The 135,413-nt window shown below is 38.3% G+C and overlaps 1 long non-coding RNA gene across 1 annotated transcript; it reads right to left on the reverse strand.

Moving 5' to 3' along the window:
• Window positions 1-56,417: 56,417 nt before the first annotated feature.
• Window positions 56,418-101,425, reverse strand: LOC141969834 (uncharacterized). Its single transcript, XR_012635103.1, has 4 exons — window positions 101,385-101,425; window positions 97,362-97,518; window positions 77,481-77,601; window positions 56,418-57,060 (listed from the first exon to the last, which is right to left on the reverse strand). It is a non-coding gene; the product is annotated as an uncharacterized LOC141969834 (long non-coding RNA).
• Window positions 101,426-135,413: the final 33,988 nt, after the last annotated feature.

Raw genomic sequence — 135,413 nt, forward strand, 5'->3', positions numbered from 1 at the left:
AACATTTCCATGATTCTGGCTTTCAGTTTTCAAGCTGTAAAGAAATCCTTTTTGTGTGAACATGCTATAAATCCCTATGATCTATGTTAGCTGGCTTACCAGAGGCAATTTTTTAAAACTGCAAACCATGAAAAACCATCTCAAGTTACGTCGAGGGTATCAACAGCATATAAACGTGCACCTTTAGGTTAGCATCATTAGAACTAATAAATAAACAATCAATAAGTTATGTTATTCTTAGTGAGCTTGGAATATCACAGTTATTAAATATTGGCCAGTGAATTTTTTACAAATGTTCAACAGTGATTTTTTCAGGAAACCTGCTCTCCAGTAAGAAGTAAAATGCTTTTTCCATATTTTTTAAATGCTAAAAAATAAGGATGACAAGAGCAAACTCGTTGAAGAACTCCAGGCTGTGCCCTTCTCTGCACAGCTTGAAGTCTCCCTATATTTATCTGAAGCAGATGTTCCAGGCAGGATACACACTGCAGCCAGAGGTGAGGACGGAGGTGTACAAGACTTGAATACATTTCAGTACAGCTCCCACATCCTGTTTACACATAGCTGCTGGCCTGAGAACAACACAGGGGAAAAAAAAGGAAGGTGGGGGGTTTGTGATAGGAAGGAACAGTTGACTGGAGTCGTGAGACTAACACCACTGCTAGGCGTGCTGTAGATTTGTGGTTTTCTTTGCATCTGCCATTGCCAGCAACATTTTCTCCGCTACTTTGTCAGGCATTGATAGGCACGCTGTCTTCTGTCATAGGGGAGGGAAAAGGAAGAGAGAGAGCAATTCACTGGGAAAAAAAAAAGAGCTCACCTGCAGAGAAACTATACTTTCTCTTCTATTCAGCAATGCTACCCAGACTCAAGCAAAAAAAAACCAGATGGAAATCAGTGAACCAACTTTTCTGTCTCATTGAAGTCATGGACTGATTTTTAATAGTAGAAAGGCACTTACTGAATGGCTGGTGGCTAATGAGAAATATGAATAATGCTAAGTCCCATTTAAACAGTCATTCTACTAGAGGATGGATATTTTTCAGGCTGGATACTTACTGGCATTTTGATTTTCACACACATAGAGCAGTGAAAGGCCCACTTTTCTGTGCACTGAACATGCATTTTCATTTTATGCCTCATTCCCAACTCTCTACACCTATTCCACATCATCCACACATATCAATGTTCAATGCTGGGGAGATAAGGAAGTGGTGTATGTATATATATATATATATATATACACACACACACTATCTCTCTTTTTTTTTGCTCGCGGGGGGGTTTGTTTTTAACCTTTAAGCAAGATCACTAAGGGATCATCTTTCCCTTGTCAAAGATTCATAAAACTGCTAACAGTAAAATTCCCAGGAAGCAGAAATGGAAAAGCACTTTCTCAAGGTTGTTTTTCACAAAGTGCACAAGACAGGCTGGGAACACTGTGTATCTGTTAGGTGTCCCTGTAATACTATATTCTTCAGGGGCTGGCTACGGGCTTCACATCTGCATGGTCATGCACACAAAAAACATGGAGTAGTTTGAAGGACATGTACTTTCCTGTGCTTAAATGCTATGAACTTATCAACACCACGGTTCGACCGATGTCTCCTCAGCTCATATTTTAAAAAGTTTGAGAGGCAGAATGTATGCAAGGCATGTTTAATATCAGAAATAATTAACTAATTTGTTTTACTAGGACAGTATAAACAAAGCTCAAAGCTTATAAAAATGGCCAGAAATCTATATTATTATAATTTATTTTATCTCCTGATAATTAGAATGTAAAAATACTAAAATCATACCATGAAAGTTTCTGTTCTCTCAGCCCAGTCCATGTTAACTTCTTTATCACTGCCTTTTTTTTTAAAAAAAAAAAAAAAAAAGGAAACATCTTAGTGCTCAAGACTCTTCTTTTTATGCATCAAGTTCCAGTATGAGACAGAAACTTCTAAATTATGCGCTGAGATAACCTACATTTCTCTGACTGCCTTGCTTTTCTTTATTATATTTGGATTATTTTGTTATCCAAGCAACTACCATGGTATTAGGCTTTGATTTTCGTATTTCAAATCGTCTAAAAGACCAGAAATTTGGGATCAAAATGGAAGATAGAAGGAAAATTTAAATTCTGCTTTATTCTCAAGACTTTCTTCTAAGCTTTAATCTATTTAGCACTTGAAACTCAATCTTCAGATAAGGAACAACAGTCAATCTCTCCATTGCTTCCCATTTGTTTTTGTATAAAACAGCCTATTGAGTTCCTTTCTGCCTGAAAAGACTATTAAAAAAAGATGAATTAAGACCTTACTGTATTATTACTAGTAATCCCAGTTCACATTTACATAGCTTTGTAATTACAGTGTTTGTTAAAAGCTTTTCAAGCTGCATATGGAAAAGGTACCATATCCCTGCTAAAAAGCATCCTTCTTAGGTTCAGGAAGAGGCTTCCTGAGAAGTATTTAACTTTGTGTTACAAAAAGCTTTAGAGGAGTGTAATGCACTGTAATTGGCAATACAGACACTATTTGGGGAGAAGAATCTGGTCTTTTGCATCAGTGTCTTTTGCAGTCAGGTGCTGTTGTCCACCTTCTGGTGTAAACCTCATTGTTAATGAAAACTAAAAAGTAATCAAAAAAAATGTTACTGGAGTTACTGTTAGACAAAGAGCAATATATCACTTTCTGATTTAAGCCTTTGTCAGTCAGAGGGTATGCTTTGCAGCTTCGTGTGTTACTATTGCCACTTGGAAATATTCCCAGGATGGTCTCTAAGACAGAGACTTTATGAATGACAACATAATATCAAAGATACGTAGCAAATGGAGAATGGCAATCATATTAAAGGTGTAATACTATTAGCCCTTTCTAGTCAAAAAGACACTAGGAGATGAAAAAACACTAGTGAGGCAGCATGAGTGTCAGCTTAGTGTTAAAACACACGAATTTTAAACAAGACTCCAGTCCTATTTGTCTTTGACAGGCTTTTTGAAAAAGGGCAAGATCATTTAAGATAGGAAAGATATTATTCTTACCTATTAGTAAGAAAAGAAACTCAGCTAGGCAGCATGAATATTGGATATGGACATTTTCTAAGGGTTTCCAGCAACTGAATATCTAAAGGAGCCCTCCTTATCTGGAATAAAATAATGACTCATAACAAGATCTGAATACAATATGTGTGATCTGCAGTCAGGAAGGATTTCTATATAATTTGCTTATGATAAATAAAAAAGATAATAATGGCAAGAGACCAATATTTCTTTGCTGTTTCCCACTTCTACATTGCATGTCCAGAGGTCCTAATTTATAAAGTAAAAGTGGAAAGAATTTCAGAATTGGCTTCTAACTATTACTGTTACCATTTTTATTTTTATGTATTTATACTGTAATCATGCACAATGGTCAGGGTTTCTCTTTGCCACTCTTTTTTTTTTTTTTAATTTTTAAAATTTTTTTTAATATATAATACCACTTTCAGTCCCTTTTCTTGACCGGGATTGTTTTTTCCTTTGTCACTGAAGAGAGCTCCAGGGCTTCATGTCTGAAGTCTTCCATTTCTTGGACAAAAAAAAAAAGTGAAATGGATGAGGGAATCTTATACTGCTAGCTCATGCAAAGGGAGGATGAAATCTTGAATGAGTCAAGTATCAAGCTGAAGAAAATTTTGTCTGCAGGGTCTGACTGGACTGTGCTTATGGCCAGCAGACAGTGTATGTTCACAAGGAGAAGAGATGCATCTGAATGTCTATGGTAACCCGAGCTACCTGAATCACCTTGATCAGTAGTCTCGCTTAAGCGCAGGATAAATTATGTGAAATAGGTTAAATATCTTTTTAAGATGTACAATAAATTAATTTTTCAGAATCCAGAATTTTTGAATACGACTTTTATAAAACCAAAACCAATTGATTGACAATTAGGAAAAATAGTAGTGTTTTTACCAAACTGAAATATATCTATGAATGTTTCATGGATAAATACTAACTAATTATTAACTCTCATATATGTTCAGAGTGAGGTTTCTGTGTAGCTGATAACACCAGTGAGGTGGCATATCACAGAATCACAGAATCAGAACTGTCAATGTTAAGTTAATGGTTGGACTGGATGATCTTCAAGGTCTTTTCCAACCTAGATGATTCTGTGATTCCTGGCCACTTGGGCACCCTGCTAGTTTATCAGTCTTATTCAGCTGGTTATCAGTCAACACCTCCAGGTCCCTCTCCAACTGGCAATAAACTTTTCAATAATCCAAATGACCACAAAAGCAGTAGAAAATCAGAGGTGACTGAGACCTTGCCATTGGCACCCATTTCCTGGGTAGGCTAAGGAATTCCTTTGCTCTGTCTTCAGTAGCTGAGATGATAAGACTGAACAAAGACAACCATTACTTTGGTGGAGGATTAGTTACAAATTATGTAGAAATCTTTAAAAGAATTTGGCATTCATACCAGTCTGCAATAATACTGAATACTCTTCACTCTCATGAAGGTGATAAATGCTTCAATAATACTTAATGTTCAGTTTACAGTCATTATTCTGGAATGGAAATAACTCAGAAATACCATTATGAATCTAACATGTCTGATGACAGTTTTAATTCCATTGATAGCGAGTTTGGCCACTATGAGAATTTCTTATTCTTACTGCCCTTTTTCTGCAGTCATATTTATAGACAGTACACTTCACTCAGTTTAAGTTATGAGCAATACATTATTCCTATTGCTCACACCCTCTGCTTGGGAACTTTAGTTATAGACTTAATTTCATTGTTAGTAGTTCATTCAAGCAGTAAGGACAGACAGATAAAAGACAGAATAATTTCACAGAATCACAGAAACATCTAGGTTGGAAAAGACCTTGAAGATCATCCAGTCCAACCATTAACCTAACACGGACAGTTCCCAACTACACCAGATCCCTCAGCGCTATGTCAGCCCGACTCTTAAACACCTCCAGGGATGGGGACTCCACCACTCCCTGGGCAGCCCATTCCAATGCCCAACAACCCATTCTCTAAAGAAATGCTTCCTAATATCAGCCTAAAATTTCTGTTTGTTTAGCCTTGAAGATCATTGTAAAACATAGAGTAAGGAAAGTTAGCATATCCAGTGCTGCAAATAGAAGATTACAAGCCATATCACTGCCTGCAAAGTTTTAATGTTTGATTGTATTGTGATTTCAGTGCAGAAAAGACATATCTCAAACTAAAAAAGAGCTGCCACTATATTATTAATTCTGATGAGCACCCAGTATTTTCACTTCACAAAAGGAGGATATGACCTTAAAAGATCATCTGTCAGTACCCCATTTTCTGCCATTTCAATTCCAAGCCTCTGTCCCAAGCGCAGAATAACTAAATTTAGGTAATCACTGATTTTTAATGACTTTTGATCTGAGTGCCAGGAGTCTTTTTGCTTGATAAGCACATTATTTAAAATATTTTAAGGTAAAACTGTTGATAGGATAAATTATACTTACTATACCAAGCCTTTCACACAAACCTATTAATAACCAACTGAAACCAACTACAGGTGCCTGTGAAAGAAGTAAATGCTTAAAGTTTAAATGTACCATTAAATGTAAAGTTGAGGATGTAGACCAGCCAGATACAGTTACATGCATGATAACAACATTTTAGAGTTTTATTTTAGTAGATTATTTTTAGAAAACTGCAATAATTACAGTGCATCAATTACTATGCAATTTTAACAATACTGGTCTTAGTAATATTTTAAAACATGGAACAACTGTCATAGCTTAATGGCATCGGATTACTTAGCTTTTTACTTAGGAAAGAAAAAGCTGTCAGTGGCCTTTGTACAGTTTGCATGGTAAAAAAGAGGAAAACAACAAAAAAATCCTGCAGTGAAAAACTAAAATATCATTAAGTGGTCTGCTTTATATTTATGATTTAAAAGAGATTACTCTGTGTCACACCTACCAAGCTGTCTAACAGGGGAATTTATTTCAGGGAACACAGAGGTTAGTATTATTCAAAAAACATCTGCTAGTTAGGGAACTATGCATGAAGGTATCAGCCTCCTCTAATGTGTTTTGCAGTGCAATTTTCCATTTTCTGTCCCCGGTGAGTTCCATGGTATCTGCACATTCAGAGAGTACTCAGCCATGTTAGCCTTTGACATACAGATGAATTTGTCTTTAGGTGGTGTTCATTTGCACTGCACACACACCTATATACATCTGTAACATCCATAGCTATCTCTCTATACCTGTATCTGCATCTCTCTCCATTTTAGCTTTCCTTTAGCCAATTTACTTAGTTTTATTGATGAGCTGGCTCATTAGGGTGATATCAGAGTGATGTGATACAAGACTGGAGTGATGAAACAGAGCAAAAGGAGGCCCATCTCCAGGGTGTGTACACAAATGTCCCCAGCTGGGGAAAAGGCAGGAGGAACTAGAGCTCTGCTCACAGTCACCAGATTATATCATCACTGGAATAACAGCTCAGATGGCTGAAAGGTTGTTATGGATACACAATATTCAGTACAAAAAGACAGGAAAGACAATGGGGGTGTCACTTTTTAAGTGAAATAGGAACTTGGATGTATGGAGATCCTCTATGAGATGGGTGACAATCTGGTTGAGAGCTTATGGGTCAGGGTCAAAGGAGAGGCTGGCAAAGGTGATGCTGTGGTGGAATTATGTTACAAACTACCTCCTTATGATGAGGAAGTAGATGAAGCTTTGTTTAAACAATGCAGGCAGTCTGAAGTCTCTCTATCACAGACCCTTGTTCTTACGGGGTCCTTTGCTTTCCCCGTTGTCTGCTGGGAGGGCAACAAGGCAGGATGTAAGCAGGTATAGGTACTAGATGAGCCAAACAGGGATGACACACAGCTGCATCTAGTATTCACTAACAAGGCAGAACTGTTTGGTAGGTAATAATCAGTGATAGTCTTGGCTGTAGTGACCATGAAACAGGAGTTGAAGATCCCAAAGAAGGAGAATAGCAGATTACAAACCCTGAACTTTAGGAGACCAGATTTAAGCTTTATCTGGAAACTAGTAGATGGGATTGCATTGGAGGGAGTTCTAGAGAGCAAAGGAACTCAGAAAATTTACAGATCCTTAATGACAGTATCCTCCAAGTACAGAAATGGTCCATCCTAATACACAGGAAGACAAGTAGATCTATCAGGAGACCAGCTTGTCTAAGCAGAAAAATCATGAAGGAGCTCCAGTGCGAAAAGGAGCCAAAGCTCAAATGGAGATGTTAAAGGGATGCCATAGCAAAACATGAGTAGCCTTTACCACTACATTGGTAGTAAAAGGCTGAACAAGGGAAATGTTGTATTGATAAGCAGATGTCTAGACTGGTAAATAGCTGGTTAATTAACCAGGTTTTGAAGGAAGTAGATAATAGACCAATGCTGCCTGAAGGCTGATGATGAGTCAGGGGTCTGTCCTGGACCTGACCTGTTTAGCATCTTTAACAGAGACTTGCCAGAGGTGAAGGAGTGCGTGCTCACTGAGTTTGCAATGACACTAGACACTAAACTGATTGGACCAGTCAATGAAATCTAGGGCAGAACTGCCATCCAGAGAGACCTAGACAAACAGAGGAATGGGTCAACAGGAACCTTCTGAAACTCATCAAGGACAAATGACAAGTCCTGCATTTGGAAACTAATGAACTCCTGCAGCAGTGTGGGCTAGGGACTGACTAGCAGAGGAGCATCACTGCGGGACAGGACTTGAGGCTCTTGGTAGCAAGGTGGACATGAGTTAGTAGTGCACACTGGCAGCTAAGGAGACCAATAACATTCTGGGCTGTATCACCAAGAACATAGAGAGTAGATCAAGGGAAGTGAAATAAGTCCTTTGCTTGGCTCTTGTGGGAACACATCTAAATACTAAGTGAGATTTTGGGTCCCCCAATATGGAAAAGATACACTCTCTATCTTTGCAGGTTTTGCATACCTGTCTGAATAACCAGATCTGACCTCAAAGCTGAGCCTACTTTGAGAAGGTGGTTGGACTAGAGACCTCCTGAGGTCCCTTCCAATTTGAATTATCATCTAGTCCCATGATTAAGAGGGAGAGAAAGACAAGGCTTGGAAAGAGCAAGGAGATGGTTCAGATCCAGAAGAAATGCATCCTCATTTAATGATTCTGCTTCCTAATCTCTGTACCCTAACAGGAAAAGTGCAGAAGTGACTTCCCCAGCTAGGTAAGGACACAAGACAATCTCCTTGTGAAACAGCTGCCAAGCTGAAACAGCTCCAGACTGGGGAGGTCCCAGGAGCACAGGGAAGTTCAGCCACAATTCACACACTAGCAAAAGGGAAACAGGTAGACGTGAAAGCCAGCTACAGCTTTCCACCCAAGGAAAGTGCAAATAGTCTTTAGGAAAGGATTTCTTCCTCAGACATTTGCATATTATCACCTTGATGACACTGTTTGTCTTTCCTATAAAGGAAATTTGAAAGATGCCAAAATGCAATTCATTTTTAACATACTGTTTCATTTTGGGATTAGGCTATTCTTGGGACTATATTGTCTAATAGTTTTCCCTTAATTTGTCTCTTTCTCAGTTTTGTAGAATGACTAGCATGAACTGAGGCATGTGGCAGACTTCTACCAAATATAGCCTGCTGATGGGATAGGAGAAAGCGATGCAGATTGTTACTATACCTCAGACTTTCTGGAGACAGTTTCAGGTTTATTTAGCCCTTGAAAGTAAACAGTGAGAGAAGCAAGTAAGTGGAATCTTGAATTTTTACAGAAGTAAATTTTCCCTAATATTAACAGCTCTGCTGTTACATCAGCCATATATCAGAGGACGTACTACACCCTTGTTTGAAAAAGTATTTCTACAGCCTAGGTTCAATGGCATAAAATAGAATAGGGAAAAAGAGTAGCAGAAGGTAGTGCTTGGCCAGGCATCTGATGTTATGAACAATACAGTTGCTTGTAAGTCAGCTGGGTATTTACAGCAATTTCCCATGTGAGAAGGGCTATTGGTAAATGCTACTAATAAAACCTTACAATAACAGTAATAATATCTTTAATTTTTAATAACATCTTTGATCCTGAAGTGGCAGCTAGTTTACTGCATGTTTTCCAATTAAAAATGGCATTCATGTTTTATGGCCTTCATCCTATTCATCCTCAAACTTGCTGCTTAAGGAGAATAAATAAACCTGTAGCTCTGGAAAACCTAAAACTACTTTCCATTTCTATATTCCCTTTTTATTGCAGGGTGCATGCAGGCTGTCCACCCAGAGTCCTGTAAGGTAACTCTGTTTATCTCCAGTCATTGATATGATGTGACATGGTGTTATGTTTCCTAATGTTTGTATTATATTAGATCCTTTTATAAAAAGGTCTCCAGACATTCCATTGTGCTAGAGGCTGTGCAGAGATTTATCAGAAAAAGCAGCCCCGAGTCCAGAGAGTCTATAGTCTAAACTAGACGGGGCACTGGAAAACTTAGATATTTGACTGAATGAGGGCCTCAAACACAGAAATAGACTTTAAACAAATTACCAAATTCATACAGAAAGTCTGTGGAAGAATAAGGAACAAAAAATTTCTGGGCTCAGTTCTGCTTTCACACAGGATAAATTTGGAAGGGTTCAATTCTGTACCTGGGTCACGAACTGCCGTGTTCTGGTGTTGGACTGGAAAATAAATATGAAAAAGGAAGAGATTTAAACTGAATTGAACAGTTGTTTTAATAAATTTAAAATTTTAATGAGTTCTGATTCCTAATTTCAATGTATCAAAATATTAGTTCAAAACTCTTCCTAGTGGTGTATATAAAGGTGATATACCTCTCACCCATGTTCAGAGAAAGAAGTTTCTGTTTGCCAGTTTGTCTATTATCTTGGCTTTTCACATATCAAGTTATACCTTCTCAAATATTCAGGAGAAATATATGTGTGCCTATATGTATATATAGACACTGTAGTGGACTTTCTTTTAGATCAGACTTAATACTTGCTCCATTCAAATGAAAACAATCAAGTCTTAAGAAGCTTTTGAATTCTTCGAAAGGGGATGGATTTATAAATCCACAGCTGGAACAAAAGGAATTGCAAACCTTAAAAGACAGATTATGTTTCCAAAACATGAGGACAAGTATGACCTTACTGTAAAGCTATGTGTTTTAGCCTATGGGTAAAAGTGGTACATGAGGGGATTATTTATGTCTAGGTGTGTAAATAAATAGTAAGCCTTTGGACACCCTTCTCATATTTCTAGTGGAGCCTGCCAGCAGTCTTTTATTTCTGTTATGGCTTCAGGACATTAAGACCACAGGAACACAGCTAAATGAGATGTTGCAAAAGTATCTGTGGCACCTCCCAGTTTCACATCCAAGAGGCCTGATTCAGCTGAACATGTGCTTTACTTAAATATAGTGATAGTACCATACACTCTGGTATGCTGCTCCCAGACTAAATCATTGTTCTATGTAAAGGTAGCACAACTGGGTTCTTGGTATTGTATCTAACTGATCATGAGAGAAGGCTAGTCCTGTACTGGTCATGACTGTAGATTGGAAATAATTCTAGGGAAATTTACTGCATTTGCACAAACATTTTGCTTTGGTTTATTTGGCTGTAGAAGTAATAAAACTTTATGCAGTGATACCCCTAGTAGATTTTGTATAGGTGAAATACTTGAAATAATTGAAGATGAGCTGTAAAGACAATCAATCATCAGAAAGTCATATTCTTTTCATGTTTAATTTATCCAAATCCTTGATTTTCCTGAAGTATTGTTCCATTACTTTGAAAATGTTAGAACAATAACAACAAAAAGTCCAAAGGTATTATATTCTCTAAAATAACCATAACCAACCATAGGCCATAATTGTTTTGGTGTCCTCCGTGAGTAATATTTTTTTACTCATGGACACGACAAACACAGTTGGATATATATTTTATCCTTGTACTTAGCCTGAAAGCTCCTTGCATGACTGAAAGTGCCTGCTCTTTAGCATCAATCCTGTACTATGTAGAATCATAGAGTAGTTTGGGTTGGAAGGGACTGTAAAGATCATCCAGTTCCAACCCCCCTGCCATGGGCAGGGACACCTCCCACTAGACCAGGTTGCTCAAAGCTCCAACCTGGCCTTGAACACTTCTAGGGAGGTGGCATCCAACAGCTTCTCTGGGCAACCTTTTCCAGTGTCTCACCACCCTCACAGTAAAGAATTTCTTCCTTATCTCTAATCTAAATCCACCCTCTTCCAGTTTAAGACTGTTACCCCTCATCCTATCACTAGACCCCCTGATAAAGTGTCCCTCCCCATCTTTCCTGTAGCCTCATTTAAGTACTGGAAGGCCACTATAAGGTCTCCCCAGAGCCTTCTCTTTTCTCGGCTGAACAACTCCAACTCTCTCTGCCTGTCCTCATAAGGGAGGTGCCCCAGCCCCCTTATAATCCTTGTGACCTCCTCTGGACCCACTCAAGCAGGTTTATGTCCTTATGTTGGGAGCCCTAGAGCTGGATATAGTACTCCATACCCTGCATAGTACCCTGTTGTAGTTTGAGTTTAGGCATAGTGCCATGAAAATTCCACCTTAATCTTCTATGAAATTTGATGTGATAACGTGCAAGCACTTGGATGTTTCAGTATCCGTCCTTTTGCACAATACTCCAGTAACTGATCCAGCAATTAGGAGTTTTGTGCTTTAGTCAACTGGAGAATGCTTGAACCCATATCTTTCACGTATTTGTTACTGAATTTCTCAGACCATAAGGTATTGTGGTTAACTTGTTCTCCACCCTTTCTCTTGAAGTGCAGCCAGAAATGCTAACATCATAGGCCAGAAGGAGTACACCCAAGAAGAAACCCGACTCTAGATTAAGGTTCAGACATTTGGTTAGAAAGGGAAAAAAACCCAGGGATGTCAGACACTCCTCCCTAATATGTATGCATATTACGTAACTGTTAAAACAGTCTTGGGAGCAGAGTTAAGAGACATAAAGTCTATTATTATTAAGCACCCACCTGAGAAGATGGCTAAATATGTATTGTCTTTCTGTTTGTAGTAGACCTGAGAAATACAGTTTCAATGATCTGTCCTTTCTCAAGTCTACAGGTAAAATCATTGTGGCATTCATTGCTTTCCTCGTTTTCTTTTAATTAGCACTTGATTCCTGTTAAGGGCTTTTAAACATGTTCCCATGTGCCTGGTTGCCAAGCAGATCAACACTTTGTAGCTATTGCATATTTGGAAGGCAGTTTTCTTGGACTATTTTATAAGGGAATGCAAGAACACTCATGTTTTATTCTGCCAACACCAAATATGATGCAACACCAGAGGATAAAATGAGAGGCAGAAGAAACAATTGTGTAAGAATCTTATAGTTATCAGACTGCTCAGACGTATTCACTGGGATATAAGTGCTGCATACTATTCAAACAAATAATTAAATATAAACTTTACCCTGAAGTAAAGCCATCTGAAGTAAACAGAAAGACTAAAAATGGATAAGAAAAATCAAGGTACGGAAGGGCAAGATGACCGGCCTCAGATCAAAATAACAGAAATAGAGCCAGCAAGACAATTCCATATTTCTGGCACCAAGCTCAGTGCCCAGCACACCATACATATCATATTTCCTTACCTGAATATGTTTTTCTGTTTAAGATACATGAATTCCTGAAGCCTCTGTTTAGACAAAGTCTACTGTTTCATGCAATTAGGCAAGCTACTAATGTTGTGCCTTGAGAACAGTGTTTCATAGCGCTCTGGTTCCCATTGGTGTGCCTTTTCCAATGAGAAACACAAGCATTACCTGACCTAAAAAGAGGTTTGAGAGTTTAACCATAAAAATCAATAAAAATCTCTGTATATATGAGAATTTTGAGTGACCTGATGGTAAACAAAATAACTGGTGATTTCAATTTCTAAACAACTCTTTAAAATGGACTTTCACATAAACTTTTAGAATATAGACTATATATATACATACATACATACATAGAGATGTCTGTATACATATAGATGTGTGAATATTTTATAAAGATGTGTATATATACATGGGCAAATTCTCCTGTTCATAACTGAACAATATTCCCACTGAATAGCATAGATTTTGGCTCTGTTTCAGAATACCATTCCATATGGAAGAAGTTAAATCCTGTCTGAAGTGTGGAATATCTTCTTGGGCCCCCTTCAGCTTTACTGTATAAGCAATTAATAATTCAAGATTCAGAAACTAGAAACAAAGAAGAGGAAGCTCACCAAACATGGTTTTGCTTGAGAAACACAGAAAAATCTCCTTAAGGTATTACTAACATTGAAAGATGATGGAAATTCTTGACTTTTCAGTGGTCAGGTTTATGGTTAGACTATATATGATATGATTTCTTAGTGGGGCATCTTTTTAAGGGTCAGCTGTTCAAAGAAAAGGTTAATGTTTAATGGCATGTACAAAATGGGCCCTGCAAAACTTCAGTGAACTGGAAACCCTTGTCAGTTGGAAGTCTAATTAGATTAATTCATCTTAATTATGTATAATATTTAATAACAGTTAAACAGAGGCTAACAAATATACTTTAAAGACCCTATTCTCAGAATTATTCTCAGTCTAAAGTAGTCTGTCATATTTACCAGTTTGAGTATTGCTCAGTTTCTACAGAATATATTAAAATATACTACATTATACCAAAACAACCTTGTCTAGCATGTGAAATATGTGTCCACTGTTTCAGTTTTTGAAATAAAGTTAATAGTCACTATAGTAATTGTTACATCACAGGTTATTTGCCATACTCTAATGATTCAGGACATTAATGGCTGCTGTTTTAAGCATTTTTGTCACTTGTGTAGTAAAAGCAGGGGAGGGTGTATTCCCAAAAACTTGAAAACTGCAGCCTTCCTGCTGACACATGGCTTGAAATTGAATTCTGTACTGTCAGCCAGAAGATTTTCTGTACTATTTTAAAACTGAGCTGAGAAAAAGAAATCATATGGAAAGGAAGAATCAAATGCCTTTAAGACATACAATTAAGTTTTCTAAGCTGTTCATTACAGCTGTGTGAAATACAGTGAAAATTCTCAGTTCAACAGCAGATGTATGAGCTCCTCCGAAACATTGCTACGTTATAGATGCATGACTTTGAAGTGACCCAATGCAAACAAAATATATAGCAACCTTTTGATTTGCTCTGTGTTGTGCCACACACCTTTGATTGATGTCATTTTCCTTTCTAGCCCACTGTGGTTAGGTAGAGCTTGCTGATGAAAATACTGTGTTTTGCCAACTGATAGTTCAGGACCAGAGAGGGGAGTCTTCACTAATCATTTGTAAATAAACTAAATAAATGCTGTGATCAGTACCAAAACAGAGACGACTCTGGACTGTAACGTAAAATATAGTATTGTACTTCTGTCAGAAGATTCCTCACTTTTTGTCTTCACTTTTGCCATGAATCTTAACTACTAAGTTTTATTGGTAGAAACCTGGCAATCACAAGTGTAAATTTACACAGGTAAATACGCACAGAAGTTCTGTTACCTGTGTAGGGAAGGACAACACTCAACAGAGCTTTCCATCAAGCATTTCCAGGGATTTTGGCACAAGATGAGGCTCTGACCTGTACTCCCGAGATATACTTCAGACCATTAGTGAGTGGAGGGACAAGGTATGAATAAACATGCCTTTGCAGTTTATCACACAAGATATTTGAGGGGGTATCAGTTCAATCCAAGCAGACTGTCAAAAACCCATGTGTCTGCAATTATTTTTATTTCTATACTATATTTAATTGACTAAATTATATATTTAATGTTTTGTATGCATGGAGGGAGAAAGGTTTTTCCATTTTCCATTATTTCCATTTAAAATTAAATTAAAATGTACTTGTTCTCTGGAAACATGCATGATAATATAAATACAATGCAGCAGAATAGAGTGCAAGAAATGAAAGTATTGAATTCTCATTATTAGATTAAACTTCTTGTTTCCCCTCTTTCCAATTCATGTTTGGTTGATTCATTTCTATTCCTTGGAAAATTCCTTCCAGCATGACCATGAATCTGATCAATGTATTCAGATCACAGGAAATAACAGAGCAAAAAAGATTGAAAGTGATTTCTTGACTAAAAGAGCTATTTCTCTACTACACCTCCCCAGATATCTTGCCTTCAGCCCATCCTAATTCAATTAGGAATAGCAGTAGGAATGTCTCAAATTACTGCAATTGCTGCAGCAAAAGGGGAGGAAGATGAGAGAAAAGTACATACCCCTGACCTGCATGGGATTTATCCAAAATAACTCAATTACATGTTATAAAAATGTTACCTGTACTACCATGTAGTAGTGATAGCTATGTGGGAAATGGCATTTATAAAGCACCTTTGACCACTTCACCTGAACCCAGATCACAAATCCATCTAACCTGGAACAATTTTCAACACTCCCAATCTGTCAACAGTTCCAAACAGCTGTCATTTCACAAATAAAGCCAGCTTTTCAGTCAAATGTCGTCTTCTTTCCCTCAAGATGTGGCATTATTCTTTTCTTTGCTCCTCCTTTCATAAATTCTTCTGTGGGATCAGGAACTGGTCCTTGAAAAGGTGACTGAAGAAGTGGCAGATGCAATAGCTGATAAACCATCTTAACCCGATGATAAAAGATCATTCGCACACATGATCTGGGACTCCTGATCCTAAAGAAATATGGGGATTATTTTTGCCTGAAAAAGAGAGAGAAACATTATCATCAAAAGTACAAAAAGGTGCATAAAATCTACTTTTGGCTTTTTTTTCTTGATATTTTTGTTTATATGCTTATGAAAATTCTGTGGGATGATATTCTATCTTTATTGTAACACTGCAGTCAGTGGAATTTAAATTAAATTTATATGTGAGAAGTGATGACAGGAGACTGAGTGAGGAAGGGACAAGACACTCCTTTGGTCCCATTTGGTCCAAATTTCCACCCACAAAATTTTCATAATTTTTAATACAGCCAGGATTATGTTTTTGAGAGTCATCTTGGAGTAAAACAAAATTATCCATAGGTATAGGAGGTTGTGTGAATGTGGACTTGCTTTACAAAGCAGAAGGATTTATACTGTTGAAGGCTGCTTTCCTCTGGTTGAGTTCCACCAGCACATCTCCCTTGAAGTGAGAGAAAGCTCTTGCAGCTTTTAAAATTATATAATTAGCTTTAGTACAGCTCTCTGCTGTCACTGCCAAACTGTTTCTAGGTGTGGAACTAGCTTGTTCAAATACTTTTGTACAACTCAGACATACCCTGCAACACAATGTCCAGAAAAATGGTTGATATTTTATGGTTTTATATCTGCCTATAGCATGCTGTTACAGAGGATAAATACATGTACATTCAATAGAGTTTAAACTCCTGTAGAGACTCCACAGGAAAATGTAAGATTTTTTTCATTAAGCAGATTATTATTTTCTTCTAACCGTCTCACATTTTCAGTTTGAGGCAAACTGCTTTTCCAGTTGCAGAGAGACAAAACAGCACTACCAAGAAAACTGTTTAAAATATACTAAAAGGTTTTAGAATTATTTCCCTTGCATTCCTGAGAAATATTGTGCTAGCAAGTAAGTGATGTTTGGAACGTTTTTACTTGTAAGTGACGTTTTTACTTGTATTTATTTTTCTGTTACTTGAATCTTTAAGACACAAGTAATATGGTAATTCCCAACGAGTCCAAGCAACATTTTTATGTAACACCAGAAATACAGCTAGTTATAAGGGCAAATGCAGCAATAACATATTAACTACCATGAACTTAATCATACCAGATATATTTAAATGGTGGATTTTGCATCTTGCCTCACATGGCGTGGCAAATATGTGGAACTCTTGCTGGAGCCAATTCTACCTACTTCTCCAATTAATTCATATTGAGTTGCAAGTACTCATCACTACTGAGGCTGTTTAATAAGGGCCTAATCCTTTGGAACTGGAAAAGTTTCGCTTAAAAAAAGAATTATATAGAACTGGACATTTATTATGCAAATCAATAACATTGTAGATAAAGGTCCTATAGCGCTCAATAGAAAACACTCTACAGAGGTTTTAAACCATCCTACAGAATTTAATAGATAATAGAATTTAGTAGATGTTTGGTGTATGTCATGCAGAACCTTTAAAAAGAAACTATACAAAACATATATTCTATATCAAGTCCCCAAATATTTTCTATTAGTTTGTATGTGACCTTATTAAGTGTTAGTATAAATAGGACAGTTTTATTAATTTTATGCTCTGTTTTTTTTCATCCCTGGGAGATACTAGTTAGGAAGATAAATTCTTCTTCATGAACTTTCCACTAAAGCAAACAAAAAAGTCTTCAAGGCTTCCCTGGAAACAGTCTTTTCTCTTAAAGAGCAACTGGTGATATCAGTTATTCCAGACGAAGTCCTTTTCTCTCTTCTTAAGTTTTTTAATAGAACTGCTTAGAAAACCCAATCCATACAATCCATATATTGTACAAGTATGCAGTTTATCTCATTGTATTTATCTAACTAGCTGTGGATAAGAAAACTTGTTTTTTCTTTTATCTGAGCACTAGTGAATGGAATTTTTCCTTTAACAAATCCCATTTTACTGTATTTAAAAGAGGAATTAATTATCAATCAGTTAAGGGAAGTTACTTTAGTCCTGAGATGTCCCAATTTCGGAAAGGTTTGGTTTATGCTTGGTAACTGGATAATCTGTCATTGAGTGGGAAATGCATTAATTCACATGGGAGAGTGAAAACAGAAGTGGTAAAAATTTCTATTGTTTCTTTATACAACTGCTATGACAAAATAAAATCTCTTCTAAAAAACATTTTGATGTTAACTTTGGTTCTGTATCAGCTACAGTAGCCAAATTTCTACCAGCTAAAGTGTCCCAGGACTTCATTTTCAGTATTTTAGGGTTTCAAAAATACAGAAGCTAATATTGTTATTTGTATGGTGTGGTAAAGTTGGCAGGAATTGTTTTTTCATGAGCAGCTGGTTGTTCAGAATCTGAAAGGAGTTGTATATCCAACAGTATTCAGTGAAACATCCTAATATGTGACTGATTTTTGAGAATTCAACAGCACTCAAAAATACTCCTGAGAATTTATTCTCCTTTTAATTACAGAGCTGAGACTATGGGAGTTCCTAAGGAACAGCCTACTTGAATTTCTTATGTGTGATAACCCTACATTCCCTGAAAAAGTGAACGGTGTAGAATGAGTAACAGTAAGGTATGGAAACGATAGACCAAAGGAAGAAGGATGAGGATCAAAATGGAAATGGCTTTACCTTAGAAGCTTCTTAGGTGACAAGAATAAAGAGCTGGGAAAAAACAGTAATCTGACACAGTTTTTACACCTCTCCAAAAAAGTAAGCACTGTGGATTCATGATGAAAACTATAATACCACAAAACCAAACAAATGTAAGACCGCCTACCTGGTTGCCCTTTTTAACCTCTGGATAGAACTGATGTATGACTGATAGACACTAACTATGGAAATATTTCACAAAGGGCAGAAAAATAAGGCTTTCCATGGGGCTTATTGTTTTCAGAAACTATCTTGGCTCCGTAAATAGCTCTGGTTCAAGTAAATGTAGAGGATGCTCTGCAGCTATTTATGCCTGTGCTGTAACCTGGGAAGGCTGCTGACTGAGCTGACAGTGCTCCCACACATGCCGTGCAAGAAAAAGACTCAAGATACACAGTACAAATCCTCACATGAGAAAAGGCTTCCAAGTGGAAAGGGGGCTTGGTGAGTTTTGCACTCACTCCTCAGCTTCTGGAGTTGAGATTGTACCTCGGGACACAGTTTGGACAAAGACAATTTAGTTTTTGCTACTGCTGCACTACAAACAGCTTAAGAGGATGCCAGCACCTCAGAAGTAAGCAAACCCACATATCTGAAGAGTCAGCGGAGTCATTATCTGGAAGATTTTTGACATGGGGCCCCTTTTACTTTGGGCATGGATGGGATTGTGAAGAGCACTCACTAATGTTTGCTAACCACACCAGAGCTGCCCTGTTTGACACCACAAAAACTGATGAAACTGTAAAAATTCCTTAGGGGCTTATGGAAAATAGATTTTTGTTTTCATTCTGTTCTATGATTAGTTACTGCTTCATACTAATTTTTTTTACACCCTCAGGGGACATCCACTGATGTAGCTCACAATTCTGTACCATTTATAAACCAGAGTTTACATTCTGTTAGAACAGTAATACCTTGATGCCATGTGAGAACTCTAGGCTTTATGTATTAGTGAGGCATATAGGACGCCTGTTTAGAATTTACCATGGCTCACATTGTCAAATCTTTTTTTCCTAGCATTAGATCCACTGAAACATCTGTAAGCTTGCCCTGCTAAATAAAAGAGCCTGACATTTAGAGGAGAATGAAAGCAGTTCTTGTAGATTCTATGTTTATAGAATGTCATATGGTACAGCTTGGTCAGAATATTTTTGAAGTTAAATAGTGTTTAGAGAAGTTCCAAAACAAAAATCAATCCAAGAAAAAAAATCCAAATAAAAGATTTCTGATTTGTAAAATGTTGTCAGCCCTGCTTCCTTTGAATAAGGTCAATCTATAAAAAATGGCTTTGTCTGTGTAACTCTAACATAGGGGATTGATTTAATTTTCTTCTTCAGCTGAAATGATCACACTTTGACAGCCATGGAGGTATGGTGTTGCCTTGTTTCAAGATCAGTCCCACTTGGGAAGGATAAATGTTTGCATTGCAACTTGTGAGTACACCGGAACACATGCCTCAATCCCCTTGTCCATGGAGGAATATTCTCCAAGTGCTGGATTACATACTGAAATACCTCTGCATCCAAGGAGGCTACTTGAACATGTAACTGTAACCTTGTTCCAGGTGTGTCACATGTCAGCACAGGCTTTAGAAAGCCAAATATCTTCAGAGAGGGTACTTTGATCTTTCTGTTCCTCGAGTACAACACTAAACTAAACTAAAAGATAACATCCTAGTTTATGGTGTTTTAGTAATCTGCCTGTGAATGTGATGTTCCCTGAGAGCTTTCTCTTTCTGTCCTTGTCTCATAAATCCATTCCCTCTTTATTAAGCTGAATGTTACATGGATTAGTTTTTTAAGCTATAAATTCCCAAACAGGCTCCTGATTAACCTGTGTAAGTATAGGACACACTACTTGTGTCCAAATTCCCCTGTCAGACCACAGCTCACATGGACTTCTGTGTCTCTTCTCTAGTGGGGATCTTGGGAGTTTCCCTTTGTCTGAGGAAGGGCTATTTATCATGCGTGTGACCCTGGTTCTACTTCACCTGAGTCTCATGACGGTATTTTTAGGAGATAATGTTCAAAATCTCAATTTTCCTCGATTTAGCAAAGCACATTTCTACCTTCTGTGATTGCAGGAAAAAACTTGAAAATGTAGAATGCTCCTCTAAATCGCAGAATTTGGAATTCAGATAAAAAACTTCCCTTCTCTTTGTTTCAGGTTCTTCTGTTTTTCAGCCAGTTTCTTTCTTTGGTGTTGTTTTTTCTGTAGAGAATGTGGAGGTACAGGAATTAAGTCATGCTTTTACTTCTCTGTTTTTTTATTCTTTGAGGCTGACAATGAGCTTTTGCTAGCCTTCCAACCATAAGTGAAATCAGGGTTATACTGATTTCATTATAACTGAAATAAAGGGCAGCTAGTTTCCAAACAGCAGCAGCTACCAACTCCTTCCCCAAAGCAAGTTAAGATCAGTGTGCCATGATCTATCTGAACCAAAGAAAGATCCAAAGGAACTCCTTCCTTGTAGTGCTCATGGCAGTCCTAAGGAAAAGACTGAAGTGAGACTCTAAGAGGAGACACAGCCTGACTGACTGGGTAGTCTTTGGTGGATCAGAGGAATCTGCAGTGTATGTGTCAAACCAACTATTTTCCTCTGAGCATTCCAAGAGGAGTGCAAGAGGGTTTTTTTTTTCCCTCTCATAAGCAGCCCTGCATCCTGAAGGTAAGGGTTTGATGCTGGACAAACAAGGCTGTGAATTTCTTGTTTAATTGTTAGCTCCTTGCCAGTATAATTTTAGATGTGAATAATTGGTTTTTTCCTCCTTTCTTTTTTTTTTTTTTTCTTTCTTTCATGCATCAGTCGAAACAAAATATCAGAAGTATGAGGATACTGGAGCAAGTGGAAAGAGTGAAAATAGCTGTTTTTCTGGAGTATAATATTGTGCCATGGGGTCAGAAGCAGATGAAGCTAAACAATGACAAAAGAGAGTGCCTGTATACATCCATTTTTTCTTGTTCTTTTTTGAGCTGTAAAATATTTGAAGCTACTAATTTTACCATAAAACCAATTATTTTTCTACCCTGTGGGCAGAGGGATTAAGATTTAAACTACTGTTGGTTTCTTTATTTTTTAATTTTTTAAAAATTTTACTGCTGTCAGTATATTCAGTGCCCATTTAAGTAAGGCTCGTGTTGCTCAAGAAAGATTGCAACAGACTTTGTGTTTTGTACACCCAAGGAACTACTGCTTGTAGCTAGCAGGAAAGATGTGAAGGACTGAGAAAGGAACTTTCTGGTCTGTATTTAACCATGCTATTTTGAAAAACATGTTTCAAGAAAGAGTAATTTATACAGTTTACTAGGGACAAGAAATTCTAAAATTATAAAGGCCTCAAATAAAAAAAACATCCTCAGAGAACCCACTAGGAATCATTCATTTGAGCTCACCCAAGAAAAATGACTTTAAAGTTATTTACAATGTCAGATTCTTGGATTACAAATTCAAGATATTTCTTTAGCAAAACCATTTTTTTCCTCTTTTTTTTTTAAAAAAAAACAAAGTTCCATTTTAAAATAATAGATTTATTTTCTGAAGAAAAGAGTTCCTTACAATAAAGAAGTTAGATCTTTTTATGGAGGAGAAAGGAATTAATGTGTCCAAAATGCATATTCACTAGGCAAGTTTAGTTTTGTATGAAGTGGTACCTTTAAGAATTGCTCCTGATTAATTGCAAAAAATTAATGAAAATAGCGAGCCTCTTCACATGTTTCAAAATCAATTTATGACCAAGCGATCTACTGGATCTGACAGGCTATACTCTTCAGTAGATCCAGAAAAACATTTTTAGCTTCTTTTTTTTTTTTCTTTAGAATAACCGTGAAGCCTAGTGAACTGAAGCATTTCACAAGTTCATTTCTGGTTTACCTTATTATTAACATAAAACACAAATATTAGCCAGATAAAAATGTTTTGTCCTTTTATTCTTTTAGGGGAGGGGGGGGTGGGGGGTGGAGGGGGTGGGTGGAGGAAACAATTTTCTTCATTTGTAATTCTGACATGTAAAAAAGCTGTACTTGAAGATTTAGCACCTTGGATCACAGGAACTTTTTGTCTAACTTTGTCAAACATGAAATGAAATTTTCCAGACTATTTAGTTCCTACAATTGTTTAGGCAACACAAAATGGCTTTTCTGCTTTAATTTTACAGAGTAGTCAGGAAATTTGTTGTTTTCCTTTGTCGAACATTCATCTTTATCTGGAAAGTCTGTTTTTGAATATTAAGAACTTAATGCTATTTAACAGTGTTAATAATTTAAACTTCTTGGATCTTCTACAGGTAGTTCAGACATTGAGAAAGCAAATATTTGCACTACTGCAAATCAACTCCAGTTGTCTCAGCTTCCAACTTCAGTATCTGTCATTGAAATAAACGTTACAGAAAAGCCTGTTTTATTTACCCTACCTATCTTCCAATACCATGAAAGAGGCAATAGGTGCTGCTCTGAACTACAGAGTAGTAACAAAATGCAACATTAGTGACTTTTTCCCTGAGAAAATGAGTCCATAAGCAACCATAAAGGATTTACATTATACTTCCTTCAGATAAATGTTCTTCCCTCGCAAGCTGTTTGAGCATGGCAAGATGCCCCAGTCACCCGCCCATGAATTTCACAGACACTCATCCATGCTACCACTGAGTAACTTAACCATTTTATTTTGGCTGAGAAAAGCAAGTTTCCAGCTGGACAGCAGTCTGTAGCACTTTACATACACTGGAAGATGCCACATAACAATGTAAAAGAAAAAAAAAGAAGCTACTGAAACTTTGGCTTGGTACCCACAACTTACAGTAGCTTGTTTTGTTGTCTGTAGTACTCTGTGGAGAGAAAGAATACATGAGGTAACTCCCCTGATATTTTTGAGATCTGAATAAGAAATTATACAGTATGAAAATGACTCATGCAAAAATACTAGACCCCTGCATTGTCATACAGCAACATCTTTGCTGATCATCCTGTAACAACAGAGGCACCACCAGACCACCTAAAAGGATACCCAATGATCTTTATCTTCCTCATTATTCAAATTAGCTGCTATAGAAATCCCTTTCTATGAATCCTTTCAACTTCTGCATTAGATGCAGGTTTTTTATTTTATATAAGGCCTGGTACAACACACTGAAGCCTACATTATTGCTTTATCTTTTTTCAGACTTATGTGGTTTGTAAGACCTCCTAGCCCCTTTCCATCTTTTTCACATGCTTCCTTTGTGCCCAGTTACTTACTTTGTGTAAGTTACCGATTTTATATTCTTTACATTTACAAAGCAGCCAATTCTCAATCCCTTTTGTCTCTTCATAAACCTGGAGCTGCTTCTGCTTTCCAATCTTAGGAGAGTTGTCCCATTCCCAGAAATTATCTTTTTTCACTAAAACCAACAGGGCACTGATCTTGGAGTGCTTCCCTTTCCTCTCTGGTCAGGGTGGTGAGGCCCAGGCATGCTTCCCCACTGGACTAACAGGAACTTTCTGTGTACTTCTTCTTCTAACCTTCCCCTCTCATGGTGCATTGGGTGCCTGCTCTGCTGCTGGAGAATAGCTGGTAGTAAGGTTAAACAGAGGTTAGCAACAGTGACAAGATGACTATGACATTAGAGGCCATATGGAGTTAAGATCCACTGTCCTCATTATGTTTCTTCAGTGCCCAGTAAAGAAATGCCCTGTATCCTATTGCCACTCACATCTCAATATTTTCATCCATTCTCATTTTGCTGAGAATTTTTTTTTGGCCTCTTCCTCAAAATGTGATTTTGTGACACTCCCATAAAACCACAAAAGAATGGTTGAGAAGGGCCAGAAAGAAGGAACTTGCCCCACCCCTGCCATCAGGCCCCGACAAAAGCCAGAAACTGTAGAGAGAAATCATAGGAATGAATGAACTGATTGCTAATGCCAAACCCTCATTTCATTTGCTTGCGACCTGTTGATCATATAAGTAATTTTTTCATCTGTAGCCTATGCAATCTAAATCAATAGCAAATTCTTTGGTGCAGGGATCTCATTTACAGATGTGATTTTGGAAAACAATGATTCTGTAAAACCACTGGCTAGCTGAGGGCGACCTACAAAGAAGCCTGGGATTTTTATGAATCATGTATCTTCTGGAAATCAGATCCCTCTAAGAATTCATATTTTCCAATCTCTCTGTCACTCTGGCAAGCTCCTGGATGGGTTTTGGAGTTTCTTGTAGGAGATTTTATAATGCTCTTCAGACAAATACTTGCTGGGAATGTCCTGGATATAAATAATTCGTTTCCAAAGCAAGGCTTCTGTCTTTTTTCTGTAGGATGATTGCAAGAAGTCCCTCAGAAATCTCATCCTCAATTTCTTTACTATTTTTCAAATTTTTCAGAGTGTCTGCAAAACATGAGAATTTTGTGGATAACAAGTCAAAAACTAGACAACATAATTACAGGAGGCAAAAAGAATTCTGGAAATGACGACCTAACTCATGACTCTGCAACAACAAATAAATTTCTGAGAAGAAAACAAAGTGATGGCTCAGAGATAACAACAGCTACAAGCAAAAATGGTTTAACAGTAACCAACCAAAACCCCCCCACCCCCAAAGGAAGTAGAGCTAAACCAATTTCTATTCAAAATTCCATTCCTCAACAAGTCTCAGTGGAGTCTTTGGGACTGTGTTCCCCATATTTCAGTCAGCCATGTTTTTTATGAAAATTTTAGATCTGAAGATTCATAGAGTTCTTGACTGTTCTTATAACACCGGCTTTTGTTCTTGCTTTCATGCTTTTGTCCAGAACCTCAGCAGTTAGATCATCCCTTTGGGACTTGAAAAAAACTGAGGTTTTTTTCCTCCATTTGTCCAAAAGAATTCTGGTTTAAAATCTCTCTCCGAAAATTTCTGGAGGGTGTCTTGGGGAAATCTGGGACAAGAGAAGCCTCCAAATATTTCTGTAAAAACTGTTCCATTTTGAAGAAATAATTAAATACTTGTTAAACTGTTGGCCTTGAGGTTAGGGAACTTGCCTAGAAGGGGAGAGAGGAATATTTCAGACTGCTCTGATTAATAGTTCACTATTTTTTGTTAAACCAAGCAGGGAATAGACAACTAGTATTCTCCTTTCAAGTAAGCCTTACATTAAACTCCTATTCAAACATTTCTTTGCTTGGTTTTAAACCTTTATGTGCCACCCCAACCCAGGTAAGGGGTATGAATACAATACAACTCTAAGGAAAGCTCGAATTTTGTGCTCAACATTTCCTGTTGCCTAGCTTCGATGCCTCTCCAGGCACTATGTCAGACTTTTCAAAGCCTATTCTTATGTGCCTAATTGTCCCTACACAGCCTTGGTACCTAACTGGAATCTGGTGATTTTTTTATAAGTAAGTTCCTTCTGTGGACTTCACCTCTAACTAATCATTTTCTTATTATCAAACCCCTAATCAACTAAAAATCTAATTGTAAAAATAAACCTAATAAACCTAATTGTCCTGCTAATTGTAGCAGGACATGGAAAGCATTTTCTTTAACAATGTACGTACATGGTTTGGAAGCTATAAGATACCTTCTGCAGGACTCCCTTTGGTCTAAAGTTCGGATCAAAAGTTGAAGTTTAACTGTATATAATTCTTTGCTCTGTCAATGCATGTCAATCACATTGTTTGAGGTGATTCAAATTCAGTATGTAAAAAGTGCATTTACATTCTTTTTTGGGATTTCCTGATTGCTGAAATAGCCTCCACACTACTATCTCCTGCAAGAATTTTTCTAGAGGCAAAGAATTTGGATGGGTTTTTTCTAGTAAAACTATAAATAGGTTTTTCTTTTTTTTTTTTTTTTTTCTTTTCCTAAAGGGAGGCACCCAATTGTACTCTCAATGGACAAACAGTAAAAAGCCACTGAGGATTGTTTTCATGCTTTTTTTTATCCCCACTGGTCTACAGTCTTGTAAAATGGTGCATCCATCTTTCATCCTTTTTTTTATTTTTTTAAAATATAGATATTAGATTACATTTCAGTGGCTGGCACTGCTAGTATTGACACTTTTGTCTTAGATGTAGATGTCACAATACACAAAACCATTCAGTGCTGAATATTCTAGGTATCCAAAAGATACGTTGGCTACAATAAAACTAAACAAATCTTATAACAACTGTTGTTATGGACAAGGCAAAAGGACCTTAGGTGCTTCCAAAATGTTGAAGCTGTACCCATCTGACTCTGAAATGTTCCTGCAGATCTATTTTGAACTTCCTGGAAAAACAGAGAGGATACAAGTTTGAATTAACACATTGCTTCATTTGGCATCTCATGGGAATCTGATACCGGTGGAACATTAGTTATCTAGGCTGAAAATAATAATCCAGCCTCTTTCATCCAGTATTATCCAGTTTATAGTGTTGCTTCCAGGTTATGATGTTGCATTTAATTACAATGCAATAAGAAATTACCTGTCACACAATAAATTTGTCTTTCTCTGAAGCTGGTCATCCTTGCAGCTGTGAAAAGACAAACAGCTTGACCAATTTTACTCTTGTCCTTGGATATCTGGGAAGTTTCTGCTTACCAAGAGTTTCAGTTCCTCATCAAAGAAAGGGGTTAAATTTCTTAGGTGAAAACAGCAATAATTATATCATCATTGTGGTCCCCATGGGGGATAAATCTAGGATACCACAAAGCTGAGAAATAAAGAACTTAGACTGAGAACAAAAGTGATATCTTGCAACAGATTCTGCTCTGATATCTGTGTTACCCTGTTTACAAAACATCTTTCAATTTACTAAGAAAGCAAACTAAACAATGTTTTGGTGGTATTCATACTGTGAAAACGAAGAAGCCCAAATACCTTCCATCTTCAGAACAGAGAAACAAATAAAAATCCAAAGAAGCAGGTCTAAAGACTCTAATATTCAAACCTTCCCTTCTCTTCTTTCCCATTTCTTCAGTGGTTCTTTCAGTTCCCACTGTCTGGTACTGGTTAATCTATACTTTGTGGAAGTCTGGTCTTAGACCCATGCACTGCTAGCACTTAAAGCCTGATTTCCAGAGAAAGGGATGATCTTCATTTTAGCTGGGGAAGAATGCAATAACAGCTAGAATTTTAAAAACTTTTCTGATTCATTAACAACATTGTGACTTTGACATGAACCACTAATTATATGGAAGATTGACAATAAAGAATAAAGAGGTGGTAGATGAGGAGGATAGGTAAAAGATCCAGAAAAGCATTACTATATGTGTAGTTACTATCAAGCTAAAGCCAACCAGGCCTTAGCATATGCTCAGCTGCATTAAAAAATTATCCTTTCTGAATGGGAAAAGTTAACTATAGACTCAGAAAAAGAAAAACACAGCCTCTTAAGTTAAAGTGTCTGCTGCAGGTTTGGAAGTGAATACTGAAAGCATTGAACTAAGTCACAGATCAAAGCATTGTCAAAAAAAATTGCTGGTGTATAACAGGAATATTTGGCATCATCTCTTTTTTTTTTTCATACAATATTTAAGTGAATACTGAAACTTAGAACAAACCCAATCAACTGAGGGCAAAGGGTTTCACAGCACTATTCTAACCACCAATCTATTTCTTCTTGGGTTTTTTTTCCTTTCTTTTTTTAATATCAGGACATTTATGCAAGCTGACCCATTCCTTAAGCATATATACATGTCACTTAAGGATTTAACAGTCAGAGACACTGAGAGACTGTCCAGATCCCTCTTTGACAGTTCAAGAGACAACTCCAAGAGGTTGAAATACTGCTGGGATTTGAAATAGCGTGTGCAAAGAGTGTCCATGACTTCAGCTAGTTAAAGTGGTTTGTTTCTATAATTTCATATGCATTGAAAATAAATGTATAGCAAGCAATATTTTAAAGTTACTTTCTGTTATTCTGCTGGCATCATCTCCAAAACAGTCATATGTCTTAATGACATTCCATTTATTTAACTGCTTTTCTCATTAAAAACACTGCCCTGGTGGTACTGATTGCTCAGTGTTTGACTCACTAGATTATACAGATCTACCTCTTCTGAAGAGACAGAAACCCAGGGTAGAGCAACAAGTCCAGAGAAGGGAAGTTCCCTGCTAAGAGTTTATCAGATTGAGGAACAATGTGCATTGCCCGATGCACTTATTATCCAGGAAGTTACTCATCACTGTTAGTTATTCTTACTGAAAATACTAAAATAATTTCCAGTACTTCATCCAAGAAACTCTGTCCTTCAGCTAACAGTGGGACCGGTGTTATTAAAATGGCCATGATTCTGCACATAGAGGAATTTTTAAAATTAAATTAAACACAAAAGCTGATGAGGTATTTTCATTTCATTTTATTTTATTGAGCTGGAAAGGAGATTTTACCAGTGCTCTGAATGGGTTTGTTACAACACAGTCCAGATCTATGCACTCTGAGACCCTATGTTCTTGTTTTTTTCTCTCTTCATAAAGGCTTGGTAGGCAGGCCTCTGAGCTAAGAAAGAGTGGGAAAAAATGATATAGAATTTTCTTATACTTCCAATATGAGCGAACTGTTTCCATTTAAGCTCTCCTCTAACTAAAATTTGTTTTTTCCCTTGTAATGAAGATCTTATCCACCAACAGAAATCAGTATGCTGTACTGTGAAAAGCCTTTCAAGGTACTCTTCTCCACTTGTGCCAAAGGATGGTAAGGATGTGAAGGTTCTGAGCTCTCTGAAAGCTTGCAGTGATGGCACTGACGAAGAGCTCCCAGCTACACCATTCTCAGGAGGAGGGCCCTTAGGAGTGGTCTAGAAGCCATAATCCAGACATAATCCTCCAAGAATGGCTCCTCCAGAACATGTGTGCAAGGTCCCATGTGCTCTTAGTTTCCAATCAGTACATGGTAGCCCTGAGGCTCAGTGGGAAGAAAAGGTGCTGTCAGCCCCACAGAGCACTCCGAGCATGTCAAAATGGCACCCCGACTCCCTGGGTCTCTGCTGCATTTTGCTGGATGTGCATCCCGAGGATGGTATGCTCAGCAGAGTGTTTCTATCCGCAGAACACACACTGTGTGTCCTGTTTCTGTGTTCGAGCTTCAGGAGGCTCTGCTGTGTTTCACAAGAGCAGCTGTTATGTGACATGAAATCATGACTTCATATACTCTCTGTGAAATCAACTGATGCTGATAGAAGGAAATTCCAGGATCTGATCAAGAAATGGAGACTACAGGTTATTGCCTCATTTTCTGACTTTATTCTGTTCATGGACCCCTCTGCATGAGAAGATCGGAGTTAAAATATGGTTCAACAGGTTGCCATTTGGTCTCAGTGATCTGTGGACGAGGAAGACATGAATAACACACTGAGATTGGAGCTGTATAATAATACAAACACTTCAGTGATGTACCAGGTGTTGCCTGAAGGCACCAGCTTTCAGACAAGACCTTCAGCTCCTTATCTGAGCTCCAGTGTTTTGTAGATAAATGATCACACTGCACTTTTGAAAAGAGCACAGGGACAACCTCAGGTTTCTAACTAACATTCGCTTTCTTAGCACATAATATAACATGCAGGGCTGTTACTGACTGAAGCTTGGCCGTTAATGTTTGCCTACATAGTCACTGTACTTACCAGCACCTAATTCATCTAAAAGCAGTCTTTAGGATTTTGAGAGAGACGTTAAATAAAACAAAATTACATTTTTCCATTCTGTCTCACACATAAATCTCTATAAACATAAACCAATCGTGTGTGCAGTTTGAACACAAGCTTTGCTTCTGAGTAGTTTTAAATAAGAGTTTTTCACATCCTTATTTAGGTGCAGTATCTTTTCTGCCTTCAATGTTAATAACATACTCAAAGGGACTGGAAGTTTTGCAAAAAATCACAGCCCTGTATCTGACTAAGTAATGAACTCACAGGTGCGCTTCTCTTCTGGCACTTTCCTGAATGCACCCGTCTGTGTGTAAAGGCCATGCTGGTAGCAGAGCTTTCCATGCTAGCATTTCCAACCTCATTTGTTATCATCAGACCCAAATGTTACTTCTGCAAGCAGCAGTTAAGAAGCAGTGGTTTAATTCCTCTGGAGCCTGTAGGCTGTTCCCTGCAGAATGCAATCTCATGGTGGGACTTAATTATTTCAAGAGTTTGGAGAACAAAAAGATCTTGACAGCAAGATAAGTATGAGCTCAGGGAACCAGGGGTCCCAGTCCAAGTCACTTTCCTCTGGATTTGGTGAAAGACAGATTTAGTTTCTGTGTGTTATCTGTATTATCTTTGTAATATCTGACAGAGTCTTTGAATGCAAAGGCAAATAAAGAGGTTAATGTGCTGAGTTCATAGTTTGCTGAGAAAATTAATATAAATTAGTGAGTCTACCAAAGGCCTATGCAAAACTGCAGTAATATACAGAAAGGAATAAGGATAATATTTTGAGAATGAGATGTGTTTTCCGTTTACCCAACCATTCATCAGAGGGATGATTTCATTTTGGTATGCTCTCTTCCCTAACCAGAACTTTCACTCTCCTGAGTGAAAATCTAAGTTATGTAAATCACATGTATATGTATAATGTACAAAATGGTCATTAATTGCAAATCTAACTTGTATGAAATTTTGTGTGTCAGTCGATTTTAACATTTTTTAATGTTGCATTCATTTTTTTCATAATGGAAATTAAAAAAAAACAAACTAAAACCTAATGAAGAAAAACATTCAGTATTGATATAGAACATCAAACAAGCTTAGAGTTTTCAGTGTGAGAATATATTGGCCTGGGAGCATCACTACTCAGTCATTATTTGCTTCCAAAAATTGCAAGCGATAGAGCCGGGCCGAAAATGCAAAATACATCTGCAGTCTGTCTCAGATTATTTTTGGTAATCACATGAAGTTTTGGAATTAAAAAAAGAAATAAATAAACAAGAGGAAAAACTTATGTTTATTGATTTTCCTGGAAAACAGAATAAATGTATAGATTATAAAATAAAAGTAATAAATATAAATGTTATTGGATATGTCTTGTTTTGGTGTACAAATAGAGAGAAATACCTGAGAAATTTCTTATAAATGTTGCAAACTTTTCAGCATGATAAGTTGCTCTGTGAGAAATGTTCAAAGTAACAAAATTCTTAAAGAGATCAAAAAAGAACAAAGGGATTCTGTAGAAACAATGGACCAAATATATCTCAAGGATAACCCCACTGAGATCAGTGGAATTGTAGTAGGGATATACTTGGCCCAGTGACTCCAGAAATGATGTTAATGAGGAACCTTAACACTATTGCTAGAGAAATCTCTATTTAAACCATGCTGTGGCAGTTCATGTGAAAAAGTAAATGGGACCTTCACACGAACTGCACAGCATGTGAGTGTGAATCAACAGGCGATAATAAATTGGTCTGGTTTCCCTCTCCCTGACTTAAGCAAATGTATTATATTGTAGCATTTGTGATGTTATAATGAAGGTTATGTCATTATTACATTATGTTCAAAAAAGGCCTGATTGTCATCAAAAAAGGGAGGATGTTGAAAAATATTTCTTAGTTCTTACAAAAGAGAGAATCTGTAGATCAAATTTAGTGAGTGATAAATCCCTATTAAAAATCCCCTGTTTGTCTAAAACTTAATCTCATAGATGTCAATAAACCTTGGATGATGAAATGTTTTGTAAAATAAAAGCCTCTCTTTTTTTTCAAAAGAAAGCAAACCTGAATGGGTTTCTAACAGAATTTTACTTTCTTATAGAAAGAACCAATGATTTTAAAAGTGTGAAGGAATGTAGTATCTGATGTCCTATGACACGATATATGCTGAAACTACTTAAAAACAGAACTTGAGATACCAGAGAAAGAAGTGACCTTTCAATTTAAACTGCTGCTGAAAAAAAAAAAAAAAAGAAAAAAAAAAAAAAAGAGCAGATCAAGATTATTTTTAATTTAGGGTGAAGTACCCAGAAATAACAAGCTGAAGCTGCCTGGTTTGCTGTGGCCTGCCTCAGGCTGAATGCAGCTCTTATATAAAGCTGTTCACTAGCAGATTTGAAGGCACTTTACATTTATTGTTCCTAGGGACAGATGGGGAAACAGAGATGCAGAAAGATAAGGTGGGCAGCATCCCTGAGATAGGGATATTGGTGGAGTCTCATTGCGCCCACTGACAGGAGAGGCAGAATCCAGCATCAATATCCCTACCCCAGGCCACCTACATAAAATATGACTGATCCTGCAAGGTCTTTTCTGTTTGAGGACTCTTATTCTCCACTGAAGAGCAAAATCTTGTTCCCTCATCCAGTGTCTGTTTGCAGTGAAGTGTTCAAACATTGGAAAAAAAAAAAAAATCCCAAACCAAAAAACCTCAGCAGTCTGTGGGCATGTGAAAGGGATTATAAACTGCAGTGCCTGTGCATTGGGCTGCACTCACTGCACCAGACTCAGTGACCCCGGACGTCACTTCCAGTCCTCTAGCCCTATGAACCATGATTTCATTCCAGAGATCACTGAAAAAGAAATGCAGCATTTCACAGATTTCATCTAACACATTCAAAATGATCATGTCCTGACATTTCAACTGTTGAAAAGAGCCAGTATTTACTACCTCACATGAAAAAGACCAGAAGGCTAAAATGCATAACAAAGTAAAACTGTGATATGAGACAGATGAACTCATTTAGATAAAATGAGACAAGACTCAACCTTCATCTGAACTTCAAATTGAAACTGAATTAAACCTCTCATTGAAGGGAGATAAAAAGCTAGCCAACTTATTTGTCTTCCAGTTCTTCTTTTTACTTAAGAGAATGCTATTGATGTGCTGGCTGACATTCTGGGGAGAGCGGTTCCTGCTGCTGGTACAGCTTCCTGAGAGATAGTGAGCCAGGCACTCAGCCTTTCTTGACTCACTTTCCAGCCACAGTCTGATGTTCCTCCTCCCTCTCCTTGCTCTATGGTGTATGTACTTAAAACACAAATTTAGAACAAGAACTACTTTTTATTATGTGATTACACAGTGCCTGAGGTCCTTCTTTCAGCGATCGTGTCCAGTGTGTTTGAAGTACAAACGATGATGTTCAAAATATTTTTCTGTGCATGTCCCCCAATGTCACCTAGATGGACAAATATTTTTGAAAGAGATATATTTTTGATGGGCTATCTCTTTGGTTTAACATTCTGAATATAACTCATTTGAATTTTAAAAGTACTAGGAGAAGAAACAGAAACATTGCCTGCAAGTTTGCCTGCACTATACAGACTCCATGCCTTCATCCAAAAGTTAGAAGCAAGCAAATGCATTGACTACATTTCAATCCATACTTCATGGCAAGCAATTATCATTCTGCTATGTGTCATTTCCCTCTATATTGTTACAATAATGCTCTGTATTTTTGCAAGAATCCTTTGGGTTATAAAAGTCCTACAAAAGAGAATGGAAAATATTTTTATATAAGAAAATATTATACAACCCAGCATGATCCCACTCCTCATCATTTGTTCTAGGATTTTTCAGAAATGTTAATTTCTCTATCTGGATTTCATAAATAGCTCGAACACCCCCAACTAATCATAAAAATAACGTGTTTGATGTAAACTGTCTTCTAGGTCCTTTGTCTGCTGTTTCTAAATTGGCTGGTTTGGTCCTGATCTGAGTTGTCATGTATGGCCCAGAAAGGAGTTGACAAAACACCTTAGTTCTTCCTACAAGTCTTCATTTGTGAAACAGGCTTTAACCAAATACAACAATCTTTACTGTAGCTCAGGATATTGAGAAAAGTGAGATCTTGAAGACCTGTCATTAGTAGATTTCTTCAAAGGAAGAAAATACTACTTCAAGCTTCTCAGCCTTTTCGTTGAGGAGTAAGAGATCTCTTTGTGTTTTCCTTTCACTGCCAGTGTCTCATTTTATCTCCCACCTCCAAGGACTTAAGAAAACCCTTGCATCTATACCTTCTCTCCTAATCTCACTTAACGGATACTAATATGGTCAATAGACATAAGAAGTGGCATAATAATGTCATGAAGCATTCCAATCAGAAGATTCACTATCAGATTTATTAAACTAGTTTATTCATATTGCAGAAGTGGAGAAAATCCCAACACATAACAGCTAACAGAATTCAGACTTCTCACAGAATCCTCAGAGTAGAAAGAAGTAAAAGAACAAGGTGAGCACATTACCCAGCACTCTTAAGGGATGTTACAATACTATAAGCATATCTGTTGAATCCCACTTCTATTCCCTATTCCTGAACAAAAAATATCCAAACATGGAGGCAGAATAAAGCTGGATACAGATACTGAAGCTAGATTTTAGAAGAAATTTAGTGATAATTTGCACCTTCTCATCAGCATCTTTAGGAGTAAAACAAAATATGCAAGAAAATGAGTCTGAATATCAGCCTGAATATCACTATAAAAAAAATTCAGTGCTTGAGGCATTGCTGAAACTGGGCAGATAAGGTACAGAAGATCCATTCTACTTAGAATTTTGAATGAACTAAAAGACGATCTAATAACACTCATTACATACTCACATGATATAAATATACCAGTCAGTTCCAGAGTCCTAAAAAACCCCCAAGAAATATCAGTGAAGGCCAATTGGAACAAGTAACAAAAAAGTAATGTGAAAGAGGGGGAAGAAAAGCAGAAAGTATGAAAGAAAAAAAAGGTATCTAGTTTCAGGATCTTGCATAATTAAGTACGTCCAATGTGACATAGTATTGTCTCTGTTGCCTGTGAAGTATTTATAGATTTTGACGGGTTTTTTGCAGTTGTGTTGAATGTTACCACAATCCAAATATGAATAGATATTACAATAACAGAGTACAGAATTATTCTGTAAATATTTTCTATCCTGCTAGTAGTAACTGTGTTAATAATTTAAATGGCTTGCTACATTTCTATGCTTTATGCAGCAGTATTTAAAAATGTTCCCATCACCCTAGCAGGGCACACTGCTGAGTTTATGTCATGTCAGTCACTATATGGTTAAATACTAATTTGAAAACCTATCAAAAAACTACTGTAAAATGAGTAGGTCAGTCACAACCATTCATGGAAAAGTAGGAAATATATTAAAGCAATACAGTAGAGTTTTACTCTAACATTTAGGAAGAGAAGTGTGTAAATCATTGTGTCATAGCATCTAAAACATTACAAAACTGTCTCAGTTGCAACAGCAGGCTGCAGGGCAATATTTACTGCAAATTCCAATTATTGTTATTATGGGTGTTTCAACTTTGGTATGTTTATTTCCTTAGAACCACTCCCCCAAATGATCTAAATTACAAATTTCTGTTCTTATATAATAATTTCAATTTACCACTATTATTAAGATGTCAGCTCTCATTCCTGGTGACTTCTTCAGTTTACAGGTAGTTACAGGCAAATTAGTCCTCACCTATGACAAGGGTTTTCCCTATGCAGTTGAAAAAGTACACTGAAATAGATTCAGTTTCTTCTGTAATGACATTAGGGAGAATACTTTCATTTCAGTTTCTGCTATATTCTATGCTATATTTTGTTTAATTTTTATTTCCCAGTGGGCCACTCAGTGATGTTGCTCTGAAGCTTCACTCACAAACGAAGAAACAAGTTATAACTACAGGAGACCTAGCAGAACACTACAATAACCTGTAAAATTACAGAGCAGCATCCACAAAAGTAAAAGAGTTGATAAAGGAGAAAAATAAGCAGAAATCCCAAACCAGAACAGGATACAAACTGATCTATTCAGCGAGTACTTCAAGGAAAGTGAACAAAGAAGAAACTGGAAAAAAATATCACCTTGCTTATCACGAAATGGTTGAGGTTGGAAGGCACCTCTGGAGATCATCTAGTCCAACTTTCTGCTAAAACCAGAGCAAACGAGAGAGGGTTGCTCATCCAGGGACAGACACAGTTTTACCAGGCAACTTGTTCCGGTGTTTGATAACCCTTGTAGTAAAAATGTTTTTTCTAACATTTTTTCTTAATCTCCTGTGTTTCAATTTGTGCCTATTGACTCTTGTCCTTTCAATGGATACCACTGAGAAGATTGTCTTCTTTACCCCCTCCCTTTGGGTATTTGTACACATTGATAAGATTCTCGCCACGAGCTTTCCCCTCTCTTCTTCAGGTTCAACAGTCCCACGTCTCATGTCAGATGCGCCAGTCCCTTAATCATCTTCATCTCCCTTCACTGGATGATTTATAAAGATTTCTTACTCAAATACACATTGTTTATGCATATTACCTATATTTATAAATATATTACATATTTTTAAAAAAATACCACACACCCCCTTCAGCGGGGAATGCCCTAGGGAATGTGAGAATTAGACATGCTTGCACATTAATTCAGTCCATGTCGTATACCTATTATGATTTTTAACATATTTTGGGAGGGAGGAGGCATGATCGCTCATCCATTCAGGCTACAAATGGGCAAGCTGTACATGTTTGTTTCCTCTTCACCGTTCAGTCCGTGGGTCAAGGCCTTACTTTATAGCCAAACCCTCCTCTGAAAAAAGATTTTTTTTTTCACAGACTTTTCAGTATAACTTCTCACTAGTTAGTGTAAGTAGCTGTGCCACAAATGTTCACAGCACCCCTGTGAGGCGAGGCAGCATCTCTACTCCTGTTTTACAGACAGCCTCTGGCCTGAATTTTTAGAGAACTTCGCATTTAATTGCACTTTAAATGCCCCCACTGACTTTGGTTGCAGCTGCCAGTACTCAGCACATTTGAAAATCCAGGCTTCTAGTGCTGCAGACTGGCTTGTCCAACACAATTAGCTTAATCATAAAGCACAATGTTTTTATCTAGTGAGATAACAGTTTGGAACAAGGGAAAATCCTATTCAGTGGAATCTTTATGGTTACAGCTCCCCCAAATAACTGTCCTTTCCACACTCCTTCATTTCTTAACCACTGTATGAGATATACAACATGTGGTAATGAAATATGAAATGCATGCATTTTACTGAGCAAATCTCTCATTTGAAATGTGAGGTCTTCAGTTTGAAAATAAACATGATTCGGGACTCAGCTGTGTATTTGCTGCTCCGACAGCAGGTCTCGCTATCCTTGCTCAGTCAGCTCTTTTGCACAGCATTAGCCTGATCTTACGCTTTCCCTGTGACAAGTTTCCAGAAGTAAGTGTGAAAAGGCAGATCACTTTCCACTACCCACAGGAAACGAAATGACCCTTGTGTTGTCGGTTGGATGATACATGAGCTGTATCCCCTGCAGAAGCCAAAGCTAGTATGGACTTGTTCTCATTAAACAAAGCTAAATATTGGAAGCACATTTAAACTGCGATGTAGTCGCTGCATAGTCTCCAGCTGAACTTCCAGAATTAATTCTGTTGGCTTTAAGTTATTCAGCCTTAAGGCTGAGATGCTGGATGATGCCATTACAGGCTTTACCTCTAATTCATAAAAAGGGAAGAGGGGGTGAGGCTAAAGTAGCCATAAACTACATTATTTGCTTATTCCTAATCTTGAGATATCACAGGGTTTTAATGGCCTAATGTAACAGTTCTAGTGAGTAGTTTGTGTTATGGCAGCCTTAACCCAGCTTCCCACTATTCAGAGAGTCCCCAGTCTATATTGCACCGCTTCTGCCACATGCTTTGTACCCCCCTGCCTCCGCTGTGCTGTGCAAACTGCAGATCTCTGGCCACATTTAGCTGAAGCCTGTCCATCCAGCCCCATCCTGAAGAGCAGTTCAGGGGGCAGAAATCCACCCCATAAGGCTCAGGACCTATTGTTTGAGAGGTTCGTCTTTCCTTGCTGTCACAGCTGAAATCTAGACCAAAGCGATGCTTCCAAAAAACCTTCCCAGGGATGGGACAAGAGGAAGGAAAAAGTAGCTTTCGTACTGCTCCATGGATAGCCTGCCTCAGGCAGAAGCTCTCTGACTTCCCTGGCACATGGCAAAAGCTGTCTCCATCCTCATCCATGTACTCCCTGTGCTGCTTCACTCAAGTTATGCCTAGGGATGGTATATTAATAGGTCACCCTTCTGTGTACATTTAATTTCTGAGTCTGATGACCCGAACATGATATGAGCACTGACAGACATTGTAATTGTATAAACTTGGGGGGAAAAATTAAATAATCATAACAAAACCAATTGTCAAGAATAATAAGATTTTCCTTTTAGTGTAATAATAGTGTCATTAATTATTAAACAAGAAAAAAATAACAATGAATCATCTAGGCTAAAAGTAAATGAGCCTGGAGGCTGCAGTTCCTTCTTATATAGGAGTGCCCTCTGCAGTCTAGTTCCTGAGGAATGATGCGATGCCAGCTCAGGCAATGCTTCTGCCAGAGGAAATTGGGAATAACTTTCTCAAAGCCAGTGCAGTAATTTGGGATGTGGAGCCATAATGAAAAGTATGACATTCACAGTATTAACACACCATTCCCTATACTAAATGCTAACTCTTTTACTCTAACAGACAAGATAAAAAACCTGTGCAGATTTCAGTGGTGGTTTTTCAGATGTAAACGTTGCAGCTAAGAAGTAACAATTTTCATTGCTGCTGCTTAGACATGCAGCATTTTACTCTGTGTTTTAAAGCTTAGCAGAAACTGTAAAGTGATCTTCAGGAATGTTCTTCAAAGGGGACATTGTCTGTGTCCTTTCAAGATTTTAAGCTCTAAAGCTGGTCACATGCTGCCATAATATTTTAATGTCATTCCTAGCTGGCAGGTAGAAACTCGCTTTTCATCAGTGCCTTATGTAAGTAACTCAAGCATTAAGATGCGACCTCATTTCTAAACACATTTCTCCATCAACTGCAAACTTTACAGGAGCATCTTTTCTGCTTTTATGCTTCACAAAAATTACTATTTTTAATGTAAAAGAAAAAAAAAAGAAAAGAGTGTGCAAAGGAATATTTAATTGGGGAGGGAAAAAACACTAAGCCTCTAAAAGTTTATACCGCCTCCAATTACTTTTCATGCTTGACTATGTGGCAGGGAATACTTCATTATACCAGGTCACCAACTTTGACATCTCTAACCTCACAATAATAGTCCTTTTTGTAATGTACCAATATTGAAAATCAGTTTAGTTTATGTTCTCACTAGGTTCATGGCTCCAGTGCCTAATATATTGCTGACTTGTATGCCAGCATTACTCCCTAGTGAGGAATATTAAATAGCCACAGCATATATTAGAAGGGGTGAAAAGGTCCAGCCCAAGTCTGCTGTGTAGTTCACATTCGTTAGTGCTTTAAAAACTCAATAAGTTGCATAATGTTTCCACTTATCCATGGAATTGTGGTATGATTCATATCATAGGCATCTTTAAATGATTTGTAGTCCACTATTTAAGTATGTATTCCACATAAATAAATACTTCCTGGGTTTGTATACACGACTTGTGCTAGTCAGTATCATAAAAGAGGCACAATAGTGCCTGACCTTTATTACTATGGCAAGAAGTTCATACATCTAATGAAAAAGCCCCAAATGGCCAACAGGAATGGCATAATACAAAGCACCTCTGTTTGAAAAAGGCATTTTTGGAGCTTATTGAAATGTGAACGCTATTTCCCTCCATCGAAAACTTGTGTTCTTTCCACTCCCAATATTCTCCTTGTCTTCTAAAAGTCTTGTCAAAATTATCATTAGTATGTGGGATACAGTGTTTGACTTCTGCTAGCTGGGGTGCTCCCCCAATGCTGCTGGTTCCTTAGCTCTATTTGTGGAAAATATTGGAATAGAGCCCTATCCGTCCAGTAGACTTCAACAGTGAGCATATTTACCTTCAGTAGTATATTGGGGGTGTGGGTGTTTGTATGGAGCAGTTTTGCAAAGGAGAATATACTTATAGCTTTCCAGAAGCTGAAGGATGATAGCTGTTCAGAAAAAACCCTGTTCTTACTCCCACCATGATACACCTCCAATGTGTGGTAAATTATTTGCAAGAAAACTGGGGATGGTAGGTTGACAAGAATAAAAGAGAAGCTGCACCAGACCCAACAATGGGTGGAGTCAGTCAACAGTCTTCTAAAAGAAATAATCTGGCCTGTAGCTTTGGACTGTTCCTGAGGAGTCCTTTGGGAATCACTTATTCTTCCAGTCACATGTTTGGGAGTAACAAATATAGTTTCACTGAGCTACCATCAGTCAGAGAATTCAGTAGCTACCATGTTCTCCTCTCAGGATTTTAACTGACTTTCTGGACTGAAGCGTGTCCTTAACACTCCTTATTGCATGTTTGTGCAATCATAGCCACTGCAGGCAGATCTGTGTGTGCAGCTATAGAATATGAAATATGGCATGAAGCTCCATGAAGCATGAACACCATCTCTTTTATAAAGAAGTACAAGACACAGAGTTGTCCACTACCAGTTTCTTGTGTAATAAGATTTGGATTCACTGTCTTGAGGTACGTGCATTTGTGATGGATGCTACCATTAGAACTCAGGGGTCTGTGAATTCTCCCATGTAGGCCCGAGTGATCGAGCACCACTGCTGTGATGGCACCTGTGGCACCAGCTACATGCTCCACGTTGCACCTTTCCATGCAACAGCCAGCGTCAGTCCTCTGGGGGCTGCCCATGGGCAGACTGAAGGGCCTGCACAGGGCATTTTTGTCTTCTGCAGAGCATGAGTGGGGCAATTCAAGGCAAGGATTGTCCCTGGTGGTGCTCCCACTCCTGCTAGCCAAGCACCAGTCAAGGGCTGTTATTCTCACTGCATGAGTGGTTGAAGGAAGGTCTGTGCTGGGTGGAAGCTGCCAGGGACATCTGACCACCTGCAGAGTAGGGGGACAGCTGCAGAAGAGGATGAAGGAAAGGACCCTGCCTTCACCTCCAAGACCACCCACTGCAGCCCCACATCCTTGTGGATTCCTTACCCAGTATGTGTGACAGCAGTAGTTTCATCATGCTTTAGGTATCAATACACTGTAAGATTCATATGGTGTTTTTCATCCCTAATGTGAGTGTGATTAATTCTTTTAAAGTCGCTGGGACTCTTAGCATAAGTGAAAACAGTAACTATCAGATCACAACCTTTTAATTAGCAGTATGTTGTTATAAGCTTGGTAAAGGAATTACTGAGTGAAATTGTACAAGCTGATTTACATGAGTCAGTTGAAACAGTGACCATAACAGACTTTTGGCCTCAAGTTCTGTGATTCTCTGGGAGTCCCAACTAAATAAGAAGATTATTTTTAGTTCTGATTTCTCTGCTATCTTTTGAAAAATACCTACACTTAAAGAAAAGGTACTTTCTGCAAAAAAACCCCTTTGCATACTGTGGGTTTTTTCTCTGCACAAGAAAGTTTCTTCTTGTTGCCTCTTAACTGTTTTGTCTCTTGTTTCCAAAAGGTGGAAAGTTAAACAACAGACAATACACATGCATGACTATTTTGCTTTATCATAAAGATGGTGGACATTTTCAGTTTCTGCCAAAACCAATAAAATATTTGTTGGAGCATATTATTTAAATGAAAAACAATGTTCTTTCACTGAAACAGCCATCCTAATTTGTCATGTTAATATTGATATAGATATTTATATTAATATAAACTGCATTATGTTATTGAATTTTGATTTCAGGGTAAATCTACCATTTATTTTTACTGTCTACTCTTTTTTCACCACCTTTTTTAAAAAAAATCAGTTTGTTTTCCCTTTCCTCCGTACTCCATGTCAAACCACCTAAAGGACATACAACCATTAACATGCATGTGGGTATCAACTGTGCAAAATAAGTTGCCCGTTATGTAGACAAACTTTTCAGTTCAAACACCTGAACTAAATATCCTGTGTGACACTGTGTCGGCAAACCCTGAAGTTCTGGAGCACATTCCTCATGCAGTGTCCTGCACAGATGACCTTGTTCACTACAGCTGGGCCCAAGTGCACTTCCCTCAAGTCTGACTGCCTCGCAACTGCTGGGCTGATGGTATGCAGCTCTGGTCTCACTTCTTTCATAGGAAAGTATGGTAAGTCTTCCCATGGAAAAAACTTTCACTTGGTCCAAAGATCCTGACCCAATTTTGACTTCCCTACACAGCTGTCAGAATAATTTAATTGAAAACTATTATTTTCTTGGTCAGCAATGTGAAGATATGGTCCTCTTTCTCCCCTTCTTTGCCTCCAAAAAACTTACATACAATACACATGAAAAGTCACAGGCAAGACAGAAGAAACAATGCACTGCCTCTACATGGGCACAGCAGTTGCCTATAAACGACACTTATACTGGTTCAGAATATATGACATGGCAGGCAGAAATGTTCAGATAAAACTATAAACAAGCAATCAAAATCATTATTGCAATTTGAGAACCAGCTAGAGAGTACTTGGACATAAATCACTTCGTGTGAGCAGAAACACAAAGGAAATATTGCTGAAATGTTGGCTGGCAGCCATCTTAAAAAAGGTCAGATATATTTTTTTAGGTGAACCATATGTAAAGACACGACACTTCTGGCTAACATCTTTTTTTTTTTCCCTGAAGATTGCTATATTTTCAGTCAACACTGTGGTTTTTCTGCACATTAGAATGTGTATTTATGAGATAGATAACAGCTCAAATCCTCATTACTCTTCATAATTTCATATTATGGCTGCCTTACGTGACTTTCCCAGCCGCAACATTATACTAATCTGCCGGTGAAGGAGTCCCCTGTCACAACGGAGCCCACTGAGCGTTCATGGAAGGATGTTTTGGGAAGGAGATAGGCCTCGATAAGGGGCAGGACCGACTCCCAGTGGTCTTGGGCTTTGGGCACCATGAGAAGGGGAGTTAATCGAAAGGCTGCCTGTTTTAGCTAGGACTGAAAACCCTGTCTGGCTCCAGGTTTACCACACTGTGTGCACCATAGCACTCACATGGTCAGTGTCAGGAGATGTGGTCTGCTGTGATGACCACAGAAGCAGTATCATTTAGCAAAATGTGTTACTTTGCAGCACTTGTGTTTTCTTCTGTGGCCTCAGGAGCAACACAGGGTTTTGTAAAGGAACAGCCCAGGCCCTTCACTGTGGTGGTCACTCAGGGTCATCCACAGGAAGCTCCAGGGAAACAGAAGGGCAAGCAGGGGTCAGTGGGGGGAGAAGAGGGCAGTGTCTAGGTCACTCACAGCATGGAGGCATTGGACCTAAACTGTCCACATTACAGGGCAATTAGAAATGATGTTCCAGTAGCTGCAAGGATACTTTTCTGTGATTGGCACCCTTTTTCCTGCTCCCCGCTACTTCAGAGGGAGAGAAGGCAAAGCTTATCTCCTCTCATCCATCCATGCTTCTCTGGGCACCAGTCCCTGCACAGGCAGGGACCTGGGCAGAGCACCTCAGAGGGCTTTCCCCACCAAGGCAGACTGGCAGGAAGCTGGCTCCCAGCCCAGTTTTGATGTGCCCCAGCACCCTTTTTAGTACAGGATGGCAAAGCTCCCCCCTGATTTTCAGCTGTGCCTAATATGCACAGCCCAGCTCTGTGACTAGTTTGCAGAAGGTGGGATTTTTGCCTTCATACATTCCTGTAATACACTCAGTACCCTGCAGCAGAATGACACAAGGTCCAAGAAAGGGCAGCCTTCATGCATTTGTTAAAATTAATGCTAAACTACAAAAAAAGTCCCCTTTCTAAGGATGTGGGTATTCTTGACATTTCTTTAAAGCAAACTGCAGTGTACACTGAACAATGTTCAGAGCCCTGCTGAGGCTTCAGTAACTTAATTATGCTTTATTCTTTCTAACCCGCCCACATACATGTTTTACCAATTTAAACTTTTTATAGATCCTCCTAAAGTATTTTCTGCTGTGCTTTGCTCTTAGCACACTTGTTTTGTTTTTCTTGCTTCAGCCCTTGCTGAAGTACAGAGTGTCTTTCTATGTCTGTGTAATACTGTGCAAGACAGTTGCTATACCTCAGTGTAAAGCCAATCTGAAACAAAGAGTAAGGAAGAGAAACACTTTACCTTGTGCCACACCTCTGTCTGGCTCTTCTGTGTAAAATACATGACACTGATTGAGGAGCTTTGGTCCTTGCACCCTAATAAACTACTGGAAGTAGACATAAAATAGACTAATGGAATCATACAATAATGAAACCTAAAGCACTTAAAACCTAAGCAACTTGTCACAAAACAAAAATTGTCACAAACTGTTAATTGTACAGTTAGGTCCAGGCATACACTCCTGCAACTGTAAAGAGGGGATCTTGCTTACAGATCAAGACCATATTGTCTGTGTTGGACAGAATGAATAAATACATTTATTGATATATATAATATACAAGCATATGTAAAATTACTTTTATATAAAGTCATACTAATTTACCTTTCAAATTGGGAATAATTAGAACCCTTTTGAGCCCTATTATTTTCACCTGAGACAACAGCTGATTCCAAGGGGCTCTGTATCACCGAGACCCTGTGCAGTGTTTTTCAAGATGAAGTTCAGATTCATGCTAAGCTAATACATTCAATCATCTTTGAGAGCTTCTTCCCCAGCTGAAATTCTTTTCTGTGTATGAGAAGTATATCAAGTCCTTCATCCACTCAAATTATATTCCTTAGCAAAGCACTGCACTTCAGGACTAACAGCAAAACTTCAAATCTTAGAAAGAAAAAGAAAATGCTAGGCTTTCTCAGTTGATAATTGCTGCCTTCTTATATAAGATTCTTGTGCTGAGTTGAGCTGATTATATAATAAAAGGAATGGGTTTCCTAGAAATATGGAAATGCTGTCTTAAAGAAAGATGCTTTTCAGATCTAAAATACAAGAGCTGAATTCTATTTTCAAGCAGAAATCACAAACTAATGAGATTTACATAGGAAAGAGCAATGTGCAAAATACGTGAAGTTTTTCTATTAAGTAAAATTATTTCTGGCAGTTGCACCACTTGAGATAAGGGGCAATGGAGACATGAGCAAATATCTTGGCATCACTTGGTGTGAGCTTGGGGCTCTGTCTAGCAACATTTCTAAAATGAATCAAAGCTCATCTGGCATCCTGCTTAATCTTTAGCTAATGCATACTCTGGGGCTTGGGCTTCCCCTGTGTATGTTACCAGCACACTAATGGCTGTTTCACTTCAGTGTGGCAAATAAGGTGGAGAATACTTCAGAAGGTACACTCACAGGCAGGGTAATGAACATGAGCATCATCCTGTGACTTTCAGTGAAGCTATTTAGGTTGGTCCTAATCGTTCAATAGGAGATCATAATTTTGTTAATGCTTTGGTCACAATAAATAAAACCCACTCCACAGTTATGCACCTGAGAGCCTACACAACATTCTACAAATTCATTTTAGTTAGCTTACAGTGCATTAAGCTGAACAACAAGACAGTAGATTCTGTCAGAGGTGAGTGTTGAATGGAAGGTGTGAATGTCAGTTTCTGATTATATGTAAGGTTACGGATTTCTAAACTCCACCAGGGACCACACTAGGACACAAGGAAGACAAGACCCAGAATTAGCTGTATGATACTGGATGGAATATTTTGATCATATAGATGGAAGATTGTTCTAGAAAATATCATTTGTTCATTCTCTACAAAACAGGAAAGACTTGCTTCAGGCAACTGAAGGAAGAAGCAATTGCCCTTTTTATTCTCTCTTCTCCCTGAGGGGATATAAGGCAATGAGTCAACTTTGATTCTCCCCTCAGTCCCACTGTCAGAGAGGCTGCCAAATATATATTGTGTTCCCAAGGGCAAAGGGCCTTCAAGCAGATATTTGTGATACTTATCCCTGTGGCTAGTGCTGAAAATTAAAGACACATGATGTTCAAACCCAAAACAACAAGCATAGCTTTCCAAAGACAACCAGCTGCTTCACTGGGAACTGCCAGAGCAAACAATTAGGAATTCAGCAAGGCTATTCACACGGCCTGCTTTCTTGCTGGATGGTTTGGTATTCTCTACCGTGAGGCAAGACAACTGTGATACGTCAGAAAGATGATAAGAGTGCTTATTCATCACTGGCTTTGTCCAGCTGGGAAGGTGTGTATCTGTTTTGAAAGAAAAAAATAACTGGAGGTTCCTCAGTCAGCAAGGCAGTTCATGAAATACACATTTTATAAGTACTAAACATGAATTATATTCTAACAGAAGTTATCAACAAAGGAAAGCTCTTTAGGAGGTTAACCATCACTATCAAAACTGAGGGTCTTTTCCTGCCAAGCTTCATGAAGTTTCACATACCACTTTGCTGAATGTGGTCCAATTGCAATGAAAAGGCACACTCTAGGATGTATAACTCCATTGCTTTAGTCAGATTAACAGAGAGGCAGCCTGCAGAGTCAGCTGTGCTCAGCAGAACCATGTTGGGTTTACCTGGCTAAGACTGAGAATTGAACCTGTTCCATTAAGTGATCCATCTCCTATGGAGGCATGTGAAGGAACTCCAAAACTGACATTACTAAACTTCCCAAGAGTACAGTATTTCTGTGTACCACCTTTTCAGCTTCAGATGCACTTGTAAAATACTGTGCTTCTGCCAGTGTGTATCACTTCTCATACTTTGGCTGGGTAATTGATGATTATGGACTAAAGCCTACAAAATTGAAATAATCCTAGAGTTCAACAAATATACAGTTCTTCACATATGTCAATATCTTGGCAGAAATTGCTACAGAAACAAGAACAAAACTAGTTGTTGGGCACAGATCTAAAGCCTGATAAAAAGTGTTGCAGGAGCAGTACCATGCAGGCTGAAAAAGATGAAGATTTAAAAAAATGCATTATTTAACAAGGTTAAGAACAAGTGAACTGTGTATCGGCTACATATCAGATGCTCACATTCATATCATCTTCTTCACCTCTGCATGGCAAAGCATCAGGACGTGAACCTTGTCTGAACCATGTCTGACTCTTGACCTAGACAGTGACCAGATCTCGGGAGGGCATGACTTTCTACACAATTTCTAAACTTCCTGGTTCTATCTGGGTTGAACGTTGTCAGAAAAAGAATCCTTTCTGCAAAGCTCTTAAATGCTCCTTGCTCTTTCACTGAGTGCTATCTTTTCACCTGAGAAGGCATACTGAGTATTCCACCTCCAGTTTCACAAATTAGTCTAGTTCTTGGAAATGAAAATCCTAGCTCATATCTTACCAGAATATTATCACAGGAGCCTAAATGTGATAATAAATAATAAACAAAAGTGCACACCACCAGATGTTTAGTAAAAACAATTTAAAAAAAAAAAATCTAGACATTCAAATATTGTTGGTTTGAAAACTCATTTGAGAAGTGAGTATAATGGTATTTGCATTCCTTAGCAGAGACAAAATACAAATCAAATAAGTCAAGTGAGGGAGAGCAAAAATATAAAGTAGATGAAAAAATATTAAAAGGTAGCAAGGAGAAAAATAGATTAGTGCTCAAGATAAGAACAGATGTGGCTGAGTGGCTGATCTTCACAGCTTTTCCTGAAGACCTAGATCATTGTAAGTGATCTCACATGAATTGCCCACAGATGAAACTGGCAACTTAAGCCCCAGTCAGTGCATATTTGAACCAGGCTTTAGATGAGGCAGTTCCGATTTCTGATCACAATCACTTTTTTTTTCCCCTCCTGCTAATAATATTTTTCATACTGCTGAATAGTTCTATGGAAAATATGGGTTTTAAATTACTGAAGAAAGGGGAATTGACAGTTCAGCTGAATTACACAGATGTTTGAAAGCCAAAAGATCTTCACAGAGGTTAGTGAAAAGATATTCTTTCTTAAAAACACCTTTTTCAGGATATAATTTCTTAAGTTGACCTTTCTTAAACAGCATTTTTTGGTAGTCTTAGAAATTCAGCATAGGAGTCTTTTCTAGAGTAGCAGAACTACTACTCGAGTAGCAGAAATAGAAGGCCATCTTTTCTTTTATAGAGTAGTACCTTCTGAGCAAGGGTGGAAAAATATGTAGTATTTTGTAAAGGATCTTCCCTGAATAGTGCAGAAAGTGTTGTAGGTGGTGTGTTTGTGAGCAGACAGAGAATGATGGTTTCCAGTAAAACTTTCAAAAGCATTAAATTCACTCTAAGAAAACTTCTGAAACTTGGGCTTTTCCTGTGAGCATATGATACGCATCTCCAAAACATAAAACCAAAGAACCCAATTAAAATCAAAAACACAAAACCAATAATAAAAAGCCATTCAATTTGAGGTATACTGTAACTAGGATCTGTTTCCAGAAAATGAAAACCAGCTTTGCACTCTTCCTCTGCATGTCTAGGCTGCTGAAGCATGCATTTTGGTTGCCTCTATCTGAATACACTGCATTCTGGCAACATGGCAAGAAGCCAATAAGATAAAACACACCATGAGATCATATTTTGTAAATCAGAACTTTCCCAAAGAGTACTAGTGACATAATAGATCTAGAAATTAGTAAAAAATATCAGCAGTTTCCATCTTTAAAAACTCAGTTTATCTTTATACCTATTTACCATCATCTAATGTTATATGAAATTCATAATTGTGAGTGCAACAGCTAAAACAGACTAAAGAACTGGACTGGATAACCAGTTTAGGGACCTGGATGACTAAAGCCTTAGCTCTGAAAGCAAATGTAAAAGGATAAAATTCGGCTGGTGTTATACAACTGTAAATCTGGAACAACCCTTCTGAGGGCCCTGGAAATTCTGAGTTGTTATAGGAATATAGCAGAGCTAAAAATCTGTTCAAAATCACCGTAATGCTGTCTTTCATTCCTAAACTGCATGAGAATGTATGTATTTACAGGCACAGGAATGGCAAAATTAGAAGCTGAAATTCATAAAAAGAGTAAATTCCTTAACAGAATAAAAAACCACAAATATATTCAAGCTTGAATGTTCTGGAGTTATAAACTGTATCAACTAACCAATTTTCCATTTTCTTTCAAATGTCCCACACACCTAAGCCTACAAGCAAGTTGTGCTCTTAAATTATCTCTGGATGTAATACTCACAGGAGGACACAGGCTCTAAACAATGAAATATAATTACATTGGTTTGAAAAATGCCTGTCCAAATACTTATGATTAAATTATTTTGTCTTCAATTTGGGGCAGCAAGTTTCCCAGGATTGTAAGTACCTACATTAGAGCACAGATCAAAGTGTTGGCCATGTAAAATGAGAAACAGGCCAGCACAAAACTGACAGAGTTAATCCATGGTATACACTTTTTCATTATAGTAGATGCTGTTTCTGTGCAGCGAGCCATCAGTAATCTCAATTCTTTTTCCTGTAAGTAATACAGCTCTGGTTAGATCAATTTGCCCTTTCAGGGCTACCGTGCTTTAATTTGTCCTGTATTTTAGACTTCATCTGCGAGCTGCAGTTTAACAGATTTTTATGAAGATGTAACTGTGTTAGAAGAAAAATATTGTTATATGTGTTCATAGTGGAGTTCTTGAGCCATAGAGCTTTAATCCCCTGTTAGTTATATACATCAAACTTCACAGTTTCTGTACTGCTTCAAAGCATTGCTATGACATTTTAAAGTCACCATGAATTAAGCATTCCTTTGTGGCAAATACTTAGTCAAGATAATGATTTTTAAAAAAATTATTATTACTGTCACTGCAGAGCTCCAAATACATGTTAAGGAAGTAGTAAAAATAATGATAACAATGTCTATCAATAGCGTGCTAACTTACACTTGTAACTCCAGTGCAAACAGATTTCAGAATGAAGTGAAAAAAATAATTCATGTAGCTTTAACTTGACATACACTACCTGTACAAGCCTGAGCACAAGCTCACAAAGCTCACTTTAAAAATTCCAGTAGTCTGTGAGATACTGTACCCGAATTACCTGTTGCTTTCATAGCTTGGCAATCATTTGGTATGATCACTTGCACAAGCTCCTGCTGATTCTTAGGCTTACCAACAAGACCTCCTCTTCTGGATGCAAGAGACTGTTGTGCTTAGCATATCATTAAAAAGTTGAGATTTATATCAATCTTTGTTAATGTACAAGCTTTGTTCTGTGTGTGTTAGTACAGGACCTTGAGAACCCGAGATAACAGGAGTAACTTTTCAGTGTAGGTAGACAGGGTGACATTCACCTGCACAGGTCCTAACTTGGCATATGGAAAGGGTTATGTGTAAAAGAGAGACTGCAATCTAGATTTCACCATACCTTCCATTATTAGTCAGACACCTTTTTCTCTACCTGTTTGTATGAATTGTACACAGTAAACTCATTTTCTTCAAAGAAAAGTCAGGGATCTTCTCCTCTCCTCTCAAATCAAAGTTTTGGCAAGCAATACAAAACTATTAACAACATCCTAAAGAAGAAAAGTATATTTCTTGGCATCCCTCAGTGAGCTGGAGCCCATTTTGATAACCTGGTTAGCTTCCAGCTTTGCAAGCTACTGAAATATTTTTGGCTACAGAATATAATCAGACAAAATGAACAAAAGGAAAAACAATTATCATAACAGTTTTGTTTCTGGAATTTAAATCCTGCTAGTTCCTTCAGTTTTGCAAACTGACACCTTTTCAGATTTCTTCGTTGAGATAAAACCTCTTTGCTGTGTTTACAGTGCCAGCTGAATGGCAAATTCCCACTACAAGAGGAGCAATGGATAAGGCTTACTTTCCGGCTCCTGCAGCAAACTGCCCATCTAGCCTGTGAGCCTCCTGTGTAGTTTTGCCTTTGGCTTTGTAGTTTGATCTTTATTGCAGTCTAAACACTCACTAAAGATGGTGAATTTTGTCTTGAAACTGGCAGGGTTGTTCTCATTTCTCCACTGACTGCAGAAAAAAATATTCTGGGCTTTGCACAAAAGCTCAGTAGCTCTTTTAAATGGACTTCCTCTCCTTTCAGGGTCATTTGCTTTGAATATATGGAGCAGTAGTCAAGGGGCAAATGAAGGAGATGGAAGAAAACAGTTTGAAATTAATTAAGACCTAGAGCTCAATGAAAAAAAAAAAAAATCACATTAGAAATGGTTTTTTGGACATGGTTTCTGTTCTGTTCTTCTCCAGCTGGGATTCCTTCTTCCAGCTGCAGCCCAGCTGCCACTGACATGGACTATCTGCTCCAGTGGTGTTCTCCCAGATGAGGTGCCCAATGCCCCCAGGCCAGCTTGCAAAAAAGGCTCAACCTGTGCGAGCATCTGAGCATTTTTTCAAAGTTCTGAGGATCCTCATAGACTGGGTGAAGCCAGTCTCCTGTTCTGCAACAGCAATGGATTCTGACGTTGCTCAGAGCAGGGAAGGATAAAAAGTAGTAATCTAGGCTACCTCAGGAAGAAGTAGACTAGGTTGAGAAGATGTTAGTCCCTCTCAAATTTTTAGATCAGATTGGATGTCTTAGAATATTTATAGGACAGAGGTAATTTTTTGCAGACAACATATATTGAAAGTGCTGTGTTTTGCTGAAGCTTGAAGAACATGAGAGTAGGTACTTAAAAACACTGCATGCAGGTGTAAAAGCAAGTAGATCAAACAAAATAAGAAAGAGAAGTAGTGGTGCAACTTTCTTTGAATCTGATCAAAGCTGTAGGTTGCCTTAGTGTAATCTGAATGGGATCGGATATTGACATTGTAATATGCAAAAATCTTGTTGCTATACACACAATATCTATTTTACCAGCTAGCACTTTGCAATACTACAAATCATTTCCCCTCCAAGATCTTTCCTAAACAGTGAGTAATCTAAAAGAGGAGCACAAGGAATTTTACACCAGATGAGGAAATAAAGAGGATTCATGCAAATACTCATTCCCATGTTAAATGGGGGGGGATGCAGCAGAGATACTGCAGTTTATTCAAGCTGAAACTCTGCTTCGGTTCTGTGTGACCTTTCTTGGGGAATTCACAGTACGGTTTTTTATTTTACATAAATACATCCAATTTAAAGTGTCCTGAGGTATCCAGGAGTGGAGCAAACAAAACTTCTGACTTGAAAAGGTCAGAAATGAAAACCTGTTATTCAGTGCTATTAACTAACGAAGTTAGAGCTGCTCTCTCATTCTTTTCTCTCTAATAAACTACTCCAAGACCAGATACAAGAGCTATGATGAAGGATTTTGGAAAAGTTACTTATAAACGACAGTGAAACCCAAAGGTAGGTGTAATCCTGTGGACAAGGGCTCCCTCTGTGCAAAGATATTCCCTGTCACAGGACAGAAACAGTGTGCCACAGTGAAAGGTGCCAGCAGTAGGAGGAAGCACATAAAACAAATTAGCCCTCTCCCCTTTCCACCACTAAATCCGTCTGGTGGCAGCTGTTACCTATCCAGTTTATACAATCTCTTTTCCAAAATCTTTGATGTGCAGAAGACTGGAAAATCTAATCATTTCTTGAGAAAGAGAGTAACAAAAATATTAAGAAAGTAATAAAAACACAAACAATTCTCTTATTGCAATACTTGCTGAGAAATTTAGTTCTCCAGGTCTGGTTAGCGAGCAAACTCTTTTATAAACCAGTCATGAATTGATGAAATTTACTATGCATCGTTATGGAAATAAAATTTTAAAAAGGACTTGCTTCATTCAGCAGTCTTGAGAACAATGATATATATTCATTTGCTTTGCTTTGTTAAGGACAACCTGAAAATGAGAGCATTGAGGCTTCTTCTCAAAGTCTACAGCTTACACAGCCAGGGCATACTTTAGCCCGTTAGCCCAAGGGCCTGATTCTCCATTACATCAGCTCTAATGGAATGACACTTGTGCAATGAAGATGAAAATGAAATAAGTAAATAGGTTGCAGTATCTCTGGTTCTACTATACAACCAAATCAGCCAGATACACAGTACACTGGGAGGTCTGTGGTAAGGCATGAAATGTGGAGCAGCTCAGCTGCTATCTGCTGTGTGCCATGGCTTCCCAGTTGGAGAGCTGGCCTCCCAAGAGGCACACTGAACCCATCCCCATGCTGGGAATGACCTAACTCCTCTCTTCCGTGCTGACGAAACGGCTTGAGATGTGCTACCCCTGACATATGGCCTACAGTAGTTAAATGAGGAATGAGAGTCCTCTTTGCTCCCTTTTGCCCCAGACAAAAAGTGGCAGCATTACACAAACAGGCACTGCTTGGGGCATGTAAACGGGGTACATCACGTCGTCGCTCGCTCATGTTGGGGTACCCGGGTACCTGGCGCAGGGGGCAGGCAGGGCCTGGCCAGCAGCGCAGGAAGAAAACAGCAGCTCCCACTGGAAAACAGAGGGAGGGGCCCAGTCTTCACACACCTGTTGAAACAAGATTAAAAGATTTGTGTTAGGAATGCCAATACACTTTTCCTGCACGGATCCTGCAGGCCTGTGGTACCTAACAGAGACTGCGCAACTTCGCACGGAGTGGACTGCTCTCACTGCTATAAAACAGGAATAGCGCTCATACCAAATCTGATATGCAAAGTGAGAGAGAATCTGAGTTTTAAATATGAATTTTAATGCTCTTCTATCTAATGCGCCTGTGCATGAGACTCTCCTCAGACTGGAACCTCAGTTACCTGACATATAATGCCCTCAGAGAGCTGTTTTTTTTTTCTAATTGGAGATTATTCAGAACAAAGTCTCACTGGATTATTTTTTTTTAAATCACTACAAAATGTCTCTCTGTTTTTGAGGAGGAGGAAGGTAGGACACAGAGACACTAATGCATTTTAAATTTTAAGGGAAAGAACCCCTCCAAAGTACAAAATCTGTCAAAGACAGACTTAGGTGGTTTGTGAAACTTGTGTGTGACTGCTCTTTATAACTTGTACCATACTCTGACACCTTCACCCTCTGACACATAGCAAGAAAACTGGATTCAAAATGAGATTGCACCATGGTGAATTCATTCCTTGAATTGCATCGTATGTTTCAGCAATACACAGCGTGGGAACACGTCGATTAGCTCTCGCTTTGAAGAAATTGGATTTGCAAAGGTCAGCAGTGGCTCAGCCCATTTCTCAGCAGATCTTTGGCTTGCTTTTCATCCCGGGACTAGCAGGGAGGAGGTCAGAGAGGAATGACAAAAAGAGCGAGATTTTTGAAGCAAGCCCAAATAATCTGACTGCGCTTGCAGCAGCGTGGAGGTTTCTTTTGCTCAGAGCTGAGAAATAGGTAGATTTTAAACCAAATTTATGGGAATAACTTTCTGGGTTTACTTTACATATTAAACAATTCGTTATTTTGGTATAAACTAAAAAATGCTTTCCAGTGTAGCTTTCAGTCTGGTGAGAGCTGCCTGAAGCTAATCAGCAGAAACAGCCCGCTCGCCCTCCCCCATCCGCCCCTCTTTGTGCAAAAGGAGCAGTCAGCCTGGAAAAAAGGTGGAAAGAGGCAAAGCTCAGCCCCCAGTGGAAGTGTGAAACCCAGGGAGTTTGTGCTCTGTATTTCTTCTTTGAAACATGTTTCCCAGTTGTTTAGCTTGCTCCTGTGCCAGCGTACTGAGACAGAGGTAGCTTCATTACCCTTTCGAGCCGGAAAACTCACAAAATATTTTGGCCACCCTCCACACCTTATTAACATAAACTGGAGTTTCCTCCCACTGCTGGCAGGGCAAGGTGCTGGGAATGTGTGATCAAGGCATTTCAGCAGCTGTCGCCGAGGTCCTCCTTGGGCCTGTGGTGAAGGATTGCTCCTGGATCCCTAACCGGGGGTTGCTGTGGGCAATTACGCTGCAAAGCCACAAAAAAGGGAAGAAGGTGGTGAAAAAAGAAACGAGGGCAGGTTAGAAAGGAATCCAAGATTCCCAGCAAGCCTGAGGTTCCTTCACCTGTAAATATTAATCATCCCTCGCAGAAATACACTACATACAGGCTGAAATGCGTCTCCTACAAAACTGGGAATAATAGACATGCTCGGTCTATTAGTGTATTTTTTTGTCAGGTCCCTTCGTATGCTCATTTTCTCTGGCTTTAAAGCCTTGTGAAGGCTTCTGGCATGGTGAAAGAGTACGGAGAATACCTCCAGCTGCTGTCGCAGGTCTCTGCGAGCTGTGAAAATTTGGTTTTCCCTGGCTCTTCCAAATAACATTGCAGCATTCTGGCATAAAATATAATTTAGAAAGTGTCCAAATCATAGAAGGCCAGATCCTGATGCCCTGTAGGTTCCTGATAAGTAACTAGTACCAATCCAGGTGAATTTTCCCTTTCATTAACTGAGCAAAAGCTGAATGCCAGCCTTTGCCCTGACTAATTTATTGGACTCAGAGAATTCCCTTCAGAGACCATCCCAGGGTCTCCCAGAGGTCTGGCTGCTGCAGAAGGTGCCAACAGGAATACTGCAAATCTCGGAAAACCTGCTGGAGGGGAACATTTACAGCCTGTGTAAAAGAGGTAGAGAGCAGAGAGCTTCAGGAAGATGAAGAAGATGAGAGTAGTTATCGTCAAAATGACAGGTGAGCGATGTTTCAGTGACCTAACAGGAAGTAATAAAATGCTGGTTTTAGGCTTTTAGTGGGGAAATGGCTTGTTCACCTACTGCTTCCTAACTTCATCAGACTTCCACCAATATCTAACCGTCTTCACAAAAGCATGAGTCTAAGGAGGGCTTGTAACAACTCTGCCAAGAAGATGGTGCCAGCTCCCCTTGCAAGTGTTACATTACCACAGATCCAGGCATACCCTGGAGTTTTTTATTACTTCACATACCAGCAACTCTTTAGCTGAGGCTTCACTTTCCAGTTACAGATGTGGGGGCAAGTAGGGGATCTGAGTAAGGTTCCCCAGCTAGGGGGATCTCTTTTCAGAAATGACACTTCATGCTAAATATGAGATCTCATGTAGAGATTTTGTTAGAGAATCCTTTCCAGGAATATAATTTTTAATCTGATTGATTTCCACAAAATTTGACCTGTAGGAAATTGTCATTTATGGACACACACATCATTTGCAAATTTTCTATCTGTGTATGTGCAGGTAAACATGTATCTAACATGCAGAGTTGAGGCATAAGGAAATGTATCCAGATTACCTGTGCACAGCCGTTCACACTCAGGCATCAAATCCCAGAAATAGCTTCTTTTTCATATTTATCATCCTCTTGTCTCACTGTTTTCATTGTAACGCACTCTTTTATGTGTGATATTTTTATCAACACTTACTTCAGCTTCCTTCAGTGAAGAAGGGTGTCCTTACTGCACCTTTCACATATGAATAGGCTTTGTAACCGAAAACACAAAGTGTTGATTTTAGCTTTCTTTTTTTCAAAAACAAAAAGTCAGAAGGTTGAGGAAGGCCTCAACTACAGCTGAAGCTACCTTGCTGAGCTGCAGTAAAAAAAGAAAACATTGGTCTGAAAACATATTTTTTTATTAAAAAAGAATGCACATAAATTACAGCTGCTGACCATGTAGTCATTCTTTTTATGAGGTGTTTCCCTATACCCGTATATGATTTCCACATATAAATTCCCTGTTGGTCTGAAAATTGCTCACATGAAACTGGTGTTTTTCTTAATAAATTGTCCACAGAATCTGTATTTCATCTCAGATATAAAAAGTTCATTAGGGAAAAAAAGCATCCCAGTGTCCTGGTGGAAAGCAATACCAGACACTGTCCAAGCTAAAAAAAGATGTGCCTGCTAACTGTGTAGCATTTTTTTCCTTGCTTTTCTAATTAATTATTTTCCATAATTTAATAACATAGCATACTATAATGGTGCCTGCAGTAACAACCATCTAGTCCAGAGCAGAAGAAAGCAGTTCTGTTCTGCTGAGGGCTTCAGCATGTGAAATTTTGTTTCCTCTAAAATTCTCCTGCGAGGGAATAGGCACCTAGCTCTGAAACAGTCTGTCTCCGAGCACAGAAAACCCGAAGCCCTCTGCTCTGAAAGAGCCTGTTTGATGGGATGCCCTCAAACCATGCAGCGTGGAAGCCTGGGAACTCCTCCAGGTCTGCTTAGCAGGGTCTTCTCACCAAGGAAAATCACTGGAACCAGAATCAGATGTTCCATATGGGATGCTCAGTTGTAAATCTGAGAAAGCATTAAAAATATGAAATTATGAAAAAGTTTCCCCAGAGCACACATGAAAATGAAAATCCACATTCATCATTACCTCTGTTACTCCACGTAGAAAAGACACAATGCTAAACTAAACCTGATGGCCGCATATTAAGGGTCATCTGCTACTCTCTCTATGGAAGTGCAGCTGTCTCCCGAAGAAACCAGTGAGTTAAGCAGTGACTGGGTGAAGAATGTGCTCCTAAGAGATTCCTCCTTCTAGAGAAAAATGCTTGGTTTGACAAACTGTTGGATGTGCGTCAGAATGTGACAGACGGGAGACATTTTTAGCAACACTTCACTGAACTAGTGTAGCAAAGTGTGGTCCCCAAAAGCGCAGTTGCTTTTCATTCCCATAATTTACTTTCATCTGTCTTTTTCAAAACCTTCTCTAATTAAGCTTAATTGCCATTCAGTCACACTTTAGTGCAACATTCTGTCCACTTATGGACCACCCATAAAATGTTTCATCGCATTAATCCTGGGAAGTGGTAGATTGCTTGTTTTGTTTTGTTTTCTAATGTGTGTAAGTGCCTATAATGCATAGTGATGGCTTTCTGGAACTGATACTTGACTCTGATTATCATTAAAAGATTCTTGGCTTATATCAGAAAATTAGAGAGGTCAGAAGGGTGTTTCTGTTTTGGGAAAAACAAGCATTTGTGATGATTTGGAATCTAATATCTTTGGTGTATAACTCAGACATGGGGATTCCCAGCTCTTTGTAATATTTAGCTCCTTCTTAGGACTATCACAGGCCAGACCATAACAACCTGAATACCCTCAGGTTTTGTGAATTAGCTAGGTTCTGCATCACTTATATCTTGACTCAGACTCACAATAAGCAGTGATCTGATGACCTAATGAAACCCATGAAAGCTATCTTTAAAGCTGGACAAAGGTCTAGTCTGGAGGATGCCTCTAAATAGTTTGTAGGAGCCAACCCATAACAGAGTACTTAGAAATAGTAAAAAAACCCCACAGAATCACAGGGAAGCCAACTGAAATATTCTTGTAAGCAGCTGATTATTAATCTCTACAACTACAGTTTATCTCAGTGAAGTAGCTCTCCTACCTCCAAAGTCAAGAAGGCCCCTGAATTTCTAGGATGCTCAAGCAAAAGCATCAAGTACTAGGTGCCTCAGAAGAAAGCTGCTAGCAGTATGCTCTCAGACAGAAGTGCTCAGTCAAGCTGAGTGGGCTGAAAATTCACATGACTAGAGGGCCAACAAGCAAAAAGACATGCAGAAAGTAGTGTTAAATAACAAAATTAGAACCTTTGTAGCAATCAGACAACATCATATTTTATAGCACAGAGATATAACATGAGGGAATTCCAGTCTCACTCACTTTGGTGAAAGTAGGGGTTCACACAATATGACTAAAAATCTCATTTACCATTTGCACTGGCTACTCTTTCCTATGGTTTCTGGGCACTGTGGGGCAATGCCAATATTTTTACCACTGCTAGAAATACTTTTCTTAGTCCAGAAGTGACAAAGAGAAAAGGAAGAACAAAATTTAGGTCCGAGTTAATATTTCTAAATTATTAATAAGTGATTAAGTTACATCTAGTCCTTTCCAAAGCTTTCAAGCTTTGTACAATGTATATGTTGGAAAGGGAAAAATGAAAGGAGAAATACCAAGAAGTCTCTAACCAGCAAGGACTAGTCGCACATGTAACTTATTAGCTAAATTTGTCCAAGCTACACAGTATAGAGAGATGTACATTCTTTGAAAAAAGTAGGTCTCTTACATTGTGCATGTGAGACAGACTGAAATAGAGAACAGGAGATACATGCATTATTGCCTGTGAGCCCAGAGGCAAGTTCTGATGATGATTTAATATTTTAATGTCAGGGAAAAACATTCTTTTCAGTCACACCTTTATGAATTTCAAAACTGAGCCAAAAAAACCCTACTTCTAGCTTAATTGGTTTGCATAAAAATGCAAACATATAATTTTTATTTTGTTTAATAAAAGCTAGAAAATGTCAAATGACACAACATTTCTTCAAAAGTTTCTTTCTTAAAAGCCACACACACAAAACCTCATTGTTATCTACACTGATACTATCTTTGTCCCTTATTTACCACCCAGCCCTAACATTCTTTTTGGGTGGGAACAGCGCAAGGCAAACACTCATGGGCAACTGAAGTGACAAGCAAGCAAGAAAAGCAGAGTAAAGAAAATGAAAAGTGTGTACTTGCTCTGACAACTATGCTGCAGGATACTGAGGATATTGTAGCTGCATTGAGTTAGTCCTAGAATTTTAATTGGTCATTATAGAGGAAATCTGACATACGTTGCTAAAGAGAACCCCCAGATCAGAAATGCTGGATTAATTTAACATGTTGCAATCCTGCTGACACCACCAGCATCATTCCCAGGAAGAAAATGGTGTCATCTTTTGTTGAGTAGGATTCAGTCCTTCAATTTCAAATATTCTTTCCAACGTTACCATGTCTAGATGGCATAAATGTGGCAATCCTGGACACTACCATACAAGGGAGGCAGGCTTGCTTGCCACAGGGATTCTGCAGTTTGGGTCCTCAGTGACTGGGGTGCAGCCTAATCCAAGGGGTAGAGGCCATAGGGTTAGGGTATATATGTTGCAGAGTATGGCAATCTGAATTGGCTTTGTGACTATTTACTCAGAGGAAGCAGGGTGGCACCTCTCTGTGATTGTTTCCATGCATCTTTTTACTTTTAAAAATAGGCAAAATATTCAATCTCTAAAAATACCAACTATTCAAAAATATACAGTTCCTTAGGGAAAGGAGGTTACCACATAATGGTCTTGTACGAATGTTTGCCTGTCATCTATTTGCTCTTTACCCCCAGTTTTAATTCCATTTTACAGGAGGGCAGGGGTCTCAATGAGTGTAAAATTCTTACAAGTCCTGTGCAAAATGGGGACAGCCCATGACAGCGCACGCAGCAGTGCCGCCCTGGCCACGTGTACAGTCTGTCCTGCCAGGTGCTGCAGGCACGAAGGACAGGGAGGGCTGCTGGTGGTGGAGAGCTGAAAAGCAGACGATGAGGCTGAAGAGACAGAAATCCATAGGAAATGAGGCCTCTTTAGTCTGGCTGCCTGTGGGTCAACTTGTTAACTGATTTATGCTATTTTTTTTCCCCTTAGTTCTTGAGTTCTGCTGAAAATTATTTTTCTGCCAGTGATGCTTTCCAGGAAAAGACTGCAACGCTTGCTTCAAAACTTCTGACAGTATCATTTATATGCTGAACAAGGGGGCAACAGCAAAAAAGCTTTTTCTTAGGTTTTACTTTAACCTTGCTGATGCCTTTTCAGTGAACCATGAGTCAAATTCTTCATTTTACTGATTTAACAAGTGTGTAGATACCAACATCCCCAATGCCACTTTTCCAGGTCAAGATCACATTTCATTAGAGACCAACTGAGCCTACAGACCTCTGAGTCTATTTTCTCATAAATGCTGGTCTCACACATTTTAGTGGGAGAACATGTGTTGGTTGGGGGCTCAGTACCTACCTGCGTATAGTACATACTTATATTTAATTCTGAGATGCAGCTACCCTGATGGTTATAATCCTATCCCACAGAAAACAATACTAAGTACAGGGCCTGTTTCTATAGACTCAGTTTGAGTGTGGTTAATCAAATGAATTCATATGCTGTAGGTTTCAGTACTCTTGAGAGTAACAGAAATCTAGTGACACCAACAAATTGCGATTAAAAATGCAGGAAGCCCCATTAAGGAATTATTGCAGCTTTCCTACTTTGTTTTGATTAATATTTCATTCCAGTGCAGAGAGGAACAAGAATAAAGTGGATGCTGAAAAAGTATTTGTTCTAATAAAAGTATGTTGCTCACTAACAGCATTATTGCTCGATGAGTAAAACAACTATTTAGGAAACCAAATATATATTTGGGGTCCAACAAACATCAGTTACCTGATGTACCTCAGGACAGAAACACACATTCATGATTATCTACCATTTCATGGTTTGTCTGAATGAAAAGCATTAATTAAGTTTGTATCACTGATGTCCAGATCTAAATACATACAAACCTGGATAATCTAGTCCAGACAAAGAGAAGCACCTTTCCACTTGGGAGGAAATAACAAATGCTATCCCTCACTCAGTGGGTGTGTGGAGGGGCAAGTGGGGTTTGAATACACCTGGTGCAGTCAGCCACCAGGAGCATGGCTTCTGTGGAGCTAGCTGCCCACCTTTGCACCCTCCCCGCCATCCGTAACTTGCTGGAAGCCCACAGCCCACCTGTGTGCTCTGCTGCTTATGTCATCAAAGAAAGGGGAAAAAGACTTAAGTGAATTCATTAACTATTAATGCTTCTCGCTACATCTTTAAATTTATGCTTTGGCTGTGATGCAAATCATTAATTTACAGTAATGATGCCTCAAAGCTCAGTAACAGACATCCTGCATCATTTTTCTAAAACTTTAGTTTTAGTTACTTAGAATGATCATCTCAAAACTAGTGTTCAATTTAGCTGCGATAGCAGAGAGACAGTTTCTGCCATTCTTGCACTCAAGCAACCAGGCAGTTACATTCGCTGAAAGCAAACTCCAGCTGATACAGTTTCTGACATAACTGGAAGTTTCTTCACTTTGTGTTTCATAAAAGACTGAGATCAATAAATCCTTTCTATTTTCAAGTAAGGAAAAAACCATGATGTGCTGCTGCAGCTTAGGATAATATAAACTTTGAGGACCTACTTCTGATGCCATTTCAGAATGGCTTTAGTGGTTTGCCTGCTGTCCTCATTGTAATGGTTTGTATCACTGTCCAGGAAAAATATACTGCAGCAATGTACTTATTCATAATGAAAATTCCACACAAGTAACACTCAGGAATATTAGAACCAGCCTATAAGTATACGCACATATAGTTAGGAATTAAATTTTTTAAAAACAAAATCATAAAAAAAACCCAGCAACTTTGTCTTGAGCCTAATAAGCATAGCAATACCATCAGTCTAGAAGTCTGTAACTTTGCATATTTAAGTGTACCTGTAAAATTATTCAGATATGTATTTGTATCTACCTCAAGAACGTAAAAAATTATCCAAACAGAAGTTTTTTGGCCTTTAGGTAGACTTCAACCATTAAGCAAAGCCCAGAATCCAAAACAACAACACAACAATAGCAAAAATATTTATTCTTTCTGCTGAAGCCATTACCCAACTTCCCAGCACTAATCCTGAACTCTTGTTTCTTGCTTACAGCACTGCGCTGTAAGTACGACAAAGGGCAGACAAGAACACCAGACAAGATAAACTGAAACGCTAGCTTGAGTGTAACCAGAGAACAAGTTCTGCCAGGCCCTGGCAAGCCTGAGCTCGCGTGGCTTTTACTGGCAGGTTATTAGAGAGAGCTCAGCTGTGGCTACTGCTCAGGCGGGCAGAGCCAAGGGCACCGCTGGATGGGGGCCAGGATGCCCAGCACCATGCACCCCACCGCTGCGGTGCCTCCATCAGTCTAGGAGGGGGAAAGAAAAGCATAATAATTGTGCTGCATGGCTTCATTCAAAGGGACCCCTGATTTACAGAAACGGCAGGAGCTGTTTTTGGGAAGGAACAGACCCTCTGGACCTACTGAATACTGTGGGAACGGTTCTGTCGCTTTTATTCACATGAAGCAGGCCCGTTCCCCCAAGCACACCCAAACACTTACATGAACTCTGTATAAATAAGGTTATAAATCTACTAATGTTCTTTAACCATAAAGAGATAATACCAACCATGAAACCTGAGGGGCTTTTTCTTGTCTCCTGCACATATGAAAGATGGCATTAAAAGAGATTAGTTTAAACCACTTGTAATTTCCTTTATGCAATAAAAGATTTTCTTTGCTTGGAATTTTCCTATTTATGGTGTGTACTTGGACTCAGTATAACATAATACTTCCCTCAGTATCCCTGCTTTTAATGATGCTAGCAGTATTTGAGCCATTCATCAAACGTGACAATTGAAACAGCTAGGAGTTAATGGGAGCATGAGCAGTTTGACAAACACAGTCTATTTGACAAGGCTGAGGTCAGGACTAAAAGAACTGCTCTTGGTTAAATAAACAGAAAAGCAACAAAGTAAAAGCAAAATCTTTGCAGCCATTTATCAACTTTAAAAGCCTTTTTGTTACAAGGAACATAAAGTGAAGCTCCACAGAGAGATGGGAATTAAATGGGGTTGGAAGAACTCACTTCTTTTTTAGGTGAAATTAAAAAGCCCAGTTAAAACTGAAGGATTATGTCCATAAAACTGACACAGAGCTACATAATACCTAAACTTACACTCTAGAGCTATCTGCTTCTGAAATGACTTACTATTTTAAAGAACCCAGCCTTTTCCTAAGATAACAGACTGATTCAGGTGGTATTGAAAGGAGAACACTATGAAAAGAGATGACTTTTCTGACATCTGCAAAGCAGGAGAGCACTGCGTGGCCATGTTCAGGACCACAGCTGAGACTCCATGCATCCATTTGTGGCTTCAATAACAAATTTACCTGATATTAATCTGTGCAGGGGGCCTTCCAGAGAGCCTTTGCAAAATACCAGTTTTGCATTTAGGCACAATATTGCCTGTAGGAAATTCCTGGATGTCAAGTGACTCCTGGAAGCTAATAATTAGCACACCAACTAACTTCCTCCCTTTGGTTCATGGAGCATCTTCTTTTTTTTGACTTGGGGAGATTAAATTGGTCTCATCTTTTTTTTTTTTTTTTTTACTCTGTCCAAGTCCCTGGACCGTCTAGGAAAGGTAGAAGCACTTAATCTATTCTAGTGTTCCCTGAGTAAAGTGGCTTTCAGAGCAGAGCATGCAGCACACAAAATAAAGGATAATTCCTCCATCCTTTTCTTTTAAGTGCACATGGGCATGAAAAATCAAATCCTTACTATCCTGGGTTCAGTCTTGCATCCTATATACCAAAGACAATCTCCAGGCATTGGAGTGTTAAATTCAATGGGAACAAGACTGACTTTCCTGTGATTCAGCTTTCCTGCTGTTTAAATCTGGGAGTGATAATATTCTCATGACTAGGTAAGACGATACAGATTTAGACACTCAGAAATTCTTGGATATTACAGCTGTGCAGAGTACTTTTCAATAATTTGCCTACCATCACCTTATGTAATTATTTATACCACTCTCCAGAAACCACCAGTACCATTAGGGAATTTCCATCAGAAGCAAGTAATCTGGCAAAACTCAGTAAGCTTTTGCAATCCTAAAGTTTCAGGAAAGGCCTTTATGACTTTTGGGCTGGACATGCTGCCAGATCCTTTTTCTTTTGAGACTACTCCATCCTTTCTATTGCTTTCATGCATTTACGGCTATTGGCAGTTTAGAGACAATAAAGAAAAAAGGCATGTATCGAGGCATAAAGACAGCAGAATGACGAAGAATACTTATAAATTTAGAGATTAATTTTGTGCATTTTACTTGTTTCTCTAATAATTTTTTACTTTTTCTTTCATAAAACATTTAACTAATATATTTAACAACTCCTATTGCTGCTGGAAAATCATGAAAGACTTCTTTTCCTGGAAGTGATTGATTATAGTCTGGACTAATGAAATAATTTTCCTTCTTCTCTTCTCATTACACTTTGAGCAAAAGACCCATTACAGGAGCACTGTGCAGCCATTTGGAGCTCGGAAATGTATTCCATTTTGCCTGTCAAACACAGTTTAACTGCTGTCTTAACTCAGCCTCTTTTCCAAACCTCCTTTTCAAGACTACACTAATATAACCTAATTTTGACAGAGCATTCTGGACTCTGGGCAGCTCTGACTCTTGAGCTCTTTTCCATCTGGAATGGGCTTTTCATCTGCTTAATCCCAGGGCTTTATGGTTAGTTTCGTTTAGTTGTTTTGTAATATACAACCTACAGCCATCTTATAAAATAACTTATAACATTCATTCAGACTTCTTTGGGGAACTTTCTATTTGGGAAAAAAAAAAAAAACAACCCAACAATCAAAGAAAGCTCAATCCTAGTTTTACTTTTCAATAAAGATGTTTTTATCCAAAATACTGGAATGGATATCTAAATTTTGCACCCTCCTTACCAACGTCAACAATACAAATGTCTTTTCTAATGGACACAACAGTTACTTTGAGTCACGGCTACATTGTGTTTGAGGTTTTTTTCTGTGTTCAAAACCATATAAAAATACATGAAATATATTCAGTGTGACAAACATTTAATGGTATGATTGTACCTAACCTTCAGTAAAGCAGGATCCTGGAACAGAGCACAAGTAGAGTAATGCTAATTTTAAGATGAAGAATATATGCAAATTACATTACTAACATATTTTTTACTCTTGTAGTCACATAATAGCAAGGTCTGGATTCAAAGATTCAGGAGATCCTTTACAGCCTCATATCTCTTGTAAATGTTTTAAGGATGGAATTATTTCTGTGCTATACAAAGAAAATCCCATTTCACAAAGGCGGGTTTGTTACCTACTTGCATATTAGTTGGCTTTTTTTAAAAAAAACTTCTGTGATCAGCAGTGTGCTAAACTGCTTAAGGAAATCAACCCCATTCATGCTTTTACCCTCTTTTCTTAAGCAAATTGAGTTGGTGCTGAAAGATTTTCACTGCAACAATGGTAAAAGTCTCCTCTTTAGTCCTGGGGAGGTGGAGGTTAGGATCAAGATTCTACTTTCACTTTGCAATACTATTGCAATCAAACAGTAATAACACCAGCACCATTATTAGTCTTACTATTTAGATAAATGTTCATGATCTGACAGCCTACAAAAATCCTTCCCAGAATTTTTCACACCTTCTCCATAGCTGGTCTCCAATAAAGATCCCTCAATACAAAGCAGTATGCTTGAGGGACAGGAGGACAGAGCAGTTTAGGAGAGTCTTGCTTTGGCTTGCCCCAGGGTAGTACTGTCCAGTGCTAATGACCAGACTTTAATCAGTCCCCAAATCAAGAACTAAGAAAAGATAAGTACTACAAAAGAGAAAGCGCATCCTTCTGGTTCTCAGGAAGTACTATTCCAATTTTTGTTGTATTTTTCTTTAATAATAGACATTCAGCACACACCAAACACACTTGATTCCTATCTCAAAAGTTAGTGAATTAGCATAAAATGTTATTTTATGCCACATCAAGTTATGCTCACCAACAAAGTTATGCTCACTTTTGTTTAAGCTATGTGTCTGTATGTTTCCTTTTTTACTGAGAGAAACAGTAAATGTAGTGGACTGTTACTGATCTCCTAACAACTACATAAACTGGTACATTAGAAGCTTTTACTGTCCATGATATACAGGGCATAGAGGTGTGTTCAAATCAGTTATCTCTTGTCATTATTGCTGTTGTTTATTATTAGTCAAGTACCAGCAATGTGCTAGGTCTTGTAATATTGCTAACAGTGGCACTCCTGTCCCATATTTATGAAGCCTTTTGAATTTCAATTTTACTAAAACTCCTGTGTCACACAGAGCTGGTAATGACAGGCACACCACTAGCTAAATACTTTTAAACTGGGGGTGTGGAAGCCAAATAAGAATATGACAAAGACAGTGTTTAATGAAGAAAGAGAGAAGGGAAACCCTTTGTTTCTTTTTTTCTTTCTTTTCTTTCTTCCTTACTCTTTTTTTTTTTTTTCCCTTTTGGTTTCTTTGGGTATTATTTCCTGCAGGACAGGCACAGGAGTAGGATTTTACTCAATAGGGACAGAATAATATCCACCCCTTGTTATTGCCCTTCACTGTCTCTGGGCAACACGGATGAACTGACTCTTTAAATGGGATGTGAATAGATAGAACAATATGCCACATATAAATGAGAGGCACCATATACACATGGTTTCTCTGAACTTGTCACTGAAATGAGATTCTTCTGGGTAGGTAAGGATATATGATTACAGATATAGGCAGAAAGAATATTGGGCAGTACATTGAAGACTGCAAGCAAACTAATGAAAGACTTTTCTGATTAAACTGTCTTTCAGTGCAGTTTATCTGGTTTCTATGGCAAGTCATACCATGAATCTCTCATTTTTCATCAGACTTTAGGAGGGGGGGGGTATTACTTGATTCATCTGAGTGTTGACAATGTTTCAGTATTGTCCACCAGAAAATGAAATTATCTAGATTCAAATGATGGAATGAAATTCAAAGTGCAGAAGCTCCGATTTGGCTTGTTTTTTGATAATGACAGCAGTCAGAGAAAGCTTGTTATCAGGATTGCTACACAGTCCCAAGAAATTATTTTCTTTAACCTCAAAATATTTTGTAGCTAGAAATTTTCTTTCCAGCCAGACTTCTGTAATTCTATAACTTAATTATAGTTGCCTTCGTAAAATAAGAAACATTTATTAAACAAGCTAGACATTAACCTAGACTAATTTTAAGTAAAAATCTATATAGAAAATAGTGATTTGAGATGGTAATCATTTCTCCCTTCTATATCCATTCTGTTGGGTCAATTAATGTGGTCATTGCCCTTTAAGCCAACTCTGAGAAAGACCAGAACAAAACCAGGCTGCAGTAAACGACATTCTGCAAGGACATTGGACACTTGGGTCATGTGTTAGAGCTCCAAAACCCTTCTTAATGTACTGCAGATGTTACTAAGCTCTGAGTCTTTTTAGCTATGCTTTCACTTACTACTTAGGTAGTCACTATATTACAGTGTTGCCAAGAGAGCTTTTGAATTAACTTAAGTTGAGAATTAATTACATTAATTCATACAGAAGTAACTGAGAAGACTGAAAGTGTCAAAATATTAATTGCAGGCCTTCAGTCCTGAAATCAGTAGCTAAACCAACAGACAAGGCACAGTTCATCCACCTTAGCAAATTTTTATTTGTGCACTGAAATTGTCACTACTGGTTAACCCACTGAGCTTTTCTGCTGGAAGAAAAGAGCTGATACAACTGGAGTCTCCAGTCAGTCACAAAACAGATGTTCCAGAGAGCCTGAAAAACAGTAGCTTTGAGTAAAGGCTCATAAATGCTTCATTTCCTTTGTCCCCAAGCCTTTTCAGTCTGGGAAAACTGCCTGCTTACTATGACGTTTCTACTTATATTCATACTCTTTTAATTCCGTGCTCAGCCTTCATAATTGTGTTGTCCTTAAGAGGAGGAGGAAACTCTGTGCTTGAAAGACAGAAAACACTGGGTCAGAGATATTACCAAACACTGCTTCTGCTCTCAGTGTTAGATGTGTGACTGGATTTTGCCTGTAACAGCAAACACAGCCAAAAATATCTGAAACTTGAGTTAAACAGAACATTTCACTTATTTGACATGCCAGGGCACTCTGATGTTCAAACTAGTATCACAGTTCTTTCATACTGCCAAGCAGTCCCCAGAGGTTATATCTGCTATTGCCTAAATGAAGCTTGTTTGAGAGGAACTAATTCAAAAATAGATAACCTGAGCAAACACTGAAGGGAGCATTAGAAAACATCCAGAAAAAAAAAAAAAAAGCTGCTGGAAATTTATTACCCCTAATCCTGTTAATAAAATAGGCTGATGGGCTCATTCTTCTGAATATTTAATTTCTCTTACAAGAAAGAGGAACTGAGGGAAGGAGAAAATGACTCCGATGCAGACCCTAGCAAACACGGGTTCCTTCAAAGCATTTGGCTTTTAGTATTAATGGGGATATCCTTCAGAGAATGACACAGATGTCAGACTTGGGGCTTGCTGCACCACAAGATCTGCCTTCAACTTTATCCAATTAAAATAGTAACTTTTTACCTACAACCCAACTCTCTCTTTGTGTAAATGGCTGTACAAACTGCAAAGTGGGAAGAAATCGTATCCTGATATTGTAAATAGAAATAAAGTACCCTTCAAGCCAACAACATATGAGGACTTACATCTTACATATTGTTTGCCTCTTCAGTAAGAAATTCAGAATATAATCTCTATTAATAAAGAAATTAGATAGCTACAACAGTCCAAATCTGTCAGTTATTCATATATGAGAGTGTGTATATCATGCACACAGGCTATAAATATATTCTGCAAACTATTTGCAGGCCAGCCCTCAATCTTCTGCCATACATGAAAGTTAGATCAGTGTTAACTTAATAACTAAAACTGTGTTGGAAGAGAAAATATCAGGTTTTCTAACAACATTAATATGCCTTGACCATGTAAGTTCACCACACTACTAGAGCTGAAATACCAGTACAAGAGTATTTTATGTTAAATCTCAAAGCACTAATATAAAAGAGTTTAATTTATCAGATCTAAAGGAAAACACTATCTGACAGTGTCCAAAGTACTACTATTCATTACATATCTAAAGGCTACTGATCAATAGACAGCACTATGCTCTTTCGTTCAATAGGTTCAAGCTTAACTGATTTTCATGGCTTCTTGAATGCTTTTATGACTAACAAGGCATGATCCACATAGTGCTTTGTCACTGATTTGCACATAATCTAATAAAGTGACAGTAATAAATCATGAGTATCATTAATAAATCACCAACAAACAAAGCAGCACACTGGAAGCAATGTGGAAAATGCATAGATATTCCTCCAACTACTTTGGTGAGTAAACAGGCTAAACACACAGTATTAGTTAAGAGCTGTAAGTTCAGTTCATAGTAAATATATACATCTGAGCTGTCAGGTTTTCTATTGTTGTTGGCAAACACTGCTTCTATGTTTCTTCAGGGCAGGTTCATCAAGAAAAAGGAAAAAAAAAAAGCTGGAAGAAAAAATTCAAACTGAGCAACCAAATGCTTGGAAGACAAGAATATAATCTGGTTTGGTGATGCTTATATGTGGTTAAAATTATATACGTACTTATCATTTTGTACCTCATAAATACCTACAGTAGGTAGAACAGTCAGTGGTGCCACTTCAAAGAGCAGTGTCCCTCGGAACAAGAACTTTGAGGTTTAGTCTAGCCACAGTATGGTTAAGGTTATCACAATGTCTCTTTAAACCTAGAATCTAGTTGGCATAAATCCATGAAAAGCACATACCTTTGAATGTGAAACTCAGGGTTGATTCATTTACTTCCCCTTCAGCTGTGGATATACTGAAAGCTGGGCATTTAATATGGTAACAAGCTTCCACAGACTTCACAGAAAAATCCAGCTCCAAGACACATACAGCCGAAGCAAAGCAGTCATTTTTACTTCATCATCACTACAAAAAATTCATATGCTTAACAAGTATTTACCTGAGGTGGAACCCTAGAAACACAGATGTGTAGCTGTCACACAAGTTAGCTAGTTGGGGTTAATGCTAGACCTTGGTAGCACTTTATTCTATACTGAATAGAAAGCCAAATGACTTAGTTTTGGATCATTTTGAATTAAAAACAAAAAGGCTTGTTTCTTTTGCTTTGAGTGACTAAATTTAACATATAAGTAGTAAAATCACAGGAGGAAGTCAGCTTCTGTGGAATTTTTGCCCTGACCAAAAATTTTTCTAAATACCACAAGAAAGCTTTTTCCTACAGTATTTTCAATCCAATGTTTTAAGGCTTTACTTGTTGCGATATAAGGATCATCTGCATCCTTGAACATGAGTGTGAATCAAATTCTAATTAAGATCTTTAGGTGCTTTTCAACCACTTCTCTGGTGACCCTTGAGTAGATAAGTGTTTGTGTCAGTGGCCTGAAGCAAAATAAATAATTAGAGCCAATACTAAAACCATCTTTCCTCTCTCTCAACCTCAGAAACAAAGCTTGATTCAATACTAATAGCCATGGAAAAGAAATAAAAGGTAGTGATTAATACCAGAGTGAATAAGGGCTCTCCCTCTGAAGACTAGAGGAGGACTAGACCTTGGTTTATTACAGCAAAGGGGACAGGTATTACCTATGGTTATTTATAAGCAAAACTCTCAGACTCTGAGGTAAACCATACCCGTTCCATCTATTCCTGAGAAACACAAGTCCTTCCTAAATACTCAGTATTTTTTCCTTTAAGGTGGTGAGAAAAACTGGTGAGGCAGGACCGAGGAGGTCAGGGTGGTAAAGGAAGTCACTGAGCTTCAGGTAGGAGAAGAGGAGCGAAGTGGGTTCCCAGAAAGAACCACCGGCACATCAGAAAGTCCCATTCCTCTCTGCACAGTCACCAGCCTTTCTGGAGCAGCCCGAAGCAGCAGCCAATGTCCCCAGCAGATACCGCATCCAAATGTTGAGATCTGGGAGTTTTAAACAGATGTCTGTGGAGCTCTCTTTAGGATACCAAAATGATGAGACAGCAGTGGGAGAGGGGCTTACCCCTTCTGAGAAAATACGCTGGATAAAATGTGGAACCGGAGGACATGGCTGCAGTTCCCACAGCTATGGACTGGACCTCCATACCTCTGTGTTTATTTAAGGAAAGCAAAACCCTTTTGCCAAATTTAACGTGCTTCCACATGATATGCATTTTACCAAAATTAATTATTGGACAAAAATGAACTTTTTCTTGAGAGAAGAATTAATTGACATGAAAAAGAACAAAGAAATCTCATTTTAAAAAGGGACCTTAAGGAAGTTAGTGTTAAAAAACAAACCTGAGGCTTAAAGCCGTGAAGTGTGACCATCACTCTCTCCTCTTCTTGAGCATGTGACTTTGTTATTTTTGATCCAGAGGTCACTGCTTACTTTAAATGTGACTGTGCCTTTTAGGCAGAGATAGCCTTGGGGGCCAGATACTCAGATGAACCACAGATAGATACACATGAAAGTGGGTATTTGTAAAACTGCTAAAATGTCTAAACACTTTTGTAGATAGAGTTAGGTTGACTGCTGTCATTTGCTTTGCTTGTACTACTGACACAATCATTTGTTTTTAAGTGTTGTACTGCATTGGTTTAATTATTCGTTCAAGCCATAGAATTACTGCCTTTTTTAATGCTTTTTCTCATGTCTGTGTAAGAGTAAAGAGCCCCTAAACCTTAGGACTTTTCTTAGAACAAACTCCTTCACAAACACTTTTGATTTCAGGTAAGTTTACTAATGTTCATCGCTCCTTTTTCTTACCCTCATATGCTTGTCCCTTTCCCTTTAACAAAGGTTTAAAATAGAAGATGCCTTTGCCCTCACCACTCTAAGACAGCCCTTCCCAATGTCTTCCAGACAAGCCCAAAATATAAAAAGAAACTAACTTTTTCCTCCTGTGCAAAAGACAATATAGGAAAATATCTAATTTAAGCAATACCATCTTCTTTCCCTGCCTCAATTTCAATATTGCCCTTTGATTTTTTCCTCCTGAGGTGCTTACGCACAACATCCCTCTGATGCCTATGCCATTGTGCAGTGAGTGTGAGCTTTGCAGCTGAAAGGGAAAAAGGCTCAGACCCAGAAGATGTGGTGCAGTGACACAATATTGCCCGTTTTGATCTTCCGCTTGTGCCCCACCATCCAGTGTGATGTGACGCTTGGTTTGCTCCAGGGGTGAAGATCGCCCCGTGTGGAGGGACCCACACAAGGTTTGCGGTGCTGTTTAATCCCATGGTTATGCCGGGGAGGGAGGGAATGGCGGGGAACCTGGGAGAAGTCCCCAGCCCCCCTGCCCCATGACACTGAGGCGCTTGGTGATGTCTGCTCTGGCTCCAATTAGGTCAGCATGCAGGGGGATCTGAGAGAAGGTTAGGGGAGGGTCTGCTGGACCCACAGTCCTGTGGCTATGTGGGAAATGAATTTGCACATACGGGGTGCAGATGGGCCACAGCCCCTTTTCCAGGCTGCAGCCTGCAAATAAACTTCATAGCAGCTGGGGAGGGGTACCACCAGAGCCTCATGTGCTTTAATGGGTTCTGTGTTTCTGCATATGGGAGTATTCCCTCCCCTCACTAACCCGTGCAAATCCTTCTGTAAAGTCCTGTAAATGAAGCTGTGGATATAATTTTGAATGAGAAACTTGCCACCAGGGAAAACAGCGGTCAGGAAAAATACAACATACCTTTTTCTCCAAGAGGGTGTTTTTGGTGTGTTTTCATAGATTAAAAACAGATCTTTCTGGTTTGAGCAAGCAGGCAAACTTCTGACCTTTTTTCACACAATATCCCCCCTCCATCCCCTGCCAGAACTGGTCCCTAACCTGTCCTAAAATAGCTGAGTGGAGCATGGAGCCTGTAAGTGAAGTTGGCCTCATTGCCAGGTGCGGATGTTTGTCAGCACAGCACGGACATGTCCATCTCTGAGACCTCATGCCCTGGTCTTGATCCAATAAAGTAGTTGAATATGTGATTAGCTTTATGTTTTCAGGAACTGGCCCTCAACAGGACCCAAAATCAAACATTTACATGAATACTTTTCTGGGTCAGCCCCATATTGCTCAGTACTTGCTGGTCTGAGATGCCAGTACACACCAAAAATGTCTGCGATCAAGAGCAAAGACCTTTTAAAACAAATCACAATTTTTACAGCTCCATATGGAGTTCAAAGTTAGGGGAATCTGCATGATTACTTTTAGCCAAGTGAAATCACATTGAAGAAAACTTCCTACTTCCAAGCCTGCACTGAAATGCAATCTGGGTGCCATTTTTGTTAGTGAAATAAATTTAATGAGGTAAACATGCTGACTTCTTTTCAGAGGCTTGTGTGCTCAGTAATCTTTGAACTTGGAGTTAAATGGGGAATGGAAAAAATGAGGTACCCAGTACCTGAATTATAGTTGAGAAATCATTTTTAGACAAACTGGCTGCACTGTAGCCAGAGGCTCTAATAATACATGTGAGCAGCAAGATACGTCCATGCACATTTCTGCAGACATGAACAAGCAGGAAGACAGTGGCTTGATGCTGCACTTGCAGCCTTTCTACGAGAAACTACTTTTTTTCGTCTGAATGCGTTCAATTCTTGGTGACAGCCAGCACACAGATAGATTTTATATGGTTTGTACATGGTTGCCAAGTAGAACTCACTTCAGTTTTTTATTCACGTGAGTAGACAAACATGTAAGCATCATCTTTCTACTGTTCTAGATTAATATAATAGCCTTAACTTCAACTTCTTGTTTCTTTTTTTCTAGATATGAGTGGTTAAAGAGGTTATTGATAGAAATATTGAGAGAACAGTAAAGATAGAATTCATTTGCTGTCAAGATTTCCTCAGAAAATAACGAATCACAGTAAATCTGAGGTATTTAATCAAGCAACAGTCTAATACTTTCCCTCATAATCATGATGTTGCTAGAAAAATCGTATCACTGACCACATCAAGTCTGGCTGTTTTTTAACATTAAAGTGAAAAGCCAAATACAAATTATTTTTTTATAGCTTCCCTCAGTGATCTATAGAGTAAACCAAAATTGATAATTCGACTTTTTGTTTGATAGTTTGGAAAAGTTAAACAAAAGAATAGGAAAGGATGAAACAAAAAACAACTCCCCCTCCCAAACCAAACAAACATAGCAAAAAGCAACAAGAAAAGCAAAACATGTTAAGGTAGTACAGAATCTAGGGACAGGCAGCTGCCTCTGATCCCGAAGACTTTTGTTTTTCTTTTGGGTTTTGCTCTAAACATGCGCCAGTATCTGTGAGGATGCCAGTGAAATATGAAGAGGACTGAGGAACAAGCTATTTGAAGCCATAACTACTGCGTTCTCTTCTGTTTGCTTTGGCTGTTAGAGCTGTGGTAGGTGTTTCCCATTTTTGGCCTTCACACCTTTATTATGCTTGGGTTGCACGTTAGAAATATTCCAGATGCTGTGGATGGAGACTTCCTCTTGGCCCAAGGAAGAAAAGGTTTCAGTCTCCTATGGATTTCCCCTCTACTGATCAGGAGACTTCACCTACTGTTACAAGGGCTGAGTTTTGTGGTGCTGGTGTTGATGCTTCCATTGGCTGCCATAACCTGGAACCAGTGACCAGTGGTCAGTCTTCTGAGCCTTCTTGAACAACAACAAAAAAGAATTGGTAAAGGATTTCAAAACTGATCAATGACAAAAGCTGATATTTTAATTTAGACCTATAAAAACTACCCTTCTCTTGGCCATTGCCACTTAGAAGTCAACTAATGCTCAGCAAAATGGGTCCATGATTTGGCCCTTCCTTAGGCTCCAGGTGTGACCCCCGTGGCTATGTGAGGGACACTCTGCTCCACCTACACCAGGAAAATCTGCCACCTGAAGACCCCACCATCTGTCCTCATCACTCCAGGGCAAGAATCTAACTTTAACACACCTCAACATGAAATTTGCTCACCAGGTCACGATCACTAAAGAGCTTGCAATTCACATGTTGTTACTCATTAAAACTGCCTACAGAAAATACTCTGAAGCAGTGACCACACCAATGCTAGACTTCTTACATGAGCTTAAAAATAGAGGGAAAAGAGTCTGTTTTTACAGTGGCTGCCTGTATCTGATAGCTTGCTGTGTGGTTCAGATTGACGCACCTTGTCACTACAGAGATGGGTCTCCCCCACAAAGCCAGAATATCTAATATGAGGATTGTTTATAACCCGATGGAGCCATACAAAGCAACATAGAGCCTGACAACCCCAGCTGGCTATTTGTTCTGTTGAATATACCATAATAAGCGTATACATGACAAGCGCTGGAAGCGAAGCTTATAATTGTAGAGTGATTTAGGGATGTCGGTGCCTGTACTGTGCCTGCTGCGCTTGATGGGAACCTCCTCAGTAAGGGCTGCCAGTAGTATCCGCATTTTGCTTTCAGACACCCATTACGTGTTTTAATCATTTTCTCTTGGCCCTTATTATACTCATCCTTGGCTAAAAAACCTTGAATAATGTTTAAAAAAAGGGAAAAAAAGACATTGCCCCTCTATTTTCATCCTGTAGCCCTAACTGGGATGACTGCCCCGTGTTTACTTCCCTCTGATGTAAGGTAGCAACATGTGTTAATTAAATACCACTATCTCTTATTTCTTTCCCACATTTTCCTGTTTCCTGTCTTTAGATCTCCTTCCATCTCCTGTTTTTATTTGGTTTTATATCCCTTTATTTTCTCTTTCACTTCTGCTTATGATTATTTTTCCATCTCTTTGCTACTACCTTTCTGACCCTTCTTTATAATCTTTTTATTGCTATGTTATTTTACCTGCCCATCAGCTCTTAAACCATGCTCTCCTTTAATTTTCCCTTTCACTCCTTTTTTTTCTCTCTGACTTTTTAAATGGCCCTGTCTCTTTCCCACTTTCCTGTTTTCCCTTTCTGTTCTCACTAATGCGTTTTAGAAAATTGTATTTCACTCTCCACATTTTCCCTTTTTCTTTGTGGCAAACTAGGTTAAACTCCTGGTCTTCTGGGGGGAAAAAAAAAAAAAAAAAAAAAAAAAAAAGACAGTCAAAAGTTAGTGGAAAGATGACGAATGTGGAGATGACACATGGATGAAAAATACTAGGTTGCCTCACTATTCATGAAGAAATTGTCTAACACAGGTTTTTGCAAAAGCCATCTGTCTAACATAGCAACAATTGTGTTTATTTTCACCTTTTATTTTCAAGCCAGTCAGCAGCTATTTCTTAAAAGATCCTAACACCATCTTATAATTCATACAGATAGAACAATGGTGTTTTCTCTGGGGTGTTTCCTGGCATTTCAGTTATAAATGAAGAGTGAACTTGGAAGCACCATTTGTAGAATACAGTTATCTAGAATGGAAGTTTGTTTAGGACAGTGATAACTTAAGTACACTTCGTAGAAATTATGAAATAACTTAGCTATGATTTATAGATTTTTTCCTTCCTAAATAGAACAGTAAATTGTTTCTGTGACTGCTACAAACTCCAGAACACAAGAGGAGGCCTGGAATCACTAATGCATCTTTGATATGCTTGTTTTCTCCCTCTTTCACAGTGTCAAGCCATTTTGGCTCTGGGTCGTTCCCTTCAATAACATTTCACAAGTCCTTCTGTTTTGAGCAGGGATGGGAAATCATTAAATGTTTTAACTTAGGGTAGCATTAGCACTGCAAAAGTGACAAGCCATTTCCATGCAATCTGCTTTCTTGAAATACTTCTAGTTCACCTCAGGCATCAGAGAAGATAATGCAAGTAGTCATAGTTCCTACAGGATCTTGCCTTTCTGGGACACTTCTAAGTCTGTCTCTTTGTGGTACCCGTCCTTTCTTTCCAGGGTGATACCTCCTTGCAGCATTTTACCTGGGTTTCACTGGGGGAGCATGCTAAAAGTAACCATGGAAATTCAATAGCTTTAAAATGCTACTCAAAGCAGAGACCACCAAGGGCAGTTTTGTCTGGTTTAGTAGAGCTGCCTTGTAAAATCACGGCCATTTCTCAAACCAACTGTTAAACCCACAGACAGCAAATTCTGCTCTGCATTACATTGCCTTCCATAGCGGGTGCTGTGTTGCCTGTGCTTGGCATGAAAAATGCCCCTGCCACCTCCTTCACTTGTTTAAAGCCTGCAAGAATCAAACCCCATGTGAACATGCTCACGGGGGGGAAGACAACGGACTAACCTGTTGGATCCTTGTTCTTGACCTGCATCCACGTCTTCTGGCCCCACACTTGGAAACAGTTGGTAGGTCTTGTGCAGCAGCATTCCCAGCCAAACCAAGTTGTTTCAAAGCTGCAGAGAGACTGGAGACAAGAAATCTTTGAACTTACCTGTTCACTTGTTGCTCACAAGTGCAAGTGATAAAACATCTTTAGTGTTTATTCAGCTCCCACTGAACTCCCTGCTTTGGCATTAACTTGACTGAAATCAGAATTTCACATTAGTTTACAAATATGCAGTAGTTCAATTCCCTTGTCCTTCCCCTTTTCACCACAATATGCATCTAATTGCAGTACTTGATAGACCGAAAATAAAAATGTAGTTATAATACAAATTCATAGACTTTGGGAAATAGAGAATTTTCACTGAAATAATTTCAGAAGCATAGGACAGAACAAAATGACTATCAGTTCTTCTATATGCTCTTGTTTAGACAGGTTAGGAATGTCATATCATTGTGAAGTTTTCCACAGGAACTCGTAGCACTACATTTGAGAGCAGACTTGCTTTTCTAGTTAATAGACATCTGTCTTTTAATTTTTACCCTCTGATGTGTGTTACCAACTGACACATGAAACAGAAATATTTCTAATTCATTTTCTTTTAATCTACTTATCTCCTAGAAATAAGTTCAGATCAAATATGGTGTTGAGGCACAGCAATGTAATAAAGCATTGCCAAGCATAACAATCTATCTTTCAAGGTACATTTTGCTTTAGCGATTTTTCTGCAGCCAAGAATAAAATTAAAAGAATGGTAGGAAGACAGAAAGGGGAATTAGTACATTTGACTCAAATATAAACAACTCACAAAATATGTTACTAATCAGGCAGACTCCCATCATCCTAGTTATCATCTTGGGCCAGACTTCATGTGATTTCTCCCCAGATGTGCAGGATAGAGAGGAAGCCATTCTAGGACTCCACAAAATGGTAATTCTTCAAGGACACACAAATGGGACCTAAGAACCATCCCAGCAAAGGCTTGACTCCCAGCATGCTGCATTTCATACAGCATTCAAATAAATTGTGGTACTCACTAACACTGGATGCTCTAGAGGCAAAAGTGGATTCAGAGAAGGATGAAACAATTTGGAGATGATAGATCTGTTACTGGTTATTACCTATAATGGTCAAGTAATATCTATTTCAGAACCTTCCTCAACTGCTGACACAATCTGGAAGGAATCTCCAAGAAGGAAACATAGGTTATGTGGCCTGGTCTTAAATTTTTCCCAAAGTACCATGCCAGAGGACACAGGGCCAGATGAGCTGTTGATTGTACATAACTCTGTGTCCAAGTAGAAGAAATCAATTAGTCTTTTGTTTGTTTATTGTCTCCCTTTACTCACTGCCATTTTAGATTGCACTCTCTTCTTGCTCTGGGTGTGGGAAAGGTTTTTCTATCAGTAAGGGGTTATCAGTTCTCTATCAGTTAGCCATCAAAGGTTATCATACATGGGCCAGAACCTTTGATGGAGGCAACAGAGCTTTACCAGCAGAGAATCTAAGATAATAGTGATACACGCAGGTTGGATCCAGATTTTTTTTTTTTTTTTTGAGATGTAGATGTCAGTGACTTTATTTTAAAAATTCCTGCATGTTTTTGCTTCTAAATTTAAAGAAATAAAGTTAATGGACAGCCCTTATTCTAAATTCCCAACACTAAAAAGACTGAAAGCTTTTGCAGAAGCTCTTAAAAGTTTATGTTGTTCCCCATTATAACTGCTAATACTACATGATTGGCTTGTTAATATAGCTAACTCACCAGCAGCATTCACATTAATTTTCACCTTTTACTATGTAATGGTAGTGCTATTTATTAGCCAGACAGACCATTTTTAGTAATGTTATAGGAACAGAGTGTGCATTACACAACAGAACTAGGTTACACCTGCAGCCGACCATTTCTATATTTATGGCTGTCTGACATCTGTAATGAATGGCAAATGGAAAATATTTGTTTTTTCTTTGGCTTAGTAATTATTTTTTTCATGTTTTAAAAATAAAAGTGAAATACCTGGCATTAATTAGGGGTTTTAAATATCTGCAAGTCTCTTGCCAAGTTGCCCTGGAGAAACAGAACGGATCCTTAGGGCAGTGCACAGGAAAGAAATCGTTAGCCAACCTCAACTTTCACTGGAAAACTTGACTGGAAAAGCCCAGATCACATTACAGTCCAATTTGTAATCACATCCAGCCCCTTTCACTTCAGGTCTCAAGTACTACAGTCCTTCATTGTATGGGTATAAATTTAGGATGGGGAATTTACCATGTATTCCTAACAGATGATCAAATGTTTTGCAAACTTTGTAATGATCTGGTGGACTTCAAAGTCGAATGAAGTTAGGTAATTCATGCTGTAATGTTTCATCTCACAGATGTCATCTAATTATTATTAACATGCAGAACCTATTTTTTTCTCTCTCTCCCTCCCACCAATCATGTAACACAGTTTCAGTCACTATACAAAGAAATCATTTGAAAAACAAATGAAATTCAGGCTGAATCTCTTCCAATTGGTCCATAGTAAAAAATTCTTATCACTTAGAGATTTGAGAATTTCATTGTAGCAGTATTTATGTAGCTAGTCACTGATAGACCTGACTGGAAAGATAGAATGATAAAGAATAGTTTCAAAAAAATAGATCAAATTGCCTGCAGCACACTCAAAAATAACCAAAATACATATTGAGATATGCCTTTTGGAGCATGTAACAATCAGAGCCAAAATAGCCATTCAAAAGAAAGCTGGAGACATGGACAGTAAGTAGTCTGAGAACAACAAACCTATCAAACAGACCATGGTCTCCCATGACTCGGAACTGGATATTTTAATTTTATCTTAAGGAATCCTCGATCAGATACAGATAAAATGATGCCCAGATGTTAAGGAAAACTCAATTTTCTTGATATTCTTTTATTATGTTTATCTATCAGAATTTGGTCTGTAGGCTCCTCTGTGCTCCATGGAAGAGGAAAATCTCACTGTGAAAAAAGTGAACATGGCTTTCATGAGGAGAAATGCAAAGGCTTTTTTATGAAGAACTCAATTCTTTCTGTAGTACTACCTGCAGTCAGCTGCAGGTAAATGCATTTCAGGGAGGCCAGAAGCAAGTATCTCCATCATGCTGGAGAGAACCCAAAACGCTTGAATTTAATGGAATTTCACATCAGCTGTCCAATATCAGCTTTTAAAACCAATCTTCCAAACATCTGTGTTTGGTTTCACTATTTGAAATTACCAAGATATATTCTTCCCAGAGGCAAAACTAGGGGGATTTCCCATTCCCACATTCTTCTGCTATTCAGCAAAGAGCTTTGTAACCTACTGACAGGGCATATATCACCCTCTCTATAGATGCTGATACTATGGAGATGGTAGGTTAATGTAACCATCAGAGTCTTTCAATCACACAATGATTTGGAAATGTGTGAAATGAGAAAGAACAGAACAAAATCTAACTACAAATCTAGATTAATTCCTCCTCACAGTTAGTGAATATTATGTTTGTCCTCATGCTCTTCATTTTAAAGATGTCAACTGACGATGCCTTAGCTGGATTTTAATTTCAGCTGTTCATAATATGCATTTTAATGACATTTTAGTGTGCACCTTCATCTGGAGGATTTTATTGTCATTGTAATGCATGGGAAATGTATCACTTTCCATCAGCTTCCTTTTCAAAACATCACATATATGTTTCCCTTTGGTATGACTGCAGCACGGTATGGGGATTTGATAGACAAGGTATTAGCAAGGCTAATCATAATTTAATGAATGGAAACTCTGCCTTCAGCTCATCCTGATGGGGTTGGTAGTGGGGGTGGTTCTTTTGTTACTTTTTGTTGTTGAGGACATTCTTGTGGGTGCAATTAAATTGGTGCCAAATTACCTGAAATAATTTGTGGTTATTAAACAAACCAGTCTCTGATGTAGAAAGTGCATTGTTCCCTGGCAATCTGTAGGCTTGCCTTTTTTTTTTTTTTTTTTTTTTTACAAGAGATCGTAGTAACTGATCTCTGACAATAATGCTTTGTATATGTTGCCTCTTGGGTGGTGGAATAAAAGACTAAGCCATGTCACAAAACTGCACATATGATCTACAGCTGGCATGTCACATAATAACCAAACAAAAATGATCTTGTGACTTACAAGAGCCCTTTAAGGGGCATCACTTGCAAGGTTAACTATAGTCGTTGACAAAAAAGACAAGGTGCAAACTATCATCCTATTTCCCTGATAATGAATAATGTAAAAATAATGTGTTTGCTCAATCTGATTCTCCATTAGGTATTTATTTATATTCACTTTATTTCTAGAACTGGACTTCTAAAATTGTTAATAATTAACATTCTTTGTTTTACTGGAACAAGAAATCTTTGCAGTTTCACTATCTTTGCATTCAGGCATTTGACCAACTGGTGTTTTGGTGGGGTTTTTTTGTAACATAGGAAGGGCTCATTTGTCAAAAAACATGTGCTTTTATAAATGTGGAGTTGAACTAATAAATTATACTACCCTTTTCTTACAAGAACTGCCTTTCTTGGTTTTTCAGTGCATAAGGATTCTGTATCTGTACTCATAAGTATTCATCATTTACGTGTGACAGTTGCTTATGGTTCCTACTGCTTGGTCTTTTAAGGTTGTTTAGCTATCAGATTTCTTAATCCCAAGGGTCTTACCACTTTCAGTTTATTCAACTGGAGGAACTCTATACTCACCAATTTACATTAGGGCAAACTGAGGTGTGTCTACATGGGCAAGTCATCCTATATATTAGGACTCATGTCTTCTCATTTGTATTGGTTTGAGCCACAAGTAACTCTAACAATATCAAATGGCATGAAGTCAATATAAAATGGACATAAATGAGAGAAGAACCAAAAGTCTGTATTATCCCTGTGGTATTTCTGCCGCAAGTCTATTAACATCAGTTATGTGAATCACGTTTACACTAGTGCAAAAGAGAATTTAAATAATGCCCCACTCTAACACATTTAACCCCTCGACAGAACAAACTGGAAAATCCCAGCTAGTCTGTCAGGCTTTTTTGACATTTCCCATAGGAAGTATCCATTTTAATACAGTCAATACCTTTCCTAGACACTTGTCAATCTGTTTGGCCAAACAACATTTACACAGTCAGCAAATTAAGATGTAAAAGAAGCTAATCAGGACCTCTCCAGGTACTTTCTTTCCACAAACAATGTACAATGCTTAATTTCCTACCAGGAAATTATAGTGTCTACTGAGATTTCAAGATCTGATTAGTTTCAGAGGCTTGGGTTTTTTAAAAACCTGTAATTCAAAATAAAGATGTAAACATTACAGACACCCTATGCCTAAAATCTGGAGAAATCTGGTTACTGCACTCCCTTTGGGGAAAGAATGGGACCCTTTAGATTTTTACTGATAAGGTATGAATAACATTCTCATAAAGCTCAAAGATTGCCCAGATATACACATTTAAAATAATTATGGTAATTAAATAGAGTTGCAAGCAGCTATAGCTCCAGGCAACACCAGTTAAATGTAAAGAGAAAACATCTTCTGCATATGTTTGTGATTTATGTAATTACATGCTTCTACAAGCTACACACCATTCACTGGCAAACAGCCATCTCTTCTTTCATTACAATTTAGCCACAGTAAGTAACATACTTCATCTGTTTGAAAAGCTCCACTTAATAATGCCACTGAGGATGTATACAACAACACTGGGGAGTGAATGTGAAAAAATTAAATGTCATTTGGTTGTATGTGTTAAAAATAGCCTTTGTGGGCCTGTTTCTGGCGTAAATCACGAATTACTCCATTTTAGACAACTAAATTACACCTTATGTCAGTGAGAAATGAATAAAACCCAAGGTGTGTTTCATGTATGAGATTATGTGTTTGCTCTTGAGAATTACTGTTTTTCTGAATGTAGTAATTTTTGAAAATTAATCTGTGCTGGGCCATTCTGAGGCAAGTCCTTACCAAATCCAGTGAGAGGAGAGCAAATTAAAATGTTTCCTCAACAAAAATGGATTCAAAACTCAAGAACCCTTCCTAGTGCACACGCTTCCTTCTGCCAAGAGAAGCACAGAGAAAGGATTTCCCTAATATTTATGAGACCTGGACTCTGGACTACCCTCACACTCTCACTAGAAAATTTTAGTCAAGCTTCAATTAACATTTTCAAGTAGTAAAAAAGGAAAATTAAAAGAAAAGGTATATTTATTTTTTTTCACATTTCATCAAACATTCAGATTTCTTACCACTCACAGTCACACTACAGTCCATGGAGTTACTTGTCAAGTACGTTTTTCTTCACAATAAAAAGCATCAGACTTTTGTTCTCTTATATACAATATTTCCTCAGCTAAACTAGTTTCAGCAGACACAAGTGATTTTGCCATTCTCTGTAAAGCCTAGTTTATTTGCTTGCATGAAAGGGATATGTTAACTACAAGAAACTGTCCTAGTAGAACAATGGGAGTGTAAATGGGAGAAAATACATTTGATTACTAGAAATGTAAAAGAACTGTTGTGACTGCACAGTTGCATACAATTTATAATAAATATTATATTCTGCTTATGCAGTTGCTTTTCCATTTATGTGTGCAATTGTGTCTTGTGTAGTTCACATTTTAAATCACCCAAAATGTCAAAAGTTGCCGTTATGGAAAATATTTCTAAGTATGCTCTACAGCCCATGAAATAGTGTCTAAGTATGTAGTTAAGAGACACATTACATACGTGAAATTTTCTGTATACATACTCTATACTATAGTGTGGTATCTGAGATCAAGTTGAAAACACATTTCTGCTGAGCTAAAAAATATACAGTGAGTAGAGTCATGAATATTTGCCTCTTCCACAATTTTTCATTCCAGTGCCAATATTCTATTATTTGTAATGTATTTTCTGGCTCTTCAATGTATGTGTAAAGAATTTCAGATTAATTTTTTTTTGTTGGGTTTTTTTTTTGTTTCATTCTCTGCCCCTACCTGACTGCTGGAAGTGAGGAAGCTTAGTGCTTAAGGCATTGAAAGGCAGGGGTCCCCACCCCTCTTGAAAGATGGCGATCTGAACCCAGCTTTCTGAAAACCCAGTTCTGTTCTCATCACTAACCTCCAGAACAGCTATATAGAGCTAATCCATCTCTTCTGCTCATGCAATAAAACGTTATTGTTTTATACGTAAAGTATAGCATCCCTAACAGAGAATAATATGAAAATTTCCCCATACATCATCAGTAATCTTCAGATTAGGATATTTATGTATGATGGGAAGAACCAAGCCTCAGTCCTTGCTCCACATCACCCTGACCTGAGACCTGCATCTGAATCTTGAATATACTGGGATTAGGCACTTCTGACTAGAAGTTACATATTGCCATGGGGAGAACAAACAAACAAACCCCAACACACAAGCAGAACTACCTTTAGTTAAGGCAATTTCTTATTAGATTTTCTTATTCCTATGACTCCTAGATACTTTCCCAAATCTGGACTGAGTTGGAGGGAAAAGATCCAATCCGAAGGTGATACTGCTTTCCCTTTTTCAGCCAACAGCTGGATGCACAGCAACCCAGAGGACAAAGAAGAAAGAGAGGACCTGTTTTAGGAAGATGCTGAAAGCCATGTAAAGACAGCAGCGGAGGAATGTGCTGCGGCCATCTGCTAAGGCCAAAATGGGGCTGATACAAACTTTTACTTGAAGTGCTCAGGATCAGCTGTAGACATAGGGGTCACTGTTATAGTCATGTCTGCATCTTATCCTGGTCTTAGAAAGTTAGACTAGAAACAAATTAGACTACACCATTCTGCACATTTTAGATCAAAACCATAAACTATAAGCGAGATGACCCAAGGCTAAACCATTTGGTAGCAGGAACTATTTTTTTCCCTTATGTGTTTGTGCAGTACAATACAGCTGTAGTCTGTGACTGACTTCTTAGGGCACTGATATAATAAAAGAGTAATTGAAGGGCACAACAAATTTAATTGTAGTCAAGTCTGTTACATGTAGGCTTGGAATGTTTGTGCTCCTTACCTGCTAGCCCACAGAATGTGATCTGTTACTTAAAATTTCTGGCATTGTAAGGGCTCAGATGTACCAGAAGTACCAACTCTTCCCTGTGGCACTGCAAGATACCACCCATGTTAGAAGGACAGAAGGATGTGGTGTACCCAGAAATCGTGGCAAGATTATGCGGCACAATCATGCTATGTCTGCAAATTGCCACCTTAAAACCTTTGGAAAAAGAAGAATTGAGGATGTGACTCTCAAAAATAAGAGAATTAGAATTTTAATAAGATTTAGATGCTTAACACTCAAGCCCTAATAAAAATCATAGCTAAGAATAGGAATAAAGCTTTATGATTCCTTTCTCCAGATTTGTCAGAGGAGAGAAAAGGGTGAGAGGGAGTGTGAAATCATGACAGATTAAAGCCTCCATGAATATCCTGGGTACTTCCTAACAAATGTAACCATCTTTATGATCAACCTGAGGGGAAGTTTCAGGATGAAGAGACTGGAGCCTGTAAGGTGAGGTAATACTCATTGTGTCTCACTTGGCTTCCAACTTGCAATGTTGGCCAGCAAAGACTCCCAAGGCTGGTGCTCACAGACACCGACTGACCTAGTGTTTTCCTAGTGGAGACCACTTGCTTCTGGATTTTGACTCCAGGACACAATAAGGGTCTGGTAATCTTGAGGGCACATTTGTTCCTGTTGTGGCAAGAGAAAGGCATTACTTTTCCTTTTCTTTTTTATACCTTTTTGCAAAATCTCTGGGGATCTGAGTAATCAGGGACTTTTTGTAAATTAAGAAAGTAGATAAATAGAAGCTTTTAAAAAGGCATTTCCCCATCATTTTTTTCTAAAGAAAAGCAGGTGTTTGGCTCAAAGGGACTTGTTCTCTTGATAGCACAGTAGGAGAGTAAAACTGCATTGTCCCCTAAAGCAAAAATAAATAACTTCAGAAAACATGAGAACTGAGCCCTTGGTGAGGAGGTGAAATGGGGGTCCACCCTCTTGAACTAATTTATAACACGGAAGATGTCAAGTGACATACTGAATGAAGAAATGATTTGTGGCTGAGAAAAGCTGCGCAGAAATCCCAAAGGCTTGGCCAAAGGCAACTGCATTTTGATAAAAGTGATCGACTGCCAAACTAAAGAGTACTGTTAAGAATCTCATCTGGGAAAAGGGGGAGAGCTGCATTTTCCAACTGTGGACCCAGTTATCCATAGGCTTTGCCAGATTGTGCAGCCAGGATGAAAGCATGCCAAGCATTTAGCCTATTCACTGGGTACCCTTTGGAAGGACACATAAATCTTAAGGAAAGGTTTCAGTACTTTAAATACATCACAAACAAAATAGTATCAGCAGACCAACTTTAGAAAGCACAACAAACGGGCATCTAGCTTTTCAGGCACTTGGCTGGCACAAAGTGAAATTTTACACAGAGGTTGTTTAAAACTTGCACCCATATGCTTACTTATCTGCAAAGCTTCCTTACTTTCTTATTCTTCTAAGAACCCTAGTTTGCATGATCAGAGCTTGTAATTCTCATGGCAGAGGCAAGGTCATAGTCAGTTTATACAACTTAAATCAAGCATGCCAGCTCACACATTCCAGTTTAGACTAGTGGTTACCACTTGCAGTGATTGCCACATGTGGGGCCAGATCCACAGAGCACACAATTAGACAGCTACACTGCTTTATGTCAGCAGTGGATCAGCCTGTTGGGTCAAGGCTGTGTGGTGCTTTGTGTCATCCCCATGTCATTCTACAATTAGAAAAGCAAACAGGTATTGCAACACAGCATAGAATCACATCCTGCCATACAGGTTGCAAGGCGTGGGCAGAAGATGTCAGCAGTGATATAAAATTGACAGTTGTGTGATGTGGTGATTCTCTATCTATTGCAAAAAATAAATTAGCAAGTTAATATTCCAAAGTTAAGGATCTAACCATTCCAGTTTACAGGGCTATATTTCAGCCTAGGGTAACATGTTGCACACCAGAGGAATTTAGCCTTTGACCTGATTAGATGCTAGAATCATCCAGTTCCATTCTACGTGTGAAACTTCACACAGCTCTAATTATTAAAGCCCTGAAGAAAAAGGCCAGAGGTGCAACAGAGCTGGCAGGTGTTAAAAAAAGTCAGAGGTATCTGCTCCTTATATTACTCTGCACCTCCTGAGAAACAATAGTTCAGAAGTCATATACACTTTCATGGGAAGACTTTCTAAAGGTGAAAGGCAGAGGAAAGAGAGAGATTTGATGTCTAAATCCTATGTGTGACTATGAAAATCCCCCCTTTATCTAGAGTTAACAAAGAACTTGAGAACCTCATGAAGCATAGATTTTCATTATGATATTTGGGAAATTACTCACAAAGATCTTGTTATTGCTGTTTAGAGCAGTTAATTTTCTAATGTTGTTGAACAATAGCACATAAAAAAGGTAAGTAATATGAATGCTAGTGCAAGAATGAAATAAAAGCTCAGAGCGAAATGCACTCAAATCAAAAAACAAGAATTACAAAAATACCAAAAAGCTGAACATCTCATATCACTGTATTGGTACTACATGACAAGAGAATAGCAAATGTAGTCTCTGTATTTCAGAATGGGAAAAGAGTGATCAGAGCAATCGCAGGTCCCATCCTGGGCCATTACTCTTTAACATACACGAATCTAGGAAGAAGTGGTAAGGTTAAAGTGAAGGCCATTCAAGATAAAAGGTAAATAAAAAACCCACACTTGAGGTGTGCCAAAGGTATGCTACACACTAGATGCTACACACTACCACATGAAGAAGGAAATTTCCTGGCTTTCAGAAAATCACTGGATATGTTTCCAAAAGAATAAGTTAGTTTAATGTGGAAAAGGTGAATAAGATATCAGCATTTCAATAGGTATAACAAACTAAATGACAACTGATCCTATCAAAAAAGCAGCTGAAGAACTGGAAGGTTATTAGAGGGGCACCTAAAAAAACATTAGTCTGGAGAAGGATGTATTTAATAGTTTCATTAATGACTTTGGTAACAATCGATAGAAGTGCTCTAATGAAAGTTAGTGATCACATGAAGCGAGGGAGCCCTGTCCATGCTGAGGAAGACAAGAGTATTGCACAGGAATGATAGTAACAGAATTCAGCTGCATAGACTGCAATGCTGTATTCAGCAAGGGAAAAACAGAATTTCTCTTATAAGTCCAGAGACCATGATTTATGCAACAGGAGGAAAATGAGCATGGTCTTTTATGTGATCACAGCTGGCACTTAAAAAGGCAAATGTAACCTCACAAGGCTTCAGGCAAAGTAGAAAAGGGAATTACTGAAACTATTGCACCATGCCCTGGCACTAATTCACCTGAAGCTGTGCATATAAATTCTCATCACTGACGTTCAAGAAAGGTAAAAGACTGGAAAATCTACAAAGAAGGACCATTCATATGATAAGAGGAATGGGTAGCCTCTCTTACGAGAGAAAATTAAGGGAACTTGGTGTCTTAATTTAGCAAAATGCAGGCTGAGTAAAATTGCTCAATTATTTTACCTGTGCTAGGTGGCACTGGCAGCAAAGAGTTCAGCACAGCCATCAGTGTGGCCAAAATCTAGGAGAAAATTTGCAGCTGTCATATCAGCATGCTTCTGGTACAGATTTCTAGTAGGGCTGTGAAGGCAAGAAGCTGCATGGTTTTAGAGGAAGGACATCAGATTTATAAACAGGATCACAGTGATGCAGTTGTCTGCCACAGCAACGGAGTTAAGTCAGTGAGCCCAAACTCTCACCTTTGCTAAGAGTTTTCTGACAAACAGATTCTCAAACTTCACGCACTGCAGTGGTGTGCGATCAGCAGCTACAGAACTGAGTGTCACTGCAGCTACCCAACATGCCAGGACAGATGCCGCAGAAGTCCAGAAATGGAGCAGATCTCTGCTGTAATTCAATTACGTCGGACCACAGTATCTGATACCAGAGCCCCAACTGTATTTGTTGATATAAATTGAATACACATAGTTCTCATGGACTTAGGCTGCACTGTAAAGATTTGTGCAAAACTGTTTCCTTCACTGATTTTGATTTATTTTATCTTCCTTGCTTTCCTCCTCAATCATTTTAGCCAGATCTTTTAATTCCACATTGTAATCGCATTATCAGTAGTGCCAGTTTTTCTTCTGATTTCATGATGGAGGTCATCATTTTCCTCTGACATAAGTGATTACAAATAGCAAAGGACAAAAGGAGAAAGTTGAGTATTGAAACAAATATGCAGAACAAACTTTTAAGCAATGTAATTTGTCAGCTCTTAAGGCTGACTCAAACTGTATTGTTGAGCATTGCAAGGAGGTGCACTGAAAGATGTTCTGGTACTAGGAATTACTCTTCGTATTGATATGCAAAAAATGTTGCAATTATATTATTTCAAAGCTATTTGTCTTACTAAACTGTTGTTTCATGGCCAAATTGGAACAAATCTATGAATTCTAGCTCTATTTTTCCCAGTCTATCAGGCATACAAACTTACTGAAGAAAATAACAGATACAAAATGCAGTGCCACAACCTTCATTACGAACAGAGGAGCCTGAATATTTTTGTTCTTTTCACTCTTTCCAGGACCAAAAAAGCCCTACTGAAAGGAGCTGATGCATTGTGCTGCCTGTGCTTTTCATAAAACTTCCTAGCAGGGATGAGTGAGGGAAAAGAATGCTCAGAGTTGGTTTGGTTCAAAGTATGAACCAAGGTCCTACTAACTAGAGGCACAAATGTTGAACCAGTTATTCGCTTTAACCATTGGTTACATATGATCCCACAGAATTAGTATGATGCAAAGTTAAAGGGGCTTAGCTTAATTATGTTTTCAAAACTGTCGCAGCCTTTGAAATGTCACTGTTTTATTCAAAGACAGGATTAAGAAAAAGTTACTATTCTTTGTACTGTTTCAAATACACTAGAAAGCTGCTTCAAAACATCAAAACCCTGCCTCAAGCCCCCTGCTCTGTTTTATACGCCACAGAACTGTCCTAAGGTCCTTTGTAAATACTTAGATTTTGTATGATAAAGAATGAGCAGTGAAGTAAAACACTTGTTCCTAATGACACAGATTGCTATTCATAAGTGTGGCATTATTACTGGTACATTTTACATAGCCTTTGTAGAGAAGTGGGATTCATTTCATTTCCTAAGAATGACAAGATAGAGAGCAATCAACAGAAATGGGAGATTATTTGGAGGATATTTTCAAATAAGCTTTCTGATAATTATAGCATGAACCTAGGATAAACAGAGGTTTCCTATAGCAGTTCTGGGTCATTTGAATTCACTAGTTAACATAAACATCATAAACACTGTATCTGGCTTATGATGATCTAGTAACTTGCTGCTTACATCTTCAGAATGAAATAGGAAGGCGGCATATGGGGTAAAACAAAACGTGAGTTACAAGCAGTGAACAAGTCAAGTTGCATTTTCAGGCTTTATACTACTAGAAAATGTGTAGTATTTTCTACCATCTAGCAATTAAGAAAACTTTACATTTTTCCAGTGAAGAAAGAAGAGACCAGATGGAAAAAGTACTGCATACACACAATTACCAATCCAAAAAGTCAAAACATTTCAGGACATATATAATACACTGTATATTCATTCACATATTCTGATATAAAAACTCAGACATGACTGATCATTCTGAGAAATCCCTCTTTTATTTTCCACATAATTTTGACAAATTAGACCCATTTCATCACTCTAAGGCAGAGAAGATAAAAATAGTGACATGAGGCTCAAACTAATTTCAGTGTATCTTCTCCTGAAGTTTTCTCTATTTATAACATGTTCTAGAAACAAAAATACAAGTTGTAAAACTATGACAAAAGTAAAATAAAAAGTCTGCAGTGTTACTTGTACTTTTCTTTGGATTTTGTCAATCCTTCAGTTTACAGTAGTTCCTTAAAAGTCTTTAGCAATACATATGTGAAAGGCTTTAATTCTAGCTTTAAGCCCTTCTTAGTTTTAAGATGGATAAAAAAGGGATCATCATTTCAGTCTATCCAGACTGAGTGTTCTTTTTTTTTCTCAGATCACTGCATTTATTTCTGTCTCTAACTTAAATATGGAATTTTAGTGGGAAGGTCTTAAGACCTGTCAGGGCAACTAAGTATAGCATATTGCTCAGCAGCTCCATGTCCTACAGGCTTAAACAGCATTATACATCTGGAATTTGATTATCTTTTTTTTTCCTTTTTTTTTTTTTTTTTTTTGTGCCAAAACTGCCATAAGTAATTGGTTAAAAAAAAAGTTTGAGTGCTGTAATTTTTTTTTTTTTTTTTTTTTCTGGCAGAACCAGAAAGAACTAACTTCTAGTTTAATATTGGAACACCGTAGTAATGCTTTTTTTAAAAGGTGGAAAATTTGTTTCACCACAAAAACTCTCTCCTCTGCAAATGACAACACTTGTCTCTTACATTTACTTCAGTCACCATTCTTGTGAAAATTGACCAGCCACAGACTCTTATGTATATATGTGTTGCCTTTTGATTTAAGGGAAAATACTCTTCTTAAGAAAAACACCTTGATTTCTGTGGGTCTTTCAATTTTCCTTAAATGTCTCATCAAAAAAACCCAATTCTAATGTAATTACCAGTCAGGACTTTCATAAGCTTCCACTATACAATAACAAGCTTATACTTCAAGCAAGAATAGTGTTAGAACCAATGTCCTTATTTGTAAAATGGAAAAAGGAGACAGGAATCTCCACTGCATGCTGGGAATGTGGCATGTAGGCTGAATGATCTTGTCTCCATCAAATAACTTACTCAATCCTTTATTGTCTATTAGCTGATTATCAATATTTAGAAAATGGAGGATATTTTGACTGGTGTTCTTTTGTTGGGAACAGTTAAACAGCTGGCAGCCTTTTAAAGTTTTAATTTTGATTTAACGCTGTCTTGTATCTGACTTATGACAGAATGTCAAAGAAATGTGCTTGAGGAACCCAGTCTGACAATATCAAGACATTGCATCTAACTTTACAATACACTAATGGTTTGCAGACAACTTCTCCTTCTATGTTTATTATGCAAGGAAGTGGCTGTCTTCTCATGGGACACTAGCCCATCTGTTAGACAGCCAGACAAGATCAGCAACAGAGCTGGTTTGTTAGATTAAAAATGGCAAGATCTTATTTTCTAGTATTGTTTCCTATATCTTGTAACGATGATTGACAATAATTCACCAAATTGGGTCAAAATCATGCCAGAAAGTTAAAAATATACAGGGCATAACTACCAAATATAAAAACACAATACAACCAGTTTGGCAAACTAATAAGTCTACTGTAAAACTGTGCAGGGCAATATGGAGATCTTAAGGAAATAATTCATTTATCAGTTAAGAGGTATTTATAAAGCACAGCTGGACAAGACTTTAAACAGAGTGTCACCCGTAGCGAAAAGTCTTGAAAGAGAAGAGTCTTTTGGCAGCAAGTGGGTTTTTAAAAGCTTAAATTTCTTAGCATGAGAGCAGAGCTGCATTCATTCTGTGAAACATCACTGTCTCAAAATAAATTAGCTCCTCCATTTTTAAGAAGATCCTGTGATAAGGAAAATAAGGATGACTGGACTCCACAAACCCAATTTTTCTTTGGTAAGAGTGGGAAAGTTATTCTCTGTAACTCAGCTCATAATTTGTAAAACGGGAATTATATTAAAAAATCTAGAGGTGGCAATATATCAGCAAGGGATCACAGAAATATTTGTGAAGCATCTATTGCAAATGTTAAGATGACACTTGTTATCAGCAGAATAAGAAATAAAAAGACGATGTGAGATCAACTCTGTCAAGACCTATATTGAAAAGCAGCTAAACACATGCTTGTCAATTCCTATCCAGAATCGTGTTTTATCTTGTGCTCAAATGCTTTTCTTAATAGGGATGCTTTTTCTGAATACGCCTCACACACTAAAGTTGTCCTGAAAGTTTTAGCACGAATAACTTGAAATACATTTAATGTAACTCTCCCTTTAACCTCTTTAGAAGAGCATGGATGTGGGTGGGGCACTGTTGCTGAAAACTTTCTTAACTCTTCCAGGTTTGAATATTATGAGTATTCAAATGCTTGTGGGAAAGCACGGTGGGATGAATACCTTCTATCACACAACAAAATCAGTCGAGGAAAGACCCAGGTCTGAGATGTGATATGATCCCCCTAAAATATTTAATCTGATTGATGGTAATTGCTCAAGAAGTTAGCACTGACTGGAAGAAGCCAAATGTAAAGAGCATTGGCCAAACTGGAGGCAATCTCTTATGGCATTCACACACAGAATATGAGGATTTCAGACAGTGAAGGTAAAGGAACCAATTTATGAAGAAAAAGCAATTATAAAAATACTTTCTGTAGGGCTTTGAAAGTGAAGCTGAAGAAAATTGCTAGAATATAAATCCTCAGCAAGGAGGTGGGCTGGGCACACTCATTGTTTGTGGGGACACAATCATCATATATAAACTGTGATGTAAAGGTCTACAAATTGTAGAATTTCAGCTGAGAAACTAAAATCAAACCCACAGAGTAGTCAGCACCCAACAGCGAGTGAAGGAGGATGAAAAGAATAAGCAACTCTCCTGATCCCTCTTCTTTCACTACAGACCCTGTGTTCTTGCTTTCCCGTTTCCAGCTACAGTGCAACTCCCCAAATCTTTCACTTAGGGCAGTTCCCAAAACACAGACCACAACATCTCTCAAGTGCAATGAAGAGGAAGACAAACAAACAGAAGGCACTTGAGGTATGTACAGCTCCACGAGAAATGCAGATGAGCCAAAGTTTAACCATGAAAGAGCACAGTGCTTCCTTAGACATGGTTACCAAGTTGGTGCTTGCCATAAACACGTATCAAAGTTTGGTTCAAATCATTATGCAGAAATATTTGACAATTCAGAGATGTTCTGTAGTCACCACAGCAAGCAGTAGGGGACATCAGAAACCTGGAGCTGTAAGCAACAGATGTGGAAGGCAGAGAGTGAAAAATGGGAACGGAAACTACCCAGCTTGGTAACAGATACCCACCTGGATCATTACGGTTTCCCCAGAATGAACAGCAAGACCATCCATGTACTCTACTGAAGCCAGGGTTCATCCTTAGCCAGAGCCTTCCAGTCCTGGAAGGTCTCTCCAACAGAGCTATTAGCAAGGGACTTCTGTGACCACATGATAAATTTGTACTCAGTCCACTTTGCAGTGTTTCCCTTCTCAATACCATGGTTTGTTTTTGCATGACAGAGTAACGGTGCATTGCTGCAAGGCCTTCCTGGTGGTGTGACAGGCAGCGTGAGCAAATGTCCATAATCATCTCCCTTACTGCACAGACTTCAGGACCTGCAGAACAACTATCACCCCCTTTAGCTGTTCTGAGCAGTTCTGAGGGTACAGTGGCTGGAGTCACAGACTGGTCATGGCACAAAGACATTATTTGTGGAGAAAATAAATCCATTTCATAATTGGTGCAGAGACTGCCTATCAGCTGGTCATATATGAATCTCATGCCATTTTAAAGATTCCTGAAAATGGGATTAATACTTCTGCATTCTTTTCTTTCACTATGTAAAATGTAAATTGATTTGTGTAGCCACCACAGCATACTGTTAACCACCTCCATTATTTTCAGTGTTAGCTGGGGTTTGAAATTGTTCCTGAAAGCACGTAACAGAACTAGCACAGACAGTAGTTGTTTTAGCATATAAGTACTTTTGGAATCAAGGCTTTGGCATCTCTTTCATCAGAAAACCTATTCTAAGGAATGCTGCTCTTATCTAGCAGATGTTCTGCTAAAGAATTTGCTTTGTCCTTTGCAAAATATGGCTCAGAGCCCATATCCACTCCACAGTGGAGATAACAGTGTTGTTTTTAAGGTAATGAGTGGAAGCCTCTTTCCCCATAGAAAAGCTCTTTAGGAATCTTTGACTGTGAAGAAATAAGCATTTCCCGATGACGATCTGGAATGTCATTTGTAAACAGTTCACATTTGTATGCAATTTTTACTACATGAATTACTCTTTCCTTAACTGAAAGAGCAAAGTTGGACACATAAAAGTATAATTAAAACAATAGTTGGATAAAAAGTTTGCAAGAAATAGCTTGTTTAATGGATTTAATACCTTTCTCTGCTCAGAAATTATCTACAGTCAGTCTTTTGTTATTAATTCCTTCAGTACTCCTCTTTGTTAGTCAGAAGTTTTGTGCAAACAAATTTCTCCCTACTCATTGCACACCAAATGCTGACTGTAAGTGTTCTCTTTAGTATTTTAATATGTTCACCACTTGATAGGTTCAAGCTGTGCAATTGGGTGTCTAAGTCACATGGTGTTGTTTATGTTCTCAGAGTCCTTTTGCCCCTAATGATTTTCATATGGTCGAGACATAAATTTTGTTTTATGATTAAATGAAACTTGGCTAGGAGGAGCCAGAATTAATTTTTCAGGAGCATTTTGTACAAACAAAACTACACTGACATAAACACATTAAAAAGGGGTTGTGAGCACAGCTAGAGTAAAAAAAAAAAAATCTATTTAGAAGACGCCAGATTGCTAGAATATTTTTTTGGTCCTAGCAGGCTTAATAGCCATTTTTCTTCTCATCAGTCCCTAAATGCCATAGAGCAATTGCAAACTTCCTTGATTCAGTATGAGACTGTATGCAATACTTGTGTTTTACATAATTCAAACTTTCATGTAAAGCAATTTTACTGAAAACATGAAGAAGAATATATAATTTCACACGAGCGTTTGTGCATAAATATTTCCAGGGCCAGCTAGCTGTCCATCTGCCAACCATACACAATAAATAATTTTTTATTTCTACTCTCCTAGGAAAGCAGTTTTCTTTAAAACAAACCTTCACAATATGTGTTGTTTGCTACCATTTCAAGGCCTGCTACACTAATGGAAAAGAATGTGCTAAATGTAGCATTATCATGCAGGTCAGGCAGGGCAGCCCCGTACACATTTTCCCACAATCTCTGCTCATTAACATCTAGTTCCCCCATTGTGCAGATTTTTGGCTCTGTTCCATCAGAGCAGAGAAGAAAAATGTTTACAATATGCAAACTTAGAGGGACACAAAAAAAGAGGGGGCTTTGAAATGTCAGTCCTTTGGGATGAAAAGTTTCAAAGGGGAAGGTAAGTCAAAGGTTACTAATGGGATGTCTGCAACACCTGCTTTTAGTGGAGGTTTCATAAACAAGCTTTACTTCTCAGGAACAGCTTGGCCTAGACAAAAATACCAGCTAAAATATCTGTGTCTAGCTTGAGCAGCCTGGCACCTATGAACAGAAAGGTCAGGTTTGTTAATATCCTAACATGGCCTCTCACCCTGCTTTTATTGATAAAATGAGATTGCCTTGGTGGCCAACACTTCTTTTCACTTCTTAAAGCAGAAAGTAGTAGCAACATGGCATGCTCTGCCTCTGCAGGAGAGGAGGAGGAAGATGATGTTCAGCATTACTGCTGCAGAAAGCCCTGTTCTCCGAGGGAGAATTAAACTGTTTGCACATGGGAGTGAGTTTTGCAAACTTCAAAAGTTTCCCAGCTCAGTTAAGTGGCCCTTGTACGATACTTTCAGTTATGGTGAGCAAGTTTCATAACTGTCATAACAACTCAGAGACTTTCTGTACTGTTTTCCCCTGAAAGAACTAATGCATATTTCTAAAATTTTAACATTGAGAAGCAGGCAAGAGAAGTGAAATCCTACTAAATTCATTGGACCATTACAGAACCTTAATACTTAGCCATTACAAACGTCTTTTACCTAGAGAACATTCATGAAACTGAAAAGCAATACCTTCATCTTGCAGGCAGCGACCCAGGAACAAAGCTGTGTAAAATGCTCGTCCTACAGCAGAGATCCTGCAATAGAAACTCCATCCAAATCTCAGGAGACAACTTCAGGGTTCTCCCTAAGACACCATCCTTCTTGTTCAGTAAAAGTACAGCAGCTTCTACAAAAGTTCAGAAAACTTCCATTTTAATATAGAATCAAGGAGAAAGCAGCATGATAGATAAAGCCACAAACTGGTGTTTGGGTCTAATTATACACAAAAACTATAAGCCACGAAATGTTCTCATTTTTTAATCACAAAGTTAATAACATTTACATTAAGTTGGTATTGAAACATCAAAGATGATGTCATTTTCCCCACAGTAAAATATTATCAAAATGTTATCTGCTCTCCTGTTATTACTATTTATAATTTCTGATCCATAGCAACCTACAAAACTACTTCAGCAGGAACTGTGTTATTAAACACTACAACATCAAGACCTTTTTAACACTTTGTATTTATCACTAATGTTGAAAAGAAAAAGGTCCAAGATGATTAATAAGATGGTGGGCATTACAACAGATATAGGCATGGACAGAATCCCAGGAAACTTTAGAAAAACAGTTTCTAGGCTTTATTTTACAATTTGTTGAATGGGGATGTTTGCCACAGATGACAGAAAATCAAAGCTGTTTGATTTGATTCCTTCAGCCAAATTTCATTTTTTAAACAGATAATCCCTGTTTCTATTTCTCCAGAGAACTGTCATCAGAGAACAGCATCATCAACCACCTTATATACCATGGCTGGGCACCAGGCACATAACCGCTTGTAGAGGACACAGATGCAGCATGAAGTTTTTTAAAGCACTTAATGTATTTCTACATGTGCATTTACCTAGACAGAAAATTTTCTCTTTGAAACCTTTTTGTAAACTACAATTGTCCTAAAAGGAGATCACGTACACTAATCTGGATACATCTTTGTGGGGATGATGATTCAGTCATGTTATTTCTGAACTGAATTGTATCTGGCCAGCTCAGAGCATAGCATAGACAGAATACAGAATATGTCAGATGAACAGCCATGAAGAATTTAATATCTTTAAAAACATCAGACAGTAGATGCTTTTAATGTGGTTTAGAGATGGCAGGAACCATTTGTTTCCCATGAAAACACTGAGCTGGACAGCAAAGTAAACACAGAGAGGGCACTCTATGCCTTACAAATATAATCTAAGTCTATTTATAAATACACCAGAAGTCTTTAATAAACTATTTGCATTTTTCATGTTTGCAGATATGCAGCTCTAAAAATTCATCTGAAGAGCTACAAGAAGGTTTAGATAAGTTTATACGATGACTGTCCTTCTTATTTCACATAAGTTTTCCCTCCCGTAAATTCACTGAGCTTTCACTGTGTTCAGTGGACATGTTTCTTTTTACACTGGGTTGAGATCAGAATAGGGCCTTTTGTAAACAGTATGTCAAGAAACATGTTTAAGTTCAAATGTAAGCCTTTAAAATAAGGGTTCTGCTTTTGGTTTACATAATGATATGCTACAGAGAACAGCTTTCCTATTTTATATTCCTTCCCTTCTTCTCATACCACCCATGACTCTTCTTTATGTATTACTTTGGATCTTTTCTTCTTGCTGTTCCTATTATAAAATACATTTCTTTTGCACCCTTTAGACAGCATATCAATGTGTTCAAACTTCCTGCTTTTTAACTAGAAAAGCATTCAGAATTTCTGGTGGGACTTTCAGTTAGGCAGATGGCCGTATGCAGTCTGAACAGCTCACATTAACTTCTACAGAGTGATGGGAGAAAGCACTGAAGAACCAGCACTGGCTCCATCAGTGTCTGTTCAGCAGGACTCTCAGCGTAAGAAGTGTCTGTGTTTTGCCCCAAATCATTCTCGGGAAGTCAGGTACCATTGTACAGGTGCTAAATCAGAAGATGACAGCATCCCCAAACAATGACATTCCCTTGACTGTGTAATAAACAGACCAATTACAAAACGCTGTTTGAACTCAAGTTTAACTGTACAGAACTGGAAACATAAACAACTAGAGGATCAGTGTAATGCTTGGTATCACTCAGACGTACTTCAATCCTTCAGGCTTTATGCTTGTGTGCACAACAGAAATGCTGACATATCAGTTAGTTTGTATACGACTTCCCAGAACTGAAAATTACTGCTTGAACAATCAAGAGCATTGTTCATTTTCTTATCAGGTTCAACATCTGGACAATATTCATCTGTATCAATTCTTTCAGTAAGGAGCTTCTCTTTTCAGTACTGGATTTTTGTATCAAATCACTCTGTAAGGGTAGGGCTCTGGAAACATGCTTAGCAGAGAAACACGAATATGTGGTAGTGGAAGCCCACCTCCCTTAGGGCAAAAATCTCAGCTAAAGCACCTTGGCAGCATATTAATAGCTATAAAAGACTCTTTCTTTGCTGACCACAAATATGCTGTGGTCAACAAGAGGTCTACTCACTGTTTTGTTAAAAACAGTGATGATTTATTTTGCTTCAGCCATGTGTGAAACTAGTCACCACATTATGAATAATAATATCCTCTTAGTCTCAATGGAGCTCTTTTTATACAGAAAGATCCACAAAGCATTTAACTAAATACTCGGTACAGCAATCTACTGGCTGACCACTAAAATATAGTCATATCTGTGATGAAACAGTTCAGCTCTTTAACAATGCACAGCAGCAGAGACAAAGAGTCGAAAAAGATCCATTAGAAACCAAAGCAAGCGCTGAACTAAAATATAACTACCTTAATTAGGCATGAGCGTCGAGTGGAGCTAAAATTGTAAGTTTGAAGAGTGCCCTGGAATCTCTACGCCTACGAGAAACCAGCAGTTTAGTTTCTTGAGAGGACAAACTCCAACTGCACAGTGCCCTCTACTGTGAAAGGAAATCACGGAGGCTCAGAGGGGAGAAAATTACATGTTCAATCACTCAGCTTGCTTGGTTTCTGCAGCACTGTCTTGAGGTTATAAAATCTGAGGAGACTCTAATGCAGGTGGTAAAGATTCAGCCAGGGCATGCAGGACCAAACCAGAGTCCTCAGCTGTGTGCAGAATAGCTTGGCATCTGCTCCCCATAACTATTTCTAAAATGGCAAATGGGCTGAGTAGAACAAAATCAGTGGTTATTGGCCTTTTAAACATCTACAGAGCTAGTAGTTTTGATATTTAGCTTAGTGTGATCCATCTCAATAGTTATATATTATGATCCATCTCAGTAAACAGTTTGCAACACAGGCAATATTACAGAACTGTACTATTTGTTACACTTCTGAGTAGCAAGCAATCTCCATTTGGCTAGGTCTTGCTATCTGAAAAAAAAAACAAGCATCACTTTAGGAAAAAAAGAAAACATCACCCAGCACAATTTATCCCTGATGATGCAACACATTCATGCTAAAATTTTAAAAGTCCACTTATATTTCTGATATTTAAAATAGCTAGTACTGCATTAGGACATATTGTTTTGCCCTCCTAATGCATACTAAATAAGTTCTACTGAGTAAAAATATAGCAAGTTCAACTCACAGGGTTTCCAGCAGGGTACTTGAAGGGACCCAGGAAGGTTTAAGCACAGAAAACATCTCAGATGACCAAAAGAAAGAAAAGTTAGTTCAGTAGCAAAGGGCAGATCCTGTGACAAATCACACCTCTATTCAGGAGGCTCATTTGAGCCCTACAGTGGTTTCTTTCCTCTTGCTCCTGCAGTAAACCCTGCCAGTAGGTTTTATTCTTTCCTACCCCCCAGACACATACATATACACACACACACACTCCTCTTCAAGAGCTGGGAGACCCCAAGAGGTTTGCAACTGGTGTAATGTTTTTCCCCATCACCTTCTAGTAACCTGCAGGAAACAAAGCTTCTCCAGGGAGTTTGCTTCATAAGCAAACTGCCTTTAGCTCCAGCATAAGGCACATAACCCTTTTATTCTCCAACATAAATATAAAGCAAGTATGTGAACACCCCTTGATTCCAAAACAGATACCCACATGCGCATGGACGGGATAGAGCTGCAGCGGAGAACACCAGCACCTAACGTCCTACAGAAAATAGTCAGACAGCACAGAGGGGCGTGTGGAATAAAAACCGGTACAGAACAAAACAGAATAATTTTCTGAACAAATCTCTTGGAAGAGAGGAGACAACCAGAAGCGCCTTCTGTTCCAAAAACCTCTGCCGAACAGATAGGGCAGAAAATCCTTGCACATAGCTCTGTGCGGTCCTTTGGCAGTTTTAAATAATGCCAGGCTGAGCAAGCCACTTCTTGGCCTTAAATTGCCAGAAGACTCCTGAGTCACACTTTACACGCTGCTAACTAAAGGAGATGCGTAAGTTGTAGTTCAGTCCTAAAGTACAATTTTGTGCATTTACTTGGGTGTGTGTCGTGGTTTTTTAAGCAAATATCTTTACTTTTCAATTGTATATCAAGCATAATTCAAGTTAGAAAAGTAAAATGAAACAAAGTAAATAAAAAAAAATCTGGAAAGCTGTAACGAATAATTTGGCAACAAGATTGTTTTCTTAGTTGTGAAGTTTTCCTATGAGAGTCTGAAGAGGATTACAAGATTTATATACCCTGTAACTTCAAGGAGTGGTTTTAGCAATCTAATCTTATCTGGTAGCAATGATTTTGGTGAAGATGGAGTATACATCAATGGAGATGGTAAACAGTTTCAGTTCTGAAAATCACCTGTTGCACTCCCTCTCTAAACACAAATACACACATTTCTGCTCCTGTCTGTATGCCAAATCACTCAATTTTTATCTTTGGAAAGTCTTTGTGATCTGACAGGGAAATATAGAGCTGGGATAACACATGGGGAGGGAAATATATATATCTTCTGTACATAAATAACCCCAAAAGGCTTGACTTACCTTGAAAGGAACAATGTTTTGTACTTCCTGCTTTTTGAGAAATCAGACCTCCTTTAAGATGCTCACCCAACATCACTTTCAAAATTCTAGATCATACATGAGTTTTATATGTAAAGTCACTGTCAGAAATATGAAATTCCTTCATTATACTTGAAAAAAAAAAATCACAGATAACTTCTTAAGTTACCATCTCCTGGCTAACTGTCTTCGTTTAATTTTCTACTAGCAAGGAAAAAGAGAATGCTGCAAAGAAATGCAGATGATTTACAGTTTAGAAAGGCTTTGAAATAAACCAAACATTTGCTGTATTCAATAACGTTCTTTCGCTGCTGTTAGCATAGCCCAATAAGCACAATAGCAGTGGAGCTTTTGGATAAGTTAAGAGCCTTTTTTTAACACAGAAAAGAAAAAGATCTTGTTTACTCTTTAGCAGCTGCTTAAAGATAACAAATGAAGCTTAAAAAGGCACATACTAACATCAACACAAGATGTTCCTCAGCCTTGAAAAATAAAAAAAAAAAATCAGAGCTCCGTTAGGCTTAGACATTGATATTAGATTAAAAAGAAAAATACTGTTTTTCCTCTTGCTTTCTGGAGACAGACATTGTTTGCTGAAGAATGTAAAATTCAATCCCCCAGGGAATGCCAGAGGCTTTTTGGCAGACTCTCTGAAACTCAAGTTGACTCTTTTCTGTAACAAATAGCATTAGAAAGAAAAGGGGAGAAAAAAAAAAAAAAAAGGGAAGAAAAGGAGGAGAAGGAGACATAATTACTTTCAATGTTTACATGGCTCTGGCTTCTTGAATCTGAAAAAGTATCAGACTGCAAAGACTGGACTTAATCTAACTTCATACAATTGACAGGTGGACTTCAACTACTTCTAATTATTCTAAGTGGGTATTTAGTTAGTTATCTTAACTCTTTTTAGAAGAACAATAGGAAAGAATACTCAAGTTTATAAGAAAAGAAAATGTGGTCTCTCATATTTGTACTTGTTCAAGCTCTGTGCCATCTAACAATGTCAGCTTTGTGCCTAGAAAGACCAGTTAACTAGCCTAACGTCAGGGTGGGCATGCATTTTACTGCCAACATCCCTCCAAACACTGTTCAACAAATGTTCTCCATTCAAGCTGAACAGATGGAAGAAAAATTACCCTGAGGAATTGCAGTCCTATAGGCATAAATTATATGGATGCTTAGCAATAGGAGTGCTCAGGCTCAGGATGATAGAGGTTGCTATAAAACTGACTTGCTTGTTTGGGCACGCAAACTCTCTTCACCCTAAGGAACTATAGACAGACTAGCAATGCTACTCTCATATTTTTTGGGCTTACATAGCCTTGTTTGTAATTTTCTGAATATCTTCCACTGAAGGAAATTCCGTATCAAAGGAGATTAACAAATCAAAAAGACTCTGATTGCTCCACCCTCCCCATAGTTCTCTTTCATATTTAAAGCTTTGAAAGTGTAATTGGCTTTCCCTGTTCTTCCAGTATACTTTTCCGTCCACATTATTAAGACCGGATATTTAATGTTTTTAACTGAGTAGTACCCCTCCTCTTTTTCAGTCAACCTTATAAAAACTTTATTTAATCTATACGGGAATAACAGAAAGAGACATAGGATTATGTGGGAAAAGTGGAGAAAAATTGAGGCAAAGCTTAGATTTAGATCAAATCTGTCATGGCTGGGAACCCAAAAGCTATTTTTAATAGATCAATAGCAAATGTATTCAAAAATTCCATCCTTGAAGCCCAACTTCTTTTAGTCCCATCCATTAATTTTGCCCTGAGATCTTCTGCTCCATGCCTATATTTGCATAATTACCTATTTGTATGCAATACTGTGACTCATTCAAGCACTGCTTTACCAGAGGAATAAAATGTTCTGCAATTCCCTCTTTCTTCACTTTCATTACCTGAACTGCCTTTCACATTCTTTCTTGCTCTTCCAAACCATCCTTTTGATTACACGTGCCAAAAGTAATTGTAAAAAAGGTCCTGCACATGTGAGAGCAGCTCTATGGTAAAGATGCTGTGGGTATGGAAACAGGTTATCAGGGAAACATAAAGGGATAGATAACCAATTCAGATCAAATCCCGTGAATGAAAATAGACTTGCTATAATGGCATTAGTGAAAAGATTTGTCCATCTGAGATAATTTCCTGGAAAATAGATGATCCTATCAAATACTATTAATAATTGATTGCATGCATCAATGTAAAGGCCTTAAAAACAAGTATGCAAGAACGTTAGTTCAGTTCACTCTGTATATATGTTTTATAACACTGATACCTGACTTTATTCAATTTCTTCTGGTTGTGATCAAGTGGTTCTTTTGACTTACAATGATGACCTAAAGCAAAGCTTTTGGAATTACATGTGGGAAGTTTCAAGCAAGCCTAGCAAGGTTGCTGTTCAGTAATATTGTCTAACTAGATCACTAGCTAGATTATGCAGTAAGAATATCCACAAGAAACAAAGCAAAAAAGATAATAGCTCTCCATATGCAGAATAAGTATCTGAAGTACTTCTCACTGGATTTAAAAATTCGAAAAATATGAGTAATGTTTGCACAGAGGAGAAGGAGGTAGAGTGGTCAAATAACTTGCAACAGATAGTTTGCTGAAGGGCAGGTTAGAGAAACATAAAACCCAGCTGCAACAGAAACTAGGCTTTTTTTTTTTTTTTTTTTTTTTTTTTTTTAAGAGGGTGTGAATACACTTCCAGAATTACCAGTTTCTGAGCCATTTTGCTAAAGGAAAAAAAAAAAAAAAGGAACACACCCTCCCCCAAAGAAAAAAAAAACAACCAACCAACCAAAAAACCAGAAAAATGGTTGCCTTATTTGCATTTCTTAGACTACTCTGAAGCATCTGTTGCCCAGTAAAGGTAAGACAGGGCATTATGTAGTTACATACTAACATATGAAAAGAAGAAACATATATATTCTGAAAAACTATACCACTCTTCCTTTTGGACTGTTGTAGACGTCCTAGCTGTTGCTTTAGAGCATCTTTTAGCAAAGGCAATACAGCAACTGGATAGGCAACTCAGATAGCAAGAGCACAGTAGTAATCTACTGGAAGAAAGAAAAAAGTTTCTCGCAGATTCTGAGATTACATGCCTATCAGTTATTCTAAGTACACAGTAAAGGTTACTACGCTAGGGATTCATACATTTATCAGTTAATCTGTCCCAAAGCCATGGAAGGTAATTAATGAAAAAGATAGTCAGGCATGGCTTCAGGCAGTAATTCAATATTACTCTAAATCTCTGCAGGAGCAAACCTGTGAACCAAAGAGGAAATGCATACTGTACAAGGACATTTGTGTTCTGAAATGTGATCCCCCATGGAGTTTTCAGATGAAGCACTTTTCCAGTGATTAACTCAGTACATTTGAATTTCATTATTTAACGTTTTAGGTGACTGGTTATTTGTAGTGCACAGAGAGGAAAACAAGTTTTCCATTAATAAAATCAGAGTAAAAGGCAGATAACGACTAAGCCATCTCAGGTCACTCAGAGCCACATCGCTCCTTGCTGAGCCAGTAAGACATTCAGTGTGTGCTCTTACGTTTTTTTTTGATAATTATGCCATACTTTTCTTACATTCTCATGGCAATAGATCCATGCTAAGATACATAGAATTTATTTGCCGTACTGGTACCTCTCTTCCTATAGGGTTCATTAAGGATCAGCAGAGGGAGGCATTTAGGCTTACCAGAATTTGTCAACATGTACTGAAAATGCCCCGATTACACCAGCTTTTACAGTCCTACAGCAATCTTCTGCTCCAGGGCCCTGCATGCAGGGTGCAGCCAGGCAACTAAGCTCACATTGATTTTATAAAAGATGAGAGCCCTCAAAGCCGCCTTGCAGGTGTGGCAAGGAATAGGGTTGGCACAGGTTTCTCCAGGGCTTCGGCAGAGGCAGAGCATTACTTGTCTCTCTGCCAATCTATTACTAAGCAAGAATTGACTAAGATACATCTGAGGTGTTCATCAAATTAAAAGATATCTCCAGAGAAATCCACTGGATGTGTACGTTCTTTGCCAAGAAATTATTTGTTCTGCCATACTTCTGGGAAAACAAAATGCCAAAGATCAGATAATGAGAATAGAAATCCAGCAAAGAAATTCAGATAATGGTTAGATAAAAAGTAAAATCAAATTTCAGAGCTTTGAAATTGTCTGTTTACTTCACTATAAGTCTCCCCGATAAACTCTCTAGGCCCTGGATTTAGTGGGATACACTCCATCAGAATATTTTACCTTCTATCAGAATGTGGTATTTTAAGCCTGTTTATGATCTTTTAGTTCAGCAGTATTTTCATGGGCTGCCTTTCTCTTTTAGAGATCAAAGACAAAATTCAGACTGCACTGACAAACTCAATTCTGTATTACATACAGATATGAAATGATGTTTCTGTACCATAAAACTTTTTCAGCTTTCAAGCAAAATATTTTCCTGTTCCCTGTTGGGATGAAAAATAAGGCTTTCTGAAGTTTTATGCAAAAAACAAAAATTCAGGAGAGACCCATGCAGTTCCAGTTAAAATCCTGGTGCTCAGAGCTCTCATCTGTCTGCTTTGGACTAAATACCCCTCAACTCAGGGAACACTGTTAAATAAAAGACTACCAAAATCTCTGTCAGCCTCTCTATTTTTGGCAGAAATTCTGTCCTGGAACAGAAAAGTTCTAACAGAAGCCTAATCAAAATCAGAAAATTTGTATAAAAGTTGTAATGATGGAAAAATTCAGTCAGACTACTCCAGTTTTTATCAAGTCCCTTACCAGAAGCAAAACAGATATTAACCACAGATGATGAGACACTTAAAATTAAAGTAACACCAAGGAAATCCCACTCAAACCCAGAAATGCATCAGCTAAATGCATTTCTGCCACTAGTTCTGACATTTTGGTATGCAATACCCTTGGCTTCCTAGACTGATTACAGGTAGCAATGGTTATATTTTCAAATTTTATAAAGCTTTTCAGCTTTATAAATTCAGGTGGTAAATTTTTCAAAGCATTATCAGCTTAGCTAAGGACTTCCAAAGTCTAGCACTTAACATACTTCATGCGCAAACAAAAAAAATCTGGCCTTCTGACCTTAACTCCTGAGGAGGTCAGGACTGGAGGAAAACCTCTGCCCTCTCTATCTGCGCAGCCCCTACAGAGAGCCCCTACCTGAGGCTGTGCCTGGTTTTGCCACCACTGCACTAATGCAGTACAAGAGAGATCTCTGTCAGACACTGGTACCCGAGCAAACGAAGGTGAGGCACATCTTAGATAACAAGGCCCCCAGAAGAGCCACATTTGTGTTTAATAAGGTGGTACACAGTGATGTGTTTATATTCTGCACTGCCGATATTATTTCAGGTGACTTGGGCAACAGCCCTATACAGGGTTGCGTGCAAGCAATCCTGGTACCTGTGCGAAACCAAGAGGAAACATACGGAGAGAGGTGTAGGGAAGAGCTGCGCCGCTGCGCCAAAGCTGGGAGGACAGGCAGCCTTCAGGTCTCTGCAAAATTGGGACTGCTGTGTCTTCAAGACTGAGTTTCTCCTTCTGCTTTGTAAGCTGAATGCAACAGCACTGCATAGACCAAGAGGGAAGTTTTGGTTCCCTGTCATTGTGTCAACACAGGATTGAGAAAGCTTGTTCCATCTACCTGACACTGAGAATTGACATCAGCCACAAGGACTACATAGTGACTTTTGATTAGTAAAAGATATATTCAGGGCTTTAAAACCTTTAAGGTTTTTACATGGTAGGTGATTTAACAGTTACATTCAGTTCATTTTTTTTTAAACTTCATTTAGACACCATACATGCAAGAAGATTTCTATTTATTTGAATGAAAGTCATCATATGATACAAGGGATCTAAGCCCTCTGTGACTTATTCCAGACCTGGAAACAGGGAGCAGAATATTTTTTAATGTGCAAGTGATGATCAGTATCACTTTGTATTATTCAATGTCTAAGTAGTCTAAGATAATTGTTTAAATAGCAAATGAATTGAAAATACTGTTGCAATTTTAATAAAGGTATTGTTTTTTAATAAACAAGCTAAATGTCAGAGAGTAACTATTGTGATGACTGTACAGTTTCCACATTATAAATAAAATACATGTGTTTTAAAACAAAAACTAGAACATGCTTCACATACTTCTTCAGTTGTTGCTTAACATATCTGGAATATATTAAGAAGTCATATTCAGTTATAACTCAATGCACATGTAATGAAGTATACACTCTCTGTACAGAGGACTAATGCATAGTCAGAACCACTTTTTTGAAAGGACACAATCGCAGTGTAAGTGCTGCTGAACCCAGTACAGACACTCCAAATTGCATCTTTAACTCCTATGTTAGATGAAAATTCCTACTCTAAATTCAGCTTTCTTGGCTGCGTTGTCATCCCAAACTTAAAGAGTAAGAGTTGCTACTAGCACAGCTTGCTTTTTCTATTCTGACAGCTTTACTCTACCTGAGGTTACTGATGTAAAAGTGGAATGACAAAATTTCTATAAATTAATGATAGTAAGACTTTCCCTTGTTCACAGGCAGTTCATTCATACCCTTCCAAATCAGCGACAAAGTTTCTTTGACTTTAGCAGCTGCAGACCTTCACCCGTATGAAACGCAGGTTTTAACTCCATCTTTAGAATGCGTATCTATTCGTTCAAATATTTCTCCACAAAACTTAGGAAAGTAGGCTGTATAAAGCCACAGAAAATATCTATATTTATCTCTCTGGGGAAATTTCTTCACTTAGATGCACAAAGAGACACAAAGATTATAGGAATTTTCTTATTTGAATATGAAGATGTTTCGCTTCAAATTCGAAACATGGACAACATCTAAACAGCAGTGAGATACCGATGTGATCAATTACACCTTGTTTATCTTTAATGCATCCTGGAAACACTGATCAACATGTTCCCCTTTGGGCTTTATTCAGCTTCCTCTGAAAAACAATAGGAGATGCCCAAAGACTTCAGCGGTGAGCTGAATTTGGACTTACGATTTCTGAGTTGTAGGTAGGAAGTTAGTGCTTCATACAGGGTTTCTTTCTTAAATGATTATTTGTACTAAAATAAAATCTTACTCCCTCTTTATATCCAATCAAGCTAAGTACACCTTCAATGTTCAGTCCTGGGAGCTTCTTTATACTCAACCAGAATAATTCACCTCCTCACCAGCAAGATGCAGTAGAGAATAATTCCCTAATTTTTATCGTGAAGAAAGACTGAAACTGCTACAGACTTTGGAAGCCCAGCATAAATATTTATTTGTTCCTTTCAACTGTTTCATTACTTCCTTGATTATTTAACAGCAAGTTTGCTTAACAAAGGGAGAAAGTAATAAAGTGCTTTCGTAATAACAGCAAACTTTTAACATTAAGTTGGCATAAACAGTACATTTTTAATAACAGTCTGTCTTGGTAACCTTGTATTTTGACCCAAGGTGAAAGGTGAAGATTAAATCTCTTCCACCTTTCTGAATGCAGCTGCTGTGCACACAGACTTTAATTGATGTGAGACTTAGCTTTGTAACTCAAGACCATCTCCCGCCTGCAGCATTGAAAATGTGCGATTCAAGGCTCAGTTACTGCTGATAGCAGGTCCCTCTCAGCTGATGGTGTGGACAGGAGAATAAAGTCTTTGTCACTATCTATTCTCCATCAGGGTGACTTTTTTCTTCTTCATAACTCCAGTATTCAGGTCAAGCCTATAACGGTGGCCTCTCAGCCAGAAACGATATAAAGTGAAACAAACTGAAAAATGCAACAAACAACCCACGGGTGAGCAAAGTTGTGATGCTGGAGCAGAGACCCATGTGACATTCATGAGGCAATGAGTGTGTGAAATTTTGTGGGGAGAGGGGTTTGCATAGTTCTTTTTTTTTTTTTCTTTTCAATTTCTTTCACACCTGACTGAGCACAAAGGCATTGCAAATCTGAAACAATTTCTTTGTTTTCTTTCCAACTACAAGTACCTGTACATTCAAAATGAAGCTGTTGGCCTTGGCATCATAGCAGGTCTAGTTAAGTTATTTTTTAGGATATTTAATCACACCTTTGAGATCTAAAACCATAGAGTTGACTGCTTGAACAATGTTAGTACTCTGAGTATTGGCCTAGAAATGTGTCTCTGAAATCAGGGACCAAATTAAGACAAAATATATATACTGGCAAATGGATAAGATTCCTTGAGCCTTTTCTAAACTTACACCACATCTACTGATTCGCAAGAGTATCTAAAAGCATCGGGAGCTAATCAAAACCATTTTACAATTCTAACTTAAGTTTGACTAAACAAGTAAAGACTTGCTGAACTGTGCTGTGAAGTCTTCTCAGACTTAAGATATTGCCCTACATGAGGCTCTAGTCACAAAGCAGCTTCTCTAACACATGGCAACCAAACGCACATGCTGAGTTTAGATGGAAGACCAATATGTCATATACACATTGGACTTATTACTTCCAAACTAAAAGAAACTGATTTTTTGATGTATACTGGCAATGATGAAAATTGTGCAAAAATATTCCCACAATACCACACTAACCTTTTATATACAAGACTATAATATTAACATGTATTATATATGCATGATCTAAACAATCTGAATTGTTTGCACTGGAAAAAGAAAGAATTAAAGAAAGGCCAGAAAACCCAAAGAAACCCCAGAGCAGAACCAAAGAACAGCATGTGCTTCCAGCCTAGTTTTCCAAGTCATATCTTTCTGGCAGGTTTACTTATTTCACAGAAACTTGGCTTCTATTAGTTTGTGATTTTAACTCCAGCATTTGGCAAAATTTAGTTTTCTAATCGCTGGCTGAGTTCAGAGATCCAAATTACCGAAGTGAAGACTTTTCCCCACTGCTTGCCAGGGCCAGGTGATAGGAGCAGGTCTGTTCTGTGGTTTCCAGAACACCCAACCGTCTGTGTAACTAGATAGTGTCACATTTAAAGGCTAGTGCTGTATAAACTATGCTTGAACTAGGGGGACATTTCTGATGAGTCTCAAACCACTCTAGTAATCCCCTGAGACTCCAGATCCTTTCATAGAGAGGCATTACCAGAGGATCACCAAGTGCTATGGGGCTTAGTGTAGGCAGTTCAGAGAGTGGAATTTTTTTTTTTTCATACCCTGAATAGAACATTTTAATTGGGAATTACAGACATTTTAAGGTAAAACACTCTCAGATTATGCCTTATAATTCATTAGCTTCTTAAAGGAGGAAAAATTTAAAATGAACTTCACATCTCAGAGAGTTAAACTCATGAGACAAGAAGATGAAGATGCCTAAGAATGCTGAGTATTTGCTAAACACTGCTGGATTCAGCAACATTTTATGGGCTCTAGGCAATTAGTTTGGTCACTCACTTTATTAATACTTGGATCTTTTTGAACAACAGCAGTAGCCATGTCCCTGAGGAACCTGAAAGACCTTGGAGCAAGGTCTGTGCAACAGTGACAGAAAGTGTTTGTAGAACTTCATTCCTGGGCAGCTGGTAGGTATGTATCAGCACCAGCTTGCAGGCACAGCTGGAGCCTGGCTTCTCCCTGCTGTCCACTTCTAGTTAGATGATCATAATTATGACATCAAAGTTATCACCTCATGAGAAAATATACTTTGCTTTTTCAAAGACTGTGGGGCTTTGTGCAGTACAATTATTTTCACAGCCTCCTCAGAACTAACTGCCAACCAATACCTGATTAAATACAGCCACAAATTTCTTTTTTCAAAAGGAAGAAAAATGTTTAAGGGACTTACAGAAGAGTATCTTATATGAAGTGTAACCTAACTGTATGTGCCAATTCCAAATGACCTGCTAATTAAGAACCAGGTCATCTTTAATAGAAGTAATTACAGAGGGTTCAAGAGACCTTGAATCATATTATTATTCACATCCTGAAATCTGCTATCCTGCTACATTGTGCAATTGATGATGTACTGTAACTTGGTCTACAGAGGCTAGAGACTGAGGTGGAGTGGGAAACAGCATCACTAACCTAGTCCTAAGTTATCACCTGAGTCATTACTGCATTAGCTAGTATCTGAGTAAATGAAAGAGGAGGAAGAGAAGGTAAAAATAAAATAACTGGGAATAGCTTTTATTTTAATACAAATACTAATTCAGAAAATAGGCCGAGGGTGCAGGGGCATTAATACATTATTGTGCTGAACTTGGGGTCAAAAGGAAGCCATTTACAAAGAAAAATTATGTACCTATAAGGTATAATATAGTCCATCTGTCAGAACAGTTTAGCTTTTAAAGCTACAGCCCTCTACAGTGCTGTTGTGTGGTACAAACTAGCTTTATTCAGGACAAAAACTCCTTTTCCCTGCTCTTTTCGTGGAGATGTAATATGCTACAGGTCAGGATTTAGCTCACAAAGGTCCTAAGTAATTGTGGTATGTAAAATAAGAAAGAACTGACTCACTGCTTCCTCTCCTATTCCTCACACTAAAAGGGTCAGCCTCTTGTTTACTCCTTTATTCACCATAGGGTGAATTTTAGAGAGGAAAAAATCACTGAGAAAAAAAACCTGACCCATCAGCTTTTTACCACAAAAAAATTTAATGAAATGAGGGAGTGGGTGTATTTTTACAATTATAACTGTACTAACTTCAGTAAATTGAGCCTCACTTCAATTTTCATGGACTCGCTGGATTCCATGTCTCTTGATAAGGATCCAGCAAGGTCTGCCATCAGTTTGTATATATGCACTGAAGATGAAAATCCCATACAACTTAAATATAATTTTCTTATATCTGCCCCTACATCTGTTTATTTGGCTAAGAACATTTGAATTGTTCTTGTGGTGTAGATGATTTTGAGCAATCCACATCACGTCTGAATACCACAGGCTAAGGCTGTACCAAAACACTGGTATAATGAGACAGCAGTTTTGACAACATTAGTTTTGCCCTCTCCAGACTTCCAAGTCCCTTCTCTGAAATGAAAATGTTTGCTTAATTACCTGTACACAAAAAGGAGAAGCACTACTGGCCAGTGTATTCTTAAACATCTTATGACTCTTACCCAGGATTGCTTCTCAGAACAGTGGACCATACCACCACCTAGTCATGTGTGTTGCACACAACTTAGACAGAAGTATTTGGACTTTGCTGTTCATATATGCTACATTTGCAACAGCAAGAACAGAAAAAATACTGAGAAAAGAGGTACAGTGCCATCTACTCAGTTACTTCACTATACTGGCTGGTACAGTCAGGTTTATAGGCTTTATAGAAGAAGTCACTTTCCCTTTAGACTTGAGCAATAATCAGGGCAATAAAGACATTTCAGACAGAGACTTCAAACAAGGTGACACGAAGACAAGTGTGGAAGAAGTTGCCAAGGGGAAGGTTAATTATGCAGCTTAGGGAGTAGTTACTGGGTTTGATAGGCTAGAAATAGAATTTGAGGTCCTTCCAACTCATTAAACAATGTCTTCCAAGGAGGCCTAATTGAATAAGATTTGAGATTAGTATCGAAGGATCTTCTGCTGGACCTTAGTGCCTCACAGATCCTACAAGGGTTCAAAAGGACTCAAAAAGAAGACAACTGCAATTAAGAGTACTTACTAATGATCAGAATAGCACAAGTTGACCATGAGGCTTCAGTAAGATTCACAGGTACCTAAGAAATAAAAAAGTAAATTTGACTTTACTTTATAGATGCAAAGTTATTTGTGAGACAGATAGAAACAATCACATATCCTCTTTCCCAGGAACAAACAATCACTGGTGAACAAAAAAGAGACTAAATGTAAAGACCAGATGTTGTCTGTAAATGTGGCTCTGTATGAAATAAAATCTGTCAGTTTAACCTAATAAAAAGCACTTCTCAGAATTTCTTAACCCTGAGATAAAACATGTGTGACACAAAATATGGAAACTTCCAGACAATAAAGCATTAGTAAATTTCTGGTATATCAAAATAATTTGGCTACATAATTATTTGCTGTGCAATACAGTGTGAACTAAAGTCTCTTTATTCATCTCATGGGCCCAAGTCCCCAGATGAATTTCAGTGCTTGTCTCTCAGTGGGAGTTGTCTGTTTAAAGTAGTTTCGAGGGTCTGGGCTACAGCTCTCAGCTCTTCATTGACTTAAAAAATGTGGTGCGGCTGCTTTATGCAGAAAGGGACTTTGACCCAAAGCAGCATCTTTGTAAGAGGATTAGAAAAATTCCATTCTTTTAATGACTGGCTAGATGTTTGCTCTCCTTTACTTAATACTCTTTGTCTGTTATTCTTAATTACCAGCATAAATGCTTTAAACCAACGTTGTAAGTAATCTGTCATTTTATCCAAGGTTTTGTTGAATGGTTCTTTTGAAATGATCTGATTATTGATTTCTTTAGGAGATCATTCAGCTAAATTCCAATGCTTGCCCATATAATGTCACCTCTGCTGCTTCTGGGAGGTTCCACTAAGACCTATGGTGCTGAGTTTACTTTAATGCTGGCCTAGGCAAATCAGGAGCTTCACTGGAGGGGGAAGATGTGCTTAAGACTGCCAGAAAAGACTGGCACAAACCCTATTTTCTAATGTCATTAATGTTACCTAGTAATTTGTGCCACAATTTTTTTGTTCCAAACACTAATATTTTCATAATAAAAGAAGGAAACTTTTTCCCAAAAATCTTGTATACCAATCAGCTCCCTTGGATCCTAAGTAATTTAAAACCAGGCTTTCTATTTACATGCCTACAGATGGACATCAGCACCTAACATAGCTCCTTAAAACTCCTGGCTGAGGACTAAATTTCACCCCAGTAATATAGTCCTATGTTACTGGATAGTGTGTGATAACAGGCCTTTTAAAACAGACAAGATGTATTTTGTAATTTAGAAAATGACTCTGAGAAACCATTTGTCAGTTTAATGAAAATCTGAAACTACTGGTTTACATAATAGAATTAATTGTAATGGCTCTGCTGGAATGATTTTTTTCAGACGGGTTATTTGAAGGATTGAAAGAGGGATTTCACAACTGAAAGAAAGAAAGGATTTATCCTAAGACCCATGTAAATAAAACACGTTTAAATTTCATAATACAGTGCCTTTGACTCTGTGGGACTATTGTTTTCGCATGTCTTGAGATGTAGGAGATACTTCTATTCATAAGTCTATTTAAGAATATCTTGAAAGAATTCAGTGCTCTCCTAATGCAGGTGTTCATCACCCACAGATGGCAAAGGAGTGAATGCATTTACTTATTAAAATGTGACCTTATAGAGTTACAAAATTTACACGGCATTATGTAACATCCCTGCCAAAATGGAGTTATAGAGTAAACAGAAAACTGATTTATAACACAGAGTAAAGATTCAGGCCTTGAACAGGTGAGATGGATGGAAAAATTATAAAAAATTATATAGCTCAGAGTGACAATATGGTCACCCAGGAGGCTGCAGAGAATCATCAGCCTCTCAGTTCAAAACATCATTTCACAACAGGGGTGGTGACCTTATGGGAGAAAATAAGTCTTGATAATCCCATGTGCAAGTATGCAGTTGGAGTCCTGAAACAGCATCATTATTAGCAGTATCTTACACACTTCATTGTTCAATATTAATTTCGAAGTACATCGTGTGTGTATGTGCCTGTGTGTGCAGAGCATGTACAATACTTTGAGCTGGGGCTCCCCCTACCCACAGGATCATTCCCCTCAGTCCTTCAAATATAAGGTAATTTCCATTCCTCATTTCACTTTTTCTCTGCAGTTGGAATGACTTTGTCAGCCATTCAGTGGGGGTACAAAAATATTCCGTATACTGACAATTCCACCCTCGCAGCCATCCCAGCATATCCCAGTACCAGGGCCATGTTAACATCAGGCTGCAGAGACTGTTTCAGCTAAATATTGTTATGAAGTAGAAAAACACATGGGTTCAATTCCATATGGCTTCTGCTCTCACCGATGACTTCTTGGCCAGTAAGCTGTGCCCATGACTGGAGAGCAGCACTTAGCAGACAGGAACAAATTACACGGCCACAGATGCAACAGCGCATCTGATGCACTGAGAAAAGAAGCAGGTGGGATGAAGGTCCCAAAGCTCTGACTAAAATTGCAACAAATAAACACCAACAGTAAACAGAGTGACATGTGTAAAGGGCGAGAGACAGCACAGTTTGACATCTTTGCCATAAGGACTAGCTGGGCCAACTGACAGCTCATATCCTTCCCTCTCACAGCTGCAGTTACCATATTGTACCCATTCTTTCCCTAAAATACTGCTGAGTATTCAATATGCAAACACTGCCATTTGAAATCATGGCAAAAAGTACTTTTTATTGTGTAGACTACACAGGATATTTAAACACAAATTCTGATATTGTTGTGGGACTAATTCCCCGTCCCTTAGTTTGAAACCTCCTCTGTCTTACACAGACTTTGATTCAACTATGCATATATACTTTCCAGAATGCAATCGTTGCTCTGTGTTCTGTTGTAATCCAAATGCCAATGTGTAAAGTAAGGTGTTTACTTGCCTCCTGCTACTTAGGCTATAATTTTCTCCGGAGGGGAAAAGAAAAAAACAAAAAAAAGTTTAAACCACATTTCTGAACTAAAAGCCTAAAGTGTTATTACGGTCATAGCAACACTAGAACTATAAGAAATGTAGCCATCTCCGCTGTATGATTTAAAATAAAAACATAATTATCATTATCTTCTGATAGCTAGGTAGATAATTACGGATTGCACTTCTGTCACTCGTAATTCTACGCAATTTGTTCCAAACCTGTTATTTGACAAGTGTAGGAAAGCACAACCAGCCGCTGGGTTAAGGGAGTATCTTGGGAACTGCCATAAGGTAAATAGATGTTAGTGAATCCCTCGCCCCAAAAGCCAAACTACAGAAACTGAGCAGTGTTAAATACAGCATACTTGCCAACCTGCGAGCCACCTGCAACTTCCTCTTACTGAAGAAAACAGCAATGATCAGCAAACCTCAGCTGTATATAAAGTATATTTATGTCCAACCTTTTTTCCCAAAAGGGTTTAAAATAGTGATTTGAAGCAACATAACAATAAAGCAATGATAATAAGACATTATCCTTCTTAGCACAGTTCTGCAGCTAAGGAAAGCATTTTTGGTTCAACTGCCTTCTATAGGGAAAAAAGGTTGCCTCAGATTACAATTTACCTTGTATTACTTTGTTTATAACATTTCTACACCCTCCATGCCACCCAGAGTGAAAGAGAGTTCATGACACTTCTGATGTGTATTTTACAAAGAGTGCATTTTAAATAAACCGGGGAGGTTAACTCAAGATCCTTTAATCCCAGCATATATCTTTGTTAAGGAAACATAGACCAAACCATTGAAAACCCCAGCTAGAAAGCAGGTTTGAATAAATCCCTCACCCTGAAAAAGCCCTCTCAGACCAAATTCAGTGATGTACATTCAGATTCTTTCTGCAAAGAAATAAACTCAGCGACTGCTGAGGGGAGCGTGCCCCTGCCAGTGGGATCTGCGGCTGCTCCCCCCTGGCAGCAGCCTGGCGTAGCAGGAAAGGATGCTGCACCCTCGCAGGTTTGCTGAGCCTTGTGGGTGCCTTGGGTGACTGCTGCCTTCCTTCTGCCTCCAGTACGCTGCCAGTGTGCCAATGCCTCCTTGCAGAGGAGGGCATGAGATCTGGGGAGCAGAAGGTCTGGCAGTGGAGCATCCCCTCAGCATCAGGCAGATCTCTGACAGGAAAGCTTGCAAAAATACACAGGTATCTTTGATCGAGATTGACCGAAAATAAGTAGCCCTGTCCCTCTTCCCGATTTCTTTGTAATATGTTTTTTCACTTGGTTAAAAAGGGCACCAATATTTATGCATGTAAGTAGGTGCTGGCCCAGTTGACCTAGCTTGATGGCAACCCTAAACCCTGAAAAAACAACCGATTTTGGTTACAGATTATCACCTTTTACCTCCACTGACAGCTAAATGTATGTCTTCTATTCATGAAGTGAAAGACTGGGCTAATGTTTTGGCACTGTTTTACCTTTGCCCGAAGAAGGAGTTTTAGAGCCACCAAACATTCCAATACAGTTTAAATGCTCCCTCAGACCCTTAGAAATCTCAGCATTTCCTCCTGCATTGCCTCTCTTTTGGAGCCATCAGTTCCAGGGAAGAGCAGAGCATAACTGTACAGCAAGCTGAAATGTTTTGCATCTCCAATTCAGTTACTCTGCAATATTTCTTTTATATAGAGCAAAGTACCATAAAGACTGAAACCAGTAGCAGACAATGCATGTGAATAAACACCTGGTTATACAAAGGACCACATAAACTTATGTTTAGCTTTGGAAATGAGAAGTATTTTCTTGGTGTGTCAAAAATGAAAACAAATCGGTTTGGGAAGGGGGAATGGAGAAAAGGAGACTTTTTTTTTTTTTTAACTAAAACCTACAACATTTCAACAAATACACCACCTTTCTCAATGAAATGTTTGTTTTCCATAAAAAGATTCAAAACCAGTTTTACTATCCTTGATTTGTGATTTTTTTCCCCTCACATGGGCTTGCTCATTTTTCTCTGAAATTTAGTGAAAACACATGTTAGTTAAAGTAAAGTAAGTCACAAACCAGAACTGAATCTAGTGATCCAGCACAACCAAACTAACAACTCATAAAAAGGTTTTTCAGTCTTCATTAAAAAGATCATTTTTAAAGCGATGACATTTCTTTCATGTTCTTTTAAGTCAACCTGAAAAATCTAACATTGGAGAAAGCAGTAAATATCTTCAGTAGTATATAAAATATGATAAAATAGCTGGTAGAGGAATTTATCAACCTTTTTAATGTTTTTGGAGAATGACTTAGGCTAAAGTAAACTTCAGTCTCTACAGGCTAAAAAGCTTGAATTTCTAGAAATATTTGCATGCCTATAGGTGAGTCCTTATCTTCTGCTCTAGGTTTGGTGATTTTTCCCCACCACAAATGACATGCTGTCAAGATAAGATAATAAATTTTCAAGGTAGCCTTTTGTGAATTGCTGATTCAATCTTTAATTTGATTTTAAATGTTTTAGTAATCAAATTTATATTTCACTGGAAATTTCCCTTGTTCTTTTTACATTTTGTTTCTCCTAAGAAGTGTCATTGGTTTCGTGTGACTTTTTTTTTGTGTCAGGACACAATTTCTAATGGGTTTTGCTTCCCAGTAACTTTGCATTATCATCATTTTGTGGTTTTCCAGAACTGATGGAAAGTGTTTACAGTAAAGAAACACTAGCCACTTAAAGTTGTTTTTTCTGTCTGGAAGTTGTGCGCCTCATCATGTCACACACAACCCCCTAAGATCAGCAAGGGACAGACTCCTTGCAGAGCCAGGAAACCCAGGAGAAGTTCAGGGTGATGACTCCCGGCATGTTGCCCTCCTGCCAGGTGTGCAGCAGGGAAAACAGCCATAACAACTTTCTCAGGGTTGCAGATTACTTGCTGCTGTTTGACAGAAGCATTTAGTAATGGCATCACAGTTCCTCCTGTAAACTGAATTAACTTGCCTACAATGCAACTAACATGAACGGTTCAGAAATACCAAGCACCAGAAATATACAGCAGGGCAGAAGACTTCAGTTTCAAAATGCAGAAAAGGCAGCAAACATGGACCCCAAAAGCCTCAGCTAAAACAGGGCTTTTGACCCCCTGCTTCTCAGTCCTTGCTCAGGCCATGGCAGAACACAGCCTCAGGGAAAAGCCCCAGGAAACCTTATTTAGAGCACAGCTCTTCTCTGCTGCCAAATAATTTTAGGAACAGAGCACAGCAGTGAAGCTAAATTTGGGGGATTTTGGACCCACATCTGATATGGCCTGAGGCCTCCTTGAGTGAGCGGTATAGGGCAGGATAGCTCTAGGGAGGAGAAGCAGCAGAGGTAGGCAATGGAGTATGTCATTTTGATACTACTATGATTTTTGACAGCCACTTCTTCTACCAAACTGGGCTGAATTTCCTCTGATACCACACTACTGGAGAGATGACTCTCTGAGACATTGGGATAGCTCAAAAAAAATTAAGTTATCTGCATCTCTTGCCATTAGCACTTGAATCTTTTCTGCATTTGTAAACCTGCATTTGCAGTCATGCTGCGGTCTAGGTTCCAGATGTCCCTGGCCTGTTGACATGTTCCAGGACACATAGGTCCTACGTAGATGGGACAGTACTGTGCATGTGACCCAGCAAGTGAGCAAATTCTAACGGAAATGAGCCTTCACAATATCTGACTAAAGCTAATCAACGTTTGAATCATTGGATCAAATGCACATCCTATATCCAATGATAAAGAAACACCCCCCACAGATTTCAGATAATACTTGAGGCACAGTTAGCCTCCTTTTGTAGGAAATAAAGGTTCTCAAAAGTCAAATACCCAATACTAAAACCAAAGTTTTCAAAAAAGTGCTTACTGGAGGTATATGCTTTTTGTCAATAATATTAGTGTGCCTCCACTTTCAACTCGAGATCTGTGTGTGGCCTTCATCTAAGCTCTGCTTTTAGACATGTAAATAGAATTTAAAATCTTTGTTAGTTAATGGTTAATCAATGGTTAGTTAATAAAAATATACATATCATTGTGGAAAAATGACAAATTCATGTTTGCATCGATGATTTTCCTTCCTGCCACCCACCTCCTTCCAATCCTTCAAGGAATGTTCTCTAAATACTCTCCAAGGATTTTCCCTGTTCCTGGCATGCATATGAATCTCCTATTAGTGTCAGTGAGAATTATGTTTGCATGTTGCTAGAAGAATAGATACCTAAATAATTCATTAGTCCCTACACATAAGTATGTTTTCCTTGATGAACAGTTACTATCAACATTCATGGAAAGATCCATTTCTAAATATTTTTAGAAGCTAACCAACTATTTCAGTTATTAAGACTCTGCTTACAATGCAAGTGATTTAAACCAGAGAAATGTGGGCAGCACTGATTCCCAAAGATTTTCTACAGCAGCATCAGTTACTGATGCTGACACAGGAAAAGTACAGGGAAAAGGCAATCAATGGGGCTACATTTTGACTTAATTCATTAATATTTGAAAACAAGTAAGACTGGTTTGCCCCAGGGATTGGTAATAGGATACAAGCCTTTCACCTCTAGGTCAGCGGTTCAAAGCCAACTTCGGTCAGTACTGACTGAAAGTCATTACTATCTATCTGAACACTCTTCAAGAGTATATGTAAAATAAGTTGGTGGTCTCTGTTTATTTCCTAATGGCTAAGGACCTGATTCAGCAAAGCTCTTAAGCATGCACTTAATGAGAAACAGATGTTTAAATCCTTTTGAATTTGAACATCTGATTACAGTTAAGCACGTTCTTTAACAGCCTCTCCAGCATGGGCAGGCTGGAGCACACACTTAGGAAGCTTTGCTAAATAAGAGCCTCAGTGTGCTGGCTTGTCTGTGCACACGCAAACAGAGGGAACAAGCAAGCAAGACCATTTCCCCTTCCCCCAGATAATATTACCCACATGCTGGCACTGTGTGCTAATGATGGCACAGGCATAAGAATGAGACTATCAGCTGTAGAAGAGTTTCCCCTTTTCATTCACCCATATTCATGAGACTAAGATGGGGGAAAAAATGTTTAAACTGCCCTTATAAAGCAGAATATAAGGCTACAGAACTGTACTGCCTTTCTTGTTCACCAGCCCAGCAGCTTTCACGAATGTAGAATGTGCTTTAGAAAGGAATGGAATAGAACCATGGCATTTGCACAGCCTTCCTGGTGCTTGCTTATTCGTGCATGTGCTGTGCTAAAAATGTGTGCATATATGAACCTAGTCTGGAAGAATGGAAGCCTCATGGCCCAACCACATTCAGCATTTATCTATAGGTGAAGGTCATTTCTTAAAAGGCAAGGCATTTCAGGAGTAGGGGGGGAGGGAAGAAAGTTATTTTGGAATTTAATGTTTTGAGTTCTTATTTGTACTTGAAAATCATTAGGACTGGCATATGAGTAGAAGTTTTTAAGCACTGCTATTGAAGCCATCATCTCTCCTGCTAGATTAAATACCTTCTAAGATTACAGTGGATCAGATTTTGTTTTGTTTCTTTTAAAGAGAATTGTATTCTGGGACCTTTCCATGGTGCCACTGCTTATTGTCTTTCCTGATCAAGGTCAACTGCTCCGAAGTTAAAGCTAGTGTTTCAAACCACAGCAGGCTGAGAAAACTGTCATTTTAATACCAGGACTGTAATGTTAGCAAGGCAAGTAGAATTTAATCTCTTACAAGTGCTACTCCCTGTCCCTAAAGATCTCTGCAATGGTGTTAGTTGAACAACCCAGTAAGTCCTCTCACAAAGTGATGGTCCCAGTTTTGCTGTGCTTCAGCTGAAATCAGCAAAGTGAGTTATATCATGGAACTGAGATCAGCATCTACTGCAACATTTGGTAAACCTTCTGGCTTGAATAACAAAGAGATAGCCAGCAATCAAATTGGTTCATAATGAAATGATCACACCCAATTTCCTGCAGTTTAAGCAAGTTTTCCAAGTATCTAATCTCAGAAGATTTCTATCGCGCAGAATTTTGGGTAAGGTTTTGATAAACATCCTTTACTAAAATGAATGAAACCACTGACCTCTATTACATTTGTCCATTGCTAGTGGAAAATCAGCCTAAAAAGTCATTATTAACCAAATGTTTGGCATGACTAAGAACTCAGCCTGCAGGAATTCTCAGAACACACTTCCTAGAGCATGAATGCTTGCTCTTCTTCTGGAACAATCAAAAAAGGCTATTCCAGAAACTCTTTCCTCACTTGGTAATAGGACACTCTATACTGATCCCAGTATTGGGACTCTTTAGTGCTTTGTTAAGGATCCCTCAGACAAGCCTTGAGCTCTTGTGTTTCAAATGCATGCACAGAATCCATCCACTTTTTTCTTTAATTATAAGGTACCTACAGTTTTGATTAGGATGAATATACTATTATACAAACATGGTAATTTCAAACTCTAAATGATTTCAAAACTATTTACATTGGCTGTTTTTTTGATTGTCTCAAATTCATAGGCTTTTGGTCTTGCACCTTGTGCTTAACTGCTAATCTTCATAAAAGACTAACGCAACGTTTAAGCAGAATGCAGATAGGTGTCTGTCATCCTGACTGAACTGGGAAGTAAATCACTGTTCAGCCAAGTGATTCAACAGCTTTCCTTACATTTTGCATAGTTTTGTGCTGTTTACTAGGAGACCTCCATAACTTTGTGAAAGGACTTCATGTTTATCTGGGATACAATTGCTGTGCTCTGGGGCTGGAGGTCTGCTTCTGCTCCTTCATTCCAGGAACTTATTTTTTTATTAGTCACAGTAGCCACAGGAAATTGCAAGTACCACCAAGACACACTGATGATAAATAAAGGTTTGGAGCTGCCTTTCTTTTCCCTCCCCTGTTTATGGAAGAGCTTTTTCTACTATGACAGTAAACACTAGGAGAACCAGCTTCATTCCAGTCCTCTAGTGTATATTTGACTTTGTTGAAAACAAAGATGAGGTCCTGGTTCGTTATTTAAAATGCTGCGACTATAACTCAAAATAGAAAAGAAAGCATAACAATAGGAGCTCAATAAAGGAAACACCTGCTTTTCATTTTCCTGTAGTGTTTAAATGAAGAAAATTAAATAACCTAATTGAGGACAAAAGTTTAAATCCAGGTTAGAAATTGGAGCCATGTTACACTGTTTCAGACTGACAGGCAGGGTAAATGCATGTTTGATTCAATTTGATTTTTGGTGGTTCTTAATTAAATTCATGAACCTGAATGGAAAGTATGCTATTACCTGTTACGGTCCCACGATAGAATTTCTAGTGTCTCACTGCAAGTGTATTGTACTGAGATGTTTTCATTACTTGTACAACAGAACCACCCCTTAGACTAGATGAGGGACTTACTGGATAAGGTGTTCTACTTGAAGGCCTGTGTGGCACAGTGTGGTGCTGCAAAAGGCGCTTAAGCAGATTGGAGAGGCATAGGTATGTTTTCGGCACATTGCTTGGCTTAACCAGCCATGCTGAGAAAGAGTATGTACTAGCTCGATTCACTTACACAGAGAAGCAGCTTCTGGCCTGCAAGCAGGCTCCTTGGGAACAAGCTTAGTTTATCTACACAGCTCTACATTGCTCCAGGTAGACAGCCTTCAGTACGATGTGAGTAAGATCTTTGCCTTAGGGAGCTCCATCATCCTTACACACTTACAGCTGCCTAACAATGCCAAAATACTCGTGAGATCTGGGCTTTTCAAACAAAAAATAAGACAGATAAAACCTGAGATGAAAATTCATTCAAGCACACACAGGAGTCAAGAAGCTGAAGGACACAATAAGCCACACTTTGCAACTTCCAAGCCAGTACATGGCCCACTGGAGCAACTAGGCTCACCGGTATTTCCTCTGAATTATATTCAGCTCCTGCCCCAAACACTGATCACTAGGCTCGGGACAGAGAGAAATTCGTGTGCAGGAACCTCCTTAGCTTGTGGAGCAACACTGGGGCTCCTCTGCAGCTGGCCACAGCACTTCTGAAACTGCAGCAGTGACACCACAGCCACCAATGTATTAACATGGCAATTAGACCTCTTGTCCCCCCAGGAGTTTGCCACCACAAGCAATGAGTGGCCCTGCAGTTCCCATGGACCTGGGCTCTGTAGGGTGGCAGGGGCAGGTGGCTACAGCCCTGCAGAGCTGGAGGTTGATGCCAAGGGAATGGGGGGAGAAAGGGGCAGACTGAAGCATGACATCGTGGATTTGTGCAAACCCCACAGAAGCCTCTTGCAAAATGCAGCTTGCTACACAATTCTCAAGGGTTGAATGCCGCACAGTGAGAAAGTTACACATTTATGAGCTAATCCTTTGCTGTTTGGTGATGTGGTTTCATGTTCTCCATGTTTTCCTTTCTGCTAAGCAGGGATGGGGGGGGAACTACTTTTACTTCAGAGAGGTGCATTTTTCATGTTTATGAGGGGACACCCCAAACTGGCAAGTTTCCAACTAAAAAAATTCATGTACATCAGTTGTTCTTCTCCCCCTTCTTCATAAAATTTGAACCATTTCCAAACTTACAATGAAATGTGGAAAAGATTTAAATATGAGCAGTTCTTGCATGACACTAGCTGGGAATAACAGCTGTGTGTTTTTCTTGGAAAGCCAAAGTTCATTTAACTACAAACCTCTGAAGACAACACCTGTGCACTCTCCCACCTCGTTCCTTTCCTTTTGCTTCCTCCAGAAGTCTCCAGACCCCAAATTCTCATGTTGGATGCTTTCAGCAGAGTTTCTGGGACCTGCTTAGAGACGGACTCCCCTTGTGGGGAAGTCTTCTTGGGATCTATGAAGTGTTGGCTGGCATGCAGGGACTCCAGCTGAGATATTAAAAAAACATCAAGCCACTGTTGCAAGAACAGAATTGTTCGCTGATAAGAACCCATTTTATTAAGCAGGAGGGCACTTATGAAAAAAATTACTTTCTATGCAAGTTTTCTATTTGAACACTTAACCACTTTAATCAACACTGTTTTACAAACAGGCACTTGTCATTTAAGCTGATAGCCAGGGCTCGGAAACAAATTTCTTTCATCCGTTTCTGCCCATCTTCCAAGTCATATCTGAAACAGATCATGGGGAAAGCATGTATTTCCAAAGGTTTTATTTCAAAGCTCTTACCTCCCTCCTGCCTGTTGGATCACCTTTACTAATAAAACAGACTGGATGCACAATGACTATCAGCACTGAGAGTCAGACAGTTACCATACAATGCTCATAAAACTGAATTTTTTTGTCATTTGAGTATAACAGCAAAGAATGGTAACTCCATTAAATAAAATAAATGAAACTAAAAAAAAAACACTCTGTGAAAACACAGCATTAGATTTTATTCTCTAGGTTTTCAGAAATCAACAACAGCTTACTTGGATACATTAACAAATTCAAAAGAATCTCACCAGGCTCACTGTGTTCATCATTATCAGAAATGTCTACATAGACCAGCTCTAGGGCTGGAATCAGCTCAAGGGAAGAAGATATGATTTCACAAGATTTCCAATTTGACTTTGAAGATTCAACAGGGATCTGATCCAAAGCCTACTGAGGTAAATGGAAAAAAAAATAGTCTTATATCTTAGTTTAGACCTATTCAGTTTGGATACAGTTCAGAGAAGTACTAATACTTGGCAGCTGATGTAAACTAAACACATTAAGTATCATTACAAAAAAAAAGTGCCAGAATAGATCTATATAAGGATAAATCTATGTAGTATTGTTTTATGGTCTGTCTAGCCATTCCAGGTTTCCAACACCTTAACAGAGAGGTAAAACACACTTCTGTTCAATTTATGCATGTCGAACTTTACAGTGGCAATAAAAATTTGAATAAAGATCTGATCCTGCCCTTTTTTCAATTATTGCCACAGATAAATGCAAGTCTGAAAATAAGTAATGACTTCCATGAAATTAGTGAGGTTACACATAGTGCTACTCCCAACACTATTTGTTTTTCTTTAATTGCTATTCTGTGACATTTTTCTTCTGTTTGTAAAAGAACATAGAATTTATCACATTAATGAGATAAACCTCCGTGAAATCATTTGTAGCTTACTTGAATATTTCTATTTTAGTGGCAAAGTATAAAAAAAAAAAATTACTCTTAAACCATAGCACAGTATTAATTGCTAATTAGTTTACCATTATAACTGAAATGCCTTCTAGCATTCTAAGTCAGTTTTAATCCATATAAACAGTCAAGGAATGCTCTATCTCAAAACATGTAATTACGGGGGATTATATTACACCTCCAGCACTTTGGCAAAAGCTTGCAATGGCAAAAGATAAAAAGTAATACCAGTCTTCTTGTGATTTCATACAAACAGAAAAAAATTGCTCGTTATCACTACAGCACATTTACTGTTTAGTGGCTCCCATTTTATTTTTAGATTCAGAGATACAGGCTTTATGTCACACACAAAATTTTCATTCTACATTCTCCTTTGCTTGTGTCACTCCTAAAATGGGGAATTTAGCAGAGCTGGTATTTGCTCTCAAAATTTCCAAGACATTTCCTGTACATCACCACCACACATGCTACTCCTATTTAAAATAAGATTACAGTTAAAAAGAAAACCGAAACAAACCAACAACACAGAACTTTGTTTTTGCCAAAAATTAAGTGGATGTTATGTACATTGTTTGCTGGCTAAATGACAGCAGATTTAAGTACTAATCATGCTTACAAGTGCCACAGTTCTTTTAAGCTGAGCTCAATTTAAATTGAAGAATCTAGCTCATGGGTGTTCATCTTTCTTTTGAAGAGAAACAACTGTCTGAAGCATTTATTGTAAGGGATCTCTGTCACAGAGGTATAAACAAGCATGAGACTAACTTCATTTTCCTTTCTCAGGAGAATTTACTAGCTTGAGACAGAAAGATCTCCTCAAATATCCAAAATTTTTGCACCCCGGGCAACTCACTACCTTCCACTGGGCCTTTTTCAGCGACGGTAGGTGGTCACAGGGAGGATCCTGAAGGAGAACAATGAGATGGGGCAGGGAGACTGGCTATGGGGGACAACAGAATGGAGAACTTCCCATCCCTTTGGTCGTACAGCTACTCAACCCATTGCTTTGTATTAAGATTTGTAAGGATGCAATTTCCCTTCAGTTCAAGCCCTGAATTTGCCTAAGCAGAGGGTGAATCCGTGAACTAATGACCTTGCTGACAGACCATCCGAGCAGCTCTTTCCTTGCTCTGGTGGCTGTCTCCAGCTCCAAGCTGCACCCCACAGCATTAAGGACTTTGCCTTTATACACCTCTCTCCTGCAGAGCTAGACAGCCTTTCACCATCTTCCACTGGCCCAGGGAATTATTTTTTTACTCTGTTTCATGCCTGCAGCAACCAACCAGAGTTGCTCTTGCTTTTCCCAAAAAAGCAACAACTCTGTTTTTGAAGAATGTAGGCTTAGCCCAAATTGGTCCCAAAGGGTTCTGCTGTCCTTGGATGGCTGCTAGCTGCTCCTACAGGGCCACAGGAGCATCCCCTTGCTTCCTGACTCCCTTTGGACCTTCTTGAAATTAAGTGAGAAACTTAATTGCCCTTCTCCCCATCCAACCCTCAGGATTCTCACTGACTCTGCCAGAGAAAGCCTAATTTTTCAGCTGGATCAAGGCTTTTCAACAGGTCCCTCTTCTTTTCAAGCCCTTTAGAAGGGGTGCATTTGACATGATACATCAATATTTTGCAGTAAATGGAGTCACATTTTAATATGATTTGACCAGTGAACAAGGTGAGCGCTCCTCTGAATTTTAGGCTCTGTTCTCTCCTTTTCACTTTAACCAAAGTCATGGAAAAACTTCCAGATTGATGGTTTGAAATACAGATTTCTTGTGGAGATGTTTTTAAATCCAAGTCTTTTGTACTTTGGCAACACATGTCGTTTTCACTTAATTTTCCTGACAACCTGCCAATAAAGCCAAAAGTCTGTTTAGCAAAAGTGAATTAAAGTGCACTTCTCTCATCTGAAGAAATGACATCTGCTGTTCTAAAGATAGCTTGTTACTTCTCACAGAAACAAGATATTAAGTATCCAAATCTTGTTTGTTGTCATCAAAACCTGGGAAAATAACAATAAACTGACTTATTTGGAAAAAATATTGGTTTTGAAGTGCATGCTTTAAGAAATGTAAGATCCTGCCCTCTCTGCTCTGCTTGACAGAGGAGTTTTGATTTTGAATCTTTAAGTAATTCCAGCGTTAAACATGATGAATTAGATTCCAAGTTTAGGATTTTTTTTTTCATCCCGTGAGTCATTCAGCTTCGCTCTTGAAAGCAGCTTTACTGATTTCAAATTCTTCTGTTTCGTAAACAGGCTCATCATTTTTCTGTTGAAAACCATCACCTTACAAATGGATCATGCAAGGACTACCTGCCAGCTGACTCATATCCCAAAATTACAATGGTTTAGGTGATTTTTTTTTTTTCTAATCCATTAAGTTAAACCAGAGGAAAATCCTTACAATCTAAATCAGTGGAGATTTAGCGCAAGTCTGTGAATTTAGTTGGAAAGTATTTTTTTAAGCATTTGACAGATTAGATTTCTCAGTATCAACAAGCCTTTAATGTCACTTAAGTCCTGGAAATAGGGTTTATTTGTCTCATGGATGAATAAAGCTCTCTCCCAGGCGCTGGATTTCATTCTTTGTCAAAGCGGTGTCTTATGCTGTACTGAGTGGATAACAAGGCATGCATTTAATACATAAAAATCAGAGTCATGAGACACTGAAAGTTAATTATAATGTAGCAGAGTTTAAGGGTCAGGATTAGCAGGCTAGGATTACTTGTCAGTAGGAGTAAAAAGAGCAAGGAAAAAGAGGTCCATCACAGTAAGGTAACAAAAGAGGGCATTAAAAGGACATCTGTGGAGATCATGCTTCCTCTATTATTTTTATTTTTTTTTTTACATTACAAGGAAAAAGAACAATTTTGAAAATTGGTCCCACATATCTAAAATCAGACAAAGTTATTTGATTTTTGAACTTCAAACTTTGTGTTCATTAACTTAAAGGCTTTAACTTCGTATACTTTTCTTTCTCTGGCATTGGTGAAGCACTTTCCCTCTCATATTAGTTCCATTCCAGCCTTGTGCTATGAAAGGAAAAACTTTATGGAAAGAACATAGTACCTTGATTGTCCCTATATACTACAAATAAAAAAAAAACTGGAACAAACTGAGCAGTACTTGGGACTAGATATGAACTAAGTACATGTTACAAAGAGAAACAGAATGTAGCAACTATAGTCTTAAGTGACATATCTGTTTCAGATATATTCCATTTCCATGCTGCCTTAGTGGCATTTATCACACAAATTGCTAAAAATTGGATTTTGCCAAAGAAAAAAATTCAGAAGAAAGTTATTTGTCTTGGCTTATTCAGAAACCTTCAGCTGTTTGTATTCAGGGAGTAGAACTATTTAACATGGGCCTGGTCCTCAAGACTGTCCTCAGTTTTATATTCACTCCCTACTCTGGAAAACTTTCCAGTTGACTTCAGTGGATACTGTTGCTGAATTTTAAGTTTAACTGAGAGCCAGTGCTGAAAACTCTTCTGCACATGATTACTGTTTGCAATCAACCTCCTTAAAGTCAGTAAGACTATTTACTTGAATTGTCTTTACTTTGCAACCATGAACAAAGTTATTACTCATGAGGTCAAGAGCCTTTGATAATTCATTACAGAGGGAAAATATATTCTTCAGAAACCTTCAAAGACAATTAAAAATCCCCCCACCCCCCCAAATCTTTTTCTCCTCTGCCCCCAAAACAAATGAAGCATATGCAACTGGCTATACACTGGCAACTTAAAATAGCCATGCTGGTATCCTTGAGATACAAAGGACCAATGACAGCCTTAAAACATAAGCTTTCCTTGCATACATGAGATATGCAAAATGTCTGTGATTTGCTGCAATTTCTTCAAACCATTCTCTAAAATGCACATATGCTGCTATTCCTATTCCTAGCCTTTGTGGTTAGATTGCCACTAGCCAAGTTTCCAAAACAAAATATGAATTTCCTACAACAGACAAAAGTATCCAGTAACATAGTGCAGTATAGTTAGAGATTACACTAGTTGGTAAATAAAATAATACATTGCTTATTAATTCCAGGACAGGTGAAGTCAAGTCCAGAAGGTGGGTAGGGTCAGCACACTGCTGCCAAAGACCATTAAGATAGCATACAGCGCTAAGTAGGACAACAGCAACTGAAATCAAAGGTTCACAAATTGGCAGAACACATTCTTTTGTTGCACAGAGTCACTGGTTTTCAAGGGTGAAATCCAAACTGTGTTGAAGTCACCAGGAAAAGTCTCTGTGAGCCAGGACTTCACCTTAATAGAAGGTAATTAACCTCCCTATTCCTGCCAAGAGTTTAGGTCTATGGGCACCAACTCATTAGGCCATGATATTTGCCTATGCTACACAAGCAGCCATTGCAAAAATGCGCAGAACATGATGGGAAGAAAGGTTACCCCGGTGATGTTTGGACACTGTGGTGTTTCCATGATTATATAGGATAGCATCTCCTTTTCCATGCCAGTATCTATGATAATCAGCAGTGCTGTGAAAAGAGATGATGAAAAATTACAAGATGGCATTTCAAACATAGTTTTAGCAGTAGGAAAAATTCCCAACTTCCAGGCAGCTTCCAATACCTCTGTCTACATTATGGAAAGCAGCCCAACTCCATGCCCTCAGATCCGAGTGTGGGCTTGAAAGTTGTATCACAACTAAGTCATTTAAAATGTCTACTGCCTATACCCAGACACTCTGTATATTTTAGGTAGAGTCTAAATTGGGATGACTTCAGGGAAACCTCTAGTTTAGAGCTGCCCATATTTTAGGCACCCAATTTCTTCCCTGCCCCTTACATCTATGTGCTGCCTAACTCCACTCCTCCTGTCCTCTTTGACAGCTATGGCAGTGGTGGCCAAAGTAAGATAAAGGAATAATGACAAAGTACACCTTACCTTTAGCTGGCAGAAAAAGAAAACGTAAAAGTAAACTTACCATATTGAATACTGTTTATTTCAAGATCACGTGCCTCCTTGTTAAGACAGCAGAGTAATCTTTCAACTTTCATATGCACAAACCAGAGGTCTACTGGAACTGTGCCCACAGCATCCACTGACAAAGACGTCACTGAACACTCCTATACCCCGTTACTCACTGCAAAGACTTCTTTATACCGAGCCAGTCTAAAATAACTAAGGTCCGTAAGAAAATTCATTTAGGAAGGAAGAGGTCTTGACTCACATTTGCCTGGGAAAGATGGAATTCATGCTGATTGCAAAAGGTAAATGTTCTCAAGCATGAAACAAGATGTTGTCTCCTCTGCCACGGACTGACATCTTCCAAAGGAGTGGTATGAAGCCTTTCTTCGGATGGCTGGGTAGCAGTGGCATTTTGAAAAGATGGGGTTTTTTTCACTTCTAACTTTACAGAGAACAGTATCACTTCCTGTCAAATAAGCATCTGTCCATGGTGACCCAAATAAGTGTTAATTACCGTAATTGACTGTCTCTGGAGCTGAATGTGAATATCATGCCTTTCCAGCTGCCAGAAAATGCCCTTGCTCCCTCCCCAGCAGAGACCACCACATTTCCACCAAGCCCATGTGTCACTGGCATTCATCCAGCTTCCTCATGTCACTGCAGCTATGTAGTGTTGCATTTCAGTGCAACCATCAGGCTGCTGTTTGTCTTAGAAACATACTTTGCTCAAGGACACTATGAAATCTGAACTCCTGTGATACACACCAGATCACAAAACTCAGGAGAAAGTACATAGAAACACTAGGGAAAACATTTCTGACTCACTGAAATCACTTTTCAGAAGAGTTTAGACAGAGCCAGGTTCTGGTCACTTGGAGGAGACTACAGAGCTTTTTCTTTCTTTTTTTTTATCCCCCTACCCACTCTTTTAAATGCTTTACCACCAGACAAGTAAACATCAACCAACTGAAGTTGACCTTAAAAAAAAATAATTACCAACTTTAAAAGAAAATCATAACTGAAATACTAAAAATCTACCCCAAAGACTAATAACTCCCCCCCTCAACCTGATTTTAACCCTGAGGACACTGATGTATGAAATGCTCAAAGGACTGCAGCAGGGGTTTTGTCAGTATTAGTAAAGCAGACAGGATGTAAATATGTATAAGCATAGAGGGCAGATAGCTGTTACAGTGGGGACTTGGGTATTCTGGTTTTGCAGTTAACAGTTACTCTTGTGAAAGCACAGATTTCTTTGGGCCCTGGATAAGGATAACACAGAATCTTTTCCAAAGTCAGTAAGGTCTAAAACTGCATTGAAGACCTGAGGTGGGCATCAGACTCGTGTCATCAGCATTATCATGCATCTGTTTAACTCAGTTTCCCTTTGTTCAGAAAAACACCCTACAAACATTTCTCTGAAGAAGATTTGTGAAAGTGCTTTTATTCTTGTTCAAAAAGTAATTTGATGTTAGGATTCAGTGGTTAGAAGTGATAAACTTTCATAACAGACTTTTTCTGGTTCAATAACAAATTATACAGTACACAGTCAAAAGAACATTACTGAAATTGGCCTGATATTAGATACCAGAGCATATGTTTGCAGACTTGTTGGCTCTGATTGTAAATAGGCTTGTCTTCCATTTTAACTACAGTTCATTTCCAGGGAGCAATTTTTACTCTTTTAAAAACCAGTCTGTACATGTTGTACCTAAAAGCACATGAAGAACATTTAGAGAAGGGAAGTAGCATGTGTATACTTCCAGAGAAAACAGCCATTTCAGCAGAAAACAGTGCCTGACCGTAAATAACCATAAGCAGCCTGGCAGCAGAGAGCAGAGATGTTACATGGCATGGTAGTGCATCTAAAAAAAAATTAACCTGACTGATAAAAACTAACATAAGAATCTTTTTTGTTTGTTTGTTTGTGATTACCAGTATTATCAGAAACTGTAAATCCTTCTTGGATTGAAAAATCTAAGAAAAAAAATAAAAAATCAAGAGGAGCTTTTACTAAGCTAGCAATAGATAGCTCACATATTTTCACGTCTTCAAGATAACATAAAAATCGTTTTAAATAACGTTTTTAAATGCCTTCTACACAATTCTGCATGAACGGATAGTACTGTCCTACTAACATTTGTTGGGTCACTCACGGCAGGCTTACAGTATCCCAGTTCCACCTGTTCTATAACTTAGTGACACTTCTTTTATCCATAACAAGGGTGCAACACCTACCTGAGACTTGATCTGCTCACTTCTTTCTTTGATGTTCCTCACTCTGTGCCAGGGGTCACAGTGCTGGCAGACATGCCATGGGGTATGAATGATTTAGAGCAACAGGTGAAAGTCTTTAAAGGAGTGTATTTACTACCAACTTTCAAGGACTCTCTATCAACTATGCTTGATCATATTCCATGAGTGTTCTCAGATGCACTTTCCATTGTGTTGCTCTTTAGTGGCATGGTCATATTTCATGTAAATTTGCTATTCTGTGAATTTCACAGGCTCATCTTGTAAAGCTGGTCTAGTATGGATGGTCAATCTCCTGGGCTTTCATCAGTCAATAAGGAACAGATGCACTTCAGTGTTAAGCAAACTAATAATATTTCCTACATTTCCCATGAAAATACTTCTGCCTGCATCTCATTTACTTATACTCTCTTTAACATTCCCCTCTGCTGCCTCCTCTCACTACAAGAGTCCAAAGCGGCTCCTATGCCTTAAACAACTTGCTGTTTTCAATGTGATTTTGCCTCCTTTCCTTCAAATCTTTTTCTTAAACACCACTTCTAGACCTATTTTATTCCACAAAGCTCTGAAAGCTCAGCACCCTCTGAGGAATGACATGGCCTTTAGCTAGAATTCCAGCACCAGTCTCTGATCAGACATCCTCCTTTGCACAACTGCAAATTAGAAGAATCCCCAATCTTATCTTCAACAGCATGACAACTGTAATGATTGCAAATCTAATTGTGCAAAAATAAAACACTTAGAAACCAAACAAAAGAAATGCAAAACCTGCAAAGTCCCCTAATGCAAGGAAAATAATATACTGGACTATGAAGTGGAAGGAATGTCATTAGAGGTCATCTGTAAATATTGTCCTATTCACTAAAATAAACATAAAAGCAACTGTATGTGCACCTTTGATCTCACTGTTTCAGAACTGAAAATGTGTATATTTGGCTAGGAAACAAAAATTCTTCCTTTTCCTTCTTGCTCCCCCTTCATTTATCTCATGGCAAAATGAATGTACTTATCATGCAAAGTAAAGACTAATCAAAAATAATACTTTTTGGCACAAATTATTGCCTGATTGGAGATGGTCAGTCAGGATTTCCTGGCTAGGTGACATGATATTTACTGTACGTAGAAGAGTGATATCAGTTCCTAATGTCGATAATAGAAGGCAATGATGATAAATGGCTAGCGAATAGATCAGGAATTAGGAGACCTCAATTCTAATCCAGGCTACACCACTGTTTAGTTACGATGTTGAACAAAATACTTCACAACTCAGTGTCTCTTCCCACTACAATGTGCTTCTACTATGTAGCATTGTAAACGATGAAAA

The sequence above is a fragment of the Athene noctua genome, chromosome 1 (genome assembly GCF_965140245.1).
Source record: "Athene noctua chromosome 1, bAthNoc1.hap1.1, whole genome shotgun sequence".
Taxonomy (NCBI): domain Eukaryota; kingdom Metazoa; phylum Chordata; class Aves; order Strigiformes; family Strigidae; genus Athene; species Athene noctua.